This window comes from Colossoma macropomum, unplaced genomic scaffold, assembly GCF_904425465.1.
Source record: "Colossoma macropomum unplaced genomic scaffold, Colossoma_macropomum, whole genome shotgun sequence".
In the NCBI taxonomy this organism is placed as follows: Eukaryota; Metazoa; Chordata; class Actinopteri; order Characiformes; family Serrasalmidae; genus Colossoma; species Colossoma macropomum.
In genome coordinates this window covers 18,040,141-18,154,890 of record NW_023494804.1, presented here as the reverse complement: position 1 = coordinate 18,154,890, position 114,750 = coordinate 18,040,141, and the positions used below count along the sequence as shown (strand labels likewise).

The window sequence follows — 114,750 nt, the reverse complement described above, 5'->3', positions numbered from 1 at the left end:
GTGACTAATTATAATGATAAAGTAATAACATTTCATTTTTTAACAGTCAGTTTTTTTCTAAGACACTTTATTTGACATACTACTGCCGGAAGCAGAGAAGAAGAAAAAAAAACAACATTTTTTTTTTCTCCTGTGCCTGCCGGAAATGGGTTTTAAAACAAGAAACAGATGAATATAGTCTGTTAAAAAAAATGAGATTATAAAAAATAAAGAAAGAATGAACTTAGAAAAAACAAATACATAAAAAATTAGAAAGCTTTTTTTTCTATTTTTTTCTAGTGAAATAACATATTGGCAAAATTACCTCAGACTCTGCTGAAAAAAACAGCACAGAACAGCAAGTATTTCATGCTGGTTTATGCTGGTCTCCTGCTGGTGTGGTTTTGGTTTAGCTGGTCACCCCAGCATGGTCAAGCTGGTTGACCAGCATATCAGCATCGAAACACAACATTATGCTGGTTTTGCTGGTGATCAGCCATGCTGGTCATGCTGGTTTTTCTAACGGGGTAGTTTAGTATAATTTTAAGATAAGACATTTTTTTGTTCAAATATAAAGGTTAACAGTAAATCCAGAGTGTAATTCTTCAACATTTCGCCACCTCAAAACACTTTAAATTAAACAGTGTTAAATAAACCACAAAAAAGTCAACGATAATCAGCTAACAGCAGACTGGAGCTCCTTTCACCAGCAGATGTCACTGTAACACCAGAATAAACCTCGATTACCACCAAACAGACTGCCTGCCCTGTAAAATTACTATCCACAACTATTTAAACAAGTTATTTAATACATTTAATGTAATCAGCTGGGCCTTTTTTGGCACTGCCTCAATTAATATTTTTAAGAGCGTTTCTAAGTATTTTCATAAATGGGAATGTGGTTTTGGCCTCACCACACCACTAGGTGGCGAGAGAGGGTCTAACACACCATGCACATGCTGTGTCATGCTAAGCATGTTAGATTGTGCTCTTCTGCTCATTTGTGTGAAATAGCACACAAGCAGGCCTATATAATGTTATTTTCACATTTTCTTTATGCTGTAAGGTCAAAAATTGAAGTGCTGCTGTCTAGTATTTAGACATTAGTATTATTTTTTTTTAATGCACATACAGTGCCACTTTCATAATGGATTATAAGCCTTGGAGGCCTGTTCGGCCTGGAGAGGCTTAGAGGGGCCTAACTTTCATTCGCAGCTGTGTCAACCACCTCTTTTAATGACCGCTATGTGCGTAAGATAATCACCCTGCCTCACCCACGGTGTGATTTCATTTAGTGTCAGATCAATTTTGTTTGACTGAGAGGCTGAGCAGGAGGCCAGATTGACATTTATTATTTCGCTGTGGCCCATAACTGCCCGAACTGGTGATGAATAGTAGTTATATACTGAGAAACAAGTTGGTCAGAATACCAGCCACCTATCTGCTCTTGAATAAAGCCATTGTTTATTGTTAAATGTGCAAAAGTTTGTAGACACCTCCTCATCCTACTCAGTGTTTCTTCTAGAAACAAAGGGAAATTACATTGTTTCAGAAAAATATTCATGATTAAATGGTTAAGATGTAAACAAAGTGATTTGGACTGGTTTGATGTGAAATTCTCTGTTTTAGAGAAACTTATAGAGAGAGAATTGTTCACAGTGGTGGTGATAGGAACCAGACTGCCACCTCTAAAAGCTCTGTCACAGAAAGTTATTACATGAAATGGTTATGAATACATTGTGTGATGTGATTTCAATAATTTTGGCCTGAAATGGATTTTTAAGAGCCATCAATGGCAGAGAGATACATACAGAACGTTAAGGCAAAATCGTCCCCAAAGAAAACTTTTTTTTTTTTCAGATTTTTTGCTGTTCATCAGCATTCCATACGAAAACTCAGGAGACATCTGTAGGTTCACTGGTGGTTTTAGATAGTAAATAAAATGGCTATATGTGTGTTGTAGACATTGTGAGCCTAGGTTCACCATCACCACCACTGTGAAGAAATAATTTAATAGTGAGTTTCCCCCCCTTTTGCTGCAGTAACAGCCTCTACTCTCCTGGGAAGCTTTACACTAGATGTTGGAACATTGCTGTGAGGATTTGATTGCATTCAGCCACAAGTGCATTAGTGAGGTCAGGTACTGATGTTGGATGATCAGTTCTGGATCACTCCAACACATTAGAAGGTATTTTTAATTAAGTTTTTGACATAAAGTTTGCTTTTTGCAAACCAACTATGTAGTAGATACTTAGGGCTCTGTAGAACTGGTTATTACATCATTTATACAGGGGTGAAAAATGCTTAATGTGTATATATATAGAAACGGGCCATTTTTGCAGTTTAGTTTCAATATATGGACTGCATGGACTACAGAGTGAATGATATGTTTTGAAACATTAACAGTGTTTGCACCCTATATTACATTCTTTTATGTCAGCAAAGCAAAGAAAATTGGGTTTTATGCATTATGGGCCTTTTGAGTAATTGTACTTCTTTATTGTACGTAAGTGTTACTTTGGATTTGTACTTTATTCAAGGAATATTGAAACTGTATACTTGTGCTTTTACTCAAGTACATATGTAAAAGGAAATACATCACTTTTACTCTTCATGTTTTTATTTTGCAATCTTTACATGAGATACATGAGACTTTTTTTAATTTCCAGTGCATAACTTTTAACTCTCAGACAATTTCACATCAATAATGTAAAAAATTAAACAGCCCGCAACTAATGCTACCATGACTTACACACTATTTTATTCAAAATGAGAAACATGTTTTTCCACTGAAATTGTCATTATGTCATAACACATGGGTAACACTTGATATTAGCATGTGACATTACTGGAGATGTTAATGTTAAACATAGTTCTTATGATTGTTAGAGCTCTCATTTATGCTGTTATATCACGCTGCAGATGCCAATATTGTGATAATAATTAACAAATGATAATGTCATGCGAACAAAATTCCTCGGTCTTGAGAATGAATCAGGCCATTCAGCGTCTCATCGTGGTTTGGATTTCAAGTTGAATTTCTCTGCTCCTCTTACTTAATCGCCACTGTGAAAAATGAGCTCAGATTGTGTGTGCGTTCTTGCCGTCTCTCCTTCATTACCGCTCATGACAGTCACAAGGCACGCACCAGCCGGCCCTGCTGCTCAGCCCTGTGTGGGATTTTTCATTCATTTGATTTTATTGTCATGAAAACAGCTGCCTGTTTTTCCCTCTGTACTTTTATGGTCCACTTTATAGCGAGAGATCGCTGATGGGATTCATGTTTATCAGAACTGATTTAAGGTCAGGAGACTGTGACCTGTTAAAGTGTTGATCTACAAGTGGTTGTCATGGTGACTTGGGTGCACCTTAAACTAGAACTCACTAATTAGAGCACTTTTCTGGATACTTTCGGACATATAATGCATATAAACACACTGATCACTTTATTAGAACCGCCGACCCTGTACTTCCTTGCACCGACTTGTATGTTCACTCACGAGACAATTTATTAGAAATACTTACCTTGTAGTTCTGCTCACTAATCGCATTATTAGAAACACCTACTTTGTATTTTCACTTACTGGCCACGTTATTAGAAACACCTACCTTGTACTTCCACGAACTGGCCACTTTATTAGAAATATTTTGCATTTTCACTCACTGGCCACTTTATTGGAAACACCTACATTCTACTTCCACTAACTGGCCACTTTGTTAGAAACACCCATCTTGCATGTTCACTAACTGGCCATTTTATTAGAAACACCAACCTTGAACTTCCACTCACTGGCCACTTTATTAGAAACACCCTTCTTGTACTTCCACTCACTGGCCAATTTATTAGAATCGCCTACCTTGTACTTCCACTATTTAGCCACTTTATTCGAAAAACTCTTCTTGTACTTCCACTAACTGGCCACCTAATAAACCATCTAATGTTTTATTTTCTTGTCCTCTGATATTAGCATTTTGATTAATTATTTCTTGAAACTTGTTTCATGAATTTGAAACACTTGCATCTGTTGAGTTTCAAAAAAGTTTTAACACACTTTATATCATGCAACCAAAGTGCAATTCAGTGTTATGTAGGTTTCAAGTTAAAAGACAGTTAGTAAAACTAATCCAGCTCCAGTAGGGCTTCACTGCGAACAGACCAGACCAGAGAGATGAAGGGATGAACATGTTCGTGTGTTTTCTTGATGAAGCGGCTCCTCCACACATTCGCTTCTTTCTCCTCTCCAAGTTCAAAACAATAGAGCACTCTGTAAACAGCGACGGAGGTCAGCCCGGGTTTGGGCACTAATTGGCATGGAATGTGTGACCGTCCCAACTGTCTTCTCCACCGCACTCATTTTTTTTCTCCCTCACACTTTCTCCTCTCTCTCACACACACATGCACACACCCACACATGGCTTTTTACATCTCAGGCAAACTCTCTGTAGACATAAATCAATTTCAGAATAATTTAATTGCGCACTTAATTAGCGCGTTGATTGTTTGGCGCTGGTGCAGGGCAATCAGATTTCAAGGGTGTCCAAGAGTGGACTAGAACACAGAAGAAGGAGAGAGAGAGAGAGAGAGAGAGAGAGAGAGAGAGAGAGAGATAGAGAGGGAGAGAGAGAGAGAGATAAAGAATGGTGTGTGTTGTGGGAATACAGCAGAGAATGCTGGGACTTCCCAGAACGAACTGAGCTGAGTTACGTAAAGACAGCCGCAGCAGGAAAACCATTTTCTCATGGATTCCTGCATGCATGCACTGCAGCTCCATGAGTGAAAGAGGAATAATGACAAAAAAGACAGAGCTCAGCAGCTACAGTACTGTGCAAAAGTCTGAGCCCCCCTTGTTTATTTAATTTCCAGTCACTAAGATTAGATATAAGAAGGAGGTAAAGTCAGAGAAAAACAAGAGTTTCCCAAACTGGGGTTGAACAAATGATTATAAGCTACAGAGAAAAGGTGACTCCTAACAACCACCTGGAAGACCTGATGGACACCAAAACTGTCTCCATCAGATAAACAGCACTTAAAGCTTTCATCTTTGAGAGAGAGGAGAAAATCAAGCTGTTTCAGATCTGAAAACATCCACAGGTGTTTCTGTCCATCCTTCCACTGTGAGAAGACAACCCAGCGCTATTGGTCTGAAAGGATGTGTAGCTGTCAAGAAGTCTCACTGACAAAAGGAGACAGACACGTCAAACAAAGAAGCTGAACAATGGACTGACCACCCCAGAGTCCAGACCTCAACATCACTCAATGTGTTTAGATTAGTTCAGAAAATGATCAACCAACTTATAAGACTGAACTTTGGAGGTGTGGAAAAAAAGTGAGTCTCCTTTCTTTTTTTCTGGTAATGAAAAATTAATAACTTGTACATAATGGCCATTTTGAGTGCAATTTAAATAAATGTAGGGTCTCTGATTTTTGCACAGTACTGTGTATGATCTAGATGGAGGATTCTACACTCACTGTCCATTTTATCAGCTCCACTGACCATATAGGAGCACTTTATAGTTCTACAGTTACAGACTATAATCCATCTGTTTCTCTGCATACTTTGTTAGCCCCCTTTTACACCCTTAATTTATTCAGTCTTTTGGTTAAATGAGACGACTGAGTTACAAAACAATAGAACGTTTAAATTTCTATTTGACTAAAAGTATCAAATTTAATAAATAATAATAATCAGATATGCTGTTAGATGTTCAAGCTTTAACTGTACCACTTTAGACTGATCAGTGCAAGTTCTGGGACATTTTCTCTCATCAAACTAAATTTAGTTATTAGACATAAATTAAATAAGACTTATTATTCAGTCACTACTATGAAAATAATATGTAAGCTATATTATGTAGTTTACAGTAGCCACATTTGCATGCAGCCTGATAGTCCGTTAATAATCCGAATAATAGCTCAATAGAATAGAATACGTCCATGTATACACCTCGATCAGAATAGATGAGTCAGATTGTGGCCATTCGGACTACAGCTTCTATCCGATTGAACAATCCTGAAAATAATCTGTTAAATAGAAGAATAATAGCCGTGTAAACACCTTTATCTGATTACATTCCCAATAGGGAAGTTTAATTATGTTCTGCGCATGTGCGTAGCGAAAGTTTTTAAATGTTCAACATAGTGGGAGCAATAACTGGTCTGCAGAGGAGACAAAGTTTATGCTTTGTGCTTTAAAAGACGGTGGTGGGACGGGCGTCCAGCTTATGTGCCTCAGAACACAACGTCTTCCTCTCGGCCTTCTTTAATAAGTAGATGTGAAGTATGTTTTCCTGAGTCTGACATCATTTTGAAGCAAATTTAAAACACAAGCACTGCTCACTGCTGCTCATCTCACTCTGACTGGACTCACTTGATGATGGTTGTCATAGTAACGTCCACACTAAATGGTTCTCTACGCATGCGCATCATTTTGGACTGGATTACTTGTAGTATGCATGTAAACAGAGATTTCTATCAGATTGTTGAGTAGAGTGAGATATAAACACCTCAGTCTTAATCTATAATCTGAATGTATTTAATCAGAATGGCAAAAAATCTTTGCATGTAAACACAGACACTGTGGAATATAATTGATCTCACCTTGCTCCGCCCACAAATGTGTTCTTGAAAAAGTTTGGCCAAATTTACAGGACATCCCTAGAAATCCCATTAATGATAATGAGAAAGCTAATGAGAAAGCTAATTGTAGTGCAGTTCAAGTCAGTGTTTGTCAAAATACCCACACTGAGAGATTCATTTCAGATCTTGTTTTGAATGTGTGTGAAAGGTCACACTGTTAGGACAGATTGAAAGGAGGCTAATTTGTTATATTTTCCAGCCAGACTATTAGCTACAGCAGCTTAGCTCAGCTCAGTGCAGAACGACTTTTTGGACATTACAGACTCACTTGACCCACAGTTCCTCGTTAGGCTGAACGCAAATGTTTTTTAATACTTGTCCAAACTAGCAACAGTTGCTATGGAAGAATGCATCTGTGGGTGAGGTGTTAGGGTTTAAGGACTAACCAGTGAACATATCAGGGCCAGACACACAAGAAGAAACCTAGTCTAAACTAATGCTATCAAAAAGAACTTTTCATTAAAATAGGCTAGAACTGGCCCTAAGAATGTAACATGTAAAATGTCATAATGTGGATCTTCATCACTACCATAAAATGAACATAGTGCAAAGCACTACACTTACTATTCACTTTATTAGAAAACCTACTTTGTGCTTTCACTCACTGGCCACTTTATTAGAAACACCTACCTTGTACTTCCACTCACTGGCCACTTTATTAGAAACACCTACCTTGTACTTCCACTCACATTAGAAACTTTGTGCTTATATTACTGATGTCTGATTTACAAAACAATAAAACATTTAAATATCTGTGCGACTAAAAGTATGAACATTAATTTTTATTGTTATTAATATTATTAATACCACTACTACTACTACTACTAATAATAATAATAATAACAATAATGATAATAATAATAATAATAATCAGATATGTGCTGTCACATTCTCAAGCTATAACTGTACAACTTTAGACCAGTAGAGTACTTCTGTGGCATTTTCACTCATCATATTAAACTTTATAAGACATGAATTAAGGAAGACTTATTATTCAGTGACTGCTATGAAAACAATATGTTATCTATATTATGTAGTTATGACAGTGATGTATATAAAAATTGATGTGTCCTTGTACTTCCACGAACTGGCCACTTTATTGGAAACACCTACCTTGTACTCCCACTCACTGGCCACTTTATTAGAAACACGTACCTTGTACTTCCACTCTTTGGCCACTTTATTAGAAACACCTACCTTGTCCTTCCAAGCACGGTCACCGCCAAAAAAAATCCAGCCACCCAGTGTCACTGTGGTCAGAAACTGAGCATTGATGAAGTAATAGAGGATCACATAAACATAAACTGTGCATCAGCAGACGAGCCGTAGTCTGACTGCACAAACGAGAGGTTTCTAATAAAGTGGCCAGTGTAACTGATGGTAGAACACTGAACGCATATTGAATCACAATATTAAATACGGTACATTAAGGTGTTTCTCAGAAGCGCCTGTTGAATTTGTGGGATCTGATTCTGTTGCCACGCCCACCCAACCAACAAAAACATCTCCAGCACAAAGAAACATTTGCATAATCCTTTTTATTCACTATTATTGTTCTTTTATACTTCTTTTTAAATATTTCTCTGTTTGTTTATCAGTGGACATCATGTAAAGTCAAGCCTGAAGCCCTTAGCTTGGGATGGTCGCACATCATCATCATCATCATCATAGCTGAAGAAGAAGAAGAAGAGGAAGAGGAGGAGATGAAGAAAGGGGTCGGGGCCTTTTCTTTCTGCCGATCACCCCTATGTCTTTAAGTGAATTATTTTTTTTATCTTTTCTCACAAAGAATGCACCTCACATACTATTTACACATCATACCGAGAACAATGTCCACTCAAAATGACGGCAGAATAAAAAGGAAAGATTTCTTTTGCTCATATGAGTTTTTTTTCCAAGACTTTTTTGCTTGTATAAGTTTTATTTGTTTGCTTGTTTTTGTTTGTTTTTTTGTTGTTGCACCAGCATATTCTTGGCTAATATTCACATGCTGGGTTGGGGTTTGAGCTGGATATGAATTACTGTCTCTGCTTACAGTCTTCTCTTCAATAAATACCTCTCAGAAAACAGCTGTACAAGTGTACACAGTGTTTGACTTTGTCTTATAGATACTTTTATATATATATTTTTATATATATATGTATTTGGGAGTATATTAGTAAAATCAAAAAAATATAAGAAAACAAATTAAACTATAATTTATCAAAATTTGAAAGTAACAAAATCATGCATATTTGAATGTATCAGCATTTTCTTGTCTCTTTTTTGTTTCTCAGTAAAAACCAAAAAGGTTTTTTTTTGGATGGTCTGTTCTTTATTTACATTTATATTGGCACTATTTACTTTTCTGGAAACTGGAATGATCTTTACGAAACACTTAATGCTCAATTCATCGTAACACTCTTGGAAAATCAGGTGTTTGCTCTAAAACTCAGGATCAAAGTACATCCGTACATCCTATTTTAGACAAAACAAACCAAAAAAGCCAAAAAAAAAACAGAAAATAGAGCATTTTTTCTATGGGTCAGACAGCCATAAATAAAATACAGTGTAAAAAGCCAAATTTCAGCATTAGACGGTGGCAGTTTTCACCTTTGGAAGGGAACCGAAGTGATATCAGTCAGTTTTTTTCTGATAGGCTCCCCAATTACGTACTTTATCTCGCTTAGAGGAAAATATTCTAAAAACCGTCCCTGTTTTTCAATCCTGTCCCAAAGCAGCATTGCTCAAATCAGACACCCTTGCAGGATGGGACTGGACTCAAAGGGGATGGTGCAGACTTCTTGTTGTATTTCAGGGGTTTGTTTGGCAGGCCTGAAAGGAAGCTGTCATAAGCTACCAGTGTTTCCATGTCAACTGTGTGCTTGACAATCAATTCCAATTGCCAGTTGAGTCTTTTTGTGAGTGAGCAAAAAAACATAAGGGTGTGTATGTGTGTATATTCTCATAAATTCAGTGCAAACACATTTATACCAACGCAGTAGTCCTCAAACATGAACTTTCCAATGTTTCAGCAAGGCGGCAGGATCTGCTTCCTCGCCCTTGGCCATCTTATATTGGTTCCTGCTATAGCTAGCAAGCGATAGAGGCCAAATACAATGGACGGACCACCAGACATCGATGTTTGTGAAGGGTTTCGCTGATGATCCATTTGCCTCCAAAAGCCCCAAACGTAGACCACCCCCCTACCCCTCCCCTGGTCCTAGCACAGACCAATGTACTTGAGATTATTCTGGATAATCACGTCCGTGACGGCATCGAACACAAACTGGATGTTGCTGGTGTCGGTGGCACAGGTGAAGTGCGAGTAGATCTCTTTCGTCTCCTTGTTGCGGTTCAGGTCCTCGAACTGCCGCTGGACATAGACGGCCGCCTCCTCGTAGGTGTTCTGGCCCTTATAGTCGGCAAAGCAGACGGTCAGCGGGATGCGCTTGATCTTCTCGGCCAGAAGATCCTTCTTGTTGAGGAAGAGGATGAGCGAGGTGTTGGTGAACCAGTTGTTGTTGCAGATGGAGTCAAACAGACGCAAGCTCTCTGCCATACGACTCTGGAGAGAGAGAGAGAGAGAGAGAGAGAGAGAGAGAGAGAGAGGAAGAGAGAGAGGGAGAGAGAGAAGTTATAGCTATATTTATAGTATTTTTGAGATGCATGACAATATTTAGTTTTTCTCAGGTTTGAAAAGTTGGAATATATCAAATATAGCAGCAAATACCACACTGAAAAGCACAATGTTTTGTTTACATGATGTTTTATATATTATACATCATTACATTACGTAGGCTCAGTAATGATCTCTTGAACGTGCAACACAGTCAGGATTCAAGCCTGCACAACCAAAACACAGCTATGCCCAAATAAATCTCTTTTTATTGAAATACAAGTGCTCTGTGTTCTATAGTCTTTAATAAAGCATTAAGCTGCTTCATGTTGTGCCTAACAACATTGCTTACTTCTGATAAAATCATTGCAAAGCATGGTCTGTTGTGGCTTACTGCTTTTATAAAATGCTGGCAACTTCCAAAAAAAAAAAATCACAAATATTTAATAAATAACATAAATGAATTCACCACTTAATAAGGACAACACATTTATTGTACATTGCATTAATTTTTGTCATATAACTGTGAACATATCATTCTTTTCTTATCAAATTACCACTGCAGTAATAATGCGATTTTCTAGCTAGAGCATCTATTGGATTTCCTGTGTTATGCTACCATCAAGCTAACAGTTCCACACATTCAACAGCATTTAATACTACTTATAGCAGATCTATAAAAAAAAATCTAAAGTAAAATTCTTTATTTTGGATTTTGGATTTTGGATTTATACAGCGAATCCGTCAGTAAATACTTCAATTCAAAGCCAAATGCTGAATGATAATAGAGGACCCTGCTGAAAACAGCACAGATTAGCATGCGTGTCATCCTGGTCTAAGCTGGTCTATGCTGGTCTAGTGCTGGTCTGGTGCTGGTTTAGCTGGTCACCCATCATAGTCATGTTAGTTGACCAGCATACCAGCATCCAAAACACAGCATTAGCTGGTTTTGCTGGTGACCAATGTGGGTCGATGCTGTTTTTCTAACAAGGGAGCCTGCTTGCTACCCTGTTAGCAATCTTCATCAGCCTAGTTTTAGTTGTTAAGAAAATGTAAAATTTAAACAGCAGTACAGACAAAACAGTATGTTCAGAAAAGCTTACTGTGACATATTTTACTATGCTAATGGTATATCATCCACCACTAAGAATAGCTACAGGGATTTGGGAGTCCTGCAGATTTCTGACTGAAAAAAACAGAATTATATGCTGTTCTTTGTCAATGCAATGTCAACTGTAATTCGTCCGTATGCCTACCATAGCCTCTTGTTTGTTTTTTGAACATGGGCTCCCTTTGATGGAGGCACTTGGTGCATGGTGCTAATTAGTCTGGTATAAGCTCCACTGCACAGACAGCAAACATGTCTTGGCTGATGGATACATTTAGACTAAGAGGGGAGACGTGTGTAAATTTGGGCACATTATCAATTCCTGGCACAGTGTAAACAGTAAGTACCCGCCGCTCCTCCTGCCCTGCCTGTGCCAGCTAGTGGCGCAGTGTTATTTAAACTGCAGACTGAAGAGGCTCAGACAGAAACCTGCTCTTCAGCTCCCTCCCTCCTTCAACAGCATGCGTCAAACTCACACTTTATCCTTTAAACTTCATCTCAGCTCACTGACTCCTTAATGACTGCACATCTCAGGAAAATGCGTTTTTCATAGATCCATTAAAGCAGCCAGTGGTCAGTAGGATTGGCTAATTGGAATTGCTATTGTTTTTTTGCTTCTCAATTGATCTGGCATGCTGAGGTCAGTTCAGGTCTTTCAGTGTTAGGTCAACTTAGGACACATTATATATTCCTGTTTAACAAGGAAATATTCAATATGGGCACATCAACAGTGAAACAGTTGATTTATTTTAAATGCATTCCTCTAAATTCGGAACCATGTCACTTAAAGAAATATTACATTTTAAATAGGTCAGCAGCGTCATTACACTCTGGTGTAATGGTGGTTGTTTGACCACTAGTTTTCACATTAATATGTGTATGGTAGGCTTGGGACAGTAAATGATATTATCAAATGTAGCAATAAATTAAGTGAAGATATTATGCAAATGATTCTTTCACTCTCTTTTTAATACAACATGATTTTTATTTACTGATTGATTACTGCTTCATTTAACTGTTACCTTTATATTATCAAACTAATCTGTGGTTAGTTTAAAAACATATTCAATACAAAGGATTGTGCTTAATTATAGACTCATACAGAACATCACCAGCCAATTAACTACCATTAATTCATACATACATTAAATGCCACTTGGAAAGATTATAACAGATTTTCAGTCTGCAGTATAGAAAGAACACTGGGGAATATGAAATGAAACAAAGAAACTCTGGTACATTGAGTCTGATCTGAAGAAGAGCACTAGTTAAGCTGTATTTTGGTTTCCAGACAAAATGAACACAGGGAACCTCTGGATGTTCACGGTGTTACACGCCATCTGTGCAGAACATAGTTTTCATTATTTAGGCTAAAAATTTTGACAGAAAAAAAAATCTACAGATTATCCATATGGAACAAATATATTGCAGGTGTCAGAAGAAAACCTCGTATCTCCAAAATGTTAACTTACAGGAAAAGCCAAAAACCTGCTTTACTTTTATTGTAAGTCAATGGAACCAGAGTTTTTTCCAAGTCATTTTGGGCCGTTTCTTTTAGTCCAGTCATCATGAAATTTACACACAATGTAAAGAGTAAAAGGTATTTTCAAATTATGTCACAAACTCAAAAACATCAAAAATGGAGATACGAGTTTTCTTCCAACAGCACCAACATGTTTCAAATGTATTTATCAAATATATTTTTGCAATGATTGAAAATGGCCAAAAATAGATATATGTATTTAAAAAATGTATTATAATGTATTTTATGTATATATACATATATATATACATATATACACATACACATACTGACTTCTGTGTTTTGCATCGTACTTTACATTAACCATGTATGTATGCAGTAAGACAGTCACACACAGTGTATTTCAAATAACAAGATATCAAATCATAACTGCATTTTCACAGAGTATCAATACCTACAACACTCGCTTTTGTCATGTTTAAGGTTCATTTGCTAATATTTAAAATTAAGATACAGGAATACAAATTCGTTTCAAAAACAGTAAAGTGCATAAGACAGGATTTTGGCTATTTTCATACATTTTCAAAAGTATTTGATAAATATGTTTACTTACATTTATTTTTGTACAGTACATTTCTATGTGTAATATACAAACATACATACAAATTTAAAATTAATGTATTTTAAAAGATATTTGGTTAATATGCCAAAATATTCTGAAATACATTTTAGTGTTTGGAACGTATTTTGGTGTTCCATATGGGTAAATAGGCACACAATGAAACGTCAAAATCGAAGACTTTACAATTCATTTTAATGATAAAAATGCATATTACATGCCACCTTAAATGGTGGCACCTGTGCACACCTAAAAGTAAATGCTGCACCATTTAAGAAGGAAAGGAAAATCTGAATCAGAAGCTGGCAGATACGAAGCGCTCCTGTGCCAGACTTTACAGACATGTTCAAACAGTGAGTGGCAGGAGATCAGCAGGAAAATATCAGCCATGTGGAAAAATTTCAGGGTTTCATGAGAAAATGTATCATATCTGTTAAAGTGGAGTATCACTATAACTATTATTAATATTTGTTTTATGTAAACTGTTTTTATTTATCATCAGTTATTTAGCTTTTTGGTTGTGATACTGGTTTACATTATTATCCAAGCTCAGCATGGTAAATAATAGTATGTGATAAACAGGCATGCCAATAAGGAAAAATTATTTAGATTAAATACATTGCATTTTATATTGTATATTAAACTTTACCTTGATTTATCATTTGTTTTTATTATCTTACTCCTTTCTCAATCCGTTGAATAACCAAATGACAAAAAACTGTGTATGGCTTGTTAGAAATAAACATAATTCATTCTGTAAACTGTGAACAAATAATAATTAATAATGATCCGAGGTAACCAATTGTTTTGTTATGGCAACACGCAACTTGTTGAAAGGCCCTCTGACTATTATGACTGATGAGAGTGTTTTTCAACAGCATTAGTAGTAGTTTGAATGGCCTTAAATATTATGGTACTCGTATACTGCGCAAAAAGTCAGAGAGACCACCCTTTACGCATTTCATTTCCTGTCAAAACAGCCATTAAGTACAAATTAGTCATGTTTCAGTATCAGAAAAAAGCAGGAAACATATTTAACTGGAAAATACACAAAAGCCTCCTGTATAATATTTTTTATATTTTATTTTTCTATTTTTTTAATAATTTGTCCACTCTTTGCTAGTGCGCCGCCACTTCAACTCCATCCTGATCTTAAAACCAATCAGTCACAGCTGTGTGATGAAGGTCAGTTCAGGTCATTCATTATCATGTAAAAACATTAAGAAACATTACATTTCCTAATTAAGGGTATTATTCAGTATAGGTACATCAAGAGCAGTACATAAATACTCAACACATCAGAGATGCATTGAACATTTCTTCCTTGTGTGCTAAAATGGCTTTAGGAGATATTCACATTATATATATATATATATATATATATATATTTATATATATATATATAGTTGTGTCCTTTTAGAGGGAAACAGTAAAAAAAAAAGAAAATTTGCCCTAGATTACTGAAACTGGTCAGCTGAGATGTGGAATCCAAATTAGTAATCAGTATTACTTGGATGGTGTGATGCAGAATGTGCAACCAACTTCTTAGGCCCAATCCCATTTCACCCCTCACCCCTACCACTTAGCCCTTAGCCCTCCATTTTGTGCGTTCACATCTAGGGGTAGGGTGTCCCGATTTTGGTTGAGATAGAGGGATAGGGTGAAGTGTTAGGGCTACATGGCCCTCCAAACGGAGGTTTTTCAGAGGCACACTCTAAACAGAGTGTTAAAGGTAACTAAAGCTCAGCAGTGAGGTTGAGGCTGGACTTTACCCTCCTCTGCTATCACTGCAGACCGGCAGGGTCGCCTACAGAGCACCACTAGTAGCCTGTTAATGAAGTAATGTTCTTTTTATTTGAGGGTCCCACTTTGTAGGGAAGATTTCAACCACTACCCCTTGTAGCTCAGTTCCAAGAGGCAAAGTGACACTCAAAAACAAGGGGTAAGGGCAAAAAAAAGAAATGGGGTTGGGCCAAAGAGGGAACTTTGGAAGTGCGGCCGCAAATTCCCTTGAGAAACTGAAAGTGAGTCTCCTGAAACAAACTGAAGCTGAACTAAAGGTGAAGAGTGGACACAATAAATACTGAAAAATTACTATTATTTCTAGATGGTGAGACTTTTCTGACAGTGAAAAATGAAGAAGTTAAGGGCCATTTTGACTGAAAATACATGAAAGAGTACAATCCTCTTTTCTGGAGTATTGTAGACGCTCAACATTTTCAAGAATCTATGCATGTAACTACAGTGCACATGCACAGTACAATGAAAAATGCATTGCATAAACATGCTCTAAACAGAACAGGAATGTTTCTGGAAGACTCAGAACTGGGATAGAATATCCATATCAGTGAGCTCATGGTTAGCTTGGCTGGCTAATAAGCTATCTGACATGCTATAGCTGTACTACAGTAGTTATCAGTCATATCTGCTATTGCTATCACAAATTCTGCAGTTACACTCTACAGCTAATTCCCATTACAATACAGTGATATTAGTTATCTGTTCTAATAAAAGTTAACTCTGTTTTACTGGTGAATGTTTGCACTGCCTGGAAGTTTGAATGGCTCCATTTCTGGAAACATTTCCGTTGTGTTGTGACTGACTTTGCTGCGTTTCTGAAGCTGAGTTTGCAGAGCGTCTATGGATTTGCAGCAAATATTGTTATTTTGTGAAGCTGTGAAGCATTTGTAAAATAAAGTGCATATGTTGTCATTATTGCTTTTATTTTGCAGTGTTCTTGTCGGTTATGGTGGCCGAGAAGACCCAACAAACTGCAAATTAAAAATGAGCTGCAAACTCAAAAAACACTTTTATCAAAATGACTACATTTCATAAACATGCTGCAAATACAAAAAAAAACAAAAAAAAACATGAAATTTCATAACGCTGATAAGCCAGTCATGACACACCGGAGGTGTTTCTGGAGGACACTCAAAGAGGACAGAGCCATTCAGACTTTTAAATTATTTAAACAAACATTCACCAGTAAAAGTAAGATAACTTTCATTTGAGCAGATTACGACTATCACTGTATCGTAATGGGAATTAGCTGTAGAGTGTAACTGTAAAAGTTTAACTAGTAATACCAGAGAACTACTACAGTACAGCTGTGACATGTCAGATTGCAAACTAGCCAGCCAGGTTAACCATGAACTTGGGATGTGAGTGTCTGAGTGTCTGTGGTCTTCTCTACTTCTCAGTGACTTTCGATCACAGATATTTCATACTCCCTGTGAGCCATTTGAGTCTTCCAGAAACAGTTCCGTTGTGTTGTGGCTCACTTTCATTGTGTTGTGGCTCACTTCCATTGTGTTGTGGCTCACTTTTGTTGTGTTGTGACTGGCTTTGCAGCGTTTCTGAAGTTGCCTGTGTTTTCTTAATTTGCAGTCCGTTTGTGAAATGTAGTCCAGGTGTCATGATGATGAAAGTGTTTTCGGTGTGTGCAGCGCGTTTACGAGTTTGCCAAGTGTTTTTAGTTGCGCAATGAATAGGGTCTTGTCAGCCACCATAGTCGATCACCATCTGTAACAATGACACAAACTTAGTTTAATGGTCAGTGTTTTGCATGGAGTGAATTTTGAGAGAAGTTTGCAGAAATGTGGTACATCCGTTAAGGAAAAACTGTAACACATTTGCGACCGTTTCAACACCGCTGCACATCTCATTATCAAAGCGTGTCTCTGTGTGAAACTGGCTCTGAGTGTGGCGTCTCTTTCCACAGTATAGATTAACACTAACCATCCAAATGATATGCAGAGAGAGACGGGCTCACCTACCGATGCTTCAGAATAATGTTTTATTGTTCTCTACCAGGAACCCAGCGAATCATCTCCAAACGTCCACAGTATAAATACAAATGATCCCTTTCCAAATATTTATCAAGATTAATTTCCAACCTGTTCAACAGCCTGAGGCCTCGCTTCATTCTCTGCCACAGAGCGGCCCAAAAACAACACAGAGGAGAAGAAGAAAACGGTACAAATTGACGTAGCATGTCTAATGAGGGCAATTTGCCCACTGAATCGTTTAGATTCCAACAAGCACTGGATCTTCAATCAGGATATTAACCTCTGTTTCTGTAGACCTGCTCAGTGCTCTATCTAATTTAATTAGTCATCTGCCCATGTGCAATTACCCCGCTGCGTTTCGCCCATGATAATACTAATGACAGAGAACAGAATGTAAATAATATCTGTGAAGCACTCAGAACCGTCCTGCTTCACACTTTTACAAACCTGTGAAAAGAAGCACAACAGGTGTCTTATTTTATATGAATATTTAAAAAAACCCTTATTTACCAAATCCTGGAGTCTCTGAAATGGCAATTCTTCACTCTGATAAACAATAAAATGAAAACTATGAAAACTTCATTTATCTCACTTTTTTAAAATGAAAGAGATTGAAGTCATATGTAAACATTGCCAAAGTTTAAAACATGCCTTGCACTCCCCAGTCATACAGTCTTTATATAGAAACTAAGTTGCCTGCTTTGAATTCACTGTTTTTGTGATGTCACAAAAATCAGCGCCTTTTCATATTCAGCTTACAGCAGTGATTTATTATGATGTTTAGCCCCACCCACTCACATTAAAGTTATAAACAACACACACACACACACACACACACAGTCAGGGAGCAGCCTTTATTTACTTAATTTGCATTAAAAACAGCCATTAAATTATTCATTTACCAGTGTCAGAAAAAAAGCAGTAAACATATATTTATCACAAAAATGTACACAGAAGCCTCAACAACTACATTTAATATCAGACTTTCCAGTGTTTAGTGTGTCACACTTTACTATTATTATAGCTTCTATTCTTTTCAGTTTCTCGCTTTCAGTTTTTCAAGAAATCCGCAGACACACCTCCAAAGTTTAGTTTTGGAAGTGAGTCATATGTTCTGCTTCTCAAGTGAAACCGATTACTTTCAGACTGACTGCCTACTCCACATCTCAGATGTCCAGTTTCCTTTCCTCAGTGAAGCTTCTTGACAGGTTCAGCATCTGGACTGTTTTGTGATTGGTCACAATTCTCACTCTGGAGATTTAGCGTTTTGTTTCAGACCAAAAGGATCCGAAAAGAGTCTAACAAACTTCAGTTCTGGGCTAATAGATGCTGGATGGACTAAGACATTCCAGCTCTATAGGTTACTCAAAAATGAATGTATTACTGAGTGAGAAAAATAAAAACAGGCTAAAATACGGTCAGCGTGTGCTGCTGTGAGTCAGAGGCGTCGGTTCGGGAGTTTTTCACACCACATTGTATGACTTTACATATTAACATCACACACACAGGCTCAAAAAAAAGATCTGGTGCAATGTTTAGATCTCAAATGCAAAATTAACATTATACTGATAAAGATGATGATAATAGTAGATAATTCATCCTCAGAAGACACGTCCTTCACCCAGTTTTAACTGAGTTCTCTTTAAATTCTCTTTTAATCATCAGATTTATCCGCTCGGGGAAGGGGGCTGAAGTGCAATCCACAAACAAAACGTTCTTCTGCACGTTGCGTGCAATTACACATTTCCACCAGAGAGGTCTCAAAATCCCCAAAAACGTACCTAACGCAGCTTTAAAGTTTTTCTAGCTGATAGTTTTGTACCATTCTTTGGAAACGTGCTTTTACTTTTACTGTGGTTCTTGTTTCAGCAAATTAACAACACTTTTATTTGAGAACTGGTTTAGGCTATTCTACACAGGCTTAATCACTGACGAGTCTGCATCTGAAAATCGTCTGGAATGTCTTTTGAGCCTTGTGGTCTCGATACTGAAAATTTAATTACACTATGGCATGACTGAGCCGTTTACGGAGGTTTTGGAGACATCAGCTGTGGATTGCTCTGCCCCCCCAGGAAACATTTTCCCCTCTAAATAACTCTCTCAAGCCATTAGCATGGGCCGGTTTTCAGCAGATCTTAGAAGAACTTCATAACGCTGCAGAAGCTGTAGATTGGAACATCTGCACCAATCGCTTCAGCACTAAACGCATCAGCTAAAGTTAACTTTAGGTCAGTGACAAATATGCCAATTCATTGACCAGGATAAGCAACCCTCTCAACAACAAAAACAGCATATGACCACATAATTACCGATACTGCGTAAAACCAGCTACTCAGAACAAAATAATAATCTTTTACCAGAAAAGAAAGAGTGATATTCATTACTGTTCAAACTTGAATGACTGAATACAGTCAGTCCTGCACATGGTGTTTGTGATCAGTGCACCGCTGCTGCGTGTGTAAATGTAGCAGCAGAAAAAAGGCCCATTCAGTGTATAAGGAACTTCTTTAAGCATGTACAAATATGTGTTTTCTTTTACATACAATATGCAGACTGTCTTGGCCGGCATTCTCATGCCAGAGGCGCAGTCATGATAAGAGCCACTTAAACCCAGACTACGCGGTTAAAGCAACAGCTCATTGAAAAAACTAATTTATGGTGCTAACTGCATGTTTAAATCATCACATCTTGACTCAAATCGTGTGCAGTTGTTCAGTAATCTCTAATAAACCTTATATGGGTTTCTGACACTGTATGACACACTGTTTTCTATTAGGGATGACTTTCTATTAGGGAGAGTTGTGAATGTTCAAGTAGTAATTAAAATGTAAAAAATCCAATGAGTATTTTTCATATGCAAATTATCCACTCTAACGTTTTACTTTCTCATATAAAGTTCCAAGAGATGTCTGAACTCTATACTCTACCAAAGGGCACTGTAAAGTCTGTCAGTCAGAGCAAAGGAAGACAACTTTAGCTGCTTAAAAGCTACTGCTAGAGAATTTCCTGGTGAAGAGAATTGCTAACCAATCAGCATTCAGTAGCAGTAATGCCAACCAATCAGCACTCAGTAGCAGTGATGCTAACCAATCAGCACTCAGTAGCAGTAATGACAACTAGTCAGCACTCAGTAGCAGTAATGACAACTAGTCAGCACTCAGTAGCAGTAATGATAACCAATCAGCACTCAGTAGCAGTAATGTTAGCTTCCTACAGGCCAAAACCATTTCTGTGGTCATACTGAAAGATACTTGACTTTTCATTGGAACATGTCCAATATCTCCTTTCTAAAATTAGTTAAAAACATCATTTTTTTGTTGTTAGCCGTTTAGCTCCATTAACCTCCATGCATTTAGGGCTCATGTTACCCACTAATGTTTTGTAGTCCCATTTTTGATATAGTACAAGAAACAAGAAGTGGCCAGGCTCCCCTTAAAACTGGCTCTTCTATCCCACACCAGATGAAAAGCTCTGTGCTGCACTGGCGTTAGTTAGCAGATAGTACAAAGCATAGCATTATGGGTTAATATTATTGGAGAAATGGAAATGGTGGAAGAAGATGCATAAAGCATTACACATATGGCAGTTACGTTTTATTTTGAATAGGCACTTCAACAGGCAGCAAAAAACGCCCAGCCCAGCACTACTCCAATACGAACCAGAGGGACGGGTAAAGCAGGAGGACACGACATCCGAGGAAGGTGAATTACTTCCAATGTGCTTTAACCCACCGTCCTCAGTTACAATCACTCAAATGAACTACAAACTAAACCACCCAGCCACAACATCAGCAGTCACAATCCTACATCCTTTTTTTTATGTGGACATGGGGATTTTGACATGTCCAAGTTGGTGCATAGTGAAGCTGAATGACTCTTAAGTGTTTAAATAATTCTTTAAAAATTTCCTTATTTTCTAAAATGTTTAAAGAAGTGTGTTAATAATTTAGACACGTGATTATTCATTGTGCCATTCTCATAAAAATATCAAGCCATTTTAACATGTCCAGAAATTACTGTCCACGCTGTCATTTAGGGATAACTTCCCTTTAAGAAAGTGACCTTTGACATCATTGATATCACAACCTTTATGTAGTTTTATCTTCAATGGACTGAAGACAGAGTACAGTAATAATAAGATGCTCAGTGGCCTCACTGTCACTGGTCAGGTCTTGTGTGCAGTAGCTTTTGTGAGGTATTATTTGAATAGTAATGCCTTACAAATGCAAATATAAGAACTGACTGAAATGCCCATCTCATATTATCTATAAAAATGGACAAAAGTGCAGACATAATTCAGGTTTCAGAATTGCTGCTACTGTAGCTTTGCAACATACTTTAGTCCATGTTTATAGATAACAGTGCCACCATATATTTAGCCTATTAGTGATTAGTGAACAACTCAAATGGTGACTTATGCATGCATTTTGCACAATACTAACTGAAACCATATATAATAGCACTACAGGTTAAATTCTCTTTACACCAAATGAGTGAAATTAGACACTTACTCACACTGAATTTTCTATAATCTCTTCTGGTTTATCCATATCCTTCATGAGGGTTTAATTATTCCAGTTATCTGCATGAAGTGACAGGAACAGATTTCAGCTCTATTATGGTTTTGCTGGAATTTTTGCACCAATATTCAGTGGAAAAAGAGTGATAATAAAGTGGCCAGTGAGTGGAAGCCTGCCCTGCGATGGACTGGCAACCTGTCCAGGGTGTATACTGCCTTCCGCTCGATGACCACTGGGATAGGCTCCATCTCCCACCCCGCGACCCAGAAGGGTTAGCGGCTTAGAAAATATGTATGTGTATGTGTGTGTGTGCATGTGTGAGTGGAAGCACAAAGTAGGTGTCTAATAAAGTGGCCAGTGAGTGGAAGCACAACATTGGTGTTTCTAATAAAGTGGCCAGTGAGTGGAAGTACAAGGTAGGTGTTTCTAATAAAGTGGCCGGTGAGTGGAAGAACAAGGTAGGAGGTTCTAGTGAAGTTGCCAGTGAGTGGAAGTACAAGGTAGGTGTTTCCAATAAAGTGGCCAGTGAGTGGAAGTATAAGATTGTTTGTAATAAAGCAAATTAAATTAAATGTTTTAAATGCTGTTCATGGTCTGTGCATGTATATGTCTGTACTGTGTGCAGTGTCTGATGCAATGGCTGTGGGCACGTGGTGGGCAGCAGCAGCGTGTGACTGGAGGAGGGGTTTAGTGAAGACTGAGCCGCTGTTCAAAAGGTTAAACAACACATCACGCTCTAAGCAAATCACAAGATCAGAGAGAGAGAGAGAGAGAGAGAGAGAGAGCAGAAGGAGAGTGAGACAGAACAGGGCCAGATGGATAAATACATTGTGCTTTAAGGACTCTTTAGTGAGAAGAAATGAACACAACCATTCACATTCAAGTTTAATGTCAGTTTTCATTATTATGAAACCAATTTCACTGAAGATAAATGAATGTATATGATGCCACTAGTCTACAATTCACAGGATCCAGCTAATTATAAAGCTGTGAATGAAAATGAAAAAATGAGTGTCTAGAATGATACACAGCATTGTGTATGTGACTGAAACGTTCATAGAATATCACCAATGACGGTTTGATAAAATGAATATCCAGAGTGAAGTTGTAATAAAATGAAAACTCGGAGTGCCTCATATTTAAAAAAGTGATGGTCGAAACTTTAAGCAGATAATGTGCCAAGAAATGACTATGAATAAATACTATACTACTTCTTATTAAAGTTATTATTTATTAGATATCATTTATTAAACATCTTCTTATCAAAATAATGTGTTTGAATATGAATGTGTTCGGGAAGCAAAGCCTCCTGAAAAGAGTGAAAGCTGTAATAAAGGTATTCAAGAGAGGACACACTAAAAAAGATTATACACTAAAGCATAATATGGTGATATCCATACAAAGTTTAGGAATTAAACAGAGAGAGAGAGAGACGGACAGAGAGAGAGACAGAAAGAGACAGAGAGAGAGTGAGAGAGAGAGAGAAAGAGTGAATAAGTGAAAGTAGGGGGGATGCCCCCCTACTGCAAAACACGCAGCACAGCGTGAACCCCCTTCCCCACATCCCCACTTAAAACCCCCCAAGAGTGCTCCCTCTCCCCCAGCGCTCCCCACACACAGGCTTTAATTAAGCTTGAGGAGTAATGAGGAGCCTCAGCAGCGCACTGATGTTTAATGTTTTGTTTCCAGTAAACAGAAATAGCTGGAGATGCCCGACCAACGGAAAAATCCATCCACCTAAAGTTTAATATAAATGACTCGCTATCATAATCACCACAGCAACGACAAACACAAGAGGGATTTACAGAGAGAGAGATAAAGAGAGACAAAGAGAGAGAGAGACAGAGAGAAATCTGTTTGTCTGTCTGTCTGTCTATCTATCTGTCTGTCCGTCTGTCTGTCTGCCTTCCTGTTTGTCTCTCTGTTTGTCTGACTATCTCTCTGTCTGTCTACTTCTAGATGTCAGTAAACTGAAAGACAAAACTGTGTTAATGTATTCAAACCCAAAAAATTCCAAAAACAGTTGGGACAGTAGGTGAAATGCAAATAAAAACAGAAAGCAGTGATTTATAAATTCACTGTAACCTGTAACCTAACAATGATGACATATTTAATGTTTTACCTGATCAGCTTCATTATCTTCTGTAAACATTCACTCACTCTTAAATAGATGTCTGCAACACATTCCAAAAACTGAGGATCGGGGAATCCTGAGAAATCTCTCTGTGTAAAGGTCAAGACTGAAAACCACAACTGAATGTGTGTGACCTTCAATCCCTCAGACGGCCCAGCATTAACAACCAGCAGTGTTAATAAACACAGTTTGACTGTGAACTCATGCCTTCTCTGGGCTCGAGCTCATCTGGAATGGAATGATGCTCAGTGGAAACCTGTATTGTGGTCTGATGAGTCAACATTTCAGATTGTTTCTGGAAATAGTGGACGTTGTCTTCTGTCAAAGGAGAAAAGGACCATCCACATTGTTACCAGCATAAAGTTTAAAATCCAGCATCTGTCATGGTGTTGTATTAGTGGGTAACCTGCTCATCTGTAAAGGCACCATTAACACTGAGCACGTTTTGGAGCAATATTTGCTGCCTTCCAGATGCCGTCTTTTTCAGGTACATGACACATGGTGACATCAAGAAACATTCTGCATGTGTTCCACCTGCATGGCTGGGTAATCAGAGAGTGCGGGTGCCAGACTGGCCTGCTTGCAGTCCAGCACTGTTTCCCATTGAAAATGTCATGAGTTAACAAAAGTGTGCTTCAGTGAAAATGAAGTTTTACTTATGATATGAGTTGAGGTATATAATTATCTCCTGCTCAATGTTTGTACGAGTATGAGTGTTGAATCAAGGTGAGTAGCTCGACTAGAGGTGTAACACAATTGCTTTCCATGGCACATATCAACATTTTGGTCACTGCTCAGCTCATTTGCATAGAGTTTGTCCAGAAGATTGTCCATCAACGGTCAGTGTATAGTGTTGTCTCTCATTTCTCATGCATTCTGTTTGATGTGAATTATGAAATATAAAATCAACTAAAAAAGCATCTTATTGTGCGTATGTGTATCTGTACATCATCATATCTCCAAAGTGGTAACTACAGGAGAAGAAAAAATGTTCTTAACTTTGAATGAAAGTTAATGAAATTAGCATTTTTTCATTTTGAAGCATTTCTATTGGTTTGTTCATCATATAGTTTGAACACATTGCAAAGGGCAGCTGATGTTTTCAAATTCTGTTAGAAAAATTGAAAAAAATCAACAAAAAAACTGTAGATGTACTGAAAACTGTAGAACCAGTCAGTGTGAAAAAGGTCGAATGATGTGCACATCTGAGTCAAGACAAATCAATGCATACTCTTTTCAGTGTGGACTCTGACTACCACAGCCACAGCCTGAGCCATAATTTTACTTTAACTTGATTGTGTTTCAGCACCAGATATACCCTTGCCTGAATTTTTTTTCCAATATTTTCACCCACAGGTTGATGCTGTAGTTCTAATGTTGTAGTGATTTTCACTGATATCCAAGAACGGCTGGCCTTTCTAACAGCTGCCGCCACACAGAGAACACTGCACAGCAAGATACGCTGTAATTGATAATTATCATGTGACCCTACAGTGAGGATTAGTCTCTCTTCTCTTTCCCCCATTCTCTTTCTCACACACTCTTTCACTGTGTTTAGAATGGTTCACATGTTAACTCACCACATATTGTTCGCTATACAGTGAAATGCAGAGTAATATCAAATGAGAACACCTTTACTTCTACTGAAGTACGTGAGTGATTATACTCAGTTCTGTTTTAGTCATTAAATTGTATTTCCTTTTTCCTTTTAGTGTGTCATTTCATTCTGTTATGTTGGTGACTGCATCAGTACTTTTCTGTGATTGCTATTGCCTCTCACTGTGGAGTTTTATACTAAAGCGATAAGCCACTTGAGGCCTTGCATAACTGCGATTTTATCACAGGAAGGGTGTTCTTAGACTCGATGCAAAGCTGAGTAAAACTACCTTCTCTATGATAAAATCGCAGTAACGCACGGCCTCAGATGGCTTATTGCTTTTATTTAATGGTGGCCAACAAAAAATATGCTAAAATCATAATCACATTTTTTTAGAAAATAATTCAAGTCATTATTTATAATAATCAACATAATAAAGTATTCTGCCAAGAAATGTAGTTCTTTTAGAGAATGGTATCGTTACCAAGCAACCATGGACAGCTGAATGAGGAGAACGTTCAGTCGCCCATCGCTGTATATTGCGGTCATTTAATGATTTTTTAAAAGTTTTTATCACATGACAAAGAACATATGATAACTGTTTAATGCGAATCCTTTGCTTTATAAGTTCTTTTTGGTCACCAAATTACCACCGTGAGTCTTATTTAGCACAAATCCAGCAGCGACCCTCTTCTCATGCTGGCGCTAATCTCAAATGGTCCCTAAATAGTGCACTACATAGGAATTTAAATACTTCACCTGCACCCCAACAGTGCAAAATACAGCTAAGACATAGTCATTTGGGACTCAGCCACATCCATACCCAATAAATGATGCACTATTTGGCTGTAGAGGCTAAAATTTCTAAACTTTCATAGCTAGCACACTATTTAGGGAGTACAGAGCTCTTTGGGATTCAGCCTGGGTTTGACGTGACTTCTGACTGAAACACGAACATTTGAAGCCTGTGATCCATTCAAGTGACATTTTTAGACTTTTATACTGCCATTTTACATTAATGATACTGTAAGTACTTTAATTCAGGCCCGTGATATTAATGATGGAGTTGTTTAGGCTGTTGGCTATCTTTTAGCCTGTTAGCTAGCTGACCAGCCTAGTTCTAGTTAAGAACATAAGTCTCCAGCCCCTCAGTTTAAACTAAAAACGAGTTTTAACTTCATCAGTATAGTCGATTATTCCAGCCATTCATAGGCCTAACAGAAAACAGAATATTCTGGTGAAACACTATCCATATGCTCACCAGAAGACAGACATTGAGTCAACTTGGCACTTAATAATAATAATAATAATAATAATAATAATAATAATAATAATAATAATAATAATAATAATAATAATAATAATAATAATAATAATAATATTATTATTCGATGTGGCGGCACGGTGGCGCAGTGGGTAAACGCTGTTGCCTCACAGCAAGAATGGCCTGGGTTCGATTCCCAGTCGGGCAACCAGGGTCATTTCTGTGTGGAGTTTGCATGTTCCCCCCGTGTTTGCGTGGGTTTCCTCCGGGTACTCTGGTTTCCTCCAACAGTCCAAAAACATGCAGTCAGGCCAATTGGACATGCTGATTTGCCCCTAGGTGTGAGTGTGAGTGTGTGTGTGTGTGTGTGACTGTGTATGTCTGTCTGTCTGCCCTGCGATGGACTGGCGACCTGTCCAGGGTGTATCCTGCCTTCCGCCCAATGACAGCTGGGATAGGCTCCAGCACCCCACCGCGACCCAGAAGGATAAGCGGTTTAGATGATGGATGGATGTATGTATATTCGATGTTAGCAAAAATTACAATCATAATAACTGATGAAGACAATTTAAGGTCACACCGAGTTAAAAGAAAAAGAAAATAAAAACATCCATATTGATGCTGATCTTTCAGTTTTGTGGACTGTGTTCAATTTATTTGGAGTCAGCTCTTAAAAAATCTGGCTCCATTGTCACGAATACAATCCAAGCTAATGTGCATCAGGTTGGTGGCAGAGCAGAGCAGCTTAAATGACAAGCAACATGCTGGCTATAAAAATGTAGAAAATAAAGAAAATATTTGCTGGACTGCAGCTGAAAGGCTAGGGAGTCACAGTGATTACGAAAGAAATCTGTCCGTTTTCTTTTTAAAAAGTGTATTTGTATTGTATTTGTCCAAAAAACCCAGGGTAATAAACCTTTACAGTAATTTTGCTTTGTTCATGTGGTAAATTTCACTTTTTCTCCATGCTACTGTTACGATAGTGAAAGTGATAGGTTTTCAAGCTTATTTGAACATTGTAAAATAGAGATGAAAAATCATGTTGGGCTGAAAAGCTTCACAAACATCGAATGGAAATGAACTAAACAGAGAACAGTAGCACACAGCTATATGTCATACATATGTCGGGTTATATCAACTGGTTTGCTCTAGTGGGAAATCTCTGTAATTCCCTCAGTGCAGTTAGAAAAGTGGGTTATTATGAAGAGCAAAACAGGAATGCAAACCTGAGGGGACATAATATTTCAACTGGCCCCCTGTGACTGATCCACAAACTTCAGTTCCTATGCTGAAGCCTAGATGTACTAAGAAATTTCACTGCACTTATACAAGTTAATCAGTATTTAAATAAAAAATTCCACCAGTTTTTCAAAATATCTTCATAATTCAGTGGTTGAGATGTAAACAGAATCATTAAGTGTGGTTTGGTGTGAAATGGTTGATTGTAGACACTCTGATTCCTTTACAGTGTTGGTGATAGGAATCCATAGGAACCAATATCTCAGACACCAGACACCAGTGTATTCATAACCATTTCATGTAATAATTTTCTGTGAGGGAGCTTTTAGAGGTGGACGTCTGGTTCCTATCACCACCACTGTGAACAATTCTGACTCAGTAAGTTTCTCTAGAACAGAGCTTTTCACACCAAACCACTCTGAATGACTCTGTTTACAACAACCATTTAATTATGCAGAACATTTGAACAATTGGTGGAATTCCCCTTTATGTAGTTTTGGAGCTGCTACCTTTGTACAAGTTGTTTCTTTGGAATGATTTTACTTTTACTGCCATCATTATTTCAACAAAGCAATAATACTTTTTTCTTACTTTTATACTTTTATTATTCTATATATTTTTAAACTTGAGTCTTTAAGAAAGAGCAAATCCTAATGCAGCTTCTCTCTCTCTTTGTATCCAACCTAAAAATAAATACAACAAAAACATGCTTATCTTTGTGAAATGAGTCCGTTCAGTCAGTGTGACTGTGGTGTGTTTTTTTCTTTAAAATGTCTGTTAATGAAAAATGTCCAATATCACAGACTACATGCCTAAAACGATGACATGGCTTATCTTTGCCTTAAAAGGCCACAGAGCCATAAGCAGTCTGCCTGACCAGCGCAACATCCCTTTATAGCTCTCACTGCGCTGCCTCCGCCACTATTGTTTGTCTTATCGACATCCACGTAAAATATCGGAGAGCCTTCTCTGTCTGTGCTGCACGGCCTTATTTCACTTTTCGTGCATTGCTAACAGCACAGCAGGTCGGAATGGCTCGCGCTTGTGTATCTGTGTGTGTCTTATTTCTTTGTGTAAGAACTTTAATTTACATTCAGCTCTCTGTGGAAATAAATCACAACCCGCTTGTGGTCTCCGGAGCAGCTGCGGCCCAAGCTCAGTTGGATACAAAGCAAAGAGGGGGCCAAAAATCTTTCTATGAATACTGTGTACATAACAACCTACGGACACATTCATAACATGTTATAATGCATTAACAACATAGCTAGAAATATAAAAAAAACATGTGAGCTGCTAACATTGTGCTTTGGAAGCAGCATTCATGATAATTCACAGTTGTGTGCAAAAGTTTGGGCACCACTAGTCAAACGACATCGTTGAAAAGTGAAAAGAAGTGAACACATCTTCTGTACAGAACATGTTTTAATGCACGAGTATTGTTTATTTGCTGAATTTAGCATATTGGGGGAAAAAAAACATAACATGCATGTGCAAAAGTAAAGGCTTTATATTTTATGCTTTTTTTTACATATGACTGTAATTTTCACTGCAAAAGTAACAATATTAGTATTAATCTAATGCATATATAAATTCTGTCACTTCACTTCAAGCTTGCAAACACAACACAGTTAATCCCTTAAAATCCCAGGCTTATTACATACTAAGAATTATTATTATTTTGTTATTTCGTTATTATTCTGTAACTACAGGGATTTCAGTGCAAACCAGTGGAGCTATTCTTAGGTTATAGAAGTGTGTAATAAAAGTTTGGGGTCATGGTCTGTTCAGGGGTTAAAACATCACTTTCTAAAAAAAAATAAGATGTTAAAAGAAATGTTATGAACTCTTATTACAAAGCGTTACGTTTGCAACTCGTAATGCATAATAAACATAGGTATAAAGTAAATGTTTATAGCCATGCTTATAATATCTTACATATGCATTGTAGTGAGGTATGAATGTGTTCATAGATTCTTATGGTAGATGGTATTCAGAGAGAATACTATATTTAATAGAGGAACAACTGGCTTCAGACCATGCCTTCAACATGGTGGTGGTAGTATGAGAAAAGACTGATTGGGGCAGGGGTGGGACTCTGAAAAATTGGGCTGGGCTCACAACTGAAGAACTGGGAGGAGATGGGGTGGCAGTGGGGTTTGCGAATTCTTCAGTACAGGAAAAGAAGTTGAGGATGTGAATTTATAGGGCGTAAGATTGTAAGAAGGAGGGGTTTCAGGCATGTTCCTCCCCCCAAACTTCAGTTATAACATAACTACATTCTTTGCTGCAATATTGGAATTACTGCCCAAAATTACAACCAATAACTCATCTGTGTTCCAGCATGCATGTAGGCAGTAGTCTTGCAGTGATGCAGTTTTTCACAAGTTAAGCAACACCAAAGACTTCCTTTTTTCTGTTGTCTGTGAAACCTCAGGTCAGCCTGACCACTTCACCACCGAGGCCATCTGCTTTTCATTGTGTTATAATAAACAGATCACTACTATATGTCACTATATAGCAAGTACGCAGTGTAGAAGACACAGAGTACAACATCAAACTCCGCACTCAGACACCCACATACACATTTAACAGGACCGAAAAAAGAAAAAACATGTACAATCTCATTAATCTAATTAAGGTTTGGAATTTAGACTGAAATACTTTTGCTCTGAGTGACGCTGTACCTTTATTATATTTAGTTTATTAAAATAAATGACTGAACATTCCATTTTGTCAGTACCAGAACAATCATAACACTACCAAAACAGATAATTTTGAGCAGAACTCATAAAGGCATAAAGAGAGTCATGTAAAAATGAATTATGACTGTTTTTGGTATATAAAACCACACAAAAATAATAAGTGGACCCCAGGGGAAAAAATTAGATTGAAGAAAGAATATAAGTCCTTGTAAACGAGGCCTAGCTGGATGTTATTGTAATAACAATGCTCATGTTTACTGCCGTAGCTACGAGATATAGAACCTGTGGCAAATATGACAGTTTGGGACTCAGGCAGGAAAGGATGGCTGACAGGCTGAATTGCATAAGCATAATTACCATGAATGTTTGAATGTAGGTCAGTAGTTTGAGGTTCAGTTATCATCACCAGTCGAGGGAGGAATAAATGCAGAGATGATCTCTGAAGCTGCGCACAGGGCCAGAGAAGCAGCTGTCGTTTATTAGGTAAGAATAAAAGATGCCTTGTGGCCAGTGGTCTTCCGTGACTGAAGTGGCTGCCAGAGCCAAACACGGCCTCCTGAGATGCGTGTGCATTTTTCTCCCATGACCCACATCTCCTCCCTCCCAGCTAAACACAGTGTCCTCTCTCTCTTTCTTTCTCTCCCTCTCTCTCTCTCTCTCTCTCTCTCTCTCTCTCTTTCTGTACTGCTCATTTCAGCGGGCCGCGTTGCGCAATGCAGCTCCCTCTCTACCCTGCCCAACTCTACACGGGTACTATCTCTCTCTCTCTCTCTCTCTCTCTCTCTCTCTCTCTCTATCTATCTATCTCTCTCTCTCTCTCTCTCTCTCTCTCTCTCGTTCTCTCTCTCTCTCCTCTCGTTTACACACTCTCTCTATCTCTCTAGAGCGTTGTACAAACCACCAAATCCCCCCTCCCCAAACCCCACCCCAACTCGTCACAGCTCATTGTCAACAGCCCTGGATTAGGAGCGTTGGACCTGCTCTGTTGCTAGGCGACGGTTGCTGTGACAACTGGCTCTTTTTTTTTTAAGAGGGATGGGTCAAAAAAAAAGAGGATTGAGAAAAGGGACGTTGAGGGGAGGGGTGTGAGCATGAGACAGAAAGAGAGAGAGAGAGAGCGGGAGGAGAACTAACTGTGCCTCATGAAATGATAATCTTTGTACTCTTTTTTGCGTCTCAGGTAGAAGAAAGAACCTCCTAAAAGCACACTTAAACGTTGTCCACTGTCCATTTCAACTTCCATTTTAACTTAGGCGCATGTCATTGCTGTCCAAAAACAAAACAAAAAAAAATCTCAATTCATCATTTAAACACAGTAGTCATCCTTTATGCTGTTTACATTGACTTATATCTAAAGTTACTATTTTGGACAGTGACGTTATGATATGTTATTTAAGAATACAATTCGCTGCTGTTGGAACAAAACCTCGAATCTCCAAAATAATAACTTTATAGGAGATAGAAAAACATATTTTATTTTCAATGTAAGTCAAAGGAACTAGACTTCTTGGGCAGTCTGATGCTGTTGCTTCATCTGCCTTAATCAGGTGCCCACTGCTCACCAGCCTTCTGGACCAGTTTGACCACCATGGAGCTTCCCGCTGTACAACGATGTGCAAACCTCACCAACCTGAACTGACCCTCCTGATGCTGCTGCTGCATAGACTCATTAGAGCCATTGCTTCACCTGCTTTTCCCTTTTTCTGTGTCTTTTACTTACGCTAAAGTTAAAACCGTATTCTCTGTTCATGTTGCTTTTGTGTTATTGTTTGTTATCTGGTGTCGACCAGAGGAGGATGGGTTCCCCTTTTGAGTCCTGATTCCTCTCAAAGTTTCTTCCTCTTGCTCTTGGAGGCTCGGATTTTTCTGTAAAGCTGCTTTGTGATGACGCCTGTTATAAAAAAGCGCTTTATAAATAAACTTTAATTTGACTTAAAACTTTGACTTGGTTGACACCACAGGGATTTCCAATGGCTGTGTGATGTATTTGCATAATGCATGCTGGGTACTGTAGTGAGAGAACACTGATGAATGAAAACACGACAAGAATATAAAATCGGGAATTATGTCAAACTGATGAGGCTGAGGGATACAGTGCTGCACCACAGAAGACTGCATAACATATTAAACCGTAATTTTAGACCAGAATGCCCTTTTAACTTCAAAGTGAATCTGAAATGATAACACATTTTCAGGGTCTCTGATCTGGCTAAGCATTTTCCCTCCATGATGGGTGGGCGTGGGAGATGGAGGTGAAACATAATGATATTACAGTTTAATATTATTTTGCCCCACCCACTAGTGCACACTGATGTCATCAAAAAATCAGAGGATGTTTTAGAGGCAGAAAAAGTCATACATTTTGATGAAAGACAACAAGAATACAGTCTTTTTAAATGATGTGATATGATTAATTATGCTTAATATGACCAAGAACATAAACTACCAAAGTAAAAAAAAGCTAAAGTTTGATGTCAGGAAGGATGAAATGACTTAAAGCTCATTTCATAGAAAAACAAATGTTCCTCAATTTTAATGGAGTAGGTAAACTAAATTGTGTTGAAGTTTCTAAATGCACTGTTCAGCCCCGCGTCCATTCAGTCCATCTATGAAAACTAAGATGCAAAAACAGGCTGTTCTTAAGTCACTGTATGAGTGATTTCATGAAAATTCACACATGCACATATTCAGCATACAGCAGTTTAGTTCTGCCCATTCACACTGAAGTTATAAGGAGGTTTTCAGCGTGGACTGCTTTTTATATGAGGCACAATACAGGGCAGCCAATCAGAACAGAGCTCATTTACATATCAGTCTTAAAGGAATAGTAACAGAAAACAGCCTGTTTAATTCTTAGGGATTAAGAGAGTCACGTAAGAATTAATTATGAGTGTTTTTGGCACATAAACCCATACAAACATCAAAAAATCTTCTTCTCTTAGGGGAAAAACTAAAATTCTAGAAAAATGCTGGATATGGGTACATTAAAGTGCAGAGATGTTACACTTAGCATATCTTTAACCATTTTTCTGTAATTTAAGATGTATAGATAACAGCTTGCAACCTCAAGCTATGGAGACAAAGTACTGTCCCACTATCCCACTGCTGTAGTACTCATAGCAGCTTCCAGAAGTCTTAAAATATTACACCAATTGCATTTTAAACATGATTCTTTAAACTCCAAAGGAGCCATTTCTGAGACAGAAAAGGAGTTTAATGTTTATTTGGGTGTATCTTTGTATTTTATATGTATATTCTACTGTAGCTAATTAAACATCACAATGACAAAAGTAATATCTAAAGCAATAAAGTTTAAATGGCCCATATAATAGAAAAACATTTCACCACTGAAAGAGTTTGACATGATTCACTCCAGAGTCAGTATAGTCCACATATGGACCCAAGCTACAAAAACAGTGCGTCTGAAATTCTTGTTTTTGTTCAGTTCAGATCTCGCTCACTCATGCTGAAATTATAAGGACTGCTTCAGCCCAGACTTTCAGATGAGCCACAATACAAGGCAGAGGTCAAACAGAGGTCATTTACTAATTAAGGCACAGGAACCAAAACTGCCTGTTTGATTCTCAGGGCTAAAGAGAGGTTCAAAAATGGTCATGTCAGAATAAATGATGATGTTTTGAGACCTACATGAACAAAAGTGGATAAAAATAAAATCTAAGAAAGAACAGAATTATGACCCTGAACCATTAGGGCCAGTTTTCTGGACAAAGTTTTAAACGAGCTCTAAACTTTGAAGCACTTTCAATAAAAAGCCTATGTTAGCATAATTATTAGCACCACAGCTTAGCGCAGCACTACAGGCTTAATCAGTGTCTCTTTATTATTCCAGATGTGAGCTGTTTTGTGGCTGTGCGCTCTTTTTCTAGAAGGGTCGATGACCTTGGCCTGCAGCCAGTTAGTGCCCAGTCAGTTGGAGCAGGGCCAAGCTAGAATACGTCAACTCTGCCTGACGGCCTCTTCATACACTGTGCAATAAGCAGAAACATCATGGCCAGTGTCTTCTCTTTTGACATCCAAATTACATAGCAAGGTCAAATTACAACACAGAACAGAGCTAACCAGTTCTTACTAGCATCTTGAGTCTTTCTCTGCATATAATGAAAATAGTGAACAATAATAAAGAAAGATAATGTAGCCTAATGAATTCTGTGTGAGAGTAGAGTGTAAAGTTAAGGATCATTTTTGTCTCTGTGTATTTACGGCGTGATTCTGTCAGATTGTACAATATTGTTAATTATGTTGTTGTACTCTGAGACTGTCATAATGCCATATAATTATTGCTACAATACATATTTTTAGAATAGAATACTATCACTTATATTCAGCTACTGTTCAAAAAGTACCAGAAATGCAAGTCCATGCTGTATGTTCCATGCTACAGGCTAAACAGGTAAACTTCTTAGCACTAATTCTGTATATTCTATATTACTCACCATTTCCGAAGAGAGTTATCAGTAACAGTCTATGCATGCTACATGCTAAGCATGTAAACCTGCTAGTGCTATAATTCTGTATATATTCTATATTACTTACAATTTCCAAAGAAGACTATCAGTAATATTCAATGCATGCTAGATGCTAAGCATGTACACTTTCTAGCATTAATGCTTTACATACTCTTTGTTGTTTTCAAAGAAGACTGTTAGTAATACTACGCTACTGTCCAAAAAGAACCAGCCATACTGTATGCTATGTATGCTATGTGCTAAGCATGTTAACTTACTAGTAAAATGACTAATATTACATTTTGTACAGTCCATAGAACATTTGCATAACCTGCAGAGGGTTCATGACCTTACAGTCCTAGACAGTCTTTACTATAGCAAATATTTAAGTATTAAGAAGAATAATAGCCATACCAAGCTACTGTTCAAAAAGTGCCATGCTGTATGCTACATGCTATGTGCTAAGCATGTAAAACTACACTAATGCATTATAGTTTCTATATTATTTGCTCTTTCCAAAGAAGATTATCAGTAATACTAAGCTACTCTTCAGAAGCAACCAGAAAGTGTGTGTGCAGCCCACAGACCATTTACTGCATCAGCTGCAGAGGGTTCATGACCTCACAGCGCTTTGTGGATTCACATGGAATCAACATCTAATAGCTGTGTCACGGGGGCTGCATATGGTGCATTGTTGTAGTGTGTAAAACATACTGTGTTTCAGTCATCATTATTACTCTGCATATGGAGTATTTTACAGCAGTGGCCTTTGACCTCTACAACAGATCATGCTGTGTCTCTGATTAACCCTGCCCCTGTATCTCCTCTCTCTCTCTCTGCCCGTCAGGCTGTTTAGGTGTTTTACGGCTGGTCAAAAGCTTAGAAGCAACACTAACCTTATAAAAATATGTATGATTTTCCAAAATATAGCTAACAGTAATGTGTTCATGAACCCAAAACAGCCAGGTCCAAAACGTGTGCAATAAGTGATTGTTAATGAGTCGAACTCCTGCAGAGTCTTATTGCAGCTCTAATTAGTTCCACCTGTTTCCCCAATTCAGTTGCTCTTGAAGGATCATCATCTGCTCAATGTACTGTTATCAACATGGAATAGAGACTTCATAGAGTGAAGTATGTGGACACCCCTGCTAATTATTGAGTTCAAGTGTTTCTGCCACACCCATTGCTAACATGTGTATAAAATAAAGCACATAGCCATGCAATTTCCATAGACAAACACTGGCAGTAGAATAGGTCATACTGAGGAGCTCGGTGACTTTAAACGTCGCACTGCCACCTTTGCCACAAGCCAGTTTGTGAAATTTCTGCCCTGGTCAACTGTAAACTCTGGAAGCAACATAAGCACAAGAACTGTGCATTTGGAGCTTCATGAAATGGATTTTCATGGCTGAGCAGCTGCACACAAGCCTAAGACTAATGCCTAGCGACTGCTGGAGTGGTGTAAAGCATGCCATTACAGGACTCTGGAGCAGTGGAAACATGTTCTCTGGAGTGATGAATCATGGTTCACTACCTGATAGTCTGATGGTCGAATCTGGACAAATCTGAACACTACCTATCTGAATGTATAGTGCTAACAGTAAAGTTTAGTAGAGGAGGAATAATGGGCGGGGCTGTTTTTCAGGGTTTGGGCCCCGTAGTTCCACTGAATGTTAATGTTATGGCATAGAAAGACATTTTGGACAATTATGTGCTTTCAACTTAGTGTTAGGCCCTTTCCTGTTCTGGAATGACTGAGCCCCTGTGCACAAAGTGAGTTCCATAATGACGTTTTGACGAGTGCGATTGAAAAAGTGGAGCTGCAGAGGGTGCCAACTCCATATTAATGTCCATGATTTTGCCATGGGATGTCCAACAAGGTCACATAGGTGTGATGGTCTGGTGTCTACATACTTTTGGCCATATAGTGTGTGGCTTTGAATTTGAATTTTCCAATGGTTGCATGATGTATTTGTTTAGTGCATGATGGATATTGTAGTGAGAGAACACTGTAAGACAAAACCACAAAAATGCTATAAAATCGTGAATTCTGTCAAACTGATGAGACTTACAGATACACTGCTGTTCTATAACATAACAAATAACATGTTAAATGCTAGTTTTAAACTGGAATATCCCTTTAAATGAAAATCATTGCTTGCTTTGATACCTTTGGTGTGGTTTAACTGGGTGCTTTGTAAGCGTGGTGGGCTAGTCTTAATACAGTGTGTACTCATTCATAAATCTAATTCAGGGGCTCCTGCCTCAGGCCCTCACTCCTACACTCCTCTACCAGCTTGCTTCTGGATTTATGAAATGCATGAAGTCCTAATGTAGCCCAGGGGATAAACAGGGGAGTATATGTGTGTACAGGAGCACATTTTTAATGGTATAAAACATGTATGATGCTTCATGTTGCTTCTTGACAAATCCACATATTCACAGGACAGCACATTTCATGCTCCAGGTCAGGAATATAACAAATCATTTGCGTTAATGGGATAGTTTAATGAAAAAGCAAGTTTGGGCCCCATACAAAGGCACCATCAAGGGTGGGCCAAGGGGTCACGGCCATCAATTACAATTGCTGGCTTTCCAGTGGCTCCCTGGTGAGTCTGGTGTGGAAAAAGATTATTTTGAAAACTGAGAAAAAATATGTTTTTAAAAATTGTCCAAATGTGTGTGAAACAATAGTTTATACCCCACCTGTCACAATCATGCCATGTATTTTTTTCCTTTATTGCAACAAATTAAAGGAAATTGGCTGAACTGTCTTGTTTGCTGTTATACTCAGCTTGTTGTTAATACTCAGTAGTTCCCCACTGTTGAGAGACACAGCTCAAGCTCAAATAAACAAGCATCACTCATTGTGGCCTTCTAACCATGTTTGAAACTGCATTCAGCTCAAATAATTGTGATTAGGCGATTATGTAAGAATTGTAGCAGGCCTAATGGCTTCTTACACATATTTACCCCTCACTCAAACTGTAGTCAAGCCAAGACACGTTTGGTGTCCAAAGTTCTTCAGTTTATACCCCACCAATTAGCACTGTGCAAACTGCATGCCTAAACCATTACATATCTGCCTCTAACCACATCTAGTTAAGTAATCTCAAATAAATATCTGTCCGTTTTTATAGATGATAGTATCAGAAACCACATAAGCAAGTCTGTTTGTACTGTCATGACTCAACCTGAGGCAACCGTTTGGACATTTAGGCATGCAGTTTGCATGATGCTAATTGGTGGCATATAAGCTTCCATTACCTGTTAGCTAGAGTGCAAAACCAAAGAAGCAAAATTCAAACATGGCTGATTAACTTCATTTGAGTTAAAGGAAACCTGTAAGTTTGAGTTTTCGCCATACGACCACTTAAGTGTAGTTGTTGAAGCCCCTAAGAACTGAAAACTGTGTTTTCTTTCCATTTAGGTCAATCCTGTTTTTGTGGGCACACAATGTACATGTACAGAGTTTACCATATGAATAGAGAATGGTCAGACTGCAGAGTCGCAGAGCCGCAGATGTACAACCACAGTTTCACTCCAACAGTTTCAGGCCAGTGGAACACATGCGCAGTAGTACGGCACGATCGTACCATGTATACAAGGCCTTATAGGAAAGTTGAGTGTTACAGATGTTCCCATTCGTATTTCAACCAGTGGCCGGTCTCCTCATTTTTGCTTGCTTTGAGAAATACTGCTTGAAACAAGTAAAATAATTTGCTAATTGAATAATGCTCTTTAATTAGACAAAATGGCTTAAAACAGGTAAAAAAATGTCTAGAAATAAGTCTCATCATATTACCACAACCACCTCATAATGAGATATTTCAGGAATATTGACTAGATTTAAGATGTTTTCATTTGCAAAGATAAAGTTTTTGCGGTGTATTTCTACCTTGTTTTTTTATTCAGTCTTTGTCAGCTGTTTAATTGAAGGTATATTTAATACTTAACTTTAAAAGACCTGCAGCTGAACTGTGCACATATACACTTACATAAATACATATATATGTATATATGATGATGTACTCATGTATATTTGAGTTCAAAGTCTGTAAGGGATTGTTCAACACTGCTAATTTTACAACACAGTGACTCATCCGCGGAGACGGCCTGAGCCCGTCTTTAACTGCTCCAGCCGTTATGGAAGAGATAAGGGCATCAAGTGCATGCAAGCTGTTGAAGTGAGGCTTCCCCACCATCCCTCTCAGAACGCTGACTTTAATTTCCTACCATCTCTCAACTTCCTCTGCTCGCCACATCCTTATCCACCCTATCTCTCTCTCTCGCACATGCAAACCACACATACCACAGCAGGACATTCAAAACTTCACATCAGCTATTCCCCGGTGCCTAAACTGCTAATTCTCGCAGGTACACCCTAACACCTTGCACTGCGAACTCAATTATCACTCTTGTACATGCCCCCCACCCTCCCCCTTTATGACTCACAGAACACTTTTATTTTTAACTCCCCATTGCTAATTGATATTCCAGGCTAATGCACCACTTTCTTGTTGTGAGAAGTTGGTGATTGGCAATTAGCTCATGCAGGAAGAGGGAGCAAACAAGCAGACTTGAAGAAGCACATCAGTTCCTACAACAAACACACCTTTATTTACCCACAGACTGCCCAAGTGCATCCGATTCGGTGGACCAATGTAAATATCATGTGTAAATTATTTGCGCAGACCAGGCATAATAGTGTCAGCTCTCTCAAGTGCGGGGAGCATGAGAGCCGAATTCTGTGGGCAGGATGGCACATGGGAAACGTGAAATAGGGAGATAAAGGATTATGAGCGTCAGTGGCCAGCGGCAGGATGGATTTACGGTGAGGCATAGCGCGTAGCGCTGATAATGTCAGATCCTAGTGTGGCTCTGTTTGCATTATCTGGACACCTCAATTGCCAGAAAACACAGCTGCGCTTGGCCACCTCTCTCTGCTTTTCCCCCATGTCTTTATCCAAGCAAGTCGCACATCGTTGAGGCGAACTGAGGCGTATGGACCGGCTTTCAAAGACATCAGCGCTATTGCCTTAATGTTATTGTTCATTTCCGTCTGTTTGCTTTCACTCTGGTTGGTGGGTATTGCGCTAGGCTCATCTTATAATGCTATACACTTATAGTTTAGTCAATCTTAAGATAGAGTTATGAAATAACAGGAAAGACCTCGCTTGAAAGGCCTCCTCCCTCCAAAACTAACTTCCTATATATATTTAATCTTCATCTTGCATTTCCTCTGAAGGTTTCACTTCCCAAAACTCAGAAGCCATCCGGAACTGCAACTCAAGTTTTCAGAGTACCAAATTATCAGATTATTAACTAATGCTTATTTTTTAAATAATTTCAGCTGTTGATTATTATTCGATTAATTGACTAATTGGACCATTATGCCCTCTGCTATCTAAGTTGTTCACCGTGAGAAAGAATTTTGTTTTATGGTGTAACTATGAAACTAATAATTAGTTATGATTAACTAATGATTATTTGTATATTCATTAAAATTTTAACTGTAAGTTACTGTTCGACTAATCGACTAACTGGAGCCATATACCTTTTGCTGTTTCTTCTGACTTTGCCACCACTATCAGTTCTTTCTGTACAAGAGGCATTTTTTATTTATGGTGCAATAAAACTAATGAATAACTATTATTAACTAATGATTATTTCAATAATTGATTAAGTTGTCGATTATTATTCTATTAATTGACATTCAAAGTTCTGTCTGTGCAACATGATTTTTTTTTAGTTTATGGTGCAAAACTACTAATTACGTTAATCATTAATGCTTATTAACTACTAATTATTTCCATAATTGATTAAGCCGTCAATTACTATTTAATCATTTGACTAATTTGAACCACTTTGCCTTCTGCTGTTTCTTCTCACCATCATTCAAAGTTCCATCTGTTTGACAAGCATTTTTTCTTCTTTTACAGTGCAATGAAACTAATAAGTAATTAATTAATAATAATGACTACTGTTGATTAGTATTTGACTAATCGACTAATTGGGCCACTAAGCCTTCAGCTTTTCTCCCTCAGTTTGTCACTGCCATCATTCAAAGTTTGCAACAAGAAATTTTTCCTTGGTGCAATGGAAGTATAGAAGCCATATCGCCCCCTATGCTTCCCGTGGTGTGCTGCAATCTGTTAGAATTGCCCTGTGTATCAAATGAGTATTACAGACCATTTTTGTATTTAAATCATATTTGGCATCTAATCAACTTTGTGCCAAAGTCACTGCTGTTGCACTTACCGTCTGGTTGTCTTCGTAAAGCTTAAGGTCGTAGCCACTCAGCTCCACGCAGAAGATGATTGCGGTAACGCCCTCGAAACAGTGGATCCACTTCTTCCTCTCTGAGCGCTGGCCACCCACATCCACCATCTTGAAGGTGAGCTCCTTGAAGGTGAACTTGTTCTCCACAATGCCAGTGGTCATGTCTCGGGAGCGCAGGATATCCTCCACGGTTGGAATGTACTCGGGTGCAGAGATCCGGTCCAGGTCGTTAAGGTAGTAGGCCGTGTTGTCCTCCAGGTGGTATTCGTTGGAGCGCTGAAAGCACTCCTGCACCCCGGAGTCAGCCCAAAGGCGCTTCATCACACCCAGAAGCTCGGGAGTGATTTCCCCTTTGCTCTCAGCCGGACCTGTGAGGGCGAAGAGTTGAACGGCATCATAGGCACGGTCTGGGTTGTGGAAGTCGATCTTGAGAGTTGTCAAGGCCCGGATGATGCGGGTGAGCGAGTCGATGGCATTGTAGAGGATCAGCGGCTTGTACTCCTTGCAAGCCTCAAGATTGAAGCCACCACTGTGGATGATCTTCATCTGCTTGACAATGGTGCTCTTGCCCGAGTTGCTGGTGCCCAGAAGTAGGAGCTTGATCTCGCGCCGCTGGCGCTGGCTCTCTGAGCGAAGGTGCCTGTCGATGCGCCTCGAGCGCCTGGCTGCCTCTTTTTCCTCCGAACTCTGTCGGCAGCCCATGGTCAAATACGGGTTACACAGGTACTCCACAACAACTCCTAGAAAGTACTGGAAAGCAAATCGATGCCAAGGTGAGGAGATAATACTAGAGAAAGGCGAAGAGGAAGAGCATCAATAGCGTAACAAAGTCAGTGACAAACGGGTTTGTGGCCCCACTCTAGTCCAAAGCAAAGAAGTAGGTGGATTAGATTGCAGTGAATCTGTATTTTCTTAGAGATCAACAATAAGGGATTTGGCATTCAGTGCTACCCGGAACATGGTGGAAGAAGACCCACTTGTATCCTAGTTCAGCAGCTTGGCTTCCTTGTTAGATCCCAGTAGATGGGGGGGTCAAGGAGGGGACACCCCCCCAAAAAGTGATGACTAAAAAGAACCTGTCAGCATTGAGGGAGAGAGTGTGGATAAGGCAAAAGCCCCTCTGTGTCCTCCCTCATGTTATAGAGTGAGCGCTCCTTTGTATCTGACAGATGGTGATCATCGGATATTATTCTATAGTCCTTGGTTTTTCCTTTCTCGCTTCTACAGACTGTCAGACCTCATGCTCTCCAGGTGGTGCTTTTGGGTCTTCTGGACAACAGATTGTCTTGCTGTTTCTTCGTTGCATAAGCCAGTGCGTCTCAGACGGCCAAAGGCATGGGTTCCTGGAGGGAAAAAAGATAAACAGATTAACTTTCATGAGAATCAAGAAGATGCAGAAAAAACAGCAGCTGAAGTAGCACTTACAGAGCGCATATGGACCTGCTGTAGAGCAGAGCGGGCAGGAATAGGCTTTGAACATGCTTACTTAACACACGCGGCATTAAACACTGATCACGTTGCTTTCTAAGATTGAAATTCTCTTTTCAAACAGTTCTCCAGTGACCGCAGCCACAAAATCAACCCCTCCCCACCCACCCGTTGCTTTCACTTTCTCTCCAAACTTGCTACAAAGCTCAGTTAATATTTACTAGCAACCCTCCTCTGGTCTGACCGTATCAGCCTTGTACACAGGGCCACATGACAGCAGGCTGAGCCAAATTCTGATTAGAGGAGTCTGTCTGCTCAGTTTCAAGTTAACTAAGTCTTGTGTCCACAAAATGTGAGAACACTTTATTAAAGCAAATGGATTCCGGGAAAGTAATATAATCATAATCACAGCCAGCTACACTTGAAGCATATAAAGTAACGCTACGAACCTGCACCCAGATATGAATAGTGCGCTTGATAAAACAATGTGAGTACTTGCACATATGCGCGCAAGCTCTGCTAGAGTGTACTTCCTCAGCAAACAATGACACTTGAATTACACAAGTAGAATAAACAGACAGATACTAAATGGTTTGTGCATGCGCAAGCTCACCATACAAATCCAAGGTAGTCAAACACATCACACGCACACAGACCATGTTCCCACTCGGTCTAGCTTCTGCTTTTTGTTTGTGACCCTGTGTTCACTGTCTATTCTTTCTCTGCTTGCTCTTCTATTGTTCCTTTGTTCTGCATTTCTGAGCTACCTCAGATACACAACCCTAGCTTACACAGGAAAATGTCCTTCCCCATAGCTAGATGTGTCAAAAACAGCCTACTCTCCCTGCTAGGCTCAGAGCTAGATGCTACGCTAAATCAGTTAAGTGAGTCAGCTGAGCTGACTACTGGCCTAAGCTAACTAAGCTAATTACATTTTGGCCAAATTAAGTGAACCTGCCCCATTAAGAACCATTAGGTTCTGCTTCTTAAAGGTTAGAGATCACTAGATAGTAGGAAAACCATCAAATGTGTTTAGACTTAGTCCACCCGAAACTTTCAATGATTTTTAAGATTTTTTTCAGTAGATTTAAGTGAACTAAAAGAGATACAAAGAGTTTTAGCGATGTGCTAACTACTGAACAAGGCTACACATAACTGATTGAAGTAAGTGAGCTAACAGAGCTAAATCCCAGACAGCAAGCATACATTGGTCTGCTGGCTCGATAAGGTCAGCACCCTGTATACCAATGCTGGACCACCCTCGGACCAGCCAGTTTACTGTCCATACAAGGCCAGCTAGTTTTTAATCTCCTCAGATGCATGTTAAATGGTCACGCTTAATATAAAATTATTTTGTTGAAAATATTGGCACACTGTACACAGCTGATGAACCATTAAGAGAAGCCATGCTGTTCAAATGAGCTGCTCCAGGTGAACACTCACATTCAACACTCAGGACCTAAATCTTAATTGAAACCTCTTGTGAATTACTGAACATCACTGACTTTATTTATGATTTTACTGTTAAAATGATTTACTTCAACCAATTTACAAAGAATACATAACTAGATAAATAAAGATTGAAAGTAGGGGGGATTGGAATATGTGTGGAAAATGAGCGGTGAAGGAGGGGCACTTTGTCTAAAACTCTCACACTAGTGGACAATGAGTGATGAGCAAAAAGCCAGCGCACCGCTATGGTGTCCATTGACAGTGGGTTGCTAGCTTTGAGCCAAAGTGGCAAGCTAGCTTTTTGCCTTTAGGGTTAGAATAACTTAGCTAAGCTAACTGTGAACTAAAAGAGGTACAGAAAAGAAGTACAGCCAATGAAGCTACACGTAAGTTGGCTAACATAGTTACTTAGTATACTGAGTTATCTAACTATGAATTAAAAGAGATACACTAACGAGATACACTCAATGAAGCTGGTTGGTTAACATTAGGATAACTGAGCTAAGCTAACTGTGAACTAAAAGAGATACAGCCAATGAAGCTACACATAAGTTTGCTAACATAGCTAATTAGGATAACCGAGCTAAGCTAACTGTGAACTAAAAGAGATACGGTAAAGAGGTACAGCCAATGAAGCTATACATAAGTTGGCTAACTAAGCTAATTAGGATAACTAAGCTATGCTAACTGATTTAAGTGCACTAAAAAAGGTCCAAAGAGCTTTTGCATGGTGCTAACTGGCCTTACTGAGCCAATAAAGCTGCATTGAGCTATGTGCTGACTCTGCATGCTAATAGCAGGTGAGCTGCTTGTTTACTGTCACAACAGAAAATAACCTCTGAAAAGCAAGTGCATTTTTCATCAGCATGAGTTCTGCCTTAATCAACATTATCTCCCATTTTTTTCCAGGAAAACACATCAGACTGTTCCCAGTTCTAGATTACAGTCACTTATGTAATTGAGGATAAGTGAAGGGACCAAGGGTGAGAGAAAATGCCAGTGTAGGGACTACTTCAAAAAATGATTTTATTTGCTGGTAAAGTTCGATTCTGAAACGCCTTAAACATTTTTATGCCTACTAACAAATGCAGTGACCTTTTCATACAACTTTAGACGTCGACAGCAGGCAAAGTGTGAGGCTTTAAGCATAGAGGGAACACAGTTTCTCTGGGACCTGATTACAGGTGTACAAGTCGCTTTTCGCCATTTGTAGAATTCAGTTTCTCTCGTGCACTTTGGCAAACCTTTCAAACGCTTCTATCTCATTTCATTTCTTTTTCTGTAATGTTAACAAAGACTGTCCTCTTGCTATCCTTATATGGCAATAAAATGCCTAGAAACATTTAGAAATAAATGTTACATTTGCTAATCCAGGTAAATGTGGCCCAAATTTCTACATTCTATAACTTTTTATGTATCAGTATCGGATATGCTCATGGAAAATTCCCATAGCGGTTAATCCCCATTTGGTACGTTCGCATAAAATACACCAGGATTTGAATGCTTAGAAGCCAGTAAATTTCATTACGCGACAGTATACGTATCTGCGCAAAAACTTTTCCCAGAATCCCAGCAACCTCAGACCACTGAGGACGAAACCACCCGTGTTTGTTTAGAACTACAATCCAAAATTATGTTCACTTGTTTCTGTGGGCTTTCAGAGCATTGAATTACATTGTGATGCTACTAGAAAAAATGTGCCAGCCTATGCCTCCTGTGTTTAGATTTGTTTTACGGCTTGTTTATATTAGCTAGCTGAAGGCCACCAAGCTGAGTGACTCACTAGCCACATCTATCGCATGTATTTAAATGAAAGACCAAACAATAGTGGCATCTGACGTTGACCATGTTTGAGTTGTCTCGCCAGAAAGTTACACTAGACTCAAATAAAAACCATTTTTCATTTTTGATTTTTCTTTTAAAAAAAGTAATTTTTAAGTATTTTGGCAGAGGGGAAGCCTCAGGGCCTTCTAAGCCTTCACAGAAGGCTTTCACAAGCTTCAAGTAAAACACAAAGTGTCTTTTAGAAGCTTTAAATGTCTGTGTTTAATCTAGAACTGTGAATCGCTGTTTAGCTTAGTGCTATCACACTACTAGAATCCCATAGAGACGCTGGCAGAAGTTAGGATTATTGTTGAGATGGGTTTTTCCTTGTGCTTTGACTGGGTTTTGACATTTATGGCTCAAATCGAAGGCCCAGCTTTAATAGTCATGGTTGCCACTGTTTAAAAGGGAACCAAAGGTGATTCTCCCATGGCATCGTGCCAAAGAACCCAGTTTGGCAGCTTTATTTTAAACATTGTACAGCACCTTCATTCTGGTTGCTCCTGTTTTGTTTTGTTGTTCCTTTGTTCTAGTTCACCCACCCCCCCAGTCTCCAGTCTTTCCAAGAGCAGCACAGCACTGTGTCTGAAACTGCAGCCTCGCTGTTTGCCAGGTTCTGGGGAATGTAATCTCTGAACTGAGAGCTGAAAGTAGGCCACGGCACGGTTTCACATTTATTAATTTACACAGCCAATAGCATACGACCTGTCACAAAGAGCATCCATTTAACCCCCCTTCTTCACCCAACACTAACCCCCCACCCACCTCCCTTCCACTCCCACAGGCACTCACTGCTCTCCTAACAGATCACCTTCAACATTCATCCATTCCACTCCAGCACGCATGCTTTTTTCAATCTGAATGGAGCTCGGCTGAATGCACCAGCTTTGAATCATTTATCAATTTATTGTTTTGGCATGTTTTTCAAGGGCATGATTTAATGCATTCAAATGCTGTCAGGCAGAGAAATAAAGTATTACATAAAGATGAACTAAAAGATATAGTTGTATTGTTTTTTTTTTTACTCTCCTTGGCAATGTTGTGTGCCAAGCAGTGTCAGAGGCATGCGGGATTTGTCGGTGGTGGGGAGGGGTCAGTAGAGCATGAGATTTTTTAAATTTAGTATTGCAGGTTTGTTGTATGTTTTAGCATATTAGCATATTTATTTGAAAACATTACGATTCATTCATTTTAATCCTGACGGTATTTATTTTGTCTACCCAATCAGAAAAACTCAGCCAAAGCAGCTACATCTGCCATGTATTTTCCACCAAGTTTTCAAAATTTCCGCATATTTAAACAGTTAATATGTAATCAGAGTCATTCAGAGTGGTTTGGTGTGAAATGCACTGTTCTAGTGAAACCAAGACAGAATTGTTCACAGTGGTGGTGATAGGAACCAGACGTCCATCTCTAAAAGCTCCCTCACAGAAGGTTATTACATAAAAATGGTTATGAATACGCTACTTGATGTCTGAGACGTTGTGTGATAGTCTTCAGTTATGATTTTGGCAAAAAACAGATTCTTTAATCCATTCATGGTAGAGGGGTACATACAGGGCGTTCTAAGGCAAAAGGCTGTACAACTATTAGGTACCTGGAAGACAGGTTTTGGATAGTAAATAAAATGTCTATATTTGTGTTGTAGTCGTCATGACCCTGGTTCCTATCACCACCACTGTAAGTTTTTATACAATGAACCCTTTCACACCAAACCACTCTGAATGACCTTCTTTAAATCTCAGCTACTGAATATTTTATTTATACATATATACATATATATTGGAACACCCCTTTAAGTCCATTATGGAGAAGATGGCCACCAAATTCACAGCATTGTTTTTCTTGACATACTGCTCAATCTGTGCAGGATAGAAAAACATTTAAAACTGTTTATCTCAGCTGTAAGTGTGTTTTTACCATTAAAAACACTATAACATTAGGATAAATGCAAATAAGCTTGTCTGATGTCTGAGATGCTGTTTTAAGAAAACAAAATTTCTGAAATCCATCATGGTGGATAAACACAGAGCATAGGCAACATAGTCCACAAAGAAACTGTTTTTTCAGATTTTCAACTATTTTACTATCATCAACACTCCATATAAAACTCAGAAGACATGTGTAGGTTTACTGGTGGTTTTAGATAGTAAATAAAATGGCTGTGTTTGTGTTGTACACACGTAGAAATTTTGTAAAATTGGTGGAATTTCCCTTTTAGGATGATTTCGCTTGCCAAGACATCATACAGTGTATTTATAGAGCTGGGTTTTTTTCTGTGATGTGAAGAGAGAATCAAAGGGCAGCTGAGGAAAAACGAACACCTGTCCAAACAGTGCTGTGATCCTGACAGGCCACAATAACTGAAAGGTTTATATCAGCTGGCCTGTTCAGCGCTCCACGGCTCAGCGCTCCAGCCGTTTTACAGCCAGCACTTTTCTAGATAATTACTTCGGAGAGATTCCGCTTATTAAAGCATATTTCTGGATGATTGTTAGTAGCGCAGTGGTCCTCCACAGGCCCGCCGTTTGTGTCTTTACTCTAAACACAGAGGGATGTTTCGGTGCACTGGACCTTGACCACTGTTATTACTGCCTCTCCTCCGGTGTGACCCTTTTTCTCCACCTAAATCCCTTTAATACATTAAATATAAAAGACCAGCAATAACACCTCAATGAAATAAAGCTCTGCACCTATAGAAAGCTGGCCTTTTTGCCCTGGATAGAGCTGTTAGGCCTTACTGTGTTTGTGGTTTTAACCCCTCAATAAGCCAATATTATTACACACTTCTATAACCAAAGAATATATATCTATACACACACACACACACACACACATACATATACATATATTTAAACCCAATGCATTAACTGAGATATTAATAGGCTAAATATATAAAAATTTTTGTCATTTATTGGTCACTTTCTATTGGAAGGTGTCTGTAAAACAAGATGGAGCCTTATTTTAACAATGCATCCCTGCCCCTCATGGCCACATGGTGAGCAGTTAGATCCCATTGATTTCAAGTAAATATGTTGCAAAGTCTAAAAAGCAGTGTGAAACATTAAGAATTATCACTTCTGAAACACATATTTTCTGCAATTAAGTAACTTGTTTGTGTTTTAATGTAAAATTTTTGAGTTCTGCTCAAAATGAGCTGAAATTGTCACTACCGAAACAGTCACTACTGAAACAATTGGTAAAGTTTCGGTAGTGTTATGATTGTTTTGGTAGTGACAAAATGGAACGTTCAATCATTTATTTTAATAGAATAAATATAATTAAGGTATAGGGTCACTCAATGCAAAAGCCTTTTAGTCTAAAGTCAAAAACAGTTAAAAGCCCCAAATGTGTTTCAGCTTTGACTTTGATCCAGTACAGTAGAACAGTAATGGAGTAATGGAGGGTGATATAACGCTAGCCGCCCCCGTTCACTTCCAGCCTGCAGCCCTCAGCAGCTATAATTCCTTGTCTTTTCAGTCCGGCATTAATTGTAACTCTAATTACATACATCATTCAACTTAATTATTTATACATTTTACATATTAATAGGTTTTAATTAAGGCCATTGATATTGATATTTGCATTCAGTATTATACATGTGGCATAAGAGAGCTGTACAGTTTTATAGATGAGCATATCATCACTGTCTGAAGAAAATGGTAACCTTTAGTAGAAACTTTCAATAGAGGTCAATGGAACAAGATTTTTTCCAAGCAATTTTGGAGCATTTCTGTTCTTTTCTGATTTATTCGTCATGAAATTTTAAATGTTAATATGGTGCAAAGGGTAACTGGAAAATGATACCGTTTTCCACCAGCCATGATTGCATAAATTAAAAAAAACAGGCTAAAATTTGCATGTGAGTTGCCCAGTAAACCATGAAACAATCATTTAAAAGCCAGAGGCATTGGGTCAGGGGTTTTTCACACCAAGTCGTACAGCCTTACATATTAACGTCATATGCTCAGACTCACAAAGAAGGTCCAACTTGATGTTTGGGTCTCAAATGCAAAATCAACATCATACAGATGTCAATGATGGCAATAGTAGATAATTCACTGACATGCTCAAAAGACATGCCCTTCAAGTTTTGACTGAGTTCTCTTTGAATTCTCTTTCAATCATCAGATTTATCTGCTCAGGGAGGGGGTTCGGTATACAATGCACACTACAAAATGTTCTTCCGCATGTTGCATGCAATTACACCTTTCCACCAGAGAGGTCTCCAAAACTCTGAAACTTACACAGAATAGATTTACAGATATAAGTCTACCATTCTCTTGTTCCATGGGCTCTAATAGTAGATATCAGACTCTTGGGTAGAGCTTTGGGTAATAAATAAATTGTTATATGAGTTATGTGAGGCCACACGCTGTGACACACTCCCGTCCAGCGAATTACACACGCGTCCTTCTCCAAACAGTGTGCATCTAATTAATGAGTAACCAGCTTTGCCAGGGATGCATGAAATCAGAAACGTACGAGCAGGCTTAGATGATGACGCACAGGCCCTGAAAAGAGATGCTTTAAACTCTTGCATGCTTGTGGAAGCCAACTTTAAGGTGCATTATGATCACAAGTTTGCTTCCCACGATCCTCTGTGCAATTCAGAGAAATCTACTGAAACAGGCTTCTCTGCTTCTCCTTGAGGATGTAAACAAAATTCAAATAACCTGATTTGAGCCTTCAGAGAAAAATATATTAGTGTAAACCCCAATGTTGAAATATGTTCATTTCATCACAAAATTTTTTTTAAACATGCAACAGGTATATTAAACATACCACAAGTGTTCCCAGCATTCTTTCTGTTTCTTTCCATTTCTGTATTAGCTCTTATTTTCCATATATTGTATCATTTGATTTGTTTTCTGTGAGTGCTGTCATTGTATTATGGCCAAATCAAATCATTACGCTCTCCGCCAAGCTCCGCCTTCTTTTCTCAGCCCTCCAAGCACTGCTTAGCCACCACTGCTATCCACCACTGCCTCAAACATTCAGTTCGTTATCAGCGTGCCAGCACTTGAATTAGAAGCTGCAAAAGATGTAACTGGGGAAGTACTGAAATGAGAATCTGTCCTGTAGAGTTGTCATTTTCGATCAAAAGGCAACAACAAATTTAAAAAATATCATCTTCATCAGTTTTCTGCAAATTTAGTACTTACAATTTTACTTTTCCCACAAAAGTTGAAATAGGCAAAGCAGACATCTAAAGTCATCACAAGTAAGACATAAAAATATGTTCATGCATGCTGTGCCAGTATGCTTTAGCCTACAATCATCAGGTTGCAGTGTTGTTTTTCCTCATCTTTGCACATCTCAGCTGTCTGATTTTTTCTCAGTCATGTCATCTTCTTTGGCTCCGCCTACAGTGGCAGTATACTTTAGCCTAGAATGATTAGCTTTGCTTTGTTGTTTTTCCTTGTCTTTGTACGTCCCATCTGTCTGATTTGAACTTGATTGTGTTGTCTTCATGGGCAAATACACCTGTGGTGAGCAGACACATGCTTTATAATGAAAGATGCTACAGTATCCTTGGTTCTGTTTATGTGAATCCAGTGTTCTTGTTTATTGCTATGATGTTGATAGCTAGTCTGATGTAATGACATTGCAAGACATTAGTGCATTTGGAAATAGTATATTTGGCCAAGCCACTAATGCATTTCTGCCTACACCACTGCTTTTTACTGGGCTACATCACCATGGCGACTTATGCTGCACCTCCTACTTGCTCCAGGATGGGTTAAGTTCAGGATTTTGGATCATAAACAGCACTTGGACCAATCAAGGTTGGGCTTCTGACCTATGTTTCTTTTTTCCATTACATTTGTGCCATTAGTCATGTGAGATATATGACTTTTCAGTAGAGGAAATCACACTACATAGATATCAAGAATATAAACTGCTTATTAATCCAGTAAGAACTAACACGTTGTCACATTTTCATGCTTCTGTGTATCATAAGTTGAGTATCTGAACATGAGTTAACAGAGAATGACAGGTCCATTTTTGATACCAAAACAGGGGAGTCCAACAACAACAGCAACAACAAGACCACACCCATTAAAACAGCAAATGAAAGAAGAGTGATACACTGAATGTACCTTATTCAAATGTGTAAAATCTATTACATCAACACAGTTCTTTCTTTCAGTTCACTTACTTTCAGCCATAATTGTTTTGATATAATATTTTCTATGAATCAGTGAAGTCAGTTCAGTGCATTTTCAGTTACCAGGCCCTTCATTAGTAAACAGGGCTGGTCTTGTTTTTAGCTTTCCATTCCAGACGGAAGCCTTCATTTCAGACATAAACCAGCCCCAGTACAAATTCAGAATGAAAAAAAGAGAAGCAGATTCTGTCCTCATACAGCTAATCCACCTTTCATTTCCCCTCTGTTCAGGTAAACCTTTCATTTCCTATAATTCACAAATGTAATAGTCATCACGAGAATAGGAGTTTTGCTGGAAATGAGCAACAGTTCCTCTAACATAGAGAGAGGAACAGGCTCAGGCAGTTCAGCACTCCAACAGTAACATGTTCCAATGTATGCAAAAGTTTGGCTGCCCCTGGTCAAATGATGTTTTGTTGATTTTCTGAATGAAAGTAAGTTAACATCCTCCATGGAGAGCACACTTAAATATACCATTTGTCTGATAGTTTTATGCACAATTTCTAAAATATAAGATATAGTGATATAGATATAGATATAAGTGCCATAAAGTCTACACAGTTTTATTTTTTCTATTATGTTAAATTCATCAAATAAACAATTAATTCTATCAACAAGCAAGTAATTGTGCATTAAATGTGCAGGGTGTGTTCTCTGTAAAAGATTTATAACTTATTTTCAATTAGAAGATCAGCAAAACATGTCATTTGACCAGAGGTGCCCAAGCTTTTGCATATAATTGTACATACCAAAGGCCTAGCTGATCTCAGAAGAAAGCATAGGCCTACATACATTATCCGTACAACAGTGTCCAAACAGCCCTTCTAATGACTGAATTCAGTTACTTCAAGGTGCGGCCATTGCTGATTCAGGCATCTCCATAGAAAAGATCACCATGCGGTTCACCATGTGCATTGCCAAGCGTGATCTAGAGGGACATAAAGCCCCCCAGCATTGGGCTTTGGAGCATGGGAACTGCATTCTCTGGAGTGATGGAGCTCCATTCAGTATCTTTGGGATGAGCTGGAGTGATCCAGGACTGACCATTCAACATCAGTAGCTGACTTCACTAATGCTCAATCAAATCCTCACAACAATGATCCGACATCTAGTGAAAAGCTGTCTCAGAAAAGTAGAGGCTGTTACTGCAGCAAAGAGGGACAAACTCACTATTAATACCCTTCATTTCATAAGAAGCAATAGAGGATTATACATACATGCAGGGAAATATGAAGAAGAAAAAGGCCTGACTCGGCACCATTTCTAGGTCACTATTAAAATTTTAAGGGAAATTCCACCAAAAATTCCCTATGCGTAATTAAGCGGTTAAGATGTAAACAGAGTCATTCACAGTGGTTTGGTGCAAAATGCTCTGTTCTAGAGAAACTTACAGAGTCTGAATTGTTCACAGTGGTGATAGGAATCAGACGCCCAACCTCTAAAAGCTCCCTCACAGAAAATGTATTACATGAATTGGTATGAATGCACTGCCGGGTGTCCGAGACATTGACAGTTTTGTGAAGATTTTGGCCTAATTTTTTCTCTATGCTGGAGAGGCACTGTAGGGCATTGTGAGGCAAAATAGTAAACAAAGAAAACATGCTTGTTTCAGATTTTTTCACAATTTTATCATCATCAACATTCCATATAAAACTCAGAAGACTCGTATAGGTTCACTGGTGGTTTTGGATAGTAAATAAAATGGCTATATTTGTGTTGTAGTCATGGCGACCCCTGGTTTCTATCATCACCACTGTAAAGAAATCAGAGTCTGTAACATTCTTCACAATAAACCATTTTAAATTAAACCACTCTGAATAACTAGTTTTATTACACATTTGTATAACCTAAGAATAGCTCATCCAGTTTGCACTGAAGTCCCTGTAGTTACTGAATAATAAGTCACCACCAAATTCTAAGAAATTCTAAAACTCGCTAAAATTTGAAAGATTCTGCTCTTCTACTGTTATACTGATAATGTAATTTGTAATCAAAAACTTTGTATTAAATTACATAGGAATGCAGATTATTAAGTATTTTCACTAGTGGTCTCACACTTTTGGACTGTGTTCAGTAAACAAAAATGTGTATAGATTTCCTTGCACATGCGTATAGCTATTTAATTAGTCCATGTCTGGGTATAATGTGCCCAGTGTTCCATTATCCATCCCTTCACTGTTAATTATCACTAGCATATGCCACAATATTTAACACAACTTTTTCACAGTGACAAATTATATTAATCATTTTACTCTAAAATTAACTCATCTTAATACATTTTCTGTAATAACACAGCACATTACTGTGAGGCTGATGTTGAGCTCTACCACAAAGTATTGTTAAAAGGTTTAAAAAGGCATAACATGCAAAGATTTTGGTTTTTTAAAGACTTTTTAAAGTTTTACACTGAATTTTTTATTTATTTGTTTAGTTTTCATTGTTTAAATGCTGAAACACTGAGGTGTTGACAAAAATGTTACTGTACTGCCAGATATGAGTTTTTGGTCATGTTTGTGCAAATGATAAGCAAAGTCAAAGTGCCTGTAAAATGAGTATTTGAGAATTGAGATTTTCTCTACGTATACAGTTCAAAACTTGGTAAATGAGCATGCATGTGTGAAAAACAATTACTACATTTACTGGGTACTAAGTTGCATTACTTTTACAGTTGTAATATAAAAATATAGGAGATTACTGTATTTGAATCCCTAAAATCCCAGTCTTATTACATACTAAAGCTTATTATTCAGTTACTACAGGGACTTCAATGCAAACCTGTTGCACTATTCTTAGGTTATAGAAGTGTGTAATAAAACTTTTGGGCCTGTCGGCGGGTCCTGGCCATGTAATGAGTTAATTACAGATCATAACTGTAAAGGTGCTTTCATACCTACCTTATCAATCCTAAAGTTTTCTTTAGTTTTGTTCATTTTGTCAGGTGTGAACACTCCATCCATACTTGGGTCCACACTAAACAAATAAACCAACTAAAAAATTGTGATTCTCCATTCTAAGCATGTTTTTCTGCTTCTTCCAGCAGCACATCAATGCAGTACTGTCTTTATAATCTGCCTGTTTTAACATCTGACTCTTGATAGACACTCATATCATTCATGTAGTGCGAACTGCTGCTAATAAAGGCAGATTAGCAATAAAATATTGCAAATGAATTGTGGAATGTCTTGTATCAACAACCTGACAGGTCACATTGCCAAACCAATCATTAAGAAACAGATATTAAGTAAGGTTTATAATTACTGCTTTGAATTTGATATGTAGACATTACATGTCTCTATTTTCATGGCCAACACACAAACACTCACATGTACAATCTGGCCCACTTTAGCCGTTGCAGTGTGAAACCAACCGAACAAGAAAAAGATACAATATCATAAAAACCTACAGACTTTAGCAAACATACTAGGAGTATAGCTGAATACTTGACAGAATCTTGTTGTGCAGGTATACAGCTGCTATTTTACTGTTATTTACTGTTAATATGATTCAGTAAATTACTATGAAAGTAACGCAAGTGGTAGCCAGTAATTTACTGTAATTTTACAGTGAAAATGCCTCCTCTGACATTTCCACCCTTCACTCAGCCAACCTCTCTTTTACCAGACACTGCTTACTTGTGTGATTTGTGATAGTGTGCAAGAGTCACACAAACTGCACAAATCATTCTCTGCTCGCCATAACTCACAAGCAAAACTCTGCCACGCCCCCTCACTGTGCTGCGTCCTCCTCAGCCAATGGCAGCACGGCTGGAAGCAGAGCTGAAGCCAGACTCTGGGTTCATTTAGAGTTTAGGCCTTCCATCTGCAGCATCTACTGCACAGCGTTGACGTCAGCCTCCCATTCCCCCTCCCCCAGCATTAATATTCTGGCAAATTATTTGAGGGGGGGGGCGCAGGGTGGGAGGGGTCCATGTCGCCATCACATTACTACAACCCCCTCCCCCACCACCGCCACCACCACGCTCTCCCACCCTCATCTGACTCATGCCCCAGAAACAGGCAGTAATTGATTATTGTGCAGAACGGTTTCAGAGCCATTACCCCGACTTCACACTGAATACACACAGACTTAAACAGGCCCACACATCACACACACATTCACTAGATTGTTCTAGGTCATTTCACAGCTATTGTCACAGAGACAAATTAGCTGCTAAATTAACCCTTTAAAAGAGTTATTATTGCCATTTTGCTATACTACTTCACTGTAATTATGTAATTAATTACATAGCAATGAATGTAATTAAATACATTGTTAGTTACATAATTCTGTGAATTACAGCATTGGGTCTGCAGCAGGGGCTTAGGTTGAAAAACCATCAACTTTTCCACTGAGTACCATGAACAGCTGACCAATCAATATCAACAACACCTTTCCTCTACCTAGTTAGCCAAAAAGCTAGTTTTGACTATTTATAACACCCAGAGCTGCACCACCCCCAGCACAAAGATCAACACAAACGCTCGGAGCGCTCCAGGCAAAGAAAAAGTTCAACTCTAAGTGTTTAAGTACTCTGTGTCATAGGTGTTTTTTCTGTGCTGACTGGTCAGATCAAACATAATGCTCACCCTCATTTACAACTGTAATGGAGGAGGCATTAATGATGGCAGTCCTTAATAAATCCAAATTATGAAATAAACAAAAGCTGCTTTTTTCTAAAAAGCTTTAGCATGTTTCTGCTAACAGCACCGTGTTTGCTATGTTTGCTGCTACTAAAAGACAGTAGTACTGATTTATAGTACTGTTTTAGCTGGTCTGGTACTGGATTATGCTGGTTTGGTGCTGGTTTATGCTGGTCTAGTGCTGATTTAGCTGGTCTGCTGTTGGTTGATGCTAGTCTGGTGCTGATTTAGCTGGTCTAGTGCTGACTTAGCTGGTCTGCTGCTGGTTTATGCTGGTCTGGTGCTGATTTAGCTGTTTTGGTGCTGGTTTACGCTGATCCGGTGCTAATTTAGCTTGTCTGGTGCTGGTTTATGCTGGTCTAGTGCTGATGTATGCTGGTCTGGTGCTGGTTTATGCTGGTCTGGTCCTGATTAATGCTGGTCTGGTGTTGTTTTATGCTGGTCTGGTGCTGATTTAGCCGGTCTGGTGGTGGTTTATGCCAGCCTTGGGCTGATTTCATATTGGTCTGGTGCTGATTTAGCTGTTCTGGTGCTGGTTTGTGCTGGTCTAGCACTGGTTTATACTGGTTTGGAGCTGATTTAGCTGGTGTGGTGCTGGTTTATTTTGGTCTGGTGCTGTTTTAGCTGGAAGTTTCATGACAACCGGGCAAATAAAAAAGCTCCAAAATTACTTAAAAAAATTCTAGTTCGGTTGACTTCTGATTGTAGTTAAGAATGTTTTTCCTTCTCCTGTAAAGTCACCATTTTAGAGATATGAGGTTTTATTCTGACAGCCGCTGGTTTCACTGCTGACCAGCTTTGCGATCAAAGCTGGTTTTTCTAGCAGGGAGTTTATAGAAGAACTTTTTGCATCTACATGTTCAAAACAATAGCTTACTAACAGAGCTGGGTCTGATCAGTGCTGCACTTGAGATTTCAGGTGAGTTTTTTCGTTGTTTTGTTATTTTATCTAAAATTAACAAGCAAGATATTTGGCTAATTTTAGCTAGCCAGATAGCTCACTAGCTGTTGCTTAGCAGCAGGGAGGAGCGCAGTCTAATGCAGCCTTTGAAAACGCACAACAGTGAACGCCCAAAAAAAAAAAACGTGTAAAGGGCTTCGCTGTTTATCACCTTCAGAAAAACACATGAACCCCCCACACCATAATAACGCAACACAACAGGTTCTTCTACTGTCATGATGTCAAGCTTGTGACAATAGAAGAACCAATTTTTGGTGCTATGCAGAACCATGTTCAAAAAGGTTCCATATAGAACCATGACACATTCTCTGGTAACTTGAAGGACAGTTTCACCATGCAAAGAACCATTTAAGCATGAAAATAGTTCTGTGAGTGTTCATGGTTGTATAAAGAACCACTGTCTTAACTAACAAACCCTTGAAGAAATGGAAGAAAACCCTTGAAGAGTGTAGCATAAATTACTTTCCACACAATTTCTCCACTTGTTTCTACATGCTGTGATTAAACAACATTTAATCAGAGTTGCGTCAAGGCGTATACGCAAATAACCAAAGCTGGCATTTTATTTCTGCAGAAGAGAAAAAGCAGCAGACTTCTGGGCGGCTTCCTGGCAAGAGCTGGACAAACCAATGGAGGAAATCTTTGGAAGAGATATAAATACATCCTCAGTAATAAGTGTTGCTCAGTTTTTAAAAGGGGCTTTTAAAGGTTCTCTTTGCATCCGCTTAAACATGGAAAGCCTTTCTGCCTCCTGAATGATTACTAAGTGTTCTTTGCAACTTTAACTTTAGCACCTTGAAAGTAGTGGAGCATTTGTGTGGTGCATCCTTAACTGTGAGCTTACAGGTTCATGTCATGTCATGGCACTATTTCTTGTATCTGTAGTGCTTCTTCTTTGAATGTTTGGGGTCATCAAACTTTTTAAAACATTATTAATATAAATGATCGTGTTTTTTGCGATTTTGCAATAACTAACCATGTTAAGGGAACAAAATCCTACATTTTTTAGGTCTACCTTTTACATTTGTGCAGTTTTATGTGTTGTAATTCATTTTTACATAATCATTCTCTGACTTCTTTTTAGCCTTTAGAATTAAACAGGCTGTTTTGGTCAATGTGCCTGTAAGACTGATATATATGTAAATAAGCTCTGTTCTGATTGGCTGCCTGTATTGTGCCTTGTTCAAAAGCAGTATGGACTGAAACACTACATATAACCTCAGTGTGAATGGGTGGAGCTAAAATGCTTTATGCTGGCTAGACGGATATATGTAAATATGTTGGTTTTGTGACATGACAAATTATTTTAAAATAGGCTGTCTTTGCAGCTTAGTTTCCACATATAGACTAATAAGCATCTTGAATGTTGACGTAATATGTCAAACTCTTGTCTAATTTTCCCATAATGTGGGCAGTTGAGAGTCTAATCACATTTATTTAAAGCAGAGTTGGCGAACTGTGGTCCTGGGGGGCCACCGTCCAGCACAGTTTGCTCTTAACACATCTACCAAACTTGGCAATTAGCTGCTGAGTTGAACCAGATGTGTTGGAGTAGAAGAAACACCAAAAGTTCACCACCCCGATTTAAAGTTAATCAAACATGTAAATCTCAGTATTAGTGACAGTGCTAGCCTGAGAATATTCCCTTTTTGCGTAAACAGTTAACACTGAGCCAGCTTTGAGTCAGAGTTTCAATATGTGCTTTAAACAATATTTTGCCTGTAAATAAAGCATTAACATTTTTAGATGTGAAGCATGTCATGAAACTGACCTATAACTCACTCACATTTAACAGGCTGAAAATTTACCACAAGATGGTGCCATTAGCAGTCAAATATATTTGATGCTTCAAAAAAGCATAGCCGTGCATCAGTGACAGTCCTTTTTCTTACTTTATTTAAAATTCAATTTAAATTAAAATTCCAAAGGAAGGCAAAGTGTTGACAAACTTTTAATGGGCAGTTTTCGTCCTAAAATTGTGAGAAATAATTGGAAATCTGCTCTCCTTCTCACACTACTGCACCAAAAATGAGCTTTTCTTTTATAAGAGCGCCCACTTTCAAGCGTAAAAGTCCTCAAATTTATTTAAACCTGCTTTTAGCTACAGAGCATCAATGAGCTGGAATTCACTACAGGAGTCTCTAAAACTCACCCACTGGTGTCACTCAGTCATTTTAAACTTTTAGTCTCCAACCACCTTCAGACAGCCTTTATTTCATTTTATTATTTTTTTTTTATGAAAAATTTTTTTGCAAATTTTTTTATTTGATGTTCATTCTTTTACTGTTTTAGTCTAGTAAATAATTAGACTTTTCTAAAATTTTAGTTTTCTTATTGCTTACTTTCTAAGTTGGTTGTTTTACATTATTTTAATGTGTTTTCATTACATATTTAATTGACATTTTATGCCTGTTTTCTATTTTATGTTTTCTGCTTCTGTTTTTTTTATATAAAACTTTTTGTCTCGATGATTTTTGTTTGTTTTATTTGGTAAATTTCATTTCAACTTATCCAATCCTTTGCAATTTGCTCAGCTACACTGTAAATGTGGGTCACCCTCAATGTACTTCCAGGTCGAAATAAAGGTTGATTGATTGATTGATAAACGTCATCAGTAGAAAACTAGATGAGCTTTCGATGACATTTCCAGACTTGTCCCTCTGTAACAAATGATCAGAGCACTGTTAGCCACAGTGAGCTGCACTCAGGGTTAGGATGCCAGAGGAATGTTAGCCAAGGACAGACAGCAGCCAGCACGTGGTCGGTCCCTTTGTTCACTCCTACGGCCATAAAATTCAATCAATAATCTCTAATCGAATAGAACTCCCTCTCGTTTCCCGTCTTGGTCTGGTCCAGAAATCAAAGGACGATGGCTGTTTTGAAATTAGCTTTCTGAACTGAGCAGTCTTCAGGAGGAGAAGCTCACTGACAAATAAAACCTTCAAACCATCCGCATGTCATCGCATTTTGTGCTCGAATAAGGCGTAGCACAGAATTTCCTGTTTTACGGCTGATTACCACCCTCCTTTTGACTTTTTGTATTGAAGACACGGGTTTTCAATCTGACCAGAGAGCAGAGCAAAGAGCTCAGCAGCATTGTGACGTCAGAAAATTTAATTGAACACACATGACTCAAACCAGCCGTTTAATTGTTCTAGAGAATTCCAGCGGGATCTTCAGTCCCTTTGGCAGCCAGACAGAGCAAGAGTGGGAGGCAGAGAGTGTTAAAAAGAAGAGAGGAGAAGAGGAGGAACGCTTCGGCAGAGCAGAAAGACTTTAAACAGACAGACTAGCCTAGCCTGGCGTGCTAAGTCTCCTGAGCTGTTGGCTGTCATAAACATGTAGCCTCGTGCATGCTTTACGAGCCTCAACCAGGCCACATACAGAAATCTGATATATGGCAATGTATGGGATTCAAATGTATGAAATATATATTATCATTTCTTATATATGCAACTTACAGTGCATTTGCCACATATGGACACATAAATGTCTTATAATAACATGTAAATACACAAACCTATTTGACCTTTGTCATTTTCAAATATGAGACATATATTTCATCCATATTTCAGCACATACAAACATATATGTGACATTATGCTAAAGGGCTGATGTTAGTTAGCATTAGCATTCTGCTAAAAACAGAGTTCAAGCTAAATGTGAATTCCACAGCTTTTTCATAATTTCTGCATATTTATCATCATTATTAAGTTGTAAACAAAGTGTTGGATGTGTACAGTACATACATGCAGGGCAAAATGAAGAAGAAATATTCAAGGTTCTATGTCAGTATTTAAATGTAAAGGGAAATTCCACCAAAAATTCCCCAAATTTCTCTATACTTAAATGGTTAAGATGTAAACAGAGTCATTCAGAGTGGTTTGGTGTGAAATGCTCTGTTCTAGAGAAACTTACCGAGTCAGAGTTGTTCACACCAGATGTCCACCTCTAAAAGGTCCCTTACACAATGGTTATTTACACTGCCTGAGACATTGAGAAGATTTTAGACTAAAACGTGTATTTAAAAAAATCCTTTCATGGTGGAGAGGTGCATGCAAAATAGTCCCCAAATTAAAGTTTTGTTTTTAGATTTATCACTAATTTACCATCATCAACATTACATATGAAACTCAGAAGACACGTGCAGGTTCTCTGGTGGTTTTGGATAGCAAACAAAATGGCTATATTTGCATTGTAGACATGGTGACTCCTGGTTCCTATCACCACTGCTGTAAAGAAACCTGAATTTCATTTCATTGAAACCACTCTGAATCACTCTGACTGAATCATGCAGACATTTTCAACAATTGGTGGATTTTCTAGCTTTCAGCATGTTAGCCATGTTAGCTAAAAGATCCTCAGTCATCAACTCTCCTCTTGAATATTTGTCTTCAAAGCATTTTAATACATATGATCATGTTTTATTGGCTGGCTTGCAATAATAGAACATACTGAAGACCAGTGAGGTTTATTTAAGGGAAAGCAATATCACACGTGTAAATATTAGCGACACTATTACCTATATTGGGAATAAAGCCAACGGCCTTACACCTAATCGCCTTCTTGTGATGTCCGTCATCAAAGCTAAACCATTTTCTTTACTTAATTAAAAGGTAGCAAGGCGTGTCCAAACTTTTGACATGCAGAGTGTCTACACCTAACACAACAGGCCCTTTCTCATCCATTACTAATGCATTTGATCCAGCAATACAAAGACTTCTAAAGACATTAATTAGCAGGAGCAGGTGTGGTGGATTATGGACTGAATTAAACTCTCCGGCAGCAGAGTCAGAGACCCAGCCTTCTTCTCAGTGCTCCTGCTGTAATTCAAAATACAGCAATACACCAGCTGACCTGACAGCCTCATACTGCCAGGCCCGGGGAGGACAACAGAGCACAGCTCAAATTCAGCACTGTGCACACAATAAAAAAAAGCATGTCAACAACACAGAAAGCCAGTTATATGCAAACTCATACTACTATGACACCATTATGCACAGCAGCAAAGACAATTCACTGAACACAGACAGAAAATGGCTTGTCAGATTTTAGCGACTGTCGCATCTATCATAGGGATGACAACTTAATATGCTAGTGCAACTTAGCCATTTACATTAACCCTGAAACTGCCTCAATATATGAAAGGCGTAGTATATCTGAGCCGAACTGTGAATGTACCTCCATTGTACTCTTTTACTGTACTATGAGTAAAGGTGGGCGGTAAAGCAAAAACATAGCATAACAGACTTTTCTGAAATTTTTAGTGTACAAGTTCTATTTTTATTTGTTTAGTTTAACATATTGGGACAAAATAAAAATAAAATAGAAAATATGTGTTAACATTTTTACACTCCACAAATTTTTATTTTTCCCAGTAATTAAACAGTAATTGTGCATTAAAATGTGCAGAAGTGTTTCTCTGTAAAGATATGCTTACTTATTTTCACTTAGAAGATCAACAAAAAATGTCATTTGTCCAGGGGTACACAAACTTTTGCAGATCTACGCTTTAAACCATATCATCGCATTGCCTATGATATGCCTTAAACTATGGAGACTTTTATAAACAGTCAAAAAAGTCCTGGTAATACTTTATGTGGATAGTCCTCTTTAGATGCTTTGTAGATATTTAATTTACTTTCAAGTTATGTTCAACTAAATATCTACTAAGCTGATCATATTTAACTCTAAACCTGGCTCTAATCCTAACACTAACCTTAACCTCAATCCAAACCCTAAACCCAACCCTCACTCTAGTCCTAGCCCTAACCCTGGTCCAAATCCCAACCCTAACCCCACCACTGTTCAGAATCAATTGAGTTTCAACAGACAGTTTGTGAACAATTTGAACATCTGTAGATAATCTATAGTGGACAATCCAAATACAGTGAGACCAAAGTCCTCACTAAAAGTCATCGAGTCTTATGTGGTGAGCCAACACATTAGCAATGATAGCTTTGACTAACTGACATTAAAACTCATTCTTTTAGCTTCACAACTGCAAAACATCCTGTTTGGTCGAGATCCAAAGCAGAACAGAGAAACTAAACTGCACTTGGTTTCATAAAACGTCATTACATGAAGATCATAAGATCGCAAAGTGAGCATCAGCTCAAATTCTCAAACAGCAGAGATTAGAAAACACAGATTGTTCGCTAAAAACGCTTGATAACCATCACCAGAAACTGACAAACCTTTAATGAAGCTACTTAGAAAAGTGATGATTCAGCTTCAGAAAGCTGCACTGAATGACATTTGACCTGATCATCTGAAGCTGTTGAGGAACAATTCCTTTACTGCACAATGCTGCCATTAGGCAACAGGCACTTTCTTTTCATTTTTTGTTTAAAATGCAATGTAAAAGTCTGCTCTTTCCTTTTTCTTTGGTAAAATGAAGGCGTTGTGTGTAAAGTGGTGCACATTTATCTGATCGCATGCCTTCCTGTTGTTCATGCAGATCATAGTACACTTTTTAATGCACACTTCACATGGTGGCTACCATCTAAAGCCCCATCTAAAGTGGGTGTGTATTTATGTAATATCTATACAAAACATCTTCAAGGATAGAAAAAAGCAATCTGTGAGTAAATAAGTCAGTAAATAAACAATAACTGTGTATTAAAATATGCAGAAGTGTCTGTAGATGATGTGTTAACTTATTTACACTTAGAAAATCAGCTAAAAATATTATTTGACCTGTGGCACCCAAACTTTTGCACATGGCTATCAGTCAATACTTTGGATCTAACTGAACAATAGCAAACTAGAAAATTTTCCCTTTCCCTTTGCAGTAAAGAGTAAATGTGAATGAATATCTGTCAGTTTAGCAGTTTTAACACTGAGCACAAACTGATGAATAAGACATAAATGAATACTTGGGACATTCCACTGTTTTATTTGTAACCTTTTAATAGCTTTTAAAAGCTCTTTCTGAATGTAAAGTAATACCAAACCAATTTGGCCCAAAAGAGATAAGGCCTGCAGTTGGCCTTTCAAATGCAAAGTTTTGCATTTGCCAACTTTTGACATGTCTTTGGTTTCAAAATATTGTAAAAGCCCTGCCTAAATGGCAAAGCAACTGACACTTACTGTGTTGGGAAATAAGTGGATATTTCACAAAGTCATCATTATAAATAAACCCATAGCTACTTCCTTAAGTTATGAAATACTGCCCTGAAACAAATGCTGCATTGAATTTACTTTAGATTCCACATCATTTCCACATGAATAAAATGTTCGGTTAACTGTTTTTTTGCTAGTAATTCTACAAACTCAAATCCAAAAAGTTGGGACAGTATGTGAAATGCTTATAAAAACAGAAATCGGTGATTGGTTTGAATTTGACACAGTATCTGATGTTTTATCTTATGAACCTAATTGTTTTTGTAAATATATACTCATTCCAAATATGATGCCTGCAAGATGTTCCAAAAAAGTTGGGACAGGAGCATGTTTACCACTACGTTACATCACCTTTCTTTTGAACAGCATTTAATAATCAATTGGGGACTGAAAACACAAAATGATCCAGTTTTAAAAGTGGAATTTTTTTGCCATTCTTCTGTTACAGAAGTCTTCAGCTGTGCAACTGTATGAGGCCTTCGTTGTCATATTTTGAGCTTAATAAAACATCTTCAATGGGAAACAGGGCTGGGGACTGCAAGCAGCCAGTCTAGCACCCACACTCTCTGATAACGCAGCCATGCTGATGGAACACATGTAAAATGTTTCTTGGTGTTGTCATGTTGAAACAAGGATAGACGTCCCTGAAAAAGACAGCCTGAAAGCACTAAAATGTGTTCTGCGTGTTAACGGTGCTTTCACAGAGGTGCAGATTACCCACAAATAACTCACCCCACTCCCCCAAATCATGACAGATGACTTTTAAACTTTGCGCTAGTAACAATGTGGATGGCACTTTACTTCTTTGGCCTGATGAACATAACATGCATTATTATTGCATTATTATTATGACTTATTACTACTATTACTATTAATATTAGTAGAATAATAATTTTGTACGTAGTTTGACCAGAGGAGGATGGGTCCCCCCATGTGAGCCTTGGTTCCTCCCAAGGTTTCTTCCTCAACTGAGGGAGTTTTTCCTTGCCACTGTCGCCCCTGGCTTGCTCACCTGGAGGATTTACATTTCATGTTGAAACTTTGTTCTAAACGGATTTCTGTGAAGCTGCTTTGTGACAACATCAGTTGTAAAAAGCGCTATACAAATAAATTTGATTTGATTTGATTATTTCCATTAACAATGAAATGTCGACTCATCAGACCACAATACAGATTTCCACTAAGTATCAGTCCATTTCAGATGAGCTGGAGCCCAGAGAAGTTGGCAGCATTTCTGGATGTTTTTGACATATGACTTCTGAAGTGCATTGTACAGTCTTAACTTTCATTTGTAGGTGCAGTGATGAACAGTGTTTAGTGACAACAGTTTGTCAAAGTATTCCTGAACTCATGTGATGGTATCCTTCACAGAAACATGATGGCACCATCTGAGGGGTCAAAGGTCACAGGCATTCATGTGTGTTTTTGTCCTTTACGCACAGACATTTCTCCAGATTCTCTGAAACCTTTCATGATCTTATGCACTGTAGAGGGTGAAATACCTAAAATCCTTGTAAAAGCTCATTGAGGAATGTGATTTTTAAACTGTTGGATCTTTTACTGATGAAGCAGTAGGCACTCAGTCTTTCCTGGATGCTCCTATTATAGAGAAGAATGATTACATCACGTGTTTAATAAGTTTTTGAATATTTCACAACATTCCTAGTCTTAAATGAATCCTGTCCCATTTTGGGAATGTTCTACAGGCATCAACTTCAGAATGAGTGTATATTTGCAGTTGATAAGATAAAACATTGACTTGTCTTGCCTTTGTACTGCTTTCATTTAAATACAGGTTAAAGTAGATTTACAAATCAATGCTTTCTGATTTTAATTTATATTTTACCTGCTGTCCCAACTTTTTTTGGAACTGGGTTGTATTTATGTTTATATTTTATTTATGTAGATATAATGCAAATATTTGAATCAGGTATAAGTGCATTAGTTTATTCAGCTCAATCAAAGCAGGCTTTGTTAGGTCTGTAGGACTTTATTTTAGTACAGAGTAGCAGCACTCAGGATGAACTTATTACTTGTAGTACTGCTAATATATTTACCTTATTAATGACAACTTATTGACCTTATTAAAGCATTGGTTCATTAACATATTAATGCTAATATTAACTTTAACTTTATTAATGTTAACTTATTAACCTCATCAAAGTCAACTTTATCAATGCCAACTTATTAACTTCATTCATGCTCATTTATTAGTATTATTAATGCTAAATTATAATTTTCATGCTAACTTATTCATTTCATTAATGCCAACTTATTAACTTCATTACTGCTAACTTGCTAATATTATCAACCCTAACTTACCTACTTAAAACCAACTTGTTTCTACAGTCATGGTCCATTTTATCAGCTCCATTGACTATATAGGAGCACTTCGTAGTTCTACAGTTACAGACTGTAGTGCATCTGTTTCTCTGCATCCTTTGTTAGCCCCCATTTCACCCTGTTCTTTAATGGCCAGGACCCCCACCAATTTAATAGACACTCCTACCTTGTTGGTCCACCTTGTAGATGTAAAGTCAGAGACGATAGCTCATCTGCTGCTGCACAGTTTGTGTGGGTCATCCTCTAGTCCTTCATCAGTGGTCACAGGACACTGTTGGCTGATGTTTTTGGTTGGTGGACTATTCTAAGTCCAGCAGCCACACTGAGGTGTTTAAAAACTCCAGCAGCCCTGCTGTGTCTGTTCCACTCGCACCAGCACAACACACACTAACATACCACCTCCACATCAGTGTCACTGCAGTGCTAAGAATGACCCACCACCCAAATAATACCTGCTCTGTGGAGGTCCTGACCATTGAAGAACAGGGTGAATAAGGACTAACAAAGTATGCAGAGAAACAGAAGGACTACAGTCTGTAACTGTAGAACTACTAAGTGCTCCTATATGGTCAGCAGGAAACAAGTGTAGATACAAGGAGTTTTTATTTCAATGTCATGGCTGACCGGTGTTTAGCATCTTATACCTTTATACTGTGATACATTCGTTAAAGCAAGTTTATTTCTATGTACATTTAAAACACAGTTGTAGTTCAAAGTGTTTCACATATACATTAAAATCAAGAGATAATAAACAAGCACAAAAAGAGAAATAAATGTAAAAAAATAAACAGAAAAAATGGTGCAGTGCATGTTCTCAGAAAACAGGAAGGTGTTCAGCTTTGATTTTCATCCGCTCGTCTGTAATGAAAGCTGTGGATGGCCCGTTAAACCTTATTTGCACCTCCATTACCTCTGATTGCACTTAGCATCCATTTAAAAACAGACAACAGTCTGAGCGGCTTGGCGCCTGCAGGCCGTCCACACTAACCACACCTTTGGTGTCCGGCATCAGAACAGTGAGTGAAACTGAAAGAGTGAGGGGATGCGAGAGATGACGGTCTGTGGGTTTTACTGGGAACTTCGATTTCTTTCACAGATTAGCAGCTCAGGGACTTTTCTCATGCTTTTCTCAAAATCACTCACAGCAACGAATAAAAATGATAATCTAAAAAAAAAAAAACAATACCGAGCAGATCAAATACCATGGAAACAAAAAGTACCTTCCCTTTTCTGATCACTTATGAGAAGTGATAAAAAATAACAGAACAAACAAAACACAGCGTTAACACCCACACTGAAGTCAAGACAATCGACTCTCTAGTAGACATTACAGTTCTTTATCAAATACACTAGTGTAAGAGAACTGCTGTATGATCAGGTCATATATGAATGTGTTAAAGTAATAATTCAGTGAAAAGTTGAGTCTCGAGTCCTTGAGGTGTGAGTCCGAGTCAAGTTTTTGGAGTGTGAGTCCTAGTCGAGTCTCAAGTCTCTGAGGTGTGAGTCTGAGTCGAGTCTCTTGAGAATGAGTGTGAGTTGAGTCTTGAGTCTCTGAGGTGTGAGTCCGAGTCGAGTCTCTGGAGTGTGAGTCCAAGTCGAGTCTCAAGTCTCTGAGGTGTGAGTCTAAGTTGAGTCTTTTGAGAACGAGTGCGAGTCGAGTCTTGAGTCACAGAGGTGTGAGTCTGAGTTGAGTCTCGAGTCTCTGAGGTGTGAGTCTGAGTCAAGTTTCTGTGATTCTGAGTTGAGTCTTGAGTCTGTGGAGTGTGAGTCCAAATCAAGTCTTGAGTCTCTGAGGTGGGATTCTGACTTGAGTCTCCTTGCTTCCAGGCTAACTCTTGAGTGTCTAGAGTGTAAATTGAAGTCAAGTGTCAAGTGAAGTCAAGTGAAGTCCTGTCTCTGGACCGTGAGTCTGAGTCGAGTCTCGCAATTCTGCTATTCTGAGCCAAGTCTCAAGTCTCTGGAGTGTGAATCTGAGTTAGGTCTCAAGTCTCTGGAGTGTGAGTCTGAGTCAATTCTCGAGTCTCTGGGGTGTGAGTTTGAGCCGAGCCTCTGCAAGTCCTAGTCGAGTCTCAAGTCTCTGAGGTGTGAATCTGAGTCAAGTCTCTGTGAGTCAGAGTCAAGTCTTGAGTCCCTTGAGTGTGAGCTAAGTCGAGTCCTGAGTCTCTTGAGTGTGAGTTCAATTAAGTCTTGAGTCCCTTGAGTGTGAGTCCGAGTCGAGTCTTGAGTCTCTTGAGTGTGAGTCCGAGTCGAGTCTCATGTCTCTGAGATGCTATTCTGAGTCTCGAGTCCCTAAGAGTCCGAGTCAAGTCTCGAGCCTCTGGGGTGAGAATCAAGTCTCGAGTATCCGGAGTGCTGTTATAAGTCGAGTCTTGACTCTCTGCATGTCTGAGTTGAGTTTTGGGTCTCTGAAGTGCAAGGCTAAAATGAGTCTGCAAGTTCAAGTCAAGTCTCAAATCTCTGTGGTGCGAGTTGAATCTCAAGTTTCAGAAATTCTGAAGTCACGAGCCTCTGGGGCATGAGTCTGAGTCAAGTCTCGACTATGTTTATTAGCTGCAGCCATGTTATTCTACAAAAGGAATCTTTTATTAAAAACCTGTTAGGTTCAAAACACTGGACAGAACTGCGGCACCACATGCTGTGAATGCAGGGATTTGAGGAAAGAAAACAATTTGAAGCGACTGGTTAGTCTGCAGTTTGTACAGCAAGTATGCTAGCTGGTGTGATGGCTAATCCAGCTGAAGTTTTAGTACGTTTTAAAGAAATGTGATCTGTAACTTACTTTAACTTCAGCTACATTAGCTGACAACTTAGTAATAGTTAGCATACTTGCCATCCAAACTACAAGCAAGCCAACTGTTTCAGGTTGTTTTTCCTCTTTACTTAAAACCAGTGGTCTCCCATCCTGGTCCTGGAGAGCTAACTTCCTGCAGAGCCTAGTTCCAACCACGATTTGCCACAGCTGCTCCAGCTGATCAACCTCTTCCGAAGTCTCTGATTGGCTGGATCAGATGTATTAGAGTTCAGTAAGGGGCGGAGCAGCTTATTGGATACAGGTTAGAACTAAACTCTGCAAAAAGGTGGCTCTCCAGGACCAGGGTTGGAAACCACTACTTTGAGCACTGCATTTACTGCATGTAGCTCTTCAGGTCTGTCCATTGTGAATGTCTCTTAATATGAAGCAATATTAAACCTGACTCCACTGTGAGCTGTGGAAGAACAGCATAGCAGTAATGACGTCGCATGACTGTCGCAATATTAACAGGCAAACACATAAGGTTGGAAACAAATGCTTTCATTCATATGACATCTATAAAACCTGTCGAAAGTATATCTGTATAGCTAAAAACAGTAGCAGCACCCATTCTGAAGCCTTAGCTTTGTCCACGTTTCTAGATTACAGTGTCATAAACCGCTGTCAGAAACCACATAAGTAAGTCTACTAGAGATTACTTAAAAACTCCACACGATTTGAGGCACCAAACTTTCACACTCAGATGAGAAAAGGCAGACATTAACAGATCAGCACGTTTAACTGGTAATATTAGCTTAGCCACGCTGAAACAGACAGAGAAAGGTGCCGAGATAGCGTCAGTATCCTCTTTCTGCTGTTGAGTCATTGATGTTGCTCCAGAGCTCATCGTGTGCGTCAGGAGCGAGCGATCAAGAGAGCAAGAGAGAGAGAGAGAGAGCAAGAGATGTGGGTCGCAGACTGAGATATAGCCAGCGCTGGCCGTTCACGCCATTGCATTATGCAAGAGGCCCAAATAGAACGATTTCAATATCCAAAGTGCTGCCCTGCTGAGCTCTGCTGCCGCCACAGTCAGCCACGAGTTACGCAGCACTGTGTGTAGCTCTGGTACTTCAGGCTTTTAGAATAATTTGCCCTAACGAGAAACACCCAGTGCACGTTTTTCCACGCAGAGGCTGTTTTTAGGCCTTCACACTTTCTGCGAATGGGGACAGAGTGGGAGGTGTACGAATGCTGCAAGAGCACATTGGAAAAATAGCCAGCAATTAAAGCAGTCATTCTGCAGATAATCCCCCTCTTAGCCCAAATGTAGCCAGTCAGCCAAGATATGTTTGGTATCTGAAGTTTTTCTCTTCAGTTTTGTACTGGAGCTAACACATAATGGAAGCTTATACTGCTCCAGTTAGCATGGTGCTAACTGCATGCATGAAATCATCATACACTTGTTGTCTCAAACAAGTTATTAAGTAATCTCAAATAGACCAAATCAGAATGTTTTTGAACATAACAGGTGGCTATACTTCCAGGTGGATAGTTTACATTCAGCCAGCATTCGGAAGCATCTTAATTTAAGGCACAATTTATAATAACTTTGAGACTGTAATGTCAAATGTACAAGTATATAATGGATTTTACACAGTACATTCTTTACTCTTCCAGATGAAAATGCAAGTCACTATTACACGACCAATAAGAGCATCAGAATGTAAACCAGGATGGTGTGTTGATGTTTTTAGAATACATCTATTTTTTAGAGAGTTTGACACAAGATGACATAAACTATAAGAAACTAATGCTATCAGCATTTAAGCTAGCAGCCACAAAATGTGTGTGTTTTTCTCATATTTTCACACTAGACTGAGAAAAATAAAAGCTTTGTTTGATTCTGCACCTGATCCTGTGTACACGTAGACATGTGTGTGAGTGAGAGAGCAGAACGGTGCAATATATTGTTTCATATCAGCCAATAACCCTGCTGAAAAAAACAGCACAGACCAGCATGAATGGTCTAAGCTGGTTTATACCAGCATCTAAAACACAACATGTGCTGGTGACATATAAGTTCCATATGTTCTGTTGGCTCATGTTTGGCTTAGTTCTTGTTTTTAAAGGGAAAGCACCTTGAAAAAGTGAATGCTTCTTTTTTAAACCCTGCAGTGAAATGTGTGGATGTTGTGTTCATAATAAAATGCTTAAAATGAACCCGACAAACTATGAACTTATTGAACTGGGAAGATTGGTTTGAAAAAGCTGTATATCTGGAGTAAATAAATCTCATATTAGCACAAAATCATGTTGTTCAAATGTTTCTTTGAATTGCTGTGGCTGCATATAGAACCGTTGCTTTTACTTTTTTCTCATAGGAAATAAATGGTGGAATGTTGAAAAAAAAAAAAAACTTAACTGCCACAAATTATGTCACAAAGGACGTCTCTCACACTGCCCGTCATAGACACTACATACAAACTCGCATACACATTGGCAGACGTCTGTAGTAACATATTAGCAACCACCTGAGATACCTTAGCAATGGCCAACAGCTTTGCAACCACCTGGGATAACAAAGCAACAGTCTAGCAACACCTTAGAAACCAAATGGAATACAAAAGCAATGGCCAAGCAACACCTTGACAACCTCCCGGATGCAATAGCAACACACTAGTCACCACCTGGGATTCAATGGCAATGGCCTAGCAACATCTTAGCAACCCCTCAGAATAGCATAGCAACACCTTAGCAACCGCCTTGGATTCTATAGCAATGGTCTTGAAACACCTTAGCAACCACCTAAGATTTCATAGCAATGGCTTTGTCAAGCCAACTTAAAGCTTATGCATAAACTTTCCTTTCAAATTGTAGTTCATGTTGCGAACTAATTCTGATTTGTCAAGAGCATAAATTCATTGAGAAGCTGATTCATTGAGAACATAAATTGTGATCAATCAATAAAAAATAATTATTTAAATGAATTATTAATAAAAGTTATTCTTCAATCTGTTTCTACCAATGAAGTTGTAGAATGTGAGTACTTTCATTATGATAGGCTTCTTTTAGATGTTCATCTCAAATGAAGTGCTTCAATTAAAAATAGCTCCTTTTAAAGTTTAGCAGTTTAGGTTGAAGAAGAATCAGATATATACTTAAGGTTTCAATGTCAGAATCGGAAAGGAAGAGCGTTATCAAGCCATCTCTACTAAAGACACAAACGTCAGACACCAAACAGGTCTTCGCTGATCTTTCTTGATCATTTGAGGTGAGGGTGGAAACCGTGTAATTGTGATTTTCTCCTGGTCTAGTCTTGAGCACCAACAGCAGCAGCAGCGTCTCTAAAGGTGTTTTTAAAGTGAGCACAGACAGGAATCTTATAACACGCCAGCCGTCTGATATCAGAGCCAGAGAGAGAGAGAGAGTGTGAGAGAGCGAGAGAGACACAGACGAGGCCTTTTCTCTCACTGTGAGTGAAGACGCCTAAATCATGAGGACGGGGGCGACGCCCCTGAAGAGCATGTGAGGCTAATGGCTGGGGCTGAAGCTGAGCTTTGTTAAGAGTGAATGTGCTCCAGATTATCGGGATGAAGTCATTCAGCATTACTGTCAATTCCTTAAAGTCAGTCGAGTTCAAAGGTTGCCTCTCTCTTATCTCCACTTCCAGTCATGGGATCTGATTGTAAGACCCCTGTCTGTGCTGAAAAAAGTGATGCACTGAGTTTGCTTGATCCAAATGTACAGTAAAAAAGCAAATAACCTGGCAGCCTTAAAGGTTTCAGCTCAGTAAGTCTTTAAAGGGGAACTCCACCAAGTTTTTCAAAATTCCTACATAATTAAACGGTTAAGATGGAAAAAGAGCTGTTCAGAGTGGTTTGGTGTGAAATGCTCTGTTCTAGAGGAAATTACCGAGTCAGAATTATTCACAGTGGTGGTGATAGGAACCAGATGTCCACCTTTAAAAGTTCCCTCACAGAAAGTTATTACATGAAATGGTTACAAATACATTGCCTGATGCCTGAGACATTGTTTTATGATAGTTTTGAGAAGGTTTTGGTTTAAAATATGTTGTTGCTGTTGGAACAAGACCTTTTAGCTCCAACATAGAAAAAAACATGTTGTACTATGAATGGAATTTATTATAACAAGATTGACTTCCAAGAAATTTCAGAGCATCTCTGTTGCTACATTGAATATTAATTTTTACACAAATTTATACAATGTAGAGGGCAGCTTGCATTTTCAAATTCTGTTAAGAAAAAAATAAACAAAAATAAGGATGCAAAGTTTTTTTTCGACTGTGATGTTATGTTTTAGGCCACAATCTTCTCAAAATTAACAGAATGTCTCAGACATCAGGCAGCATATTCATACATATGAAACTCATATGGGTTCACTGGTGGTTTTGGATAGTAAATAAAATGGCTATATTTGTGCTGTAGTCATGGCAACCCCTGGTTCCTATCACCACCACTGTAAATAAATCTCTACAATCAACCATTTCACACCAAACCACTCTGAATGACTCTATTTACATCTCAAACAGTGAATTATGCAGACATTTTAAAAGTAAATATTGATGGAATTGTCCTTTAATAGTAAACAGAGCAATAATATGTTTTTCTAGCTACTGATTTTTAAATTAAAATTCCTGCGTTTTTTAAAGTGTGCTTGCACTTGAATGGCATATAGACTATTAACACAATTCTTACCAAAAGTTAGTAAAGCAGAAGACAAAACATGATGATGTCACATATTTTAATGTAGAAATGATGAACACATTTAAATCTAGTAAATAAATACATCTGTTTTTTTCAATTTGAGTCTGTTGGGTGGAGACGTTTCAGTTCCACATCAGTCGGGATGAGAACACACACACAGGGAGTTATTTCTTAATCATAGTTTCTGAATTAGTCTCATGTGTCAGCCTCACACAACAAAATAAAAATGTAACATAAAACTCTCAATATAAAAAAAATGTTTCTTTCACACTCATAAATTTAACCTTATATCTAGAACGTGGAAACTATAAAAGAAAAAACAAGCTTTCAACTTTACTGTAAATTATTGTAACAACAACAGGAGTTACTACAGTGACAGTATTCTCTCTAAAAATCTACTGTAAGAGCTACAGCTAATGTAGTAGATTTTGCTGCTGTTAGCAAAAGCAAATGGATTTTTATTAACCTCTTACACTCTATGGACGAGTTTCCCAGAGCCAGATTAAGGCTAATCCTGCACTAAAATGAACTGCCAATGGTGATTCAACATTAGCACATCAATTTAGTCCAAGACTAGACTTAATCCATGATCAGGAAACTGGCCTATAGGGTTTGTATTTGGGTCTCACTTTAATCATTCATAACCTCTTATATAAAAGTTTAATGAAATAGTAGTTTCTTGACACTTCTAAAGGAGCTAAAATGAATGAAAACTAATAGCTAACAGGTAGCATGATACATTTGCTGACACAACTAACAACAAATCAGAACTAATAAAGCTTCTAGTCAGCATGTTTCTTTACACAGCTATCATAGAATGAAAAATAACAGCTACTAGTTAGCATGAATCAACCATTCATAACTAGCAAGATTTCTTGAAATTGCTAAGAGAGCTAAAAATGAACTAAAACTAATACCTGCTAGTTAGTATGATTTGTTTGCAAAAAACTAATAGCTGTTAGCATGATTTGCTCACATAATTCTGACATCATTATTCACTTTCATTTATTATTAGCGCTGCTAGCACAGTTGAGTGAACTAGTCCTTTCAGACTGATTATTAATAATAATTTTTATTAAATTTATTACAAAATGTAAAGGATCATGTTTCTTTCCACAAAATATTTCTTCTTCTATTTACAAACACAATTTTCACATGTTGTAAAAATTTGTGTTTCAACTTGTAAAAGTAAGCAGTTTTGCAGCCTTAATAATTACCAAAATTTCTAAGAAATGTCATTGGTAAGATAGAAAAAAAAATAATGAAATGCAATGAATAAATATGTTTTCTTTGGGAATTATTTTGCTTTACAAGGTCCTGCTTTTACCTTTTACTTTTAAAGATATTTTAAACTGAAACTTCCCCAAAACTGTCGTAAAACAGTGTGTCAGACATCCAGCAGTGCATAGTTTCTGTGAGGGAGCTTTTAGAGGTGGACGTCTGGTTCCTATCACCACCACTGTGAAAATTCTGACTCGGTAAGTTTCTGTAGAACAGAGCATTTCACACCAAACCACTCTGATTCCATCTTAACCATTTAATTATGTAGAATTCTGAAAACCTGGTGGAGTTCCCCTTTAAAGACTTAATGAGCTGAAATCTTTAAGGCTGCCAGGTTATTTACTTTATTACTGCGCATTTGAATCAAGCAAACTCAATGCATCAGTTTTTTTCAGTGCAGACAGGGGTCTTACAATCAGATTCCATGACTGGAAGCAGAGATAAGAGGGACGACCTTTGAACTCGACTGACTTTAAGGAATTCTAAAGGAATGTAGACAGATGATTGTTCTGTTAACTTACTGAGGCTCAATGAACTCAAAATTAAAACAAGTCAAAACAAGTCTGGTTCCAAATATTTGGATGGACCATGAGGGCATCAAATGATGAGCCCCAAATAATCACATTTGTCCAAGATTGTGTCCTCAGGGCGCAGGCTCGACCCTGGATGTCTATCTGAAAGGCCACTGCGCTGCGTCTCTGCCCGAACAATGAGCGTCAGTGTTCGGCCTGCAGAGGCCCCAAACAGAGGCGTCCCGCGCGGGCTGGCGGTGGGCAGCTACATAGTGGCTCTTTTCTGTAACAGCGGGTCAGATCCAGACCCCTTTGGCCTTCGTATCCCACGAGAGTTAGGGGTGGGGTCAATCACAGCACGGGTCACACTCAGTCACATGGAGCTGCCATGACAATGACAGAACTGTGAGTGAAAACACAACTAGGCCGGGGCTGCACGGACGGTTTAATGTAAGCTGCATAATTTATCTGAAACACTCCTCATTCAACAATTACAACAACAACAATGCTACAGTGCTTATGTGTACTACAATAAATTATAAATGCATTTACAGTGAACTCAAGCTAGTCCTCCTTCAGCAGTTCCCAATGGAGCGTTAGCATAAATTCTGGCTGAAGTGCTAGAGCATGATTTACTGCATTTGCATAATGCTAACTAGTAGCTATACATTTTTTGTAGTTTTTATCATTGTTAGCATCAAACAACGATGAAAACTATGAAAACGTAACTGTGAATGAAAATGTACCTAGTGGCTAACATGTTTTAATGCATTTGCATAATGCTAACTGGGAGCTATACATTTTTGTCATTTGTTTGCATCAAACAATGATGAAAACAATGAACATATAGCTACTGGTTAGCATGAATAACAATGAATGAAATTGTATACCTACTTGTTAGCACGATTTACTGCACTTGCATAATGATATGTAGTAGATATGTATTTTCAGTGTTCATCATTGATGCTACTATTTAGCATTATGCTACTAGTTAGCATGACTAACAATGCTAACAGTGAACGAAAACGTATACCTACTGGTTAGCATGATTTCCTGTATTTGCGTAATGCTAACCTCACTTTTCACTTTCTTTCATTATTAGCATTGTTAGCACTTTTGGTTAGCACCCCTTCACCAGTGCTAACTGAATAATATTTTATCTGAAAATAATAATTATGAATCTGAAATGTTCTGAAACTCCTAGTTGGACCCTGTATTCCACAACTACAACTGCAGAGCTAATGCTCATGTGTATTGAACCACATGATAAAGGCATTTACAGTGAACTCGAGCTAGTCTTAATATGGCAGTTCCTAATAAAGGGGGTGTTTGCATAAATTCTGGCAATAGGGTTAATGGAGGTGTACATTTTTAAGTGTTGAATTGGAATCATTATTATTATTATTATTATTATTATTATTATTAGTGCACTCTCAAAAATTAAACATGCTAAAAAGGGCTCATTTGTACAAGAACCACTTTTGTTTCTCTAAATGAGAGTTTTTTAAGTTTAAAGAACCTCCACAATAATTTAAGTTTCTAGGAAGGAGCCTGAAATTGGTAGAAAACCTTTCAGAAGGTTCTTAAAAGGTTTAAAAAGGTTCTTCACTCTTACACATTACATTTAGAAAAATGGTTCATTAGGGAAACATCAATGAAAGAACAACTTGTGGCACCGTTTTTTAAGAACGTAGCATTTAAAGGACAATGATATGTGTAACTAAACAATGCATTGCATAGTTATTACACACGTTGTTACATAGTTGTTGCTTAGTTAAATTACATAATTACATATTTTTTCCATTTACATCCTGTATTGACAGGTCTGAGTCAGCTGATGTCGATGTAAAAAAACACAAACAAAAACATAGGAAACAAAAACAAAAAACAATAAATATCTAATTTGTTACTTACAAACAGAGATTGGTCTGGATTGAGAGTTTAGAATTTGCACTTTCCACACAATTTCTCCATTTGTTTCAATGAGCTATGAGTCAGAAATGATTCACACAAAATCACAGCATGCTATTGTTATCGGTGGTGATAACTGTGGCTTCTAAGCAGTGGAATAGTGCTGAAGTGTCAGGGTATGATGTTCATATTCAGTCTGTGATAAAGTGCGAGCTGTATTTGTTTGGTGTCTGCAGTGGGGCTCAGTGGGAACCGGGGTCCGGCTCATTTCTGCTCCGACGCTTAACCTCGCACTCGGCCGGGGGTGCAATTTCATTACTCGCCTCAGAGAGGGGGTGCAAGAACAACAGCGGTCAGTCTGGAGCCAGGAAGGACACGAATGAGGGGACAGAGCATCAGAGTAAATCTGACCAAGGACTGGAACCAGTCTGATTTCAATCCCCAGTGATGCCACAGTCATTTGTAATTGGGAGCATAACTGTCCTCCAGGCCTGCATTAAAAAGATTTGTATCATCTCAAGCAAAATGATCTTAAATCTAGTCCATATATCTAACATTTCCCATTTTGAGATGGTTGTGCACTTATTATAAGATAATTTAGCATATTCTAGATACTAATTACTTGTTTTAGTTAATTCTATTAAGTAAAATGATCTCACTATACCAGCAGATCATTTTGCTGGTTTCAAGCACATTTCTTACAACAAGCAAAATTATCTGCCAATATAGTGAGATAATTTTACTTAATAAAATTACTTAAAACAAGTAAAAATGTCTATAAATAGGAAAGCCATCCAAAATAAAAAAAAAAATTCTGCCACCACCAGTTTCTGCAGTGGCAACTGGAACATTCAGCCAAGAGTTCAGTTTTCCAAACATTTGGAAGTGGTGAAATAAATTGGATGTAGATTTTTTGGGAACTATGGACCCCAAACATCTTGCAGTTGAATTACAGACAAACCCAGTACTATATGACACAAAATAAAAGACTTCAGAGCGTCCTCCCGCCTCTTTCCACTGTAAATAATAATCAACACTGCTAAAGCTCTGGTCTGATGATCATCCATTTTCACTGGTAACACTGTCACTGGGCTAATGTTTTCCTGGCTTCATGCCACCATTGTTTGTGTCCCACTATGAAGCATCGAACACATTACATTTCAATGCTAACACATGAGCGCAGTATTAGCAGTTGTTTGAAAAGATGTGGTGGAGCTTCACGTGTCTCGGAGGAAGCACATTTTAGCCTTCACTCTACCAGCTTGGTCACATCATGTGATAGAGGGAGTTGTAGCAACTCGGAGGAATTGGCAAAGACTAAATCGCCAAAAATCCCCAAAAATGTATTAATCAATTAAAAATAATAATACTTCTGCTTCCATTTCAACTAATGAAATAGTGTCTATGCTGAATATGTTTATTAACAGTTTATTAACATATTCTAACAATGTTATTACTTAATATTGTTAACATTATTAGTAGTATTTAAATGCAATTATTTAACTATATGTAATTACACGATTTGTTACACAATTACATAGTTATACATAGTTAGTTACCTAATTATTACATATTTATTGATAGTATAAATAAGTAATAACAAGTGAATCGCCATAGAAAAGCACTGACCTATAGAATAGGACTCTCTGGAGTAGTCATGGAACCTAAGGTCACCATGCTCAATGCCAGGCTGGGCTGTGGAGCAGTGGAACTGTTCTCTGGAGTAATGGAGCTCCATCCAATACCTTCAGAATGAGTTGGGGTGATGCAGAACTGACATCAGTACCTGATCTCACTAATGCTTAATCAAATCCTCACAGCAATGTTCCAATATCTAGTGTAAGGCCTTCCCAGAAGAGTAGAGGCTGTTACTGCAGCAAAAGGAGGAATAGCTCACTATTAATACCAGAAGAAAAACAAGATGAGCAGGTGTCTACAAACTTTTGGACGTTCTAGTCATACAAAACCAGGCTTCTCTACCTGAATGGGAGGAAATCTATAAACACAAAACTGAAAGCCAAGGAAATGTTTCAAAATGTATTAAATAACTGACAAATTTCACATAACTAATCTGTGGTTTTTGGTTCAAATTACAAGCAAGCATAACATATGTTTTGGGTTTCAGCTGCTACACATGCATATATCGCTACAAGAGGAGCTTTTTGCTCACTCCTTTACCAGCAAAGCGAATGGACTGTTTGACTGAAAGGTGCCACTTTGCTTAATACAGCCATCATATTGAGCGCTGAGCTATGATTCATATTCACATTCCAACCAGTGAACTGTCTCCTTCCCTTATGATTAGGGATGTAATACAATGCATTGTATTGTATTGTATTGTATTGCACAGTACTGCATTAGGACTAAAATATCTAGCTTGTGGCTAGAGTATTAGATCTAAACTCTATAAAGCACAGCTTTTGTTTCAAATATTCTACTTTTGGAAGGCTGAATGCTCACATAAACTGAAAATAAAAATATTAACCTATTATGTCTCAGGCTTATTACATATTAATGCTTAATGTTCAGTAACTACAGGGACTCCAATGTAAACTGGCTGAGCTATTCATATGTTATAAAAGTGTGTAATAAAACTTTGGGCTTACTGGTGGACCCTGACCATATAAGGACTTAAAGGGCCTATGTCCTACATTTCTCTTGTATTTTATTTTTTTAAAAGTGAACGGCAGGCTTTGAAAGTGTAACAGTGTTTATGTACTACACCAAACTCATTAGAATAATTAATTACAGATCTACATGTTGATTGCAGTTATAATAGAACTGAGAACCTGCTATTTTACTAGCATTAGGTACTGTGTACTGTCACAGGGTCAGGCTTTAAGCAACTGAGCCGGAACGCAGGCCAGGCCTTTGTGGGGAGGAGAGAGAAAGGAGAGACTCGCTGCTCACAAACACGCACACGTACAGCCCCCCGTCCTCCGTCATATGACCGCTGGTGGAGCCGTGGAGAGGAATACAAAGATTCTCTGTGTGCCTGAGAGTACTGAGTACAGAGGAGAGAACACCATCCACTCATTCTCTGTCTCTCTCTCTCTCTCTCTCTCTCTCTCTCTCTCTCTATTTCTCTCTGTCTCTGTCTCTCTCTCTCATAGCAATTATTATAATAAAACCAGTATGTATTATACAAATGTCAATACCTATTTGTCTCATATGTATCTGAAAAAAAATGTTCTTTACTTTAATGTAAGTTAATGTAAAGAGATTTTATTCCAAGCAATTGAAAAAAATTCTATTGGACAATTTATTATATATATATATAATATGTGTGTGTGTGTGTGTGTTTGTGTGTGTGTAACTATAACTATATATAAGTAAATATAAATAATATTTTCTCTGGTTTTATTGAAAACTCAAGGCAAGTGCACAGACTACACACACACAAACACACATGCATATGCAGGGACACACGCGCAGTCGCACACTTGTGCAGGCTGGTTCTCGCAGCAGTTGGCCAGATTAGCGATGAGAAGGAACAGAGACAGTGCAGATCAAAACAAGATTGAAAAAATCAGTTAATCCGCGCTGTATGAAAATACCGTCCTCTCCACTCTGTCTCCTCCAGCTACCATCAAACTGATCTCATCACCCCGATGGAGCTCTTTAGGCTCGTCGAGCCAAAATGTGACACTTCAGACCAGCGGCGTGTGTGACGGCCCACAGCTCTGAACAAACACCCACCAAACAGCTCACTGACAGAGAGCGCAGCATTGAGGCTTTAATTAAAGAGAGTCGCTCAGCACACAGACTGAGCCGGGACACCTTTCAGCTGCTGCACTGAGTCTCCTAAAGACACCTCAGCACCCAAACGTCTGCCTCTCTCCCCCCTACCTGCTGACCTACATACAGCTCATCTCACTGCTCAGAGACAGGGGTGGGGGGGTGGTGCAATTCAGAAAGAAGGAGAGAGTGAAAAAAGGGAGAGGAAGAGAGTGAAGAAAGGGAAGGTCAGAAGAAGGGAGAGAAAGGAAAAGAGAGATGAGAGAGAAGGTGGAAAAAGACAGAGAAGGAAAGAGAGAGAAAGAGATGAGAAAGCGAGAGAGAAAAGGAAAAAGAGAAAGACAGAGAAAAAGAGAAAGGGAAGGGGCAGAAAGAGGGTGAGAGGCAGAGAAAAAATGGAGAGAGAGGAGGAGGAAAGAGAGAGAAGGAAGAAAAAAGCGAGGGGCTAGAGCAATTCAGAAGAAGAGAGAGAGTGAAAGAAAGGGAGAGGAGAATAAAGGGATAGAAGATAAAATGGACAGAAAAAGAAGGGTAATTATATAGAAGGTGATAAATAATAGGGGATAAAACCCTGACCACCTCAGCTAAATATATATTTCATTTGTCCTGATTTGTCCATTTTTTCTGAATGCTGCTCATAAAGGTCTTCATCATTTCTTTTACAGTGAAGTTAAAAGATTTAGATTCATCATGAGTTTAATTTTTAAAATGAAAAACAATGCTGATGTGATGTTTGAGTTTTAGTCTGTAGGTAGAGTCTTATTTTAGGCAAGCTCCTGCATTTTAGAGCAGGAACTGCATCCCTGTCCCTCATGGCCACATGGTGAGCAGTTCCCATTGTTTTGAAGTAAATGTGTCCCAAAGTCTAAAAATCAGTGTGGAACATTAACATCACTAACGAAACACAGACTTTCTGCAGTTAAGTAAACATTTCCGCATTTTAAGGAAAAATATGATGATTTTATGTGTGTATAACTGTTCAAAGCTATATCGGGTGGTCATGTATTAGCTTGCATTTTTGAGTCCAGCTCACAAGCTAAAATTGCCATGACCAAAACAGTCACTACTGAAACATTTGGTAAGGTTTTAGTAGTGATATGATTATGGTTGTTTTGGTAGTGACAAAATGGAATGTTCAATCATTTATTTTAATAAAATAAACACAATTAAGGTACGGCAAAAGCCCAAGATCATTTAAAAGTCTGAAATGTGTTTTCAACTCTGAACCAGTTTGGTAGAATGATGCATATTTGTATTATCCCCCCTCGACTCCTGATCCAGGCTAAACCTACCCTGATAATTGGCTGATTGGTTGTAAATCGTATTAAAATGAGCAATGCAACAGTATTGCTTTAGCTTGACACCTCTGATCTAAACAAAGACAAATGCTTAGTCAACAGAACAGGAGACATCTCACCCAGTCAGATCACTTCATTCCAACAGAAAAGCTAATAATCTGCTGAAAAGATTAGTTTTACTCAGTGGACGTCTGAGCTGCACGGTGAGGTGCCAAACGAGATGCAGAGACAGAGACAGCAGCCCAAAGACGGGCAAGGTGAATGGCTTTTAATCATTCAGTGGACATTGTTCTGAAGGAAAGACGAGAGGTCTGTGTCGGGACGGCGGTGGCTATTCCAGACCGGCCACAGAGGGCCACCTCAATTCACTCCGGGGAATGATCGGTGTTCAGTTTACACCCTAATAATAGCCTCCGAAAGGTCTGCAGAATAAATATATTTACACAAACTTGCAAATGTAGTCAATCAGCAAAGACACAAAAATGAACAAAATCAAAGCTTCCAGATGGTCGCTGGTCAAAGCACTACGATAAAATACATTTCTGCTAGCACCTCTATGGGACTCTAGTAGTACATTAGCGCTAACATATACAGTGGAGCATTTTTTGCCTGTTCTAAATTAAGCACTAACATTTCAGGCAAAGACATTCCTTGTGCTTCACTTGAAACTTATAACATTAGAATATTACTCCTTTCTGAACCAAACCTTGTATCTCCATTTTGATTGCCACTTTTTGACATATTTTGGAAATGCCGGTTGCCCTTTACACTGTTTGTATATGTCATGATGAATGGAACAAAAGAAATGATCCAAAACAACTTGGAAAAAAGTCTGGTTCCATTGACTTATATTTAAAAGTAAAGGATGTTTTTTGCTTCTGCTGTGAAGTTTTGTTCCGGCAGCAGCGACATATTTGAGCTTGTATGTATCAGCTTTATAGGCATTCATAGAGCTGCAGCCGCTGTTTTCCGTTCCTAAGAACTACCTGAAACCTGTTTAGGCTACAGCACATATTGACAGACAGTGACGTATCTAGAACTTCCAGAGGGCCTACAGCAAACTTTTTTCCTCATAAAATTGGTTCCATTGTGAATAAAAACATGCTTGACTCCTCTGTCTCATCCTCATTATGTTGGGAGCTAATCTAACATGTAAGGCCTTCAGTTCAGCTCCTGAAGTCCTAACCAATGGGAGAGCTCACTTGGCTGTATCTACCTAGATACAACTGAGATAACAATCCTAAATGGGCAGCTTCCTGTAAGGTTTTTCAGTATTTTGATATTTTTTTACCAACCGTGATGATTCTATTACATACAAATGAACTACAAATGCCAGGTGGAAAGGAGTCAGAGGTTCCCCCACAGCCACCACTACTGTTTTATCTACAGTACCTTTGTCCCATTTTATATCATACTTTTATATCATACAGTACCAGAAACAACATAAACAAGTCTATTTGAGATTTACCAACTTTTGAGGTAACTGTGTGATGACTCGGGTGTGCAGTTTGCTCACTGCTCCAGCACTGACCGAACAGATGGAGTGTCCATGTTCTGTTATAGTTCTCTGTAGACGTGTATTATTCTAATCAGTGATGAAAGATGAACAGTTACCTTTGCTTAAAGAAAGAATCCTGTTGTGAAGAACGCAAGCACAATTCAACAGGAAACTCTCATGTCGCAAGCAGGATGCAGGTTTTCAAGTGTTACATGATCAGATTGGGGTTCTGAATTGCATTAAATCACAAAATCAGCCCAAACAGCCAGACTGCACAATTTAATCCAGTCACAAAGCTAAAGACTGATTAGATATATTTTGGACCAAAAGTTTAAAAGCTAAAAACTGATTAGGTACATTTAAAAGAAATGGAATATTTAAAACATACATTTTAGAAAAGAAGAGAAAAAGCTAAAAATAATAAGATACATTTTAGAAAAGAGTTTAAAAAAAGCTACAAACTGATCAGATACATTTAGGAAATTAGGGACAACTGTTCAGATATATTTTCAAAACAGTTAACCCCTTAAATGGTCAGGGCCCACAGTGAGCACAAAGTTCTATTACATACTTAATAATCTAAGAATAGCTCAGCCAGTTTGCACTGAAGTCCCTGTAGTTACTGAATAATAAGCCTTAGTATGTAATAAGCCTGAGATTTTAAGGGATTAAAAAGCTAAAACTGATAAGATACCTTTAGGAAATTAGGGAAAACTGATTTGATACACCTGAATAGTCTGGGTTGTGACTGACCTACAGAGCCAATACTAACAGTTAGCACTATAGACAATTGATTTGTTTAAAACCTGCTAACATTCGACACTGTTAACTTTCCTTCTCTCCTCACAGTCTTTAGAATGTAGTCTTAATGCTTAGCTTCCATTTAAACTCTCCCATGAGACCTCTTTAGTTGCTGTCTAAACTAATGGTACCTTACAGAGACCTGCATGCCCCACTGCTGCTCCTGTATGCATGAGTATGTGCTAGCTTTCAGAACAGGCTGCTTGATTACCGCTAATGATTTCTTTCGGATTGACGTCCATTAGCTACACAGAAGCTGCACTTTCAGCATGAGGCGTTTTTCCATGAAGCTGGGGGGCCTGCTGACCTGTTGACCCGAAACTTGTCAGAATGTTGGGTTTTTCCATGCTCTCACTGAGACTGCGGATCATTACGCCCATGAAGCAACCTCGCACCGCTGTGGCCTCTGACTTTGACGGGCATGTCATGCATTAAAGTAAGATTTTGGAACATATCCACAAAGTTAAAGATGCAGTTTGGCATAGAATCAAATTCATTTACACAATTTCCTCCTTACCCAAATCAATCATGACACAAAAAATGGACAAAACCACAAAAAGGACCTCTGAAGTCATGCATCATTCTATAGTCAGCATCATGCCCATACGAGGAACTCCAGATCTAAGCTGTTTGTTCCTCTATGAAAAAAATGAATGGCCGTTCATATATTTATATGTTCAAGTATCTCTCCAGAGTGTCACTGGATCCTCTGAATTACAAGGTCGTTAAGAAGCCGAAATATGCGTATTGAACTGACCATAAGACTGGCAACCTCACTGAAACACCCCAAAAATGATGAATTACGAGGTTGTTAAGAAGTCGAAATATCAATATTGCTACGTGCTAACACTACAGCGGTGTTTCAGCCATCAACTTGTGGAATCCGTAGCCGACATGTTCAATTTTAGCTAGTAAGGATGATTTTGATATTGAAAAACATCATGCTACTATATTGTTTTGAGTGGAAATGTAAAACGGTACAGCTGATTTGCCCCTCACTCTCTTCCAAGCATCTTTTGTTTACCAACTTTTGGGGCATTAACTAAGAATAATCAATACTAGACATCTGAGTGCAGCCTATCAGAGTAAAGTAAAGGTATAGGGGGCGTGGCTTATGCTGTGGATACACCCACACTCAAATGACTGGGCTTTTTCATGAAGACATGATAATTTCTCAAGGTCGTGAAAGAAGGTGGTGAAAATGTTATATATGAGAACTTTTATTTATGTAAGTTGTGCAAAATCAAGACATTTTTAACACACAAAATATAAAAATGGAATTAAATTTTGAATATTGTTTTGTCATTTTTTGTACATTAACTTCCATTGAAAATTCAAAATGTTTTAGTTACTATTTTGGAGATTTTGCTCTGACAGCGATGATATCATTACAGCTCTATTAGCCAGCCTGTCCTGAGTGGAAATGAGATTCTATAACAAGCCTCCACACTGTGAATTATTATGACCATATGATATCACTTAAGACCTGCCATAGAGCATTACACGAAGCAAAGGAACCCGGCGGTCTCTGGCTGACGCAGGCTTTAGCTCCACAGCCGGGTTTCTTAAGGACCGTGATGAGGTGTTTGGCCGAAGCAGCTCTCGTGTGGAGCCAGAAACGGTTAGAAGCACTCGAGTACTGGCTCTGTAATAAGCGTGTGTAAATGCTGGCATTTCCCCTGTGAGAAAACAGCCTTCCCATTACCGACTCTCATGTAAGCCATTCATTTCGAAACGTGCTGAAGTGTGCTGCACTTCCTCCTTCTCCAAACTACGCTCTGAGGACGGATCACTTTAATGATCATCAAAGTCCCATTGATTTACAAATCCAACACTCCTCAAGAGCATATCGATAGCTGCTTCTCGTCTGCCGCCAACATGCATGTGCATGTATGGGTGTTGTCAGTGATGTACTGAATGTTCTTGATTCATGTGTGTGTATCAGTTTATTGAGTAAATAATAACAATGTTAGGTGACTATTATTTGACCTTTGTATAAAATATACTGCCTCAGAAATATTTCAAGGATTCAAATAAAAATAGTGATGCACTGAATTTACATGATTCAAATGTACATATTTTCTACATGAGTTAAATATATTATATGAAAATGGGGAATCAAGTCAGCATGTGAACTTAACTGACTTGTGACTCGACTTGGTCTCATTTTTAACTGACTGACAATTAGACTCAGACTCGCCCTTAACTGACTCACAACGTGGACACAACTCTAACTGACTTGCAACTTGACTAGGACACGCCCTTAAATTACTTGCTACTCAAACTCTACCTTAAATAACTTGTGTCTTGACTTGGACTCGCCTTTAACTGACTCACGATTTGGCACAGACTTACTCCTAACTGGCTAATGACTTGAACAACTTTAACTGACGTGGGACTTGACCAGGACTCACCTATGAATGACTCACGACTCACAATGAGCTCGGCCTTAAATGACTTGCGACTTGATTCGGACTCACCCTGATTTGCAACTTCACTCTGACTCGTTCTTAACTGACTCCGACTTGTCCTTAACTGATTTGACCCCAACTCACCCTTGAGTGACTTGTGACTTGACTAGCATTCACCCTTACCTGATTTACCACTCAGACTGGAAGTGCCTTTAACTGACTCATGACGCGACTTGGACTTGATCTTGACTGACTTGCAAATCAACGTAGTCTTGTCTTTAATTGACTCGTGACTCAACTTGGACTTGCCCTTAACTGACTTGGGACTTGACTTGGGCTTGGCCTTAACTGACACATGACTCGACTTGGGCTTGCCCGTAACTGACTTGTGACTCGACTCGGATTTGAGACTGAAGACTTCTGAAAATTCTAGGAAAAAAGCATTAAATTAAATTAAATCAAATTAAATCTAATTAAATTAGGACCACCAACCTCAATGCAGTACCTGAACAGTTTTTGCAAATTGACATGGGTTTGTACTTAACTGACTCACAACTCGACTCAGACATGCCCTTAACTTGCCCTTCAACATGGTCTCATCCTTGACTGACTCGTGACTCGACTTGGACTTGCCCTTAGCTGACTCGTTAGAGTTAAAAATTACTCAAACTCCATTTGGATTAGCTACTGCACTGGCTAACTAGCATATTTGCTATATAAATGACATGCTAGCCAGCTGTTTTAAGTTGCTTCTTTACATTAAACAACTCATTTGCTACATATGGTGCTTCAGTTCTGTCTTTCAGACTGAAGGTTTTTTTCATAATGAAAGGCTCTTTATTTGAAGCCATGTTGAACCTTGCAGGTTCAGGTACAATGTACACTGTTAGAAATAAAGGTTCTATGCAGGTACATTTTTTGTTCATCAAGGTACAAATAATGTAAATGTTCCCTCAAAGGTACAACAGAGGTTTTAAGGTCTAATTGTGAACCTTAAATAAGTTTTTCCAGGTGAAAAGTTTGTATTTGTACCTTTTCATAACCTAATGTTTTAAAACAGAACAATAAAATAAAAAGCCTGGAGACCAGGCGGGGTGTGTGGAGTTAGTACTACTTAGAAAATATAATTCCAATGAATTATGGTGCAGTTATATTCCCTGACTAAAGGTACTGAGATGTACCCTTGAGGGTACCACCCCAGTGACAAGAGGGGGACTGCCCCAGTGATAGTTTACTACCTTTAATTCTGAGAGTGTAATACCTGCTGCTCATAACGAGACTAAACTACAGCTCTCTATCCAAAACTCGAGACTCACTCAGACTGAATCTACTTGTGAGCATCTCTGACATCAACATTGTTTTCTTTGTTTTACTTTTGTCAGTAATTGTGTTTATATATTTTATTCATGTTTGAATAATGTAAATATTTGAATAAGGTTTAACGCATCTGACCCTAAAATGTGACCTGAAATATATCTCTAACTATTTTACATAAAGGTCACATAACAGCAACCTAATATTGTTATTATTTGCTCAACAATATGATTCAAAATGCATATTTACTCTGAGGTCAGCTTGGTTGACATTACAGGGTCAGTTTTGCTCAATGCAGAGTCGAGTAAAGATGTGCTTAATCCACAAAGAGCTTAACTCCTGAACAAGGTTTTCATAAACTGTACGTACACTGCAAAAACAGATCTCTGGCAAGTGAAATTATCTTAAATGTAATCAATATATCTAATATTTCTCAATACCAGACAATCACAAGAATATTATTTAACCTGTTTCTAGTTTAAGTTAAAGGGCCCATATCATGAAAAACTGTATTTTCACCATTGTTTTGAAACAAGAGAGTTGTACTGTGATGTAGTACATAAACACTGTTGAAATATCATTCATACAGTCCATACAGTTCATATATGGAAACTGAGCTGCAAAAGCAGCCCATTTTGAACTCACTGTTTTTGTGATGTCATAAAAAATGCATTTGCATATATCTGCCTATTCAGCCTACAGCAGTTTAGCCTCTCTTTCACACTGAGGTATAAGGAGTGTTTCAGCTCTGACTGCTTTTTTAATAAGAAACAATACAAGACAGACAATCAGAACATAGCTCATTTACATATATCAGTTTTAAAGGCACAGTAACAAAAACAAGCTGTTTCATTCAGAATGGTCATGCAAAATGAATTAAATGGATTAAAAATACAGGAAGCAAATTATCTTCTTCTACCTGTTTTAAGCATTATTTCATAAAAAATAAGCAAAATGTCTTTTAATAAGAAATATTAGACACATTCAGAAAATTTAAGATGATTTCACTTGCCAAGATCATCATATTTAAGTTTTTTAATTAGCATTTTTTATTGCAATAGTGACATGGGCAGGCCACACCCCTTTTTTGTAGTGCTGTGTCATAGAGTCACCTAGGGTGGGTGTGGTTAAGCAAAATAGTTTTTAAACCACTTCTATTTTGCTTTAATGTGGAAAATAACACAAACAAACTCTATTTGAACTGTTCTTTCCTTTAAATGGCCCATATCCTATATTTTCTCTTTTATAATATTTCTGTACTTTTGTTTTTATATGTTTTATTATGACTATTTTAGCTGTGTTAATGGACCTTTAAGACTGATATATGTAAATGAGCTGTGTTCTCATTGGCTGCACTGTATTGGGCTTCATTCAAAAAGCAGTCCAGGCTGAAATACTTGCAACTCCAGAGATGTTGGGTGGAGCTAAACTGCTTTAGACTGAAATTCATACTGTCCTTATATGGACTGTATTCAGAAACTTCAGCAATGTTTACACACTAAATCCAAGTTTTATTTTAAAAAGTGAGGAACATTTCGTTCTCCTTTAAATGGGCCCTTTAAGATTAGACAATAAGCTGTGTATAAAGATAATTTATGTTGTCTGTTGGGCTGTTTTCATTTTTATTTAGAACTTTAGAGCCATGCCACTGTGAGAAACAGAATGCATGATGATTATCAGCACACTGTCCGTCCAGCTGCGTGTTGAAATAAAATAGAAATAAAATAGCCACTGATTATGGAGTAATGATGGAAATTTAAACCCATCCTCAGTTTCTCTTCATCTGTTTGTCTCCCTGCAGGCTGACAGCACTGCTTTTCAGCGCGAGTAATACTAGCACAACATTAGGGGCTTTTTAGAGACCCTGCTGAGAGTCAGCGTCCACTGCGTATGTGTGTGTCAGTGTTTTGCCAACATTACTGTACTTTGGGAGTCGTCATCCAGGCCCGCTCTCAGAGGCCTCAGTCTACAGCCTCAAAAAACAATCAAATACATGTCTCTAAGGGGAATTCCACCAATGTCTCTAAATTTCTGCACTTAAACAAATTGACATATTGGGAAAAAATAAAACACAAAATATGGCCTGTGCAAAAGTTATGACATGTTATATTTGTTCCAGTATGTTCCAGAACTATTTTTTAAAAAATTGCCTTAAAATCATTTAAGTGTGTTCTCTGTGGAGGGTGTGCTAACTTATTTTCACTGAGAAAATCAACAAAATGCGGAACCTCTCCACTTCTGCATATCTGTGTTGTAGTCATGGTGACCCCTAGTTCTTATCACCACCACTGGATCGTTAGTCTCTCTGCAATGAACCATTTCACACCAAACCACTCTGAGTGACGTACAGCTCAACCACTGAATTACACAGAAATTTTGAGAAACTGATGGAGCTACACTTACAAACCGCAAACTCCTCTGCATCTCAGTTACGTGAGTTAAAATCAAAGTTTAGTTTCAGTACTTAGTTCAGTTCACTAAACTTTGTTTTTGTGACTGTGTTCATTACAAAGCTGCTGGCGCATCAGTGAAATAAAAAGAAACAATGTTTGGAGATGTAAAAAGACAGGATTTTAATTAAGAGAAAGATAACACTCAAGTCTCCTTCCTCTTCCATCTTCTTCTCTATGCCTCTCCCCCCCTCTTGCTCTTATTCCTGTTTTCTTTTACCTTTTACCCTTATTTGCTCCTTCACTCCATCTCTTTCTCACTCTATCTCTTCTTCTGTCTTTGCTCTCTCTTCACCCCTTCACTCCATTTCACCTCCCTTTTCTTTCTGCCTTCACTCCATCCATCTCTAACCTCCTTCTCACTTTCTCCATTCCTCTCTCTCTCTCTCTCTCTCTCTCTCTCTGCTGCATCGACCTCCGCCCCTCTGGCTTCTCTGTTTCCATTAAACCCCCCAGAGCACAGAACCCCCCCAACCACCACCACCACACAGACACACACACACACACACACACACACACACTGTCAATAGAGTGACAGATCAATGCTGAGGTAGTGGATGTTGTTATTGTTGCAGAGAGCAAGAAAGAGAAGGAGAAATAGAAAGAGAGAAATAGACAGACAGAGCAGCAGGGCAGCAGGAGTACTCTCTCTCTCTCGCCCTCTCTCTCAGTGGGGTGTGCACCTCCCTCAGCTACTCACACTCATTAGCCAGCAAAGCATGGCAATGAACATGCTACACCCAGTGCCATGTGACTACACTCTGACCCTCTCTCTCTCTCTCTCTCTCTCTTTCAGTGTTACCATGATATGAAGGTATAATCAGGAATATGAAACCCTTTTGATCTCAGCGACCACTGACAGTTCATATGTGTCCAATTCAAACACATTTGATACCATCAACAACTAAGAACTGTCAAATCTTCACCTTCACCAGTATAATCAACACCAAACAACCCTACCAATACATTAACACCATACACACCATCAACACAGCTGATACCAACATCACAATAATATCATCTCCAACAAAACCATAATGACATGAACACCGTACACACTGTCAAATATCACTAACACCTTCAACTTTATCAGCACCACCAACTAACTCCAACACTGTCAACCATGAACATCAACGCCAGCATGATCAACACTATTAAGATCAACAGTTCTATCTAACAATATCAACATCTTTACCGCCATAAACCCTTTCAACTCCAAGAACACTGTCAATTCCATGAACACCATAAACACCAACAACACTATCAACACTACTGACACCAACAATTCTATTAAACACCATCATGAAGACCATCTACACTATCAGTATGATCAACATCAATGGCACTACCAACACCATCAACACTACAAACATCATCAACTCCAACAACACATTATTTACAGTCAACACCAAAAACACTATCAATACTACTGACACCAGCAATGCTAATAAAGACGATCACCTTCATGGAGACCATCAACACCAGCCACACTATCACCACCATCAATATGAGCAACATTATCAACACTATAGCCACCAACAATATCATTAAACACCATCACCATCTTGAAGACCAACAACACTATCAAAACCATCGACATCAACTCCAACAACCCTGTCAATTCCATCAACACCGCCAACACACAACAAACGCCGCCACCTCTGCCAACACCGTCAGCCCTCGTCTCTGAACATCACCTCCTTCGCCATGGAGGAAAACAGCATCCTTCCCCTCCAGACGCTGAAACCCTCCAGAGCCTGGAGCACACCGAGGGCACTCTACCCCGGCTCAGACGGCAGGGGAAGGCAGTGTGCGTGGGCCTGTATGTGGAGAAGAACAGCGAAAAACAAAGGGCGGCCTCACCGTTTCGGTGTGTTTTCCGTCCATTCAGTGGCAGCACCGCAGCCCAGCCTTCAGCCAGAGAGGAGGACTGACCGAGCCTCGAATCTCCAACATCCTCAGATCTCTCTCCCTCTCTCTCTCTCCCTCTCTCTCTCACACACACAGACACACTCATTCACAAAGCACTCTTCTCTTTCTGTCTTTCTCTGTCCGCCTGTTTCTGTCGGCGTTCTATTTCCTCTCTTGTTAGCTCCAAGGCAGTTAAGAGACACTGCAGCGATGGGGGGAGGAGGAGGGCGTGTGAGTGTGTGTGTGTGTGTGTGTGTGTGTGTGTATGTGTGCACGCTTGCGTAGTGCTATGTGTGTGTGTGTGTACAAGCAAAAGAGAGAGAGAGACAGAGAGGGCGTGCGGGAGAGAAACCGAGGGAGGAGTCAGGCAGGGATAGAAAGAAGGAGAAGGGGGGAAAACAGTCAGGATTAAACCATGAGAAAAACAGAGTGAGAAAGGAGAGAGAGAGAGAAAGGAAAGAAAAGAGAGTAGAGAAAGCTGCCTCCAGAAAAACACAAGGGTGAAATGGGAGTAGGGGGAAGATGGAGGACTGCGCGCCTGTGTTTACAGATGTACGGCGGCCCTGCTGTTTCTCTCTCCACGCCAGGCTTGGTTGTGATTTCATTGATGGCTGAAAGAGCATGTTAGAGAGAGAGAGATGGAGAGAGAGACACAGAGAGAGAGAGAGAGAGAGAGAGAGAGAGAGAGCAGAAGGGGAGGGTGAACGGTGCATGTCAGCAGGCTGGGGGTTGGATATCGGTATAATTTGTTGTTTCCGTGCCAACTGGTCCTGCGTCTGAAGCAGCACTTCCTTTGCAGGCGTTGGTTCCTCTTCGTCTGTTTGCCAACATCGAACCTCCTCCTCCTCCATCGAACAGAACGCTTCATAGGTGTGTGGAGGGGTCTAACTGGCCCCCTGTGGACCACTCTCTTAGGGATGGGCGTGGCAAATACACTGATGTCTGAGCTAGAGGTCTGCACAGATGTGAATTTGAAGCCGAACACGACCCGTACCCGCAAATTTGAAGCCTGGCCCGGATAGGGCCGAGTGGTACTGATCTATTTGAGACCCGAAGCCACACAGGTTTGAAGTTGGCTTCTTATTAGCCAGCATCTTATTCAGAACTTACACTTAACCTTGAATGGTGCTGCCGTTCCATTACACCAGTGCCATTTAAGGTGAATCTGAACATTAAAATATGAATCTAATATGTTAAATGGTGTAGCAGTTTCATTCTACCAGTGCCATTTAAGGTGGAACATTCAAATATGAAGCTAATATGTTCAGTTCAATTCTGCCAGCGCCATTTAAGGTGGAACATTCAAATATGAAGCAAATATATGTCAAATGGTGCAGCAGTTTTATTCTGCTAGTGTCATTTAAGGTGGAGCTGAACATTCAAGTATGAAGCTTCATTTCATGTTCAGTTCCAATTCTAAGAGATGGGAGTCAATTCCACACAAAAATTGTCTTAATCCTAAATTCCAGAAATTCAATGGTTATTTAACTGGAAGGGTTAAAGTGTGAATCTGGTTAAAAGAACAATATGTAAGATGACGCAACCTATCGAATTTATACTCCACACAGTCCCTCCTCCTCCCTCTTCACTCCTCTCCCTGTTTACTTACCAGTCTAGAAGAAATGCTGCAAGCTCAGCATCAAACTTCATCCCTTTACTTGCCAAGAGTTCCAGTCTCCAGTGGTCGAAAGCAGAGATAATGCTAACTCTTGTTCCACTTCTATTTTTGTCACTTCATTTTCTTTGTGGTTTCTTGCCAGAAGCGGGTGTTCCACTTCTTCTGCTACTATCTTCTTACATTGAACTGATGGTAGACCCAACACTACAATGACTCACTGTCGCCTCTTGCGGTACAAAGTGGTATTACGAGACAGGTCAGGCCATGCATGTTAACTTCAGTAAATATCTCCGCAAAACAGTACATAGATGTCTTTGACACAATGTCAAAACTGTTATTTCTTCACATTCTGTTGTTATTTTAGTTCATTTTGAATGTTTTGAACTAAACATTTAAGAAATCGCTGCTTTAAAGCTTGCCATAAAGTAATATGCAAACGTTTGGGCACACCTGGCCAAATTATGGTGTGTTGATTTTCTAAGTGTAAACAAGGCTACATATTTCTACATTTTAATGCACAATTACTGGCTGTTGAATTTAATTCATTAGAAAAAAAATGACAAATGTGAAAACAAATGTGGCATGTGTAAAAGTTATGGCACATTGTACATTTTAAACAAATAAATGGTGTGCAGGACTGAAATGTGCAAAAAAAATGGCATATTTAAATGTGTTCTCTAAATATGATATTTTAACTTCTTTTTACTTTGGAAGTCAAGATAATATGTATTTTGACTGGGGGAGGTTAAAGTTTTTCATGCAACTGCACACTGCAATTTTGGCCCATTTTAAACCCAGTTTTGGTCGTCTGCATTTGCGAAAGCAATATAATACAATGTATATGCCAATTTGTTTTGTTAGATTTGTATTTTAAGATTTGTGTCTTTTTTATAATAGGCTGTAGACAGACCATATTGTCTGCCATGTCCTAGTCTTTTAGTTTCATTGCATATTGTGGCACAAGTTAGTAAAGCTGTTGTTAAAAGGCTTAGCTGACAGTATTGATGGTGCGATGTTCTACTGTGCGGTATGGTTTGCGCAAACATGATCTGCATGGGTGAGTCATCAGAAGGAAACCTTCTCATCACAAAAGGCAATGCCTGAAATATGCAAAACCAAATAGAGATAAAGCAGACGCATTTTGGAAAGAGCTGTAGACTGGTTATTAAAAATGGAACCCTTCAAGGATATATTTGGAGAAAATAAAAGAAGCATTTGATTAAAAAAAAAAACAATTTGCTGTCTGTTAAGCATGGGAGTGCATCTGTGGATCTGTAGAGGTTTTGGGGTTGTGTGGCAGGCTTTGGCACGGAAAACATAGCACAAATAGATGGAAGTATGAATTCCACTAAAATCAGGAAATTCTGGAAGCAAATATGGCACAAGTCACAGTCAATTAACTGAAGCTAAAAACAGGACAATGATCCAAAACATACCTCAAAATCCACTATGAACCTTTTCTAGAAACACAAGCTGAGGCTTTTGGAATGGCCCTCAAAGTCCCCTGAACTTCATGAAAATCTGTAGGTAGATCTTACACGTGCTGTACATGCACAGCTGAAGAATATTGCAGAACTAGAAAGCAAGAAAGAGTGGGTGAAAATTCCTAAAACAAGAGAAGAAAGACTCCTACACTCTTAAAAAAGATGTTTTTTCAAGGGTTCTTAGTAAAGAAAATGTTTCTATAGAACCATGAAAACTCAAAGTACCCTTTTTTGATTAAAGGGGTTTTTTGCATGGTGAAAGCGTTCTTCAGATTGTGCTATAGATGGTTCTATATAGAACCTTTTCAAAAAGGGTTCTATACAGCACCAAAAATGTGCCTTATTGGTGTTGTACAGTTAGAATTACTACGTACAAAGTGGCATAATCAAATATAAAGTAACTCATTTTTTGTGCAGTTTGCTGCACATGTTGTGTTCACTTATTTTACTTAGACATAATCAACAAAATATGTAATTTGGCTCAAACTTTTGCACAGAACTTTTTATGGAGGCCTAAATAGCTGAATTCACTTTGATTTTATTTGTACAGTGATTTCTACAACAATCACTGTTCCAAAGCAGCTTTCCAGAAAAGCATGTGCAGATCACTGGGTTTCTGAGAAAGGAAGAGGCACGAGGACGGAACCGACTTCTTCTCTGTTCAGGGTTCACCATAAGTCAACAAAATTGGACTGCAAAACATTTTAATTACTATTATACATTACATGTGTTTTGCATTTAGGAATTTTATTCAATGATTAGATTCTAAAATCAATAAAATAACCTTGCAGTCTCCATAGACAAAAACTGAAATGGGATGTGCTGAAGAGCTCAATGACTTTAAACGTCGCACTATCATAGGGTGTCCTCTTTTACCTTGATAGATCTGCAGCGGTTTAATGTAAGTGCTATTATTGTGAAATCTCACGATAGAATTGAAAAATTAAGTTATATGCATCAGAGCTGCAAATACAGTGAGCTGGGCAGGTCTGTAGATGGAAAAACCCAGGCTACAAGGGTAAAACAGAATGCTTAAAGCTAAAATTTGACTCCAGTATTTTTCTTCAATCAAAGATGAGTCATGATACATTCTGAATTGTGTTCAAATTTCCAGTTTTATCTGAATTTTCTCTCTAGAGCCAGATTTTATCTTCAGTTCAAAAAAGTATTCTATGAAGAAGGTCTTCCACAAACTGAGCGTTTGAGGGTGCCAGCCGTGCTGAGTTTGTGTGATACACTCCTTTTCAGTCAGCGTTCTCTAAGCTCAAAATAACAAAATCTCTGAAGGTACATCCAGACCTGAGCTCTGAGGGCAGCACGTTACAGTTTGAGAAATCCAGGACATTCCACTGCTCACATCAAAGAACTCCAAACACTCAGGTGTGGTGCAGATCGCCAAACAGCGCGATCAGAAATTGACTTAAATATAGAAGAAAGTGAAAGTTTAGTTTTTAATTAGGAACAAAGTCAATTTGCAGCAAACTATTTTATTTTATTCTGCTCTGTTCTACTCTCAAACCTAGCTTAGTTTTTTGGCATGGGTTGTTATGCATGTACAGTTTCTAAACTAATATATATATATATATATATATATATATATATATATATAACCTGTCTGTGAATGTGGCCCCAAATAAATGACAACAATTGCATAATTGTTCTCAATCCTATACACCAATTTCGCCAGAATAATGGCCAGAATATCTAATAAAAATTATCCTTATCTCCTCACAAAATGGGCTATGTTTTATTTTTGAAAAGTAAAAATAGTGTGGAGAACTTAATCACTTCATTCAAGAGCTGAAACGTAAGCTATAACTCGGATGTTTGTAGCCCAGTTTTAGCCCCAATTGAGCTGCTTTTGGAGATTCATATCATTTTGACAATTGCGAAAGGGTTCCAATTGGAGAGACCCAGCTGACCTATCATTTTGTTTGTTGCCATGCCAACACTAGAAATGGCCATCACTGCTCAGAAAGTTGGCAAAAGTTCTACAAACTTAAACAGAGGGCCAAAAGAATAATGTTGCATTTTCACTGTCTATGAAATGATGTTTGCAATATATAATTAGTACTCGAACTAATTTATTGTCATTAGAATTAAGGGCCTTATGGGTGAGTGATATAGCCAAAATATAAAATCCTTATCCTGGACATTTTTACAAGACACAATATGCGTCAGTTTTTCTGAGTACTATGAGTGTTTCAAAATAGACTATGTAAGGCTGGCCTCACACGTTGAAACCTTCATGCAACCTACATGAAACTAAGTTGTGCTTGAGTTGTATATTGTGAAACGTCCTGCAACTCGTTTAAAACCCCAACAGTTGCAAGCATCTGAAAGTTTCATGAAACAGCCAATCAAAATGGTGATAACATGATTACGTAGAACAAAAAGAATGACTGGATCAGTGGACAAGAAAATAAAACAGAAGATGGTTTACTGGGTGGTTGAAATGGAGCCCCAACCCACTCATACTGATATAGCTCTGTGTGGGCTTCATTAACACTAAACATTCACTTCATGAGATAAAACTACTGAACCACTGAAGCTATTTTTATCAAAGCTGCGGTCCACGTTTTCCTCTCCCTGGTGTATCTACAGCAACAAAGCTGAAGACAGAATGATTTAGGCCGGTCGTGCTCTGTGAGGTGTTTCATTTTCTGAAGTATGTAACTTCAAAGACAGTTAGCATAGGTGAACCTTTTCAAGGCTAGTCTGTGGAGAGTTAGAATGTGATGTTAAATGTCACTAAAGAGCAAAAACACAAGGCTGAACTAGTGTTCCTTTGGATTCATCACCTGGTTGTCTGGGCTGTGTTCCTCACACAAAGAGGAAAAATATCTTATGGCATCTGTCCATTAAGAAGATAAAAAAATGTTTGCCATATTCAGTAGGGGTGGGAAAAAAGTTGATTCAATTTAGTAAAGCAATATTTTAGGTAAAAAAAATAATGTCAAGACAAGTTTTATTTTCACTATTTTTAATGTCTATTAAGCCCATTGTTAGACTTATAATTCAAAATTCAATATTTACTGAGAAGTCATTGGCGTTTTCCCTTTCTGGGGCAAGCCAGCTAGGTTAGCCACAGTGAGCTAATTAGCTATCTTTGTAATGCGTTTTTTGAAAAGTCTAAACACAATGTACATAAAGTTTGTGAATAATTGTTTTGTCTGGCTGTAAGCTTTGCTTTAGTTGCTTGCTGTGTTGCCTTTAACTTGCAAAGGGCCTGGAAGTCCATTCATCTCCTAATTATCGATGTTCGTCTTAAATTTCTGTCTTTGTCTTTCCGTTAGCTACTAGCTAGGCAAGGTTGTCTGTGTTGCTATGGTGACCAGCAGTGTGCCAACCTTCAGGGTTGAGGGTGAATTAGCAGTTCTACATTAACTCCAACGTTTAAGACCATTTATTGTTAAAACTTTGTTAGAACGATCAGCAGAGCTTTATTTTACTACAAATGAGAATTATTTTATTTTTACCTAAAAACCTAATTCTGCTGTGGAGCTGCAACAGGGCAGTAAAAGAGCCACATGCAGCTCTGGAGCCACATGTTCCTGACCCCTGTCCTAGACCATGTGCTTATATACATAATGGCCACTAATGAAGATCAGGTGACATAACTACACTAATATTCAGGAGATAGAGACCTCTGTAGGTAAGGAGGTGAAACTTCAGCAGTGGATGTGACATCAGTGGTAAAAAGGTCTATTTCATTTGATTTAGTTTCCATTAAACATCAGTTCCTACTTGAATTGGCGGATTTTTCATTCAAGTTTTTAATTTTTTAATTTTTGTTCATATAGTCATTAACATATTACACAGCGGCCTTTATTTGTGATTGCACAGAATCGCTGGTAACTCAACAAGCAATCTGTAGAAGCAGCTAATCAAGCTAACTCATGGATTAAGTGCAGGAGAGTAGAGAGATCCAACCAGGCCTAAACAGACCAGCCAAGATTTTTTCATTCAGCAGCAGCTCTGTAACCTTTACATTTCGTAAATTAAGATTTAAGAATAATGATACTTTTGGGTAAAACACTTCATTACTGTCAAGAACACCACTCTCATACTCCAATGTAAGAATATTATGAGATGAGGTCATAGACCTTTTTACTTGTTTTAAGCAATTTTATCTAATTAAAATGTCTTATTCCATTGACAGATAATTATACTTATTTTAAGCATTATTTCTTGAAACAAGGAAAATGGTCTGCCAATGGAATAAGACACTTTCACTAGATAAAGTGACTTAAAATAAGCACAACAATCATATTATCTTTTTTGCAGTGTGTACTAAATAAGAGCTCTTAGTAAGACCTCTAATATTACCTATCACTATAAATTGTTCTAGATAAGACCATCTAGATAAAAGCCTCTGCTCTTATCTCACCTAAAAAAAATCACAACAGAATTGTATCATGTCTCCAGATCACTGTAGTATCATATTTTGGGGCCTCCCACCCCTGACACTTGGTCAGCATATGTTTAAATGGGACACCATCCACAAATGCATCACGTCAGCTTTTCTTCAATTAAAGTAGGTTAACAGAACATGATTAAAACCTGACTCCAGTTTCTTTACCATTTTATCCAGTGAATATAATGAGATGTAGCGTGTTTATATGCATGTAGTGTGATGTTTTGTGGGTATTATGCTGGTAAGTGGTGCAGTTGCATGGGAGACTAACAGAGACAACACAACAAAACCAAAATGAATCACAAAATGAGTCAGACCTGTGTAGCTATCAGACTATCAGATCAGATTAGATCTTACACAGCAAAGCTGCAGGTCACACGTTCATCCTCTGAGGCCTCAGTCAGCTCTTCGTACACTTCAATGGCCTAGAATTATCAGGGTCTGTCTGACGTGTCAGTGGAAATTGAGTTATTTACAGTAAACCATTTAGTGCATATTATTGTTGCTGTTGTTTTTTTTCTTAATTAAAAAAATTCCATCAACAGCTCAGTCAGTGCAGCTGATGAAAGTTGGACTTCAACTTTTACTCATGAGCCCAAGCTTAGTAGGCTTTTTAGTAGGCCTGGGGATCGACCCCAAACAGAATCAGTTCCTTGATTCCAGACATCCAGGAATCAAGAGTCGACTCCAAAGCTTTGGACACAGTGACGTTTACAGTTTGCTGGCACTTGCGCATCCCAAGTACCCCTTGTAGAATGTGAGACAGTACACTGAAAAAACTGTCAAAAATTAAGGAAAATAAAAATTTAAAAAATGAAGAAAAATATACTTGAATCAACCAAATTGATCTGCAAATAAGCTGAAAAAATTACTTAATACCGTTTCCTATAATAAGTAGAAAAATACATTTATAGGAGAAAGTGCAGAGTGATTTTGCAGGTTAAGCTTGTAAGCATGTTACTAGGTGGTTCCTATGGTATTCCATGTGGCTGCAAGGCTTCTGCCATGCGGTTGCTATGGTAGCCCAGGGGGTTGCTCGGTGTTGCTAGATGGTTGTTTTGGTATTTTTGATGGTTGCTAAGGTGTTGCTAGGCGGTTGCCATGGTATCTCAGGTATCTAAGGTGTTGATACATTTTGAGAACTGCAGGACTAATGTATGTAGTTGAATATATCTAATTTTTAATATATGTATAACTGAATGTATGAAATATCGTTGTGAATTGTGTGTGTATGTAATGTGTGTGTTTGGGGGGAAGTCACAGTATAATAGACAGATGTTTGTAGATTACATACTTTCTTGAATTGAACTGAATTGTGTATGTATAGGTATATATATATAGTCATGCATTTTGATTTCTAACAGCAGTATTAGCTCGAACAGTCACAGTTTTAAAACGCTGATTGGCACGTAACCCAAAAACACATCCTGTCATTGTCAGCACTTTGGGAAAATCCGCAGGTGATGCATCATCACTAACGAGCTCACTGCTCAGAGCTGGGATTGTTTCATCATGCAGGAAACAGGATGTAAATGAGGACACTTCAGATTCTGAAACCCCTTTTATCATCATCTCTGCACTGTTTCTTTACTTTAAATCATCTGTAATGCAACACAGCACTGAACCAGAATGATTCGCTATCACTTCCTTCTCTTTCTCTCACACTGTCTTTCTCACTATCTCACTCTCTGTCTTTCTTTCACAATCTCTCTCTCATCATCATCATCATCATCATCCTCTCTTTCTCTCTCTCTCTCACTCTCTCTCTATCTCTCTCTCTAGGATTAGTTAGAATTTTTATTTTTATTTTTTGGAAGGGGGTGGATGTGTTTTGTGAATATGTGTGTATGCGTGAAATGCCCAATGGACTGTTTGGATCCCATGTGTCAAATACAAGCCCCGGGAGCCAGTTTAGGCCCGCAGCACAATCCTGTCCGGCCTGCTAAATTATTTTGATTTTCTATTAATATTAGCCTATTTCACAGTGTACTGCACTACAATCCTCAGCTTGCACTACAACACAATATGTGTTCTCACCTCCTCCTCTATCTCTTCAGCAATCTACGGGATGGCGGTTACACCACAATTCTACACAACACAAACTACAAACACTCAGCTCAGCAGCACCCCATAATGAGAAAGTGAAAACTTTATTAAAAAAGGAAAAACTAAAATTTCACATGGACATAAGTATTTAGACACTTGAAATTTAGCTCTGGGGGCCTCTCATTTCTTTTGATCATCTTTGACATGATTTGGAAAGACACACACCTGGCTATATCAGGTCTTACAGCTGACAATGCATATCAGAGCAAAAACTAAACCATGTGGAGAAAAGAACTGCCTGTAGAGCTCAGAGACAACCAGGACTCTTCCTAGAGCAGATAGGAGAAACTACCATAAGGTCAACCATCACTGCAGCACTTCACCAATCTGAGCTTTATGGCAGAATGGCAGAATGGCGTCTCTTCAGTAAAAGACACATGAAAGCCCATTTGGAGTTTGCAAAAAAGCACCTAAAGGACTCTCAGACTGTGAGAAACAAGATTTTCTGGTCTGATGAAACCAAGATTAAACTTTTTGACCACAATTCATTTGACCTCAATAAGCGTCATGTCTGGAGGAAACCAGGCGCTGCTCATCACCTGCCCAATACCATACCGACAGTGCAGCATGGTTTTGGCAGCATCATGCTGTGGGGTTGTTTTTCAGCAGCTGGGACAGGGATACTTGTCAGCGTTGAGGGAAAGCTGAATGGAGCAAAGTACAGAGACATTCTTAATGAAAACCTCATCCAGAGTGCTCGGGACCTCAGACAGGGCTGAAGGTTTAATTTTCAACAAGACAATGACCCTAAGCACACAGCCAAGACAACATAGAAGTGGCTTAGGAACAATACTGTGAATGTCCTTGAGAGGCCCAGCCAGAGCCCTTACTTGAACCCAATCGAACATATCTGGAGAGACCTGAAAAAGCCTGTCCACTGACGGTCCCCATACAACCTGACACAGCTTGAGAGGATCTGCAGAGAAGAATGGCAGAAAATCCCCAAATCCAGGTGTGCAGACCTTGTGGCATCACACCCAAGAAAACTGGAGTTTGTAATCGCTGCCAAATTTGCTTTAACTAAGTACTGAGTAAAGGGTCTGAATACTTATGACAATGCAGTATTGTAGTTTTTCCTTTTAAATATATTTGTAAACATTTCTAAAATTCTTTTTTCACTTTCTCATTATGGGGTATTGAGTGCAGAATGATGGGGAAAAAATCTTCTGAATTATTATATATATAATGTGTGTGTGTGTGTGTGTGTTTAATATTTCAAGTAATCATGTAATATTTCAAGGTCTGCAGATATAATATGGCCTTTATAGTGGTTGAGTCTGACACCGCTGGTTTAGACTAATGTACAAATAAAGTGTGGTTTAAAGTAAAAGTCTCTGTCTCCCTCATTCACTCTATGTCTCTCACATACTCCCTATACTCCCTTTATCTCTCATTCTCGCTCTCTCTCTCTCTCTCTCTCTCTCTCTCAGTTTCATTACTCTCTCGCTGTCTTTCTCCCATTCTCTCTCTCTCTCTCTCTCTCTCTCTCCCCCATTCTCTCTCTCTCTCTCTCTCTCTCTCTCTCTCTCTCTCTCCCCCATTCTCTCTCTCTCTCTCTCTCTCTCTCTCTCTCTCTCTCTCTAATCCGTAATCCTGTATTAATCTCTCTGGTGGAGCGGTGCTGCTTTGATCAGCTCTTGCCGGGTGCCGAGTGCCACACCCGGATCGCAGCGCTGCACACTGCCTGCATGAGCCCCGACCAGCAACAACTGCTCACACCGCACACCTGCATGGATCAGTGTTCACTTGGTGCTTCTCACCTTAACACTGGTAAAAATCATAGTCAACCTATCATCCGCAGATCACGCAGTTGATCACTGGCGATGCCACAGCCATCCGTGTCCAGGAGTCCGAGGCCTCTCTCTCTCTCTCTGGGTGGGTAGGGTGGTCCTCCCTCTCCCCCCATCACTCAGCGTGATGCTAGCCAACACAGGTGTCTGTTAACTGACATAACAAAATTAGCAGTTAGCATTCTCCTCCAAGTGTGTTGAGCTGTTGACGGTGTTAACGGCTGGTGGAGCTACAAAATGTTCTTGTATGCAATTACACATCTCCACCAGAGAGGTCCAAATCCCCAAAACTGAAATAGTGCAGCTGAAATACGGTGATGCTCAAAAGAAGAGGAATGAAATGAAAAAGAAAAAGTTACATATCGTAATAAACTGCTTTATGAACTACTTTATTAAAGTTAATTAATCTCTAGTTAATTGCTTTTTAATGTTAAGATTAACAGACTAAATTAGATTTGTATGTATGAGATTAATTAGCTTGAAAAGTGTGTTGTTTCGGAGGAAACACTTGCTAGTCTTCACCCTCCCAGCTTGATAGTGATGGGCGAAAACCCTGCTAGTGGGTGGGATCTAGACATGACTAAATTGGGAAGAAAATTGGTCATAAATAAATTTTTAATTTCCAGTTCTCATGAGGCAACGCAACAGAGCTGGAGTTTTCTTTTTCACCTTTTTCCTGCAGCAGAATTCCGTACATGTTGTCTGGCAAAGCATTAAACAGACAATAGCTGCAGTCCAAATCCTAAGCTGCAGCAGTGTTAGGCTGCATTTCTCAGCTGCTACGCCACAGAAGGTCGTTCCAAAGTGAAGGATCCTTCGTTTACAGCCTAGACATGCAGCCTATGTTTTGAGTGATTTTCGAAGATGCAACTGATGTATCCTTCCAGGACTTCAGCTACCCACAGTTCTCTACACATGAACGACGTGAGGGAAAAAAAACAGCACCACGAAAATGAAGTCGTTGGAGCAGAGCTTGTTTTAAAATGTAAGTTGTTCATGTCTTTAAATTTGTCTTTGTTACCTTATAAAGTGTAAAATAAATAATTAAAGCATTCGTCCATATATCGTATATCGTCTATATGTCATATTTTATTAAGAAGTATGTGTATATGTAGTTTATCGTACTACATAAGAACATCTCCTCCATTTCCATGAGGAACTGAAAAAGCAACAAATTCAGTGTAACAGAATTGTCCCTCACAATCCCTCACAAGTTTCGCACCGCAATTGCAAGAGGTGGGACCTTTTTGGTGACGTCACCAGGCAGTCTCATTAGGACTGTTCCATTTGTGTAACCAATAGGCTACTAAGGAGGAGTCTTCATAGGACAGTCCTACCGAGGACCTGCACTACCTTGGCTGCAGCCTAGGCTTTGGAACACAGCTAATAAGTTAAATACTAATAACATCCTAACATGATAGAAATTTGAGAATGAATAATATTTATTGTTGGGAGGTTTGAATGCTTTTGTGCTGATGTTTGTTTTCAAACAGAAACCTGAACCTGCCTGAGAGATATGCTTTAGTCAGAAGATCCTATTTATAGCCTTTTACTCAAGCTTATAAAGTCATTTCATTTCAACTTTTCATTGTGTTTACACTGAGAGTCAGGTACAGGCATAAAAGCAACGCCATTACATAGCAAGGTTTAATGGACACAGATTTCAACAATAACAAGTAAGCTTTTTCAAGCAGTGATTATGAGGCCGCTTTCATGTGTCCTTTGAAGCTCTGCGCTTTCTTGTTTGTGCTCATAACATTTTTGTTCTTGCCATACTATCAGCTTCACTCAGCTGTAGTGACCACTGTAAACTACATGATCTCCCAGGAATGCTTCAGAGACATTTAATGAGACGTAAAACAGCAATGAATAACACTTCCATTCCCCAGCTGGTTATTTCGGCCATAATCTCGAAATAGAGTGGACACATGAAATGTTCTGTAAAGCGTGTCCAACCTGGCAACAGGATAGGCCAGTGAAGAGTGTTAACCTTTTAAGGTCAGCACAAAAACCTGACTATATTTGCCATATAATCAGATTTTCTATGTTTATCATGTGATTTCTAAGCGCTGTTTTTGCATTTACTTGAAATGTACAGTGGTGCTTGAAAGTTTGTGAACCCTTTAGAATTTTCTATATTTCTATATATAAGTCTAATAATTGATAAAGAGAACCAAATTAAACAAATGCGACAAAAATATTAGACTTGGTTATTTATTTATTGAGGAAAATAATCCAATATTACATCTCTGTGAGCGGCAAAAGTAAGTATGTGAACCTTTGCTTTCAGTATCTAATGTAACCCGCTTGCAATAACTGCAATTAAATGTTTCTGGTAACTGTTGATTAGTCCTTCACATCAGCTTGGTGGAATTTTAGCCCATTCCTCTATTTAAACAGCTTCAACTCTGTTATGTTGGTGGGTTTCCTCCCATGAACTGCTTGCTTCAGGTCCTTCCACAACATTTCTATAGGATTAAGGTCAGGACTTTGACTTGGCCATTCCAAAACATTAACTTTATTCTTTTTAAACCATTCTTTGGTAGAACGACTTGTGTGCTTAGGGTCGTTGTCTTGCTGCATGACTTACTGTTCCATTAATGATGGCAAGGCATCCTGGCCCAGATGCAGCAAAAGAGGCCCAAACCATGATACTACCACCACCGTGTTTCACAGATGGGATGAGGTTTCTATGCCGTGTTTTCCTTTGTCCCAGTATAACACTTCTCATTTAAGCCAAAAAGACCTATTTTGGTCTCATCTGTCCACAAAACATCGTTCCAATAGACTTATGGCTTGTTAATGTGATCTTTAGCAGAAATTTAGAAATTCTAAAGGGTTCACAAACTTTCAAGCACCACTATAAATAATGTGATTTAACAAAGCCGAACATTTATAGCTTTCATCATTTTTTCTGATTAAACAAAACAATAATAAGCTCCTACTGATCTGATCTGCACTCTGAATGTGTTAATTCACTCACAGTGCATCAAACAATCAAGGAAGCTTCATGCATCTTTCACACTGTGATAGGAAACATGGTAGCTCAAAGAGAGCTCCGGTTCTTCACACGCTGTGACTCCTCTGGCAGCAGAATCTAACAATTTTAAAAGGCTTTAAAGCCACATTCTCTGAATGGATCAAAGGTTAAAGAGATTTGACTATTTGGGTCAGTAAAGCGCTGCTCGCAGTGCTGCTTGTAACGCTGAACAGGCACAGAAAGACGCTTGCAGATCTTAAAAACGAAAGTTGGTTTAATGAGGGAACACTTGGGAGACAAGGACAGAGTCAGGGCAAATCCAAAATCAGAATCCAAAGACAGGCAAAAAGTCAAAAGACCAGAAAATACAAAAACACAAGCAACCAGAGCAAAAGAGCAAATCCAAAAGAGTGACAGTCAAAAAACAGGCAATGGGTTCAGAACGCTAGTCATGAAATCAGAAGAGAAACGCTCAGTAAACCAGTAGAGTGGCAACACCTCACAATGAGGAGAACAAACCAGGATCCTTTTAAAGTCTAAAGCAAGCGAACACAGGTGTGTTGCATTAGTAATCGGGTGACTGTGAACGGGGCAGAGGCCTGTGATTGGCGGAAGGGGTGAAGAAATAGAGTCCTGGAGCGTGTTAGGCAAGGGAGGAGAACCCGGAAGTGTGACACTGCTCTAATGACATAACAAACAGTTATTATGTTTGGATGTGGAACAGTAGTAGCAGCTATCTGGGAGCCTGAATTTAGTCTGTACTTTTGCCCACATTTGAGGTTTTTTCATCAAACTACTGCTTTAAAGGGCTCATATCTTAGAAAACTAAATTTTTCTTCTGTAATGAAATTTGTGTTTAATAGACATTTGAGTTTGATATAATATATAAACACTTCAAAAACAGTGTTTTGATTTGCTATGTTTGTAATCTCACAGAACACCAATCCATTTACATATAGCCACCTATTCAGCCTATAGCAGTGTAGCCCCACCCACTCACAGTGAAGTTATAAGGAGAGACATTTTGGAAAATGAAAATAAATGAACTATGGCTGCTGGTACTACACAAACATTATAAGATGACTTCAAAGAGAAAATATAAAACCCGAGAAAAATGTAGTAATGATACCCTAATACCCTGTAGTAATGCCCTAATGATAAAAAAGAGTGTCAATAAAATACTGTGTGCTATCATGTCTATATTCAATATGTTACCAGCTTCTGGGATTTGTGGCCATTACTGTTTTCTTATACGATAAATTTTGAAATTTTTGAATTAAAAGTGTCGTAAGTGTTAAATTTTATTGCACATTTACCGATGGAGGCACCCTGTGTCGGAGCGGTGTTGAGTCACACACCCTGGGGATAGACACTTTCCACTTCCTGCGAATGGCAGTCACTGAATCCTCACCGGCAACCGGAGAACTTCACCCATCGTGTACAGAAACTCTACACCCAAGAGAAGTTGAGCAGCTCCACGCCAGACAGCCTGTCCCCAGAGCTGCTAGCTGTGTTAGGGCTTGTTGTGAGTCTAAAAGGTGTCAACAATACCAGACACAGGTCTCTGGGGTCACCAGTGTCTGAAAATGCTGCTTTTAATGTCCATAGCTCATTGAAACAAGCAGAGAAATTGTGCAGGAAGTATAGATTTGAAACTTTCAATTTGTGTGTATAAGTGGAAGAGGACCTTTTATCATAATATGAATTTAATGAAAATGTATTGTTGTCTTATATTTCAGAAAGTAAAAAAATACACATTTTTGCCACGGAACAAACAGAAAGTCAGAAGTGCCTCAAACTTGTCAATAAGTTGTTAATTATATTTAAATAGTACAGCAATCTAACAGTAATAACACTAGACTTAAAGGAGAAATAAGAGTTTGAAATAGTATGTAAACATTGTGAAAGTTTCTAAACCAGGGGTCAGCAACCCAAACCACCTTGGTAGCCACAACATTTTATGTCCATTTTACCATCTTGGCTGTAAATATGTCTCAGTATGTGCTAATATACTAGTAAAGGATAAAAATATAATGTAACCGAAAAGAGACAGACTTACTTTGCTCTGCCTCATGCTCAGCTATAGCTGCTTTTCTCGCATCTCCAGCAGGAAACTTTTCCTCAAAAGTCAAATAGTTTCTTGTAAAATGTCTCTCAACGTTAGAGTTTTTACAAGGCTGAAGTCAGCTTCTCATTTGCCATCTTAAATTTCCCGTTCCACCTTAAATGGTCCCACAGTTACACTGTGGCACTTCAGACACCATTTAGGTGGAATGGGAAATTGAAGCTGGCAATAGATGCAGAGAAGAAGGTGACTTCATCTTTGTGACTTTTTAGTGTTTGACAGTTTCTCACTGCAGATTAAACGTATTAGGAAACCAGCTGGAGTGATTATAAATGCAAATAAATCTATTCATCTCCAAATTATCAATGTTCGTCCAAAATTTTTCTCATTGTCTTTTTTATTAGCTACTAGCTGGGCAAGATTGTTAACTGCATTGCTGTGACCAGCAGTCTGTGTGCCAACTTTCAGGGTTAAAGAGTGAATTAGCAGTTATAGGCTACATTAACTCCAGCGTTTACAACCATTTAGTGTTAAAACTGTGTTAGAACGATTAGCAGAGCTTAATTTTACTACAAAGGAGGATTTGTTGACTTTTACCTACAAATCTAATTCTGCTGTGGAGGGCAGTAAAAGAGCCACATGTTGCTGACCCCTGTTCTAAGTGTACCACACATTCCTCGGTCAATAAAGTCCATTAATGAAAATTAAGCTGCAAAAATGGCTCATTTTTAATTCATTGTTTTTATGATGTCACAAAAACCAACTCATTTACATATGTGCAAAGGTCTTAGGCATCTGAGAAGGTGATAAAGCTATATATAAATATATATAAAGCTTGGCAGTAAGAATTAATTTACTCAAAACACTAATATTACAATAAATGTCTTCTTCTAACTGTATTCTCCTTTCTGACATATGAATAACGTTTTAAAAAACAAATATTCTTGTTACATTTTGCTGCATTTAGATTTACCTGAATGTATCCTAAAGTTGTATAGCGTTTTTACTGGCAAAAGCATGTGTACTATCAAGTTAAATAGTTTTAAATAAAGATGTAAGCACAGTACTGTAATATTCACCTGTTCAGCCTACAGCAGTTTAGCCCTGCCCGTTCACACTGAAGTTATGAGGATTATTTCAGCCCTATCTGCTTTTTGAATGAGACACAATACAGGGCAGCCAGTCAGAAGCAAGGTAATTTGCATAATAGTCTTAGGGTGTTTTCACATATAGCTCTTTTTAAATAGACCAAACTGAGTTCTGTTAATGTGAACCTGAAAGGGAACCAACAGCAAACCACCTCAGTTCTTTCTGTGTTCACAATGTGGACTGTAAAGAGGACTCAGTTTTCTTTCTGGTCCTTTGAGATCTCAGACCACTTACTGTTCAGACCACAACTCCATTAGAACTCAGACCCCTTTCATACCACTCACGGTGTGCGCAGTGCTCACAAAGTGGACAGCATTCTCTGATAAATCTAACTTTTCAGGTTGTGAGAGGAAATACTAGACACGCCTGCTGCTCTACTATCAGCTGCACTGAAATGATTGACCGAAGTGCAGCATACAAAATAGGAAAAGTGACCCTGCGTGTCTGTCGCAGTGGGTTCTGTTTTCGCCTGTGCTCCTCACTGAGCTCCAGCATTTTGTCGAACCACAAAAAGAACTACAAACTTCGAGAGGTGGTCTCAGTTTGCTTTGTTTTGGAGGCCATTTAGAGGGGTCTGAGTTCGTTTGGCGTGTTCACTTATGCACAGACAACAATGACTCAGCAGTCTTTGTCGACTTCAGACACTGACATGGCCCAAGTGTGAAACCGCCCATAGGCCTCGTCAACACACATTCAGAATTTAAAAAAAAAATTCTCTGTGTTTTGACCTCCTGTCCACACAAGCAAACCAACAGCGTTTTGTTCACAGAGAATTGAGATTTTTGAAGCGCTTTCCAGGGTGGAGGTTTCTGAAAACTCTGTATTCAGTGTCTTTATGTGGACGAGGAAAAACGCAGCTTGAAATTGCTGGCTAACTTGCGCTTGCCTGTAGCTGTTTTCATTTATTAAGTATGCAGAACTCTGACGCCTGGGCTGTTTCTGTGTGCTCAGCAATTTGGGGTGATTTGGAAGTTGATAACATGTTTGTAAATGTATTTGGCTTTACTTTTTCATGAAACCACAGAACGGAGGATGCGTCCGAATGCACTGTGCTCAGCTCTTGTAAATGTCACATCGATTGCAAGTATTAAAAATACCCCAGTGCTTCTCAAGATACACGACTTGATCACTAACCAAAGAGAGGTTGGAAAATGTTCATAAACAAAGAAGTATGACTGGATTTGGTCCACAAACCCACACAAATGTTGTGAGTGGTTTTCTGAGAGGAGGGAGGTAATTAATGCATAATTATTGCAGGCTATTTGTCCCTTGAAATGGGCATGAAAGTGCTGAGAAATAAAATGTGTAGTAAAGAACAGCAAAAGGTCAATGTTTTATAGTAGTTACAGGCCGTAAGGACGAGAGGAAGTGGCCACGGCGCTTTTCCCGGATGCATGAAATCCGATCTCTTTTGAGTGTTTAAACTCGAAGTGCGGTACGGACCCCCCCGTGTCAAACAAATGATCCACACACTCGAGAAACATGTGCATGTTCTCCAATGACGCAAATCCGAGAGGTCACCTGGAGGTCAGCACATGGAAATAATGTGGGCAGACACGCACACATATAACTGCGTGTTCATCTGTAGCACCAAACACAAAGCTCATCTATATCAGTCCACATAACTACACTAAGTCTATTCCAGCCAAACTGTGTTAATAATCAGGTGCTTGAAATCAGCAATCAACTGTGTGGACGACAAGCAGCCTCTGATTCAGGCCTTAAAAACCCTCAATGTTCTCCAGGGCTGCAACTCTTAGTCCACAAAGTCGATTAGCTGGTGACAAAAGTGCTCTATCATGCTTTATAATGTTTATTTGATAGATGCAGTCATCCTACAGGTAGCATTTCATTGAAAAATCACTCTATAATGCTTCATAATGTTCTTATGATCCACATGGTCATTCTGAAAGACGGCAATATACAACAGGAAATGTAGGGGGCGATATGACTTACATTGAGTGAGTTTACATGCACTCAATACTCCAACTGTAATCGGATTTTCTGCAGTGATCTGATTATTCAAATGGTCATGTAAACAGCATACTCTGATTTCTTAGATCAGAGTAAGGTCTAGAAAAACGATTGAGAAGTCTGATAAAGAGAGCAGGATTTTAGCTCAGTAATCAGATTTCTCAGTGCATGTAAACTCTTACTCTGATTTCTTTCGGATTTCTCAGTCTGTGCTTGAGTGAAACTTTTGGCAGTACCGGAAATAAGCAAGCAGCGTGACACTTTTGGAGCGACGCTGAAACCAAATACAAGCTTGACGAAATGAAAAATACTCTTCATCTTTTAGATGATGTATATTTATATTTTCAGGCAAAGTAGTCCAATGTTTTAAAAAAAAATGAAATGAAGTTTGAGTTTTACGTTACATTTAAATCATGTTATCTTCTGTGAGTTTATTGGCTAGTTGCAAAGCAGAAATCCTATTACTGCCTGACTCATGTAGACCCAGAGTTTCCCCGTTATCTGATTACCCAAGTGCATGTAAATGCGTTGATCGGATTACTGACAAAGTCTGATTTTCTGCAGTTATTGGATTATTAAGTGCATGTAAATGCACTCATTCTTTCACTATACCACATTCTGCCATAAAACAGCAATCCTTTGTTGCACACACAGAATTTTGTAAAATAGTGGTGCTGTAACACAGCAAGAGGAAACTGCAGAAGGCATAATAAAGTTTGGGTGGTGGGCCATGCATGAAGCTCCTCCTCCTTCCAGTCTAGAATCCTATATAGTTAATTCTCTATCTTCCTTTTTCGCACCCCACCACCATCCACTGTCACTCCAGTTCCTTAGTCCTTTCTCTCAGTCCTACATCTGTACATCAAAAGTGGGGGTTCAGAGATATAGCTAAAAGCAGAACTCACCCAGAACTAAAGCCCAAGTTCCCAAGTTGGTCTATTTAGCTCTGCCTGCTTATTTTTTATGCAAATTTGCATAATATGCAAAACCTATTTTTGCAAACTAGTCCTAGGTGTTCTCTCGATCCTCACGTAACTGGTGTAGAAAACTTCACAAGACACTGAATCTCAGTAATTATCAAAAACAGACACTGACCAGTCATCATGAAACTTGAATGGTGTGTCTATGTAGGCACTTTCTAACAATCAAGTTCTAAATGTTTTGGCCACTGGGGGGGTGCTATTCATGAAAGTAAAGTATGCCATCAAGTACATCTTCTATATGTTT

At 38.6% G+C, this 114,750-nt stretch overlaps 1 protein-coding gene across 3 annotated transcripts; it reads right to left on the bottom strand.

Moving 5' to 3' along the window:
• Nucleotides 1-8,139: 8,139 nt before the first annotated feature.
• On the bottom strand, nucleotides 8,140-94,212 carry gnaz (guanine nucleotide binding protein (G protein), alpha z polypeptide). 3 transcript variants are annotated; one of them, XM_036594656.1, is made up of 3 exons: nucleotides 93,893-94,212; nucleotides 41,395-42,758; nucleotides 8,140-10,163 (listed from the first exon to the last, which is right to left on the bottom strand). In XM_036594656.1, exons 2-3 carry the CDS (start codon nucleotides 42,115-42,117, stop codon nucleotides 9,819-9,821), a joined length of 1,068 nt encoding a protein of 355 aa, XP_036450549.1. In that variant the 5' UTR covers nucleotides 42,118-42,758; nucleotides 93,893-94,212; the 3' UTR covers nucleotides 8,140-9,818. The 3 variants fall into 3 exon arrangements, with proteins under 3 accessions (XP_036450549.1, XP_036450552.1, XP_036450550.1); XM_036594659.1 differs by lacking the exon at nucleotides 93,893-94,212 and adding an exon at nucleotides 43,293-43,383; XM_036594657.1 differs by lacking the exon at nucleotides 93,893-94,212 and adding an exon at nucleotides 42,841-42,991.
• Nucleotides 94,213-114,750: the final 20,538 nt, after the last annotated feature.

Coding starts and splice junctions, on each gene's coding strand:
- gnaz (XM_036594656.1), bottom strand. CDS start 42,117: ATGGGCTGCCGACAGAGTTCGGAGGAAAAAGAGGCAGCCAGGCGCTCG. Junction 10,164..41,394: donor TTTACGAAGACAACCAGACG/GTAAGTGCAACA, acceptor CTCTCTCTCCAG/AGTCGTATGGCAGAGAGCTT.